General features: G+C 34.5%; 4 protein-coding genes, 2 long non-coding RNA genes and 1 pseudogene across 8 annotated transcripts; 1 reads left to right on the top strand and 6 right to left on the bottom strand.

Annotated features, from left to right (window-relative positions):
• The first annotated feature begins 51753 nt into the window (after positions 1-51753).
• Positions 51754-53120, top strand: LOC131802464 (dnaJ homolog subfamily B member 13-like; annotated as a pseudogene).
• A 1963-nt stretch (positions 53121-55083) lies between these two features.
• LOC109613874 (uncharacterized) lies at positions 55084-55520 on the bottom strand. The gene is made up of 2 exons (XR_002195238.2): positions 55301-55520; positions 55084-55247 (listed from the first exon to the last, which is right to left on the bottom strand). It is a non-coding gene; the product is annotated as an uncharacterized LOC109613874 (long non-coding RNA).
• A 1696-nt stretch (positions 55521-57216) lies between these two features.
• On the bottom strand, positions 57217-58051 carry LOC101900984 (uncharacterized). The gene is made up of 3 exons (XM_005189803.3): positions 57841-58051; positions 57575-57691; positions 57217-57511 (listed from the first exon to the last, which is right to left on the bottom strand). Exons 1-3 carry the CDS (start codon positions 57967-57969, stop codon positions 57332-57334), a joined length of 426 nt encoding a protein of 141 aa, XP_005189860.1. The 5' UTR covers positions 57970-58051; the 3' UTR covers positions 57217-57331.
• Positions 58052-65049: 6998 nt separating this feature from the next.
• Positions 65050-72077, bottom strand: LOC101901157 (tensin-1). Its single transcript, XM_059122813.1, has one exon. The coding sequence runs from the start codon at positions 71894-71896 to the stop codon at positions 70130-70132; it is 1767 nt and encodes a 588-aa protein (XP_058978796.1). The 5' UTR covers positions 71897-72077; the 3' UTR covers positions 65050-70129.
• Positions 72078-74646: 2569 nt separating this feature from the next.
• Positions 74647-79788, bottom strand: LOC131802432 (uncharacterized). The gene is made up of 4 exons (XM_059122652.1): positions 79707-79788; positions 76995-79652; positions 75518-76010; positions 74647-74893 (listed from the first exon to the last, which is right to left on the bottom strand). Exons 1-4 carry the CDS (start codon positions 79786-79788, stop codon positions 74647-74649), a joined length of 3480 nt encoding a protein of 1159 aa, XP_058978635.1.
• A 2701-nt stretch (positions 79789-82489) lies between these two features.
• On the bottom strand, positions 82490-82859 carry LOC131802434 (uncharacterized). The gene is made up of 2 exons (XR_009342175.1): positions 82776-82859; positions 82490-82716 (listed from the first exon to the last, which is right to left on the bottom strand). It is a non-coding gene; the product is annotated as an uncharacterized LOC131802434 (long non-coding RNA).
• Positions 82860-96145: 13286 nt separating this feature from the next.
• On the bottom strand, positions 96146-126794 carry LOC101890547 (uncharacterized). 3 transcript variants are annotated; one of them, XM_011295160.3, is made up of 6 exons: positions 126575-126794; positions 114260-114409; positions 96893-97082; positions 96676-96825; positions 96462-96613; positions 96146-96393 (listed from the first exon to the last, which is right to left on the bottom strand). In XM_011295160.3, the coding sequence occupies exons 2-6, from the start codon at positions 114331-114333 to the stop codon at positions 96168-96170; spliced, it is 792 nt and encodes a 263-aa protein (XP_011293462.1). In that variant the 5' UTR covers positions 114334-114409; positions 126575-126794; the 3' UTR covers positions 96146-96167. The 3 variants fall into 3 exon arrangements, with proteins under 3 accessions (XP_011293462.1, XP_005185814.1, XP_005185813.1); XM_005185757.4 differs by having other exon boundaries at positions 96676-96828; positions 126569-126793; XM_005185756.4 differs by having other exon boundaries at positions 96676-96828; positions 126575-126793.
• Between the last annotated feature and the right edge of the window lie 17385 nt (positions 126795-144179).

The raw sequence follows: 144179 nt of genomic DNA, 5'->3' as shown, positions 1-144179 counted from the left end.
TTGTCTGGAAATCCACACACGGATTTCTTTGTGGGTACTTTACTACCTGAAAGAGAGTTGTCTGTATAGGTCCACGATATCGTATATCCCCCATATAACCGTACTATCCTATATTCGGTATTTTGATGATTTTACCCACATTTTTCAACGGAATTGTCTGATAATCCACACAAGGAGTTCCTTGTGGGTACTTTACTCCCTGAAAGAGAGTTGTCTGTATAGGTCCACGATATCGTATATCCCCCATATAACGTTACCCTCTGATATTCGGTATTTTGATGATTTCAGCCACATTTTTCAACGGAATTGTCTGAAATTCCACATAAGGGGTTCTTTGTGAGCACTTTCCTCCTGACATAGAGTTTTATATATAGATTAACGATATCTTATAGCCCCCATATAACGGTACCCCCAATATTCGGGATTTTTATGATTTTAGCCACATTTCCCAATGGAATTATCCACACAAGGAGTTTCTTGTGAGTACTTTACCCCCAGACATAGATTTGTCTATATAGGTCCACAATAGCGTATATCCCCCCATATATCGGCACCTTCCGATATTAGGTATTTTAAAGATTTTAAGAGAATTTTCAATGGATTTTATTTTTTTGAAAATTTTCTAATTCGTTCCAAATGGTGGTGGGTATTCAAAGTTCGGCCCGGCCGAACTTACTGCTTTTTTACTTGTTAATATTGCCTTCTTGCCTTTTTTCTATTTTGTTTTTTTTTTGCTTTTTTCCAGTTGGGACAGTTTGATGTCCTCTTTTCAAACTAATATATATGTATATTTTATTTTATTGGGACTTTTGTTGTCCTCTTTTCACTTTGTTTTTGCCCCTATGGCTTTGTTATTTACTTTGCCCCTGTGGCTTTTTTGCTTTGTTTTTGCCCCAATGGCTTTTTTATTTAATTAATCCCTTCGGCTATTTTTAAAATGCCCCTATGGTCTTAAATTTAAAATGCCTCAACGGACTTTCTTTTCTGTAGAAATTCTCCTCTTCTTCTGAAGAATAGATACATTTACTTGTAGAGAGTCTCTTACCACTGGTGGTGGAAAACTCCTACAATTTTCTCTTTTGTGTTCGCTAGTTCTTTTCACTTTATAAAAAAGTGAAGTCTCGATTGACCAATGTAAAGTAGAATAGAGTCCAATCTCCCTCTTCGATTGTCAACTCTATTCTTTATTCGGATCCGGCTCGAAGGACCAAATGTAAAAGGGCGAGAAAAGAATACGACCGAATGGTTTGGCTGTTGATTCAATTCTGGTTTTATTTCAAAAATATTTTCCTTACGTACTACTGAAACTAATCTAACTTAACTTAGTCGCAGCCACACAATTATTCTTATCTATTCTATTATCGAATGGAGAACATTGCAGGGCTTCTTGTCATTTCATTCAAGTGGTCTTGCACATCTACTGAGCGCATCGATATCGCACAAGATCACCGAATTCTTCACATGTGATATTTTATGGCGGCTGGGAAATATTTAATTTTAGAACATTTATTTTTTATTGCTACATTTTCCCAGCGCCTCTATCGCACTCAAAAGTATGTACAAAGTATTTTGTACACCAATAATAGACTAATGCAGGTAACAGCAAGTGTTGTTGTACAACGAAAGTAACAACAACATATAAATTTGTTTTTATACGTAATATAAGTGTCAAAGTTATATGTCCAGAAATGTAAGCAAAACAACTAATTTTCAATAAATAATTTTAATTTCAAAAATATACATTTTTGGAATTTGGATTATTAAATTTAAAATGCAGAATTTAAACAAGTAAGCAAAGGCTATAGTCGTGCGCCGCCGACTATGTGATACCCTACAACACTACAATATGTAAGAAGCCCCCTCATGTCCAAATCCATTTTGGAAGATTTCGCTTTTGAAATTATGTCTCGGAGCGATGCCCGATATTACCCTTAGCATTTGACCAGGGACATTTTCCCAATATTTATGCATTCCGTCGTGCTGTTAGTTTTTGTGGTCCATTTTACGGCTAAATATAATCCAATGGTCACCCAAAATGCCAGAATTCTTCCCTGTTCTTAACTATTTTCTCAGTAGTGTCGATTGGCTTCAATTTTCTTCAATTTTTTCAATTTCTGTTTTTGGTTCATTTAAACCGCGATCATATCCAAAAGCAAGAGGCTTTTGGCTATATTCGTCAACGAAATCAGCATAAAAGCCAGAAGTTCGACTTTTGTGCATTTCCGATATCGCTTGTAAGTAATGCTGGTATTTTTTCACACAAAAGTAGTGGTCCATTCTACTCGCTGTCGTAAACTTTAAGTTCATGCGAGATTTCGTGTCCTTTGGTTTTGTGACCTTTATAACAGATGCAAAATCAGGAACATTTTTGGTTGTTGGTCCATTTCAACCACCAAATATATTGCGGACATCTTTAAAACCAATAGGCCTATCCCTTCTGAGCCTTACCCTTGTAAAAAATTTCGTGAGGATCGGATAATAATTGCAATCTGTATATAACCCCATATGATGTGAAAAAAATGTTACAAAATTTACACTTCAATAAGTCAAATTGAAAAAATCGCATGCGATAAAAAACATGAAAAAAATTAAAAAAATGTATCAAAATACTATAAAACCTATATTAACATCATTATTAACATCTTTTTATGCGATTTTTTTTTAGATTTTTTATACCCTCCACCAAAAAAGGTATGGAGGGTATATTAACTTTGTCATTCCGTTTGTAACTCATCGAAATAATCATTTTAGACCCAACAAAGTATATATATTCTTGATCAGCGTAAAATTCTAAGACGATTTAGCCCTGTCCGTCCGTCTGTCCGTCTGTTGTAATCACGCTACAGTCTAAACGAATTAACATAGGAAGCTAAAATTTTGCACAGATCTCTCTTTTGTCTGCAGGCAGGTCAAGTTCGAAGATGGGCTATATCGGTCCACGATATCGTATAGCCCCCATATAACGGTACCCCCCGATATTCGGTATTTTGATGATTTTACCCACATTTTTGAACGAAATTGTCTGAAAATCCACACAAGGAGTTCCTTGTGGGTACTTTATACCTCAGCAGAGAATTATCTATATAGGTCCACAATATCGTATAGCCCCCATATAACGGTACCCCCCGATATTCGGTATTTTGATGATTTTACCCACATTTTCAACGGAATTGTCTGAAAATCCACACAAGGAGGTCCTTGTGGGTACTTTATACCTCGGCATAGAATTATCTATATAGGTCCACGATATCGTATAGCCCCCATGTAACGGTACCCCCCGATATTCGGTATTTTGATGATTTTACCCACATTTTTCAACGGAATTGTCTGAAAATCCACACAAGGAGTTCCTTGTGGGTACTTTATACCTCGGTAGAGAATTGTCCATATAGGACCACGATATCATATAGCCCCCATATAACGGTACCCCCCGATATTCGGTATTTTGATGATTTTACCCACATTTTTGAACGGAATTGTCTGAAAATCCACACAAGGAGTTCCTTGTGGGTACTTTATACCTCGGCAGAGAATTGTCCATATAGGTCCACGATATCGTATAGCCCCCATGTAACGGTACCCCCCCCCCCCCATTATTCGGTATTTTGATGATTTTACCCACATTTTTCAACGAAATTGTCTGAAAATCCACACAAGGAGTTCCTTGTGGGTACTTTATACCTCGGCATAGAATTATCTATATAGGTCCACGATATCGTATAGCCCCCATGTAACGGTACCCCCCGATGTTCGGTATTTTGATGATTTTACCCACATTTTTCAACGGAATTGTCTGAAAATCCACACAAGGAGTTCCTTGTGGGTACTTAATACCTCGGCAGAGAATTATCTATATAGGTCCACAATATCGTATAGCCCCCATATAACGGTACCCCCCGATATTCGGTATTTTGATGATTTTACCCACATTTTTCAACGGAATTGTCTGAAAATCCACACAAGGAGTTCCTTGTGGGTACTTTATACCTCGGCAGAGAATTGTCCCTATAGGTCCACGATATCGTATAGCCAACATGTAACGGTACCCCCCGATATTCGGTATTTTGATGATTTTACCCACATTTTTTAACGGAATTGTCTGAAAATCCACACAAGGAGTTCCTTGTGGGTACTTTATACCTCGGCAGAGAATTATTTATATAGGTCCACAATATCGTATAGCCCCCATATAACGGTACACCCCGATATGCGGTATTTTGAAGATTTTACCCACATTTTTGAACGGAATTTTCTGAAAATCGACACAAGGAGTTCCTTGTGGGTACTTTATACCTCGGCATAGAATTATCTATATAGGTCCACGATATCGTATAGCCCCCATGTAACGGTACCCCCCGATGTTCGGTATTTTGATGATTTTACCCACATTTTTCAACGGATTTGTCTGAAAATCCACACAAGGAGTTCCTTGTGGGTACTTAATACCTCGGCAGAGAATTATCTATATAGGTCCACAATATCGTATAGCCCCCATATAACGGTACCCCCCGATATTCGGTATTTTGATGATTTTACCCACATTTTTCAACGGAATTGTCTGAAAATCCACACAAGGAGTTCCTTGTGGGTACTTTATACCTCGGCAGAGAATTGTCCCTATAGGTCCACGATATCGTATAGCCAACATGTAACGGTACCCCCCGATATTCGGTATTTTGATGATTTTACCCACATTTTTTAACGGAATTGTCTGAAAATCCACACAAGGAGTTCCTTGTGGGTACTTTATACCTCGGCAGAGAATTATTTATATAGGTCTACAATATCGTATAGCCCCCATATAACGGTACACCCCGATATGCGGTATTTTGAAGATTTTACCCACATTTTTGAACGGAATTTTCTGAAAATCGACACAAGGAGTTCCTTGTGGGTACTTTATACCTCGGCAGAGAATTATCTATATAGGTCCACAATATCGTATAGCCCCCATATAACGGTACCCCTACGGTATTCTGTATTTTCATGATTTTAGCCACATTTTTCAACGGAATTGTCTGAAAATCCACAAAAGGAGTCCCTTGTGGGCATTTTACCTCCTCAAAATGAAGTGTCTATGTAGGTCCACGATATCGTATATCCCCCATATAACTGTAACCTCCGATATTCGGTATTTTGATGATGTTAGCCACGCTTTTCGATGGAATCGTCTTAAAATCAACACAAGTAGTTCCTTGTGAGTACTTCACCCCCTGAGAGAGAATTATCTATATAGATCCACGATATTGTATAGCCCTCATATAACGGTACCCCCGATATTCGGTATTTTGATGTTTTTAGCCATATGTTTCAACGGAATGGTCACAAGGGGTTCTTTGTACACAAGGGGTTCTTTGTGAGCACTTTACCCACCGACAGAGAATTCTCTATATAGGTTAACGATAACGCATAGCTCCCATATAACGGTACAGCGCGATATTCGGTATTTTGATGATTTTAGCCACATTTTCCAATCGTATTGTCTGAAAATCCACACTCGAAGTTCCTTGTGAGTACTTTACACGCAGACATAGATTTGTCTTTATAGGTCCACAATATTGTATATCCCCCCATATATCGGCACCTTCCTATATTAGATATTTTAAGGATTTTAAAAGAATTTTTATTGGATTTTATTTTTTTGACAATTTTCTAATTCGTTCCAAATGGTGGAGGGTATTCAAAGTTCGGCCCGGCCGAACTTAATGCTTTTTTACTTGTTACTTTTATGATTTTATACTGAATTGACAAAATTTGTCAAAATCGGTCCAGCCATTCTTGAGATATAAGCATTCTAGCTGATATCACCTTCCTTTGTATAAACACATTGTACACATTTTGCTATATATATCCGATATATTTACTATCGGCACTACTTACTATCAATTTCGTGAGGATCGTATCATAATTGCGACCTGTAGAGTGAGGTGTTTCGAGGTGTTGCATAATTTTGGCCCAACAAACTTATAATACCCCCAACACACAGTATTGTAGGGTATAAAAGTGTATACCTATTGTATATGAAGAAATGGAATTAAATCAACAAACGTCATGCCGAGTTTGACACCAGTATTGCTGCAGAGTCAAATCAGTTGGGGCTTGCTGCTACCTGTTATAATTATACCATGTGTGGCCCTATTCTAACAAAACATCATGGTAGAATAATACAGGTAACAGCAAGTGTTGTTGTACAACAATCGTAACAACAACCACATAAACATTTGTTTTTGTACGTAATACAAGTGTCAGAGTTATATGTCCAAAAAGGTAAACAAAATAATAAATTTTCAATAAATTATTTTAATTTCAAAAACACACATTTTTGGAACTTTGATTATTAAATTGAAAATGCAGAAGAATAGTTCTTAAAATATTTAATTTTAATGCTTTCACATCATTCCCCAGAATGTATAGTTGTTAGCTGTTTGTTCCTAATCTCTCAACACTTCAAGCAATCGCTAGAAAATCGAAAAGGAAAAGGCAACATCCCTTTCAATTTGAACCCAAACAGCATACATACATAAAGTATCTACATTTTGTAACTTTAGGAAACATGAAATAACGTGGTGTCGCTGTTCCTTAACCGCAAAAAAAGTTTCCGAACAATCGCCTTTGGTGTTTTGTTAAGTACAACGGCGATTTTTTCTATTCGTAGGCAAAAAATATTGTTACGTTCTGGATTTTACTTAATCCCGTGTAGACGTTGTTTTATTTCCCAATACAGCTCGTACCAAATAAAACGCGGGTTCTTTCGGATTACGATTATTACAATGATTTTATTCACACAACTTTACTTTGCACTTTACTTTACTCGACGGTTTCAATTCGCGATCTGATTCACAACTGACTAACTGCCTTTCCATTTCCCCTATTTATATGAGCCTCGCCTGTCGCTACAGAAGTTTCTAGACGATCTGGTAACGCCTAGATTACGAACAATCTACCAATGCAACGAACACATACAAACTTACATTGAGTGAACAATAACAACAACACATACAAACTTACATTGAGTGAACAATAACAACAACACATACACAGGCGAGGGGGTAACAAAGAAAGAGGAATTAAGCGATCATCAATGATGACGTTTAACAAGAATTGTACGTCAGCAACAAAATAGAAAATGAAAGAGGAAATGGAAGGATGTAGAAAAATCTATACAGTAGTTGTTGTTGTGAAGTTATTCAAATAAACTGCGTAGTAGAAATTTACGTTACAATTCAAATTCTTAAATTAACGGAATTCATCTAAATTAACTTAAATCTAAAGTTATATTCGTAACATTGCCCCCCGCTTAAGCCTGTTCGTCCCGAATAGGCACAGTTCCCGTTCCGTAGGGGGTCAGCCGCTCCAAATGTACAACTTTCATCTTCGACCTGGGACTGTCGCTCCTCTGGATGCGATAAACGACGTCATTTATTTTCGTGACAATCTTGTAGGGTCCTTCCCAGTGCGTTTGTAATTTGGGGCATAGTCCTTTCTTTCGTTGTGGGTTGAACAATAGTACCAGTTGCCCTTCTTGAAACCCATCGGTATTTGCCGCTCGATCGTACCTTGCCTTCATGCGGTTGCTAACCATTTTTATTCGATGTCGGACTGCATCGTGGACTTTACTAAAAGAGTTTTGACTGTCTTCATCTTGGTTCACATCGTCGTTTGGGGTAGCACCGAATATCAAATCGCCAGGTAGCTTTAATTCATTTCCGAACAGAACTTTGGCTGGGGTCCGGGATGTGGAATCATGAATGGCCGATCTATAAGCCAGTAAAAACTTGGGAATATGCTCATCCCAGTCTCGTTGGCCACTGTCCACCACTTTCCGTAGATGTCCTTCCAGGGTGCGATTGAATCTTTCCACCATGCCATCTGATTGTGGATGTAGGGGCGTCGTTCTGGTTTTCTTGATTCCGTAGGAGTCACACATTTCCTTGAAGATCGCTGATTCAAAATTCCTCCCTTGATCGGAATGAACCTCAGATGGAACACCATAGCGACAAATCCAATTTCTGCTGAACACATCCACAATTGTCCTGGCTTCTTGATTTGGGATAGCATAAACCTCTGGCCATTTACTGAAGTAATCCATGACCATTAAGACATACCGGTTCCCAGAGTCGCTTGTTGGGAACGGTCCAGCTACATCCATTGCGATTCTTTCAAAAGGGGCTCCTGAATTATACTGCTGCATGTAGCCTCGACTCTTCCGTGTTGGACCTTTAGCTCTTATGCACCTTTCACAATTGGCGATCCAGTCGGCAATGGATTTTTGACAGCCGACCCAGTAGAATCTCTGCTTTACCTTTTCAGCGGTTTTTGCTATGCCAAGATGTCCTCCACTTGGCCCATCGTGAAACTCCGACAAGACATCTCTTATTTTGGAGTCTTGGACGACGATCAAGTTCCGGTGAGATTTACCGTCCTCACTTTCCCATTTGCGATATAGGCAACCATCTATTATAAGTAGACTGTCCCACTGGGCCCAATAGGATTTTAAAAGAGGGCTTTCGGAGGTAATTTCTTTGCGACTAGGTCGTTTGCCCGTTTCTATGGCCGAAATTACTTTGCCCAGAATGGGATCTCTTCGTTGTTCCGTCGACCAATCTTCACCCGACTCAAATTGCAATAGTCGGACATCAACGATATTCTCTTTATTCTCAGCCTTTGAGCAGTGCTTGCATTCTACTTTGCATGGCCGACGAGACAGGGCATCAGCATTACCGTGTTTTCCGCCTTTTCTGTGCTCGATTCTGAAGTCATAACTCTGGAGCCTCTCGATCCAACGGGCTAGTTGACCTTCCGGATTCTTAAACTGCAGCAACCATTGGAGAGCAGCGTGGTCGGTCCTCAGCAGGAAATGCTGGCCATATAGGTATTTGTGGAAGTGTTTAACGCACTCAAGGACAGCAAGCAGCTCTCTCCTCGTCACACAGTAATTCCTCTCAGGTTTCGACAATGTCCGGCTGTAGTACCCGATGACTTTTTCCTGTCCGTCGATTTCCTGGGAAAGGACGCCACCGATGCCGCACGCACTTGCGTCTGTGTCCAGGACAAACTTGCCGCCAGGTATAGGGTATGCCAAAATGGGGGCTCTGCATAGCATGTCTTTGAGCTTTCTGAATGCCTCCTCCTGGTCGTTGCCCCACTGAAACCTCTGGCCTTTTTCCGTCGATATGCCCTCCGGCGTCACGTGGTGCCCCAGGAACTTCACCTCTCGTTGGAAGAGACTGCACTTCTTTGGGTTCAGCTTGAGGCCTGAAGACGAAAGCTGCTGTAGAACATCCTTTAAGTTCTTGATGTGTTCGTCGAAGTTGCGTCCCATGACTATGATGTCATCCAGGTATATGAGGCACGACTTCCACTGCAGCCCTTTTAACACACGCTCCATCAGCCTTTCAAATGTAGCCGGGGCGTTGCAGAGTCCGAATGGCATGACATTGAACTGCCAGAGACCCCCATTTACGCCAAACGCTGTTTTCTCCTTATCTTTCTCGGCGATCTCTACTTGCCAGTACCCACTCTGCAGGTCGAGGGTGGAGAACCATGACGTCACGGCTAATGTGTCCAATGTGTCGTCGATTCTTGGGAGCGGATAGCTGTCTTTCTTGGTGACATCATTCAACTTTCTGTAGTCCACACAAAATCGGGTGCTTCCGTCTTTCTTCTTGACCAAGACCACTGGGGAGCACCATGGACTTGACGATGGTTCTATTACACCACTCTTTTCCATTTCACTTATCAGCTTCTGAACCTCGTCTCTTTTTGCCAGGGGAACACTTCTTGGAGGCTGTTTAATGGGTCTCGCGTCTGCTGTATTGATTTCATGCTTCACCACTGATGTTCTTCCTTGGTGCTCTTTTGTCAACGCAAAGGTAGAGGCATATTTCCATAATAGCTGCTTAGCCTTGATCCTCTCGGAAGTTGATAATTGGTGTGTCCACTCTTTTATGTAGCCGTCGATGTGCTTCTTCTCCATGGCAGCTGGCTTTTCGGTGCTAGTTTCCAAATTAACTACAGCTTCAGCTGGTGTGCATTGTCCAACATCGGAAAATTGGCAAATTTGCTCTTGCTTGTTTGACAGGTTCAAAACTCTAACAGGAATTAATCCGTCCTTGTTGCTTTTCACCAGGGCATTCGCTATTAGGATGTTACTGTTTCTGTTTTCTGCTGGTTCCACCACCCACAACTTCTCGGCTCCACAATCTCCATTCGTTGGTACCCATATTATTGCTTCGGCACAGGACGGTATTATCTCTGGATGGTCCGTGGTCAGACGTCTAATGGGTGTACTTTCATCGTAGCCCGCGTTTAACGGAATTTCGACGTTAGACCAGGTCATCACACGTTCTTTCATATCCAGATTGATACCAAAGGCAATCATAAAATCTGCGCCTATTATCACTTCGTCTACGATATCGGCAACTATATTCTCCGATTTATTGGCAATAGTTAGTCTCAGGGTAATCTTGCCGTGTACTGCCGCGGGCTCCCCCGTTGCTGTGCGCAGTCTGACTCCATTAAGTTGCGTTATTTTTCCCTTTACCAGATCTGATCTTACGATGGACTTTGATGCGCCAGTATCTAACGTCAGAACTCGCTTATCACCATTGATGTACCCAGTTGTTGTTAGGTTGTGACTTTTCTGTTGTACTATTGCTATGGTGATTGTGGGGCCATCGTCGATGGGAGCCAGTTCATGCCCCGCTGGACTGGCTCGATTTAGTTTAACTGTGACTCATTGGTGGACTGTTGGGCCATTCTTCTACCATCTTTCGTTGGAGGTGGTGACGATGACCTGGATCGTTTGCGCTTAGCTCTGCATTCGCGCGCAATATGCAATATTTATCGCAGTTGTAGCATCTAACCCTGGGCTTAGTCATCCCAACTAACTTTGTCTCTTCTATTACCCGCCTCATGGCGTCTTCGATCGAGTTAACGAGAGATTTGGGTTCGCAACCTTCGGTCTCCAGTTGGCGAATCTTGTGGGTCTGGGGCTTAACAACTATTCTTGCCGTCTCTTGGGCAAGGGCAAACGACACAGTTTCGGAAAATGATGCTTTTGGTGACGCATATGTTGCATACTTAATCTCAGGGTCACGTATGCCATTCACAAAGGTTTCGATTTTCATACGGTCCAGCAATGGGTGATCCTCTCCTGGATACGTCATTAGCACCAAACGTTCCACCTCAGCTGCAAAGTCTTGTAACGTCTCGTTTGTCCTCTGTACTCTTCCCCTTAATTCCATAAGGTAGATGTTTCGTTTATGTTCGCCACTGTACTTACGTTCCAGTGCAGCAATAACATCTTCATAGTTGTTTCTAGAAGCGACAGGAATACTCTGTATAACATCAGCAGCACTGCCCTTCAATGCCAGAAGTAGTGCAACCGCTTTGTCGCTGTCGTTCCACGAATTTCTAGAAGCCACTGTCTCGAACTGTAACTTGAAAACATTGAATGACGTAGAGCCGTCGAATACAGGAGGTTTGATTTTTAGTGTGTTATCAGGAACTCGCACCGGACCACCTTTGATTTCCAGTTCCGAAATTTTCTTCTCCAGATTTTTAACCCTATGGTCGTGGGACAGAAATTTCTCGTCAACCGACTGCACTTTCTTATCCAACTCTTTAATTTGGACCTCCACGGTTTCCATTCTCCTTCCAATAACTTCTGCAATGTACTCGAGTTTCTCGTTCGTTATTCTTGAATTTTCTTCGAACCTTCTGAAATTTTCCTCAAACATTTTGGCTAGCATTTCTCTGAAATCGTCACCCCTGGCAGCTACTGACGAGACTTCACCACCGTTGGATTCGCCCATTTCCGATAAATCCACTTCATCCTTACTGTCAAACTCATATGTATCGATGTTCATACCACGGCGCTCGAACTCATCCAACAGACGTTTTTGTAGTTCAGCCTTGTTGCCAGTAGAGGACAATTCCAATTTATTAAGTTCCTTCTTCAAGTCTTCCACTCGTAGATCCTTAAACTTCATCGTAGTATTATCGTAATCTCACTTCCGACACCAATTGTTACGTTCTTGGATTTTACTTAATCCCGTGTAGACGTTGTTTTATTTCCCAATACAGCTCGTACCAAATAAAACGCGGGTTCTTTCGGATTACGATTATTACAATGATTTTATTCACACAACTTTACTTTGCACTTTACTTTACTCGACGGTTTCAATTCGCGATCTGATTCACAACTGACTAACTGCCTTTCCATTTCCCCTATTTATATGAGCCTCGCCTGTCGCTACAGAAGTTTCTAGACGATCTGGTAACGCCTAGATTACGAACAATCTACCAATGCAACGAACACATACAAACTTACATTGAGTGAACAATAACAACAACACATACAAACTTACATTGAGTGAACAATAACAACAACACATACACAGGCGAGGGGGTAACAAAGAAAGAGGAATTAAGCGATCATCAATGATGACGTTTAACAAGAATTGTACGTCAGCAACAAAATAGAAAATGAAAGAGGAAATGGAAGGATGTAGAAAAATCTATACAGTAGTTGTTGTTGTGAAGTTATTCAAATAAACTGCGTAGTAGAAATTTACGTTACAATTCAAATTCTTAAATTAACGGAATTCATCTAAATTAACTTAAATCTAAAGTTATTATTCGTAACAATATGTTCACATTGCCCTGCAGTGAAATTTTATATCAAAAAAGGGTATACCTATTGTATATCAAGAAATGGAATTCAATTACAAAACGTCATATCGAGTTTGACACTGGTATTACTATAGAGTCAAATCAGCTGGGACTTGCTGTTACCTGTAATAATTATACCATGGCAAAACATGTACACAGTTTGTATATATAGCAATTTCAGATTAAATGAAACCTTTTGCAATTGAAATGAAACCTTTTGCAGTGGAAATGAAACCTTTTGCAGCGGAATTGAAACCTTTTGTAACCGAAATGAAACTTTTTGCAAATCAAATGAAACTTTTAGATTTATAGAAAGAAACATAACAAAACAGTTGCAAAAGGTTTCATTTAATCTGAAAATGCTATATGTGTGTGTATTGTTTTGAATAAAAATGAAAATATTTTGAAATTATTTCATATTTAGAGACAACAAAATGCTTACTTTCCATGTTAACGGATTAAATGGATAATTTTGATGTAAAACAATCCTGTCGTACTATCTTGGATTCAATTTTGTGGGAAACCCCGAAATTACATTCAAGTTTTGTGTGTTATCCCAACAAAATAATTTTTTAAATAAATGTTTAATAAAGCCTATTTGACATATTTTTGTATCTAAGCAATTTTAACAAGTAGTCTTCTTGTGAATGGCAATTTGTAAACTTATTTTCGTTCTTGAATAAATTTGATAAACAATTTTAATATATCTGTGTGTTCCGCTTAAAAGGCAGATATATAAGGGAAAATGGTTCTAAGAGGAAGTTGTAGTAGAAAAATTCTGTGAAGGTCCACGTTTTCGTATAGCCCCCATATAACGGTACCTCCCGATATTTGGTATTTTGATGATTTTAGCGAATTTATTCACCGGAATTGTTTCAAACTCGGTATTTTAAGTTCGTAATGAATACTACAGCCTAAGACAGAAAATTGTCTGTGCAGTTCCACGTCTTCTCTTATCCTTCATATAACGCTATTCGGTATTTTGATGATTTGATGAATAATGTAGATATTGCCGATTTCTTATACCCTCCACCATACTATGGAGGGTATATTAACTTTGTCATTCCTTTTGTATCTCCTCGAAATACTCATGTCAGACCCAACAAAGTATATATATTCTTGATCAGCGTAAAATTCTAAGTCGACTTAGCCATGTCGTCTGTCTGCCCGTCTGTCTGTTGTAATCTTTCGAACGAATTGAGATAGAACCTTTAAATTTTGCACACATGTTTATTTTTCCAGAAGGCAGGTTAAATTCGTAAATGGGTCTACGTTTTCATATAGCCTCAATATAACGGTACCTCCCGATATTCGGTTTTTGATGATTTTAGCGACATTATTCACCGGAATAGTTTCAAATTACGTATTTAGTGTTCGTAATGGGAACTACAGTCTGTGGCAGAAAATTGTCTTTGCAGGTCCAGGTTTTCGTATAGTCCCCATATATCAGTACCTCCCTATATTCAGCATTTTGACGGTTTAAGATACAATACTCAACAAAATTGTTTGAGATGTCGTTTTTGAAGTTCGTAATGGATGCTTCAGTCTGTGACAGAAAATTGTATATGCAGGTCCAGGTCTTCGTATAGCTCCGATATAACGCTACCTCCCTATATACGATATTTTGATGATTTTAGCTACATTATTCACCGTTTTTTTCAAGTTTCGAATTTGAATATGGTAATGACGTATGGCAAACAATGTCCATGTAGGTCCACGTCGTAAAGGCACCAATATAATGGCTACATTTGGTATTTTTAAAATTCTAACAGAATTTTTTAAGGATTATATTTCCAAATTCGTTCCAAATGGTGGAGGGTATTCAAAGTTCGACCCGGCCGAACTTATTACTTTTTAACTTGTTTAGATATTTATTTAATATATAATATTTATTTAAATATTGTAATGGCTTATGACATATTTTACCTTTGCAGGTCCATGTCGTCGTATAGACCCCAATATAACAGGTACATTCGGTATTTTTAAGATTTTTACAGAATTTTTAACAGATTTTTTTCCATAGGTTGTAGTAACCATTTAGATCCCTCAATACGACATTTGAAACGATTCCGGCGAATAATGTTTCTGAAATCAGCAAAATACCGAATATCGGGAGTTACCGTTATATGGAGGCTATACGAAGACATTTATTTTTTTTTATTTATTTTATTTATTTAATCTATTAGTCTATGGATAATTCCTTACAGACTATATATGTACATAACTAATAATTGTATAATTAAAATTAAGAATTTAAAAACATTATTATTTTACTTTTTATAGTATTAATATCCATTGTAAAATCGATAAAATTATAAAACGCGTTAAAATCTTTTGAAATTCTTGTTAAAGGATCAGCGTTTGCATAGCTCATCCTGGAGAATTGAATTGCTAGTGGTGCATAGTGGCGGGTAGTACGTTGAGGAACATTGAAATTTATGTTGTTAACAAGAAAGCCAGCAGAAATATCACCCATAATCACATTATAAAGAAATGAGACATTTAGCATTTTTCTACGGCTTTCCAGAGTTGGCAGCTTGATCAGTGAGAGTCTATCAGTGTATGGTGGAAGATTATCATATGAAAAGTTCAAACTTCGTAGACAGAAAAGTAGGAATTGTTTTTGAACAGACTCGATGCGGTCGCTGTGTGTTTTATAAATTGGATCCCATATGACCGAAGAGTATTCCAAAATTGGGCGAACAATTGACATGTATAAATTTTTTGAAACATAAGGATCCTTAAACTCTTTACTCCAACGTTTCACAAAACCAAGAACTGATTTTGCTTTGTTTATAGAAACAGAAATATGAGATTTAAAGTTAAGTTTACAATCCAATACAACTCCAAGATCAACGAATGTATCAACTTTTTCCAGAGAATAATCACCGAGGGTGTAACAAGTATCCAATAATTTTTTTCTTGTGAATCTCATAAGTTTGCATTTCGAATAATTAATTTCCATAAGATTAATGTTGCACCAGTTAACAAACGAATTCAAATCATTTTGAAGCAGCTGATTCTTACATATCTCCGAAATGCTAAGAAATATTTTCACATCGTCGGCATACATCAAAATATTTGAAAATTTTATAGATGAAGGTAGATCATTTATAAATAAAGAAAATAGGATTGGTCCTAGATGACTTCCTTGTGGGACTCCAGAAGAAACCATAATACTCTTCGAAATGGCGTTTTTAAAACATACTTTTTGTGTTCTATTTTGTAGATATGAAAAAATCCATTCGGAACTTCTATTTGTAAATCCAATGTTTTTAAGTTTTAATCGTAATAATTTATGATTAACTTTATCGAATGCCTTGCTGAAATCTGTGTAAATTACATCAGTTTGCTTTCCTTGAAGAAATCCTCGGTTTATAACTGTAGTGAACTGAATGAGGTTTGTTGTTGTAGAACACTTCCTCTGAAATCCGTGCTGATAGGGTGAAACAATAGAACTAATGCAATGGATAAGGTTTTCAGTAATCAGTTTTTCGAAAAGCTTTGGAATCACGCTTAATTTTGCTATTCCTCGGTAATTGGCCACATCAGATTTATTTCCGTTTTTAAAGAGTGGAATGATATACGATGTTTTCCAAACCTCAGGAAAAACAGCTTGAGTTATGGAAGCATTGAACAATATGGTAAGAGGATAAACAAAAGCATCGGCGCACTTCCTTAGGATGCAACTCGGGATATTATCTGGACCAAAATCATAGCTATACTTTAAAGTTTTCAATCCATTTAAAACCATAGAGCTGTTTAATAGTGAAATAGATATTGATTGATTAGTATTAATTTCGAAGGGGTAGTTGTTGCCGCTAAATGTTTTAGTAGAATATGTTGTACTGAAGAAGTCTGCAAACATGTTAGATATAACATTTATATCACAGGATTCAGCATCATCGTACTTTAAATTTGGTGGAAAATCGGTGGATTTGCGCTTCGAATTGACAAATTTGAAGAAAGACTTCGGATTCTGTTTAAAGTTGTTTTTGAGTTTTGTCAGATAATTTGAATAGCAAATATTATTCATAGTAGTATATTCAGACCGTGCTACAGAATATCTTCCGTAGTCAATGGAAGATCCTGTCTTTTTATATTTCTTATATTGTTTATTTTTCACATTTTTAGCCTTTGCCAAAGCTGTAGAGTTCCATGGTGGCCCAGAAAGCTTCTTAATTACATATTTCGGTACGCTGATATCAATAAAATCGTATAGCTTTTTGTAAAAAATATCGATAGCACCATTTAAATCGTAAGTGCTAGACAAAAGGATATCCCAGTCTGTGTTATGCATAAGTTCACGTAACTGCTTAAAGTTTGTTTTCGAAAAACATAAGGATTTCTCACTTTGAGTCACGGGTATGATTTGGTTTCCAGTAGGAAACGAAACATTAATTTTGATAGTTGGATGGTGCTGGTCTTCGGGAAATGTTAACGGATCAATTCGTTGAATGTAACAATCATCCACTTGATTTACAAATATCAGGTCCAATAACTTATTATAGGTGTTACGGATACAATTTATTTGAAAAATACCAAGATCAAAAAGTGTATCGAAGAATAATTCATAAAATTTGTGTATATTTTCGGGCAGCAGGTATTTATCCCCAGGTAAAAAATTCCACAACATGTTTGGTATATTAAAATCGCCAAGTATACAAATTAGATCCTCTGGCTTAGTTTTTTGTAAAACTGCTTTTAATGCATGGCTATGCTTTTCATAAATTATTTGCGGTGATGATGGAGGAATATATGAGCATGTTATAAACATTTTTTTCAAATTGTTTTTTACTTCGACAGCAATGAACTCAATATCAAGGGAAGAATCAAGATCCAGTAATTGGCAAGAAAATATATTGGAGACAGCTATGAGCACTCCACCGCCGTTGCTTACACGGTCACGTCTAAAGATATTGTATTTATTTGACAGAATTTCCGAGTTTAAAATACGTTCATTTAACCAGGTCTCAGTCATTACTAAGATATGATGTTCAAAGGTAAAACTGTCAACATACAATTTCGATATTTTAGATCGAATACCGCGGACGTTTTGATAGGCAATAGATAATGTATCATTACAGAAAGTGCTTAGTTTTTTGAAAAGTTAACAGAGTTTTGATGAATGTAACCATTATTATCAGGCATTTGTCTTTCTCTATATACGTATTCACGAACTATAGTATGTTTCGGCCAGAACTCAGGATCAATAAGACGAGTATACATTTCATCAGAGGTTGTAATTTTGAATGATGCAATTGAACGTTGTTGCGAAAAATTGAATTTATGTATGTTAATATCATTAAATTTTTCAATTTTAGATATGATGTAACGGTCAATTGTCTCAGTAGTGGTATCCGCTGGAAGTCTTGAAATGAAAATGCTTCTTTTTGGCGGGACGGCAGTAAGGATAACCTCAACAGGGGTTACGTTATAAGGAGAAGAAGGATTGACGACTGATTCAGGATCATGGTTTGTTAGGCGTTCAAGCCTGGTAGGAGGTACATCATTAACGGAAGTACTGTATGAACTAATTGGATTATTTGACGTAGAAGGATTGGATGAAGGAAGATTAGGTATAGGTGATGAGTTGTTGGAAGTAGAATCAAGCATTGGCACGGAAGGGGTGTTTGATAATGATGGACTATAGATATTTTCAGAGCGTTTTTCTTTGTTTGCATTCCTAGCTGATTTTCGACGCTTCGGAGATGATTGTGGTGAATTCATATTCTCTAACAGCTTATAATTTTCAAATAATTTACCGTAATCACTTATTCGATTAGAGAGTTTAGCTGAATCTTCTAGAATCTGCAGAAAAGTTTGTTTTTGAGATTGGAAAAATCGGTAAAAGCTTACTCCAATTTTTCTGCAATCCACACAGCACCAGTGAAGTCCCTTGTTGTTCGAAATTGCATCCGCAACAAGTCCAGAAATGTCACTACATTTAAGATGGCAATTTTCGTGACATAACCAGCATGTTATCATTCTTTCGTCTGATTTTATTTTGCAATTTTTATTTAAACACGCCATTACAGTAATATATTTTTACAATATGACGTACAGAAAAAAGTTGTAAAATTTGAAGCAACGTAAAATTTATTTGCGATGGAAACGGTGTAACAGGGTTTTAATCAGGTTGATACAGCAAAAACAGGGTGTTGTAGTGAAACAGGGTGTTGTAGTGAAACAGGGTGATGTAGTTGATGTAGTGAAACAGGGTGATGTAAACAGGTTAGTCAATCCAGGACACACACCGCAACGATAGCAGGGAAGATAACAGGTTCACAAGTTCAAGTCAGTGAACAGGTACGATCAACGAAAAAACAGAATGCGAGATGACGTACGTACTTGTGTATGAACAGGTAGGTTCAACAGCAACTAAAGATAACGAGAGCACTTCTATTTATGTTATTTACGAATGATAGCATAAAAGGAAATGGTAAAATTTATCAATGTTGGTTTTTGTTTTGTATTTCTAACTGCTTAACATCACAAAGAAATGCGAATACTCGATAGCACACAATGTTGGCGAAACTGTGAGAGATCAATGGCTCAGATTATATGATGATTTTGCTGCGACGAGGCGAAAAAATTGTAAATTTATAGGAGCGAAACACAAACACGACCGTACAGTACAGTGTCGAACTTGACATGGATCCACAAAATGTTTGTCATAGGCTGTAGTACCCATTACGAACTTCAAATACGAAATTTGAAATAATTCCGGCAAATAATGTCGCAGAAACCATCAAAATACCTAATGTCGGGAGGTACCGTTATATAGGGCTATACGAAGACGAGGACCTGCATACAAAAATTTTTGTCATAGGCTGTTGTACCCATTACGAACTTTGAAATAATTCCGGTAAATACTGTCACTAAAATAAAGAAAATGCCGAATATCTCTATCTCAATTCGTTCGAAAGATAGCGTGATTACAAGAAACAGACGGACATAGCTAGATCGCCTTAGAATTTTACGCTGATCCAGAATATATACACTTTGTAGGGTCTATTATAAATATTATAAATTTACTAAAATAAAGAAAATGCCGAATATCTCTATCTCAATTCGTTCGAAAGATAGCGTGATTACAAGAAACAGACGGACATAGCTAGATCGCCTTAGAATTTTACGCTGATCCAGAATATATACACTTTGTAGGGTCTATTATAAATATTTCGAGGAGTTACAAACGGAATGACAAAGTTAATATACCCTCCATAGAATGGTGGAGGGTATAAAAAATCAATATTTCACCATGTTCGAAAGGTTTTTTCTAACTTTATTTAAGTCGATCGTATTGAGTCGATTTCCTGATTTACTGAAATCGGAGGCGGGTTACATTGAAGTGTAGTACCGAATTATGTGGTGGCGAAACTGAATAGATGATGTCACACCAACGATAAAGAATTATTACTTTTCTAAAATCGCAAAAAAAAAATAGGAAAAAGGAGATTATCTCACTTCAAAAATCGGGGAAACAATTTTCAATGGAATCGAATTTCAAAATAGTAGTACATTCTATGGCCAAACTTCGTAACGAGCTATTTGAATCGAATAAAATAAAGAGCTGGAAGATGCAAACACATTTTAACAGGCAAAAATGACCGACAAAGCGTTATGCTCCATTTAATACGTGAACCTACTTCTTTCATATGACAAAAATCCGTCCAATGAGAATTCAAAATGCAAAATTAATTGGGAATGCAATCAGTGAAATACCGAATACAAAGAGTAGAGCGAATTGGACATTTGGTAAGAAAAGGATTTCTATTTATTTAAGTATAGTCCCCACATTATGTGTTTCTCCACGTCCACTTTCTAAACCAATGTGAGGTCAGAAAAGAAAATTGTGTATTCTGTTGAGAATAAAATATTGGTTGGAAACACAGATTTGGGATGGCTCACGAGCCATTTTTCGGTCACTGCGATCGATCAAGTAGCTTCTTTACATTTCGAACCATTTCTGCTGATGTTGCTGTTTTCTTCCGTCCACTTCCTTGACGTCGGACTACGCGACCAGTATCACGGTAACGAAGGATGGTACGAAACACAAAAGATTTATTCAAATTTAAATTCTGGAGTGCTTTAACGATAACCACTTGTTGTTTTCCAGCCAAATATAAAGAAATCACACTATCACGCTTAAATTCCATCCCGAATAACTTTTTTCTGGATAATTCTCACCAAAATGCTTGTTTTTATTTATTTATTTATTTAATCTATTAGTCTATGGATAATTCCTTACAGACTATATATGTACATTACTAATAATTGTATAATTAAAATTAAGAATTTAAAAACATTATTAATATCCATTGTAAAATCGATAAAATTATAAAACGCGTTAAAATCTTTTGAAATTCTTGTTAAAGGATCAGCATTTGCATAGTTCATCCTGGAGAATTGAATTGCTAGTGGTGCATAGTGGCGGGTAGTACGTTGAGGAACATTGAAATTTATGTTGTTAACAACGCTTGTACGCTTGTGAACAATGTAATGAGCTGTCACTGGAATAATTTTAACAACTGTCGGACGAGTGGCTTAGAAATGACAGCAGTCTGAAGTTGGTTGTAGTTTTTTGATCTCACCCTGTACCTCTATATTTGATTTTGCAAAATTATAGTTCTTTTGAATATTGGGTCAAGTTTGCCATTGGTAGACATGTTTTTGTATATATTTAGTAAATGTGTATGCAATTCTTCTGCGCCGTTTATGTAAAATTCATGTTCATACACTTTCCAAGATATTTTTTATCTCTCTCATACAAAAAGCTCTGTCAAGATCGGTATATTCTTTGAAAAAAAGTCCATAAGAGATAATTGCATTAACATTTGAGCTATTAAGTAAATCTTTATTATAGTTATTGAAGACATCAGAAGAGATATTGGACCCAAAAACATTTTGTTGATTTCGAATGTTTCTTGCTGACTTTCCCCATTGCTTAACATTGTTTATTCAGTTTGATTTGTCGGTAATTGTCTTGTAGAAAAGGGGATTTAATACTGTGGAATATTGTTTTGTACTGTTTTTGTGCCGAAATATATCATTATTTGTCTTCTTGATGATTCGTTCTCCTGACACTCTAAGTAGGTTAAAGCTCTTATTTCTTGCTTTATTGCAGTTAATATTGTACCACTTATGTTTCGGATCAAAAACATGCTTCCGGCTTAAAAATATTTTTATACCCCCCACCTTGGAAATGAGGGTATATTAACTTTGTCATTCCGTTTGTAACATCCCTAAATATTCGTCGTAGACCCCATAATGTATATATATTCATAATCAGCATAAAATTCTAAGACGACTTAACGATGTCCGTCTGTCTGTTGAAATCACGATACAGCCCACATTATTTGACGTAGAGCGTCAACATTTAGCAGAATAATTTGTATTGTGTCTAGTATGGTTGGTATTGAAAATGAGATATATCCGTCCACGTTTTGGTATAGTCCCCAGATAACGGCACATCCCAATATTCGGTATTTTGATGATTTTTGCCAAACCTTTTCACGGATTTGTCTGAAAATTGGTATTTGTGGGTCATAGTGGGTCCTAGTTAGTGCGGCGAAACATTGTATGTATAGGTCCACGCTTTGGTGTAGCCCCCATATAACGGTACCTCCCGATATTCGGTACATTGATGATTTTTGCCACACTTATTCATTCATTGATTTGTCTAAAAATTTGTATTTGTTGGTCATAATTTTGATGGTTTTTGCCACATTTTATCACGGAATTCCCTAAAAATTGGAATTTGTTGATCATAATGAGTTCTAGCTCCGTTGGCGAAATATTGTATGTATAGGTCCACACTTTTGTATAGCCCTATATAGCGGTACCTCTTGATATTCGGTATTTTGATGATTTTTGCCACACTTTCCCAGGAATATGTCTAAAAATTGGTATTTGTGAGTCATAATTGGTTCTAGTGTTTCCATTACCCTGAGGTGGAGGGTATTAAAAGTTCGGCCCGGCCGAACTTAATGTTTTTTATACCCTACACCACAAGGTGGTCAGGGTATTATGTTTTTGTGCATTTGTTTGTAACAGGCAAAAGGAAACGAGATAGACCCATAGTTCCTTTTTATGATCAGCATAGAACAACATTCTGAGTCGATTTATGCATGTCCGTCCGTCTATTCCACCGTCCGTCTATTCCACTATTTTTGTAAACCAAGTACAGTTCGCATTTATTTTGCACAAATCATTTGTTTGGCCCAAGGACGAACCCTATTGAAATTGGAGATAATTGGTCAAAATTTAGATATAGCTCCCATATATATATTTATCCGATTTCAATTTAATTGTGCACCAAATGGGCAATACAAGTCCGAATTTAAGAGATACAAATGCTTCGGCATATATAGTCCTTTGAACTTTAAATTATAATCAGAATTATAATTATAGTATGTATGTTGAATTCTCCCATTAAAACGTTTAATTGTTATGCGGAGCTCTACTAAATTAGCAAAGTGGTGTAGGGTTTCATAAAGTCGGCCCCGCCCGACTTTAAGACTTTCTTTACGGGTTCACATTGGGTTAGCATTTAAATTTGAATTTAGTATACTCTGGAATCTATTTATATCCTCGTCACGTCATTTTGTGGGCTCGAGTGTTTTTTTTATTAAATTATTGGTAAATTATCAGACCACACCCGCTCGTTCACTTTAAACTCTTCGACATATTGAAAAATGTCATTAACTGATTCTCCCAATGCTGTAATATACGTTAACCTTCCTTCTCTGACGCCTTTAGATATTCCATGTAAAACTAGCATGTTGTAATCATCGTAATATTGTATGAAGTTTATGTCTCTTGTGTTTATGTTTTTTTCTTTTGATAACCTTTTCCGAGGTCCTGTTCGAAAGTTAAGGTATTGTAAGTGGGCCATATTTTTCTTCAAGTTTCGCATTTCAATATTGTATATATTAAGACAAAATTTGCCTATGCAGGTCTACGTCGTTGCATAGACCCTAATATAACGGCTACAATCGGTATATTTAAGATTTTAACAGAATTTTTAACGGATTTTATTATTTTGAAAATTGCCAAATTAGTTCCAAATGGACTTAAAGCCTTTTTACTTGTTGTTTATTTGACACTTTTTCCACATGTCATGACAATATAAGAATTCCAAAATAAAACCAGTAAAGAAAGTCTAAAAGTCAAAACCTAAAATGGTAAAGACTAGACAAAATGCATTTTGAGCAAATGGTTTTTGTCAACAATACATGGAGCAACAGCTCATTACAGAGGCATGTTAATATAAAAACCACAATTGCAGAAACGAATGACAAATAAAAGTTTGAAAAATCAAAAAATATGGTTTAAAATTCTATAGACCTTTCCAAAAAATTGCATATTGTCTTAGTGGTTTAAATCAATCAACATTGGTAACTATGTTGCTATGATATCATAACAACAGAGGTATTTTCACGGGGTCACCGTATATTGACTCTGTCTTGTCCTATCTTGTTTGCATATTTAGTAGAGCTTCACATCTATATACATAAAAGAAAGTTGTGTTAGCTTATAACTCAAGAACCGCTGGTCTGATTCAGACAAATTCGGAATTGTCTCTTGCCGGAAAAGGATAATATCCAAAAAATCGCACAAAAGTGACAGATTTGAAATTTTTCATTTTGACTTTTGGAATGTACAATAGTAATGTTTTATTTTGCATGACTTTTTTTCATTTTGACTTCGAATGTACATTTGTAGTTTTTTTTTCTTTTTGAATTCTAATATGATGTGTAGTATTTTTCGGGTAGTATAAAGCGACAACAGACAAAACTGTTGTTTATAGATTTTATGTTTTTATTGGGTAAGTGGAAATATAGGTGTTATTCATAAGAGGATAGAATATGAAAAAAATAATAGCGTGTTGAAACTGTTTTTTTTAATTTGGTTAACTTTATTGACAATTTTTTGAGAATGGAAATTGAGGGCGGGTTACATTGAATTGTAGCACCGAATTTTGTAGTGGCGAACTGAATAGAAGATGTTGAAATAATTTAACGCGGTCACACTTAAGTAAAAGAATAATTACAATTTTAAAATCGGCAAATAACGAAAATAACAAGACAAATTTGACAAAATCGAATGATAGCTAACTATAGCCAGTCTATTGGCTAACTTTGTAAGGACCTTAAACATTTGCTGTAACAAATCCGCGAACAAGTTAAAGAATCATGTACGTTATTTCAATGTGAACAAATAAATGATGGTTACTACGGCTTTAACTCAAAAACGGCTGGCTGATTTTGACAATTCACACTATTTCGGAACGGTCATAATTTTCATAATTTAAATTTTTCATAATTTTAAATATTGCATTATTTTTCAATTTGACATGCTTTGTTGAAGTTTAAACTTTTTGTTTTAATTCTGAATGTAATGTAAACAAGTAAAAAAAGCAGTAAGATCGGCCCTCCACCATTTGAAACGAATTAGAAATTTTTCAAAAAAATAAAATCCATTAAAAATTATTTGAAAATCTTTAAAATATCTAATATAGGAAGGTGCCGATATATGGGGGGATATACGATATTGTGGACCTATAAAGACAAATCTATGTCTGCGTGTAAAGTACTCACAAGGAACTCCTTGTGTGGATTTTCAGATAATTCCATGGGAAAAGTGGCTAAAATCATCAAAATACCGAATATAGGGGAGTACCGTTATATGGGGGATATACGATATTGTGGACCTATATAGACAATTCCGTTTCAGGGGTAAAGTGCTCACAAAGAACTCTGTGTGTGGATTTTCAGACAATTCCATTGAGAAATGTGGCTAACATTATTAAAATACCGAATATCGGGGGGTACAGTTATATGGGGCTATACGATATTGTAGACTTATATAGAAAATTCTTTTTGAGGGGGTAAAATGCCCACAAGGGACTCCTTTTGTGGAATTTCAGACAATTCCATTGAAAAAGGTGGCTAAAATCATCAAAATACCGAATATATGGGGGCTATACGATATTGTGGACCTATATAGAAAATTCTCTGCCGAGGTATAAAGTACCCACAACGAACTCCTTGTGTGGATTTTCAGACAATTCCTATGAAAAATGTCGGTAAAATCATCAAAATACCGAATATCGGGGGGTACCGTTATATGGGGGATGTACGATATCGTGGACCTGTATAGACAATTCTCTCTCAGGAGGTCAAATACTCGATCTTAATTCGTTTAGACTGTAGCGTGATTACAACAGACGGACAGTGCTAAATCGTCTTAGAATTTTACGCTGATCAAGAATATATATACTTTGTTGGGTCTAAAATGATTATTTCGATGAGTTACAAACGGAAAGACGAACTTAATATACCCTCCATACTTTTTTTGGTGGAGGGTATAAAAATGAGATTAGTGCACAATACGTTAAATTGTAATCTTTCCAAACAAACTAAAATATGACTATGATATAAGGGTCATATCAAAACATGGACCTAATCCTTTCATTTGGCAGTAACACGCCCAATGAGAACTCGAAATTCAAGTTCATTGGAACTGCAATCAATATAATGCCGAATAAAAAGAGGAATTCATTATGCCGACTATACAAAATGGTACATCGAATCGAAGATTTAGTAAGAAAATAAATGATGTACTCCGAAAAATTTTACTGAAGCCGTTGAGTTATTTAAATCGTAGGTACCATTAAACGGGAGTGTATGCGCAATATCGAGTAATGGCGTTGGGAAACACACAACATGAGCGTTGGAAAATTCTAAGTGAATAGTATTCGGTTAGTAGATCAAAATCCCGAAAGGGTTTAGGGTTCCCAGGACGAACTTTTTAAGGTAAATTATATAGCCCAAACCATACACAAAGTACCTCAAATAATTTTCTCTAAACTTCGCAACATTTGCGATAGAAAAGAGAAAATTCGAAAAAATTCTTAAATCCGGAAAAAATCGAGAAATATTTTTCAATGGAATCGAATTTAAAAATTATAGCCCTTTCGGAATGGACTCTTGGCAGAAAAGAATAAAATCCAAAAAAACATCAGGTAAAAAAAAGTTATTTTTTTATACCCTCCACCATACATAGTATGGAGGGCATATTAAGTTCGTCATTCCGTTGGTAACTCATAGAAATAATCATTTTAGACCCAACAAAGTATATATATTCTTGATCAGCGTAAAATTCTAAGACGATTTAGCTGTCCTGTCCGTCCGTCTTCCCGTCCGTTCGTCTGTTGTAATCACGCTACAGTCGAAACGAATAAAGATAGGAAGCTAAAATTTTGCACAGATCTGTCTTTTGTCTGCAGGCAAGTCAAGGTCGAAGATGGACTATATCGGTCAACGATATCGTATAGCGCCCATATAACGGTACCCCTCGATATTCGGTATTTTGATGATTTTAGCCACATTTTTCAATGGAATTGTCTGAAAATCAACACAAGGAGTTCCTTCTGATCACTTTACCCCCTGAATGAGAATTGTGTATATAGGTCCACGAGATCGTATAGCCCCCATATAAAGGTACCCACGATATTCAGTATTTTTGTGATTTTATCCACATTTTTCAATGAAATTGTCTGAAATTCCACACAAGTAGTTCCGTGTGGGTATTTTACCGCCCACAACATCGTATAGCACCCATATAACGGTACCCCTCGATATTCGGTATTTTGATGATTTTAGCCACATTTTTCAATGGAATTGTCTGAAAATCCACACAAGGAGTTCCTTGTGATCACTTTACCCCCTGAATGAGAATTGTGTATATAGGTCCACGATATCGTATAGCCCCCATATAGAGGTACCCCCGATATTCAGTATTTTTGTGATTTTATCCACATTTTTCAATGAAATTGACTGAAATTCCACACAAGTAGTTCCGTGTGGGTATTTTACCCCCTGCAAGATAATTGTCTATATAGGTCCACGATATCGTATATCCCCCATATAACGTTTATTACGTATAGCCCCCGATATTCGGTATTTGGATGATTTTAACCACATTTCTAAATGGAATTGTTTGAAATTCCACACAAGAAGTTAATTGTGAGTACTTTACCCCCAGACGTAGATTTGTCTGTACAGGTCCACAATATTGTATATCACCCCAATATATCGGCACACTATGATATTAGGTATTCTTAAGATTTTAACAGAATTTTCAATGGATTTCATTTTTTTTGAAAATTTCCTAATTCGTTCCAAATGGTGGAGGGTATTCAAAGTTCGGCCCGGCCGAACATACTGCTTTTTTTTACTTGTTAATTCTTAATTAAAGATATTGGAAAATAAATTAGAGCACAAAACTATATTAAATACTGATCTTTCCTGACAAGAATTAACATCTCAGGACCTATATCGCGCTTCTGCTGTAAGACGCGAACTCCTAAACCTTCTTCTTTCATACGGTAAAAATTTGTCAAATGAGGAAAAAAAATGCAAAATTCTTTGGGACGGATGTCAATGAATTTCCGAATATAAAGGGTCACTGCAATATGCGGACTAAACAAAATAGTAGATAAAATTGGAACTTTAGTAGGAAAAGTAATTATATCCTCCTGTAAATTCTTCCCCAACCTTCAATATACTTTAAATCACTGGTACCGGTATACCAGGGGAGTATGCTTAATATCAATATAGCGGTTGATAAATTCTAAATGAATAGTATTCGGTTAGTAGATCAAAACCCCTAAAGGGGTTTACATTCCGAGGCCAAACTTTTGTATTACCCAATATATAGCCTTATTCATATCAAAAGGGCCTCAAATATGTTGATCTATATCTCGTTTTGGTATAGCCCTCATATGAACGTGTTCCCTGATTTTAGCTACTTCCGGGGTCTTGGTCACATTTTTAAATTAATTTAGACCTTATTTAGTTTCTAAGGAGGTAGAAAACCACTTCGAAGAAAATGTTTAAAGTTTAAAGGTACCTCTTGATTTCAGCTATTGCAAATAAATTTCAAATCGATTTGGCTAAAAATTTTAAACACCGAATAATTTTAAAAATATAGAATAATTTCAACATAAGCATAAATTATTTAGTTGGTATAGTTCCAATATAACTTTACCTCCCAGGTCCACTATTATCAGCCAGATCTGTGAATAATTATACTTTAAAAAGTAATCATTGAAGCCATTGCACAGTGGTCGCCGCCATTGGCCAAAATCCAAAAAATGAAAATCAGATATTTATTGTCAAATGTGTACAAATGAACTCTTAAGTGGTTAATCTTGGCTTCATTCTAACGGCCCACTTCAAAAATGGCATCAAAAAAGAGAAAATGTAGTTAGTTGCTTTTTTTAGTGGGATCAGAGAAAAAGTGGAGTAAAAATAGAACTGTATTACAAAATTAAATACATTTTAAAATGACAAATCTTATTATTGAAAAGCAAAGTATTGACCTATCTTTAGTGCAGTAATTTGTGTGTTTAGTATATGTGTATAATATAGAAGATGTGAGTGTTCTGAGTTGTCTTTAAGATTAATTTTGAAAATCAAATTGGATTTCAGTTAAAGTTTTAATTGTTTCCCCCCTGAATCCTCCAGTGTGATATTTTTCACGCCATTAGTAATGGCCCTAAGATTCTAAAAGTGCTAATTTAACTTTCAGATTTTGTACGTTATGCCAAATATACTGAAGTGACTTCGCTGCAATTTTGTCAGTTCTATGGTGCTAGTGACATAGAATATGTTTTTGTGGTTTGGGATTGACAAGGATATAATTAAGAGGTGTTCAATAATGTTGCAAGCATTGTCTTCTGGGTATAATATTAATGTCGAAAAATTTAAGGCCTTTGCACTGGAAACTGCTAAAGAGTTAACAAATATATATCAATGGCACTATCTTCCACCCACAGTTCATAAAATTTTAATACATGCACCCGACATTATAAATTTGTCATTATATCGATTAGATAATTTTAGGAGGAGGCCGTGGAGTCTAGAAACAAAGATTTAAAAAAGTTTCGACTACATTATACCCGAAAAATTCTCGTGATTCAACAAACACAGATCTTATTAACCGCCTTCTTCTGAGCTCTGACCTTTTATAACGGGACAGCAAACGTTGCCAAACAATAACCAATAAAGAAAGTCTCAAAGTCGGGCGGGGCCGACTTCATGCTCCCCTACACCACTTTGCATATTTAGTAGAGCGTCACATAACAAATAAAGGTTTTAATGGGGAGTTTGTGAGAATTAAATATACTATGATTATAGTAATAATTAAAAGTCCAAAGGAACTAACATATGGGAGGAATATCCTCCTCTGAATCGATTTCTACTAAATTTGTCAAGGCATTTGCGCCTTTTCAATTCGGGGTTGTATTATCCATTTGGTGCACAATTAACTTGAAATTGGATAGATATACATATGAGAGCTATATCTAAATTTGATTTGGGCTAATATTACACGTTTGGTGCACAATGAAAGCCAAATCGGACCAAGATATATATTTGAGCCATATCTAAATATTAACAGATCTCGATAAAATTTAAAAAGGGTATTTCTGAGTTATATCTATATATATAAAAATAAATTGTTGTTTGTTGGTAACGGAATCAGTTGAAAACGGCTGGACCTATTTGCATAATTTTTTGTACAGACGTTCGTCATAGCCCGAGTTAGGTTTTTTTTATATATATATTTATATATATATATATATATATATATATATATATATATATATATATATATATATATATATATATATATATATATATATATATATCTAAGGAAGTTGTGTTAGTTACTACGCTTATAACTCAAGAACCGCTGATCTGATTTTAACGATTCACACAAATTTGGAATTGTCTCTTGGCAGAAAATGATAAAATCCAAAGAAATCGCGTAAAAATGTGAAATTTTAAAATTTTCATTTTGACTTTTGAAGTGTACAATAGTAATGTTTTATTTTGCATGTTTTTTTTCCATTTTTACTTAATATTTTTACAGATTTGGATATAGCTCCCATATATATTTCATGATTTCATATTAATTGTGCACAAAATGGTTAATACAAGCCAAGAATTTAAAGGCTCAAACTAACAGAAATTGATTCAGAGAAGGATATTGATCTCATATATTAGTTCCTTTGAACATCATATCAATACTATAATCATAGTTTGTATGATTTAATTCTCACAAAACTTTTATTCGTTACTAGCTGGCCCAATGCACAGTGGTCGAGGTCGTATGGGAACAGCGGCCAAAAATACTTTCAGTGCAGATATCAATATGAATCTTTGGTTATGGTACCTTGATGTGATAAAAAAAATGTGACAAATTGGATATGGTCGATGCATGTTTTGGCATGATCTCCTTACAACGTACTTCCCGAATAAGGGTTATTTAAGAAATTCTTGTCACATTTCTACGCCAGATTGTAATGTTATTTGACATTTTACGTTCTAAGGAGTTAAAAAATAATCTTACTGAAAATTATTTGGAACAGACCGCCTTCAGGTAGAGCCCCCCTGTTAAGGTACCTCCAAAAATAGAAGCATTTTTTATACAGATCAAGTCCAAATTTGATTATTTTTTGTAAACAACATAAAATAACAATTTATGTAAAATTAAATCAAAGTTAAATTTTGCACAAATAATTTATTTGACTTAAAGCCCCATTGAAATTGGAGATAATCGGTCAAAATTTAGGTATAGCTCCTATCCATTCAATTCATCCAATTTGCCTTATATTGTGCACCAACCTTGTAATATCATCCCAAATAGTATGGAATATACCTACGACCAGATTGGACCTGAAAATAAGTATGCCAAATTTGATCGAAATCGGTTCAGATATAGATATAGCTCCCAAATATATTGTTCATCCGATTTGTTATTTTTGTCCTCCGCAGCCGTAAAATACACTCTGTAACAACGATATTTTAGGAAATATATGAAACTAGCTGGCCCGGTCCGCGTTGCCAGCCCGTACTTTTAGTCTTTAATGTATATTTTTTAAAGCATAACAAATCACAGAACTGAGTTATGTAAGTGGCACAATTTTTATTATATGTAATAACTCCATAGTAATTTCTAAAGAGAAATCAATATTCATGGCAAAAATTATAATAGATGTTCATCTACCGTCGGTTTTAGATATTTTGAATAACCTGATCTTATTTTTCAGCTATCGACTTTAATTTGAGTGTTAAAAACCTATATGATGTTGAATATCTACAATAGCCCCTTTTGTCAATTTTTGGTATTCTAAAGAGCTTAGCAACATTTTCCATTCAAATGAGTTGTAATTTGGAATTTGTGTTTCCAACGTTTAGGATACCGTGCTGCGTGGTATTTAGTTTCGTCCATCTTATAATTGAGGGCACAATGATTCCAGAATAGTCAAAGATAATTATTCCTTTACACCCATTACTGTAAGAATAGAATTAATTTTTTGTTATTTAAATTGTGCGTCGGAGACCCCATTATGTCAATATAGGGTTGCCGGCCCGTAATTTTAGTCTTTAATGCTTATTATATCATCCATCTTGGAAAGGAGGGTATATTAACTTTTATTTCATTTGTAACATCCCTAAATGTTCGTCATAGACCCCATAAAATATACATACATATTTATAATCAGTATTTTGAGGATTTTTTCCACATTTCTCCTCGGATTTGTCTAACACATATAAAAATACCTACATATATTGGGTATGTTGATAATCCACACATTTCCGCGCATATTTGTTTCAAATTTGGTATTTTAGAAGGTTTGATAGATGGCAATCCTTGAAGTATAAAATTGTCCACAGAGGTTCCCGTTTTGGTATGGCCCCATATAACGGCCTCATTCACTTTATGGTTTTTTGTCTTACTGGTACATGAATTTTAAAGTGAAACTTGAATTCAGATACTTTTATATAAAAATGTTTCCTTTACACTAAGGTGGATGATAATAATAATTCTGACCGGCCGAACTTAATTTTTTTACTTGTTTTTAAAGTAATATGAATTATTTGTCATTGAAATTGCGCGTTGGAGACCCCATAATTTCCATATCAAATGTCCGGTTCCTTAAATCATATGATGGTTATACAAAACGTGATCAGTTTTTGCATGGATGGTTTCTTCCCAAATTACCAACATTTGCGAAATTAGTATGAAAATATGGTTAAAATTTAAGATATACTTGAAATCGGGTTGTATCCTTATCCGGGGGTTATGGCCCATATCATGAACTGCAAAAGTGATTTAAGGTATCGTGAAAGTTTAGGACAAAAAACCATAAAGTGAATGAGGCCGTTATATGGGGCCATACCAAAACGGGAACCTCTGTGGACAATTTTATACTTCAAGGATTGCCATCTATCAAACCTTCTAAAATACCAAATTTGAAACAAATATGCGCGGAAATGTGTGGATTATCAACATACCCAATATATGTAGGTATTTTTATATGTGTTAGACAAATCCGAGGAGAAATGTGGAAAAAATCGTCAAAATACTGATTATAAATATGTATGTATATTTTATGGGGTCTATGACGAACATTTAGGGATGTTACAAATGAAATAAAAGTTAATATACCCTCCTTTCCAAGATGGATGATATAATAAGCATTAAAGACTAAAATTACGGGCCGGCAACCCTATATTGACATAATGGGGTCTCCGACGCACAATTTAAATAACAAAAAATTAATTCTATTCTTACAGTAATGGGTGTAAAGGAATAATTATCTTTGACTATTCTGGAATCATTGTGCCCTCAATTATAAGATGGACGAAACTAAATACCACGCAGCACGGTATCCTAAACGTTGGAAACACAAATTCCAAATTACAACTCATTTGAATGGAAAATGTTGCTAAGCTCTTTAGAATACCAAAAATTTACAAAAGGGCTATTGTAGATATTCAACATCATATAGGTTTTTAACACTCAAATTAAAGTCGATAGCTGAAAAATAAGATCAGGTTATTCAAAATATCTAAAACCGACGGTAGATGAACATCTATTATAATTTTTGCCATGAATATTGATTTCTCTTTAGAAATTACTATGGAGTTATTACATATAATAAAAATTGTGCCACTTACATAACTCAGTTCTGTGATTTGTTATGCTTTAAAAAATATACATTAAAGACTAAAAGTACGGGCTGGCAACGCGGACCGGGCCAGCTAGTTTCATATATTTCCTAAAATATCGTTGTTACAGAGTGTATTTTACGGCTGCGGTGGACAAAAATAACAAATCGGATGAACAATATATTTGGGAGCTATATCTATATCTGAACCGATTTCGATCAAATTTGGCATACTTATTTTCAGGTCCAATCTGGTCGTAGGTATATTCCATACTATTTGGGATGATATTACTAGGTTGGTGCACAATATAAGGCAAATTGGATGAATTGAATGGATAGGAGCTATACCTAAATTTTGACCGATTATCTCCAATTTCAATGGGGCTTTAAGTCAAATAAATTATTTGTGCAAAATTTAACTTTGATTTAATTTTACATAAATTGTTATTTTATGTTGTTTACAAAAAATAATCAAATTTGGACTTGATCTGTATAAAAAATGCTTCTATTTTTGGAGGTACCTTAACAGGGGGGCTCTACCTGAAGGCGGTCTGTTCCAAATAATTTTCAGTAAGATTATTTTTTAACTCCTTAGAACGTAAAATGTCAAATAACATTACAATCTGGCGTAGAAATGTGACAAGAATTTCTTAAATAACCCTTATTCGGGAAGTACGTTGAAAGGAGATCATGCCAAAACATGCATCGGCCATATCCAATTTGTCACATTTTTTTTATCCCATCAAGCTACCATAACCAAAGATTCATATTGATATCTGCACTGAAAGTATTTTTGGCCGCTGTTCCCATGCGACCTCGACCACTGTGCATTGGGCCGGCTAGTAACAAATATGATTATAGTAATGATATGATGTTCAAAGGAACTAATGTATGAGATCAATATCCTTCTCTGAATCAATTTCTGTTAGTTTGAGCCTTTAACAGTACGTTAATATATAAATGGGTTAAACGACGGGATTCGGATTAAAATTGTCATATTCATTACTTATACTTCAAATAAATCCTCTCAAAGTAGGTTAACCCTACAAAAAGTTCTAACGTAAACATGGCATTAAATTCTTGGCTTGTATTAACCATTTTGTGCACAATTAATATGAAATCATGAAATATATATGGGGGCCATATCCAAATCTGAACCGATTTCCATCAAATTTGGCATATTTCTTTTCAGGCCTAATACTAATTGGGCTGATTTTACACGTTTAGTGCATAATAAAAGCAAATCGGACGAAGATATATATGGGAGATATATCTAAATTTTGACCGATTTTCTCCAATTTCCATAGGTTTCCTCCTTGGGTCAAAGGAATTACTTTTGCAAAATTTAATCTGTGTCGGGCCATAAAAACTATCTGTACTTTGTTTACAAAAATTAATGGACAGACGGGCGGATATGCATAAACCGACTCAGAATGTAATTCTATGAAGATCATCAAAAGGAACTGTCTATCTCGTTTCCTTTTGCTGTTACAAACAAATGCACAAAGACTTAATACCCTAACCACCTTATGGTGTAGGGTATAAAAAGCAAATTCTTGCTATAGTCCTACCTCTCTTCATTGCACCATGCTTGTTAATTTAGCCATGTATTAGCCATGTTGTAATGATCAACATGCAAACTCACAAATAACTTCTGACAGTGTTGAATGAAGTTTTTAACATTTGTATGTTCAACATATTTCGGTTTCATTCATATAAATACATGTATTCAACTTTTGTGGTGAAAACGTCGAAGACTTACTTCCATGGTACCATGGTGCAATAAGGAGGTAGAACAGCTTCGTAAAACTACAGAAATACAGCCCTGAGGTTATGCCCGCTTCCTGTCACAACAAGTATTTTTTTTATATTTTTCCTTATTTTTAAAATTAGTTAAATAGCGCGAAAAATGAACGGAATTTTGACTCGAAAATATTATTGAAACTGTTCAATCTTTCAATTTCATGGCTGAAGTGGTTAATAGCTTCAATGCGAGAGCCACCATTTACGTGTCTTCCAATCATTGCTTTTGAAAATATTTTGTTTTCATTTTTAAAACAACAAATATATACACAAAATTGGCAGAAGTCGGGCGGGCCGACTTTATGATACCCTACACCACTTTGCTAATTTAGTAGAGCTGCGCATAACAATTAAAAGTTTTTATTGGAAAATTCAATCATACACGCTATGATTTTAATTATAATTTAAAGCTCAAAGAACTAAATATGCCGAAGCATTTGTATCTTTTAAAGTCGGACTTGTATTGCCATTTGGTGCACAATTAATTTGAAATCGGGTAAAAATATATATGGGAGCTTTATCCAAATCGGAACCGATCTCGATAAAATTTGGCAAAGATATTACAGAGCTGTATTTGATATATTTCCCTGAATATCTTTGTTACGGAGTGCATATTACGGCTGTGGGTAAAAAATATAACAAATCGGATGAACAGTATATATGGAGCTATAGCTATATCTGAACCGATTTCGATCAAATTTGGCATACTTATTTTGAGGTCCAATCTGATCGTACGTGCAAAATTCCATACTATTCGGACTGATATTACACGTTTGGTGCACAATAAAAGGCAAATCGGACGAAGATATATATGGGAGCTATATCTAAATTTTGACCAATTTTCTCCAATTTCAAATTTGACATACTAACTTCTAGACTCAATTCGGTCGTAAGTGCCAAATTTCATCCAATTTGGGCGAATATTAGACGTTTGGTGCACAATCCAAGGTAAATCGGACGAAGTTATATATGGGAGCTATATCCAAATCTGAACCGATCTCGATAAAATTTGGCAACTTTATTTCTGAGCTGAAATATTTCCCCAAATATTGTTGTTACAGAGTGCATATTACGGCTGCGGAGAACAAAAATAACAAATCGGATGAAAAATATATATGGGAGCTATAGCTATATCTGAACCGATTTCGATCAAATTTGGCATACTTATTTTGAGGTCCAATCTGATCGTACGTGCAAAATTCCATACTATTCGGACTGATATTACACGTTTGGTGCACAATAAAAGGGAAATCGGACGAAGATATATATGGGAGCTATATCTAAATTTTGACCAATTATCTCCAATTTCAATAGGGTTCGTCCTTGGGCCAAACAAATGATTTGGTCAAAATTTCATCTGGATATGGCAATAAATGCGAACTGTACTTCGTTTACAAAAATACATGGACAGACGGACAGACGGACGGACGGACATGCATAAATCGACTCAGAATGTGATTCTATGCAGATCATCAAAAGGAACTATGGGTCTATCTCGTTTCCTTTTGCCTGTTACAAACAAATGCACAAAGACATAGTACCCTGACCACCTTGTGGTGTAGGGTATAAAAATAGTAATCAGCTGGGAGCTCTAACTTAACTTTTTATTGTACCATGCATGGTACAATGAGGAGGTAGAACAACTTCATAACACTACATAAATACAGCCCTGAGGCTATGACCGCTTCCTGTCGGTCTGTTTGTCCGCCAAAAGGTGGACTTGAGGGGGTACTATTACATGGAGAAAATTCTAAAATTTGTAGATATGTTGAAATTTTTGTGTAAGATTTTCACCCTCCAAATACACATTTTTAGCCAAATCCTTTGAAATATGGTAAAATCAGGAGGTACCTTCATACGGGCACTACTCCGAAACATCGACCTACAATGAAAACTTTCTTCTACCCCTTATAATCCAAGATGACAAATAGAGGCCAAATCAAAAATTTGGCAGAACAACATAGCAAGTTGTTAAATCGCGTGATTTAAATAAGTAAAAATAGTTTTATCCACCTCATAACTGAGGGCAGAATGATTTCAGAATACCCAAATATAATTACTATTTTACATATATTACCGTAAGATGGGATTTTTTTTTTTTGCCATTTAAATTGTATGTTGGAGACCCCATAAAGTCCATATTTTTCATCATAGTATAATTCAATGACGATTCAACAAATATTCGGTCCAGTGCTACTTTTTTATACTTGTAATTTGTTCATGTTTTCAGAATTTATTTCATATAGATGTACATCCCAAATCTACGTTCCCAACCAATATTCTCTTGGGGTTTACAAATTCAATAGAATACAAATTTTTTTTTTTTGACCACACATTAGATGTGAAAGTGGACTTGGGGTTACTCCAATGTGGGGACTTTACTTAAATAAATTCCTATGGGGCAATTATCTGTATGATGGTTCCCTGCCCCGGGGTATCATAAATACAATATTTTAGCCAAATCAATTGATGAATGTGGCCCTACTCTGAAAATTTCTAATTTTATGCGAAGAGGTTCTGTACCCCTTAGAAACAAAAATGCCAAATAAGGGCCAAACAATGAAAAAAGTTGCCAAGACCACAAAAATAGCTTAAATTATACGATGGTGATATAGATATGAAATCGGGTTGTACCCTTATCCGTGAGTCATTATCGATATCATGACCTACAAAAGCGATTTAAGGTGTCTTGAAGGTGTCCTTTTTTTTACTAAAAGTCCCATTCGCTCTACTACTTTGCACCCTTTTTATTTTGCATTTTGAGCCCTCATCGGATTGATTATTGTTACATGAAAGAAGTAGGTCCACGCTTTGAAATGAGCACCATTAGGCTTTTTCGGTAATTTTTGTTTGTTTAAATGTGTTCGCATCTTTCAGCTGAACCACGATGTAGGCCCTGGAGTTGAAAGGTAGATGTCAGTTAACATCGTATTTCGCACTTATTTCATTTTTTTTTTTTTGTGAAAAATTGTATTTAGTGAAAAATTGTTCTTTATTTTGTTCAATAAAAATCCACTGAATTCAATATGTTCGCTGATGTTTTACAGCGAATATTTAAAGATCCTTACAAAGTTTGTCAATAGAATGTACTATTATTTTAATATTCAATTCCATTGATTTTTTTTTTCGATTTTTTCCCGATTTGAGAATTTTTGCAATGAGATCTCTTTTTCGTGATTTCTTAGCGATTTTGAAAAAGTAATTATCTTTTAACTTTGGTATGGCCGTGTTAAATTATTTCGATATCATCTATCCGTTCCGCCACCACATAATTCGGTACTACACTTCCATATAACCCGCCATAAATTTCAGTTCTCAAGAAATCAAGTCAATTAAATAAATTGGTATTAATATTCGAATTCAAAAATCTATATATATAAAAGAAAGTTGTGTTAGTTACTACGCTTATAACTTAAGAACCGCTGGACTAATTTTAACGATTCATACAAATTCGGAATTGTCTCCTCTCCGAAAAGGATAATATCCAAAAAAATCGCGTAAAAATGTGTTATATTAACATTTTCATTTTGACTTTTGAAATGTACAATAGTAATGTTTTATTTTGCATATTTTTTTTCCATTTTGACTTACTTTTTTCTAATGTACATTTGTAGTGTTTTTTTATTTTTATTTTTATTTTTTTTTTTTTTCAAATATTAATACCAATTTATTTAATTGACTTGATTTCTTGAGAAATGAAATTGATGGCGAGTTACATGGAAGTGTAGTACCGAATTATGTGGTGGCGAAACGGAATAGATGATGTCGAAATAATTTAATGGAATCGAATTTTAAAATAGAAGTACATTCTATTGACAAACTATATAAGGATCTTTAAACATTTTCTGTAAAAAATCAGCGAACAAGTTGAAGATTTTTTCAATGTGTTATTCTTCTTTTGTCACTTTTTTTTCAATTTGTATTATCTAATTGAATTCAGTAAATTTTTTGTGAACAAAATAAAGAATAATTTTTCACTATATACAAATTTTCACCAAAAAATTAAATAAGTGGGAAATACGATGTTAACTGACATCAACCTTTCAACTCCAGGGCCGACATCGTGGTTCAGCTGGAAGATGCGAACACATTTGAACAAACGAAAATTACCGAAAAACCCTAATGGGGCTCATTTCAAAGCGTGGAAAATAGTAGAGCGAATGGGACTCTTAGTAAGAAAAGAATTTCTATCCTTGCAGAAATTCTTCCCAAACATTCGAGATACCTTTAATCGCTTTTGCAGGTCATGATATCGATCATAACTCACGGATAAGGGTACAACCCGATTCCATATTTATATAACCATCGTATGATTTAAGTTTTTTTGGTGTCTTGGTCACTTTTTTAATATTTTGGACATTATTTGGCATATTTGTTTCTAAGGAGGTAGAAAACCTCTTCGCATAAAGTTTGAAATTTTCAGAGTAGGGCCCATTTTGGTCTTGACCATATTCATTAATTGATTTGGCTAAAAATTGTATTTATGCTACCCTGGGGTAGGGAACCATCATACAGATAATTGCCACACAGGAATTTATTTAAATAAAGTCCCCACAATGGAGTATCTCCAAGTCCACTTTCACATCTAATTGGTGGTCAGAAAAGAAAATTTTGTTTTCTATTGAATTTGTAACCCCCAAGAGAATATTGGTTGGGCCACGTTTTGGTATAACCCTTATATAAATGTATCCCTGATTTCAGCTGTGACCGTGGTCTTGGCCAAGTTTTTCAACTGATTTGGCCATTATTTGCTGTATTTAGGCTACTTTGTGAGTAGAGAACCGTCTTACAGAAAAATGTCAACATACGTAAATATTTTGGTACAGTCCCCATATAGTCCCCAGGCCCGCCGATCTATAGTGATGTTTACCGATTGGCGGACAACAACGCGGGTATTGTTTAATCGTCATTGAATTTTACTATGAACAAGAACATAGACTTTTTGGGGACTCTAATGCGCAATTTGAGGTGCTATGGTAATGGGTGTAAAAGCGTAATTAACTTTGACTATTCAGAAATTATTTTGCCCTCCTTCCATAGTTATTTATTTCTATTTAGTCGAATCAATATTTATATTAAAATTTGTTCACCTTTATGAGCTAGATTTGTGAAATATTATGCTATGCTAAATTTGCATTAAAGACTAAAACTACGGGCCGGCAACGCGGACAAATCCGATGAGAAATGTGACAAAAATCGTCAAAATAACGAATTTCGAGAGGTACCGTTATATGGGTACTATACCAAAAAGGTGGACCATTTTCAATACGAACCATCCTATACACAGTACAAATTGTTCTGCTAAATTTTGAAGCTCTACGTCAAATAATATGGGCTGTATCGTAATTTAAATAAACAGACATACAGACGGAGTCTATGACGAACATTTAGGGATGTTACAAACGGAATGAAAAAGTTAATATACCCTCCTTTCCAAGGTGGGGGATATAATAAGCATTAAAGACTAAAATTACGGGCCGGCAACGCGGACCGGGCCAGCTAGTAAAATATAAACAAGTAAAAAAACATTAAGTTCGGCCGAGCCGAACTTTTAATACCCTCCACCTTAGGGTAATGGAAACACTAGAACCAATTATGACCCGCAAATACCAATTTTTAGGCATATTCGTGTGAAAATTTGGCAAAAATCATCAAAATACCGAATATCGGGAGGTACCGGTATATAGGGCTATACAAAATACATACAATATTTCGCCAACGGAGCTAGAACTCATTATGACCAACAAATTCCAATTTTTAGACAAATCCGTGTTAAATGTGACAAAAACCATCAAAATACCGAATATCGGAAGATATCGTTATATGGGGACTATACCAAAGCGTGGATCTATACATACAATGCTTCGACGCACGAACTAGGGCCCATTATGACCTACAAATACCAATTTTCAGACAAATCCGTAAAAAAATGTGGTAAAAATCATCAAAATAACGAATATCGGGAGGTACCGTTATGGGGGCTATACCAAAACGGGGACCTATACATGCAAAGTTTCGCCACCGGAGCTGGAACCCATTATGACTAACAAATACCAATTGTTAGACAAATCTATGAAAAAATGTTCCAAAAATCATCAAAATACCGAATATCTGGAGGTACCGTTATATAGGGCTATACAAAAGCGTGGACCTATGCATATAATATTTCGCCAACGGAGCTGGAACTCATTATGACCAACAAATTCCAATTTTTAGACAAATCCGTGAAACAAATGTGACAAAAACAATGAAAATACCGAATATCGGAAGATAACGTTATATGGAGGCTATACCAAAACGTTTCGACGCACGAACTAGGGCCCATTATGACCTACAAATACCAATTTTCAGACAAATCCGTGAAAAAATGTGGTAAAAATCATCAAAATACCGGATATCGGGAGGTACTGATTTATGGGGGCTATACAAAAACGTGGACCTATACATGCAAAGTTTCATCACCGGAGCTATAATCTATTATGACTAACAAATACCAATTTTAAACAAATCCATGAAAAAATGTAGCAAAAATCATCAAAATACCGAATATCGGGAGTTACCGTTATATGGGGACTATACCAAAGCGTGGACCTAAACATACAATGTTTCGCCGCATGAACAAGGACCCATTATGACCTACAATTACCATTTTCAGACAAATCCTTGAAAAAGTTTGGCAAAAATCATCAAAATACCGAATATCGGGATGTACCGTTATATGGGGATCGATATATTTCATTTTCAATACCAACCATCCCAGACACAATACAAATAATTCTGCTGAATTTTGACGCTCTACGTCAAATAATGTGGTCTGTATCGTGATTTCAACAGACAGACAGACAGACGGACATTGCTAAATCGTCTTAGAATTTTATGCTGATTATGAATATATATTTATACATTATGGGGTCTACGACGAATATTTAGGGATGTTACAAACGGAATGACAAAGTTTCCAAGGTGGAGGGTATAAAAACACTACAAATGAACATTAGAAAAAAGTAAGTCAAAATGGAAAAAAAATCATGCAAAATAAAACATTACTAATGTACATTCCAAAAGTCAAAATGAAAATGTTAATATATTACACTTGTACGCGATTTTTTTTGGATATTTTCCTTTTCGGACAGGAGACAATTCCGAGTTTGTATGAATCGTTAAAATTAGTCCAGCGGTCCTTATGTTATAAGCGTGTTTATATATGTGTATAGATTTTTTGCTTATTTCTAAAATGAGTCAAATAGCGCGAAAGATGAATAAAATGTCTGGTTGTTCTCTCAAAAAATTGATCCTAGGTTTTCAATCTTTCAATTCCATGGCAAATCTGATTAATATTATTAATGCGTGCATCACAATTTAAGTTTCTTCCAATCATTCATTTTGAAAATATTTTGTTTTTATTTTTCAAAACAACAAATACATACACAATATTGGCAGAAGTCGGGCACACTTAGAAAAAAATTGTAATCAGCTGGGAGTTCTACCTTACCTATTTATTGTAACATGATTGTACTGTACCGTTCCTAGGTGGAGTGGTTTACTAATAAACGTAGTGTACCGCTGTCGGAGCACTACAAAATCGTAGTTTACTACATGGCGGAACAATAAAAAAAAAAGAAGTAAGCAAAAGCTATAGTCGTGTGGGGCCGAACATGTGATACCCTACAACACTACAATATGTTAGAAGCTCCCTTATGTCCACATCCATTTTTCAAGATATCGCTTTTGAAATTATGTCACGGAGCACTGCCCAGATATTACCCTTAGCATTTTGAACAGGGACATTTGCCCAATATTTACGCATTCCGTCGTGCTGTTAGTTGTTGTGGTCCATTTTACAGCTAAATATAATAATCCAAAATCCTAACATTTATCCCTGTCCTTAACACTCTTCTCAGGCGTGTCGATTGGCTTCAATTGTGTGATCAGGAAATTTTTTCTTGTTTTGGTCCATTTTAACCCGTAAATATATTGGGGACAGAACAGTGTGGCTTGTTTGTTCGGGATACCGTAGTATTTTGTTTTTGCAAAATGGTCTGGCTTTATCCCTTTATTGTTGTTTTTTATAAAAACAACGTTTGTTTATTTTTTTTTTATAAAAAACAACAATAAAGGGATAAAGCCAGACCATTTTGCAAAAACAAAATACTACGGTATCCCGAACAAACAAGCCACACTGTTCTATTAATAGACAAGGCACGGTCGACGAAGGGGTTTTTGTTGTAACAGACAAAACCAACTTACATGGTTATGCTACTTCGTTCAGGCTGAACGAAAGCATAACAAGTGGAGAAAGATGTAAATGTTTATAAGTGCGGTTGTAAGATTTAGAAGACTTTCCAAGAGAATTTTAGTTTTATTTAATTCTTTGGTTCCTCTTCTATTGAGCTTACGATCTCGTCACTTGGGTAAAAAAATGTTTTTTGTCATAGAAGTTATTTTTAAAATAACTTCTGGGGAGAATATCCCAGGCAAAAACAAGGGAACTGATGAGGATTGGTGGCTCTTTCCGAAACCTAGGTATTCCCTGCCTTACCCCCTGGTAAACATTACCATCGTTCTCCACTAATAAACAAACGTTGTTTTTATAAAAAACAACAATAAAGGGATAAAGCCAGACCATTTTGCAAAAACAAAATACTACGGTATCCCGAACAAACAAGCCACACTGTTCTATTAATAGACAAGGCACGGTCGACGAAGGGGTTTTTGTTGTAACAGACAAAACCAACTTACATGGTTATGCTACTTCGTTCAGGCTGAACGAAAGCATAACAAGTGGAGAAAGATGTAAATGTTTATAAGTGCGGTTGTAAGATTTAGAAGACTTTCCAAGAGAATTTTAGTTTTATTTAATTCTTTGGTTCCTCTTCTATTGAGCTTACGATCTCGTCACTTGGGTAAAAAAATGTTTTTTGTCATAGAAGTTATTTTTAAAATAACTTCTGGGGAGAATATCCCAGGCAAAAACAAGGGAACTGATGAGGATTGGTGGCTCTTTCCGAAACCTAGGTATTCCCTGCCTTACCCCCTGGTAAACATTACCATCGTTCTCCACTAATAAACAAACGTTGTTTTTATAAAAAACAACAATAAAGGGATAAAGCCAGACCATTTTGCAAAAACAATATATTGGGGACACCTTTGAAAACAATAGGCCTAGCCATTCTGAGCCTTTATTTATGAAAATGTTCGTGAGGATCAGATGATAATTGCAATCTGTATATATTATCCCCAACCTGTGTTGTAAGGTGAAAAAATATTACAAAATATACACTTCAATATTATAAGTCAAATTGAAAAAATCGCATGCGATAAGAAATATGCAAAAATAAAAAAAGTCACAAAATACTACAATATCTATATTAACATCATTATTGACATCTTTTTATGCGATTTTTTTAGATTTTATAATTTTATGCCAAGAGGGCATTCTGAATTGTTCAGCCATTCTCGAGATATAAGCATTCTAGCTAACATCCCCTTCATTTGCATATACATATTGAATATATTTTGCTATAAACATCCGATATATTAACTATCGGCATCTACGTAACGGTTGTCTAATTGCGATTTCACCGGGAATAAAAATATTCGCGGGTTAATGGAAATTTTGACTTTAATTTAACCCAAATGTTATGGTCTATTTCACCCACTAAATATTACCCGATGTAAATTAGAATAGAGTCCAATCTCCCTCTTCGATTGTCAACTCTATCCCTTTTTCTGTGAGAAAAGAAACACGACCGCTTCGTTAGGGTATTATTTCAATTTTGTTTTTATTTAAAACTAGCTGGCCCGGTCCGCGTTGCCGGCCCGTAGTTTTTGTCTATTATGCATATATTCCCAAGCATAATTATTCACAGATATGACTGATATAAGTGTTCACGTACAGGTCGATTTAAAGTGTTTTAAAATACCTGTACCCATTTTTAACCATATTTTCATCATAGGATAATTCAATGATGATTAAACAAATATTCGGTCCCGTGCTACTTTCTTATATTTGTAATTTCTTCATGTTTCCACAATTTATTTCATATGGATGCACATCCCAAATCTACGTTCCCAACCAATATTCTCTTGGGGGTTAAAAATTCAATAGAATACAAAATTTTCTTTTCTGACCACACATTAGATGTGAAAGTGGACTTGGGGATACTCCAATGTGGGGACTTTACTTAAATAAATTCCTATGTGGCAATTATCTGTATGATGGTTCCCTACCCCAGGGTGGCATAAATAAAATTTTTTAGCCAAATCAATTGATGAATTTGGTCAATACCAATATGGGCCCTACTCTGAAAATTTCAAATTTTATGCGAAGAGGTTATCTACCCCCTTAGAAACAAAAATGTCAAATAAGGGCCAAAAAATGAAAAAAGTGGCCGGCCAAGACCCCAAAAATAACTTAAATCATAGATGGTTATATAAATATGAAATCGGGTTGTTCCCTTATCCATGAGTTATGATCGATATAAAGACCTGCAAAAGTGATTTTAGGTATTTTGAATGTTTGGGAAGAATTTCTGGAAGGATATAAAACCTTTTCTTACTAAAAGTCCCATTCGCTCTACTATTTTGCACCTTTTATTTCAATATTGGTATATTACTTATTATTCTCCCAAAGAATTTTGCATTTTGAGCTCTCATTGGACGGATCATTGTCACGCTTTGAAATGAGCCCCATTAAGCTTTTTCGGTCATTTTTGTTTGTTTAAATGTGTTCGCATCTTTCAGCTAACCCACGATGTAGGCCCTGGAGTTGAAAGGTAGATGTCAGTTAACATCCTATTTCGCACTTATTTAATTTTTTTAGTGAAAAATTATTCTTTATTTTGTTCACAAAAAATCCACTGAATTCAATATGATAATACAAATTGAAAAAAAAAAAAATTGACAAAAAAAAAAGAATAACAAATTGAAAAAGTCTTCAACTTTTTCGCTGATTTTTTACAGCAAATGTTTTAAGATCCTTCCTTACAAAGTTTGTCAATAGAATGTACTATTACTTTCAAATTCGATTCCATTGAAAACGTTTTTTTGATTTTTGCAATGAGATCTCTTTTTCATGATTTTTCAGCGATTTAGAAAAAGTAATTATCTTTTAACTTTGGTGTGACCGCGTTAAATTATTTCGATATCATCTATTCCGTTTCGCCACCACATAATTCGCTACTACACTTCCATGTAACCCGCCATCAATTTCAGTTCTAAAGAAATCAAGTCAATTAAATAAATTGGTATAAATATTCGAATTCAAAAATAAAATATAAAAAAACACTACAAATGTACATTAGAAAAAAGTAAGTCAAAATGGAAAAAAATCATGCAAAATAAAACATTACTATTGTACATTTGAAAAGTCAAAATGAAAATGTTAATATATCACATTTTTACGCGATTTTTTTTGGATATTATCCTTTTCGGAGAGTAGACAACTCCGAATTTGTGTGAATCGTTAAAATTAATCCAGCGGTTCTTAAGTTATAAGCGTAGTAACTAACACAACTTACATTTATATATATAGATACATGTTCCTTACGTACTACTGAAACTAATCTAACTTAACCTATTCGCAGCCACACAATTGTTCTTATCTATTCTAATATTGAATGGAGAACATTGCAGGGCTGCTTGTAATTTCATTCTAGTGGTCTTGTGCTTCTATTGAGCGCATCCATATCTGTGCGTGTGGGTCATAACCTTTATTATCTGACACATTATTGTATGCGTCAGCTCACAAGATCACCGAATTCTTCACATGTGATATTTTATGGCGGCTGGGAAATATTTAATTTTAGAACATTTATCTTTTATTGCTACATTTTCCCAGCGCCTCAATCGCACTCAAAAGTATGTACAAAGTATTTTATACACCCGATGACAATCAAAATTGGAAGGCTTCTGCCCAGCCCTAAGCTCTAGCCCCATGCTAACTTCCTCGTCGATTGGTCTATAATTGCGACCTGTAGAGCAACTGCAAAATCAGGAAATTTTCCAGTATTTGGTCCATTCAACCCCTAAATATTTGCGATCATCTCCAAAAGCAATAGGGTTCCCTATTACATAGCTAGATCGACTCAGCTCGGCGGGATAGGAAGATCCATATATACTTTCCTATGTGGGAAACCAATATTTCGAGGTGTTGCATAATTTTTGGCCCAATCAAACTTATAATACCCCCAACACATAGTGTTGTTGGGTATAAAAACTAAATATTTTACAAAGTATGGCTGAGTGTTTAAAATCAGTTTTATTATTTCGATTTTTTGTTAATGTGGTGCATGTGGTACACTACAATTTTTTAATGCTCCGATTGCGGAACACTACGTTTTTTAGTGTTCCGACTCCGGAACACTACGTTTTTTAGCGTTCCGACTGCGGTAAACTACTATTTTTTAGCGCTCCGACTGCGGTACACTACGATCATCGTTGTGTTCCGGTACAGTATCATAAAAATATTTTTTAGTGGCAGTGTACCGGTACAGTACCGCTTATTTTTATACCCTCCACCTTGGAAAGGAGGGTATATCAACTTTGTCATTCCGTTTGTAACATCCTTAAATATTCGTCGTAGATCCCATAAAGTATATATATTCATAATCAGCGTAAAATTCTAAGTTGATTTAACGATGTCCGTCTGTCTGTCCGTCTGTCTGTCTGTTGAAATCACGATACAGCCCACATTATTTGACATAGAGCGACAAAATTTAGCAGAGCAATTTGTATTGTGTCTAGGATGATTGGTATTGAAAATGAGATATATCGGTCCACGTTCTGGTATAGTCCCCATATAACGGTACCTCCCGATATTCGGTATTTTGATGATTTATGCCACATTTTTTCAGGAATTTGTCTGAAAATTGGTATTTGTAGGTCATAATGGGTCCCAGTACGTGTGGCAAAACATTCCATGTATAGGACCACGTTTTGGTATAGTCCCCATATAAACGTACCTCCCGATATTCGTCATTTTAATTTTTTTGCCACATTTTTTCACGGATTTGTCTAAAAATTGATATTTGTTGGTCATAATGGGTTCCAGCTCCGGTGGCGAAACATTGCATGTATGGGTCCATGATTTGGTATAGCCCCCATATAATGGTACCTCCCGATATTCGGTATTTTGATGGTTTTTGCCACATTTTTTCACTGATTTGCCTAAAAATTGGTATTTGTGGGTCATTAAGGGCCCTAGTTCGTGTGGCGAAACATTGTATGTATAGATCCACGTTTTGATATAGTCCCCATATAACGGTGCCTCCCAATATTCGGCATTTTGATTTTTTTTGACACATTTTTTCAGGAATTTCTCTGAAAATTGGTAGTTGTGGATCATACTTTGTCCCAGTTCGTTTGGCGAGTCATTGTAATTATAGGTCCACGTTTTGGTATAGCCCCCATATAACGGTAATTTGATGATTTTTGCCACATTTCTTCACGGATTTGTCTGAAAATTTGGTATTTGCAGGTCATAATATGTAGGTCCACGATTGTATGTAGGTCCACGATTTGGTATTGCCCCCATGTAACGGTACCTCCCGATATTTTAATGGTTTTTGCCACATTTCTTCTAATGTTTCCTTTACCCGAAGGTGCATGGTATTAAAAGTTTGGCCCGGTCGAACTTAATGTTTTTTTAACTTGTTATACCCTACACCACAAGGTGGTCAGGGTATTATGTCTTTGTGCATTTGTTTGTAACAGGCAAAAGGAAACGAGATAGAACCATAGTTCCTTTTGATGATCTGCATTGAATCACTTTCTGAGTTGATTAATGCATGTCAGTCCGTCTGTAAATGTATTCTTGTGAACAAAATGCAGGTCGTATTTATTATCCGATTGAGATGAAATTTTCCAAACAACATTTGTTTGGCCCAAGGAGGAACCCTATTGAAATTGGAGATAAATGGTAAAAATTTAGATATAGCTCCCAAATATATCTTCGTCCGATTTGGTTTTTTTATTATGCACCAAACGTGTAATATCAGCGCGAATAGTATGGAATTTCGCACATACAACCAAATTAGGCCTAAAAATAAGTATGCCAAATTGGATCAAATCGGATCGGTTCGGATATAGCTATAGCTCCCATATATATTGTTCACCCGATTTGTTGTATTTGTTACCCACAGCCGTAATATGCACTCCGTAACAACGATATTCAGGGAAATATATCAAGTACAGCTCAGAAATATCTTTGCCAAATTTTATCGAGATCGGTTCAGGTTTGAATATAGCTCCCATGTATATCTTAATCTGATTTCAAATTAATTTTGCTCAAATTCAGGGAAATATATCAAGTACAGCTCAGAAATATCTTTGACAAATTTTATCGAGATCGGTTCAGGTTTGAATATAGCTCCCATGTATATCTTAATCTGATTTCAAATTAATTTTGCTCAAATGGGCAATATAAGTCCGAATTTAAAAGATACAAATGCTTCGGCATATTTAGTCCTTTGAATTATGGTGTATGATTGAATTCTCCCATAAAAACTTTTAATTGTTATGTGGAGCTCAACCTTATTAGCAAAGTGGTGTAGGGTATCATAAAATCGGCCCCGCCCGACTTTAGGACTTTCTTTACTGGTTTCTTAGTGATACTGTACCGGTACAGTACACTATGTTTGTGTACTGTTTGTTTTCGAACGCTGCCCACACCATCACCATGGCCGGTGATTGAGTTCTGGTGGCCAACTGAAGGTGCACATTTTCAACTGAACTCTTTGACCACGATCATTTTGTTTGTTTACAAACTGCTGGACAATGAATGTCTCATCGGAGAAAATCAAATTCGGCAGTTCACCACTTTCGGCAAGCGAAGCAGCTCTTTTGAGTCTATTTTCTTTCTGTTGCGATGTAGGTTCTTGCACTTTTTGGAATTTCAATGGCTACCCCAAGCTCATTTTTCAATATTTGCCGAATGGAATATTGCGATATTTTCAGCTCACGAGTCATTTTTCACATTTAAATGCTGGAGTGCTCTAATGATAGCCACATGTGGTTTTCCAGCCAAATATAAAGAAATCACACTATCACGCTTCAATTTCATCACGTTTACCTTTTTTGTGGAAAATTCAAACCAAAATGTTTTTGTACGCTTGTAAACAATAAAATGAACTGTCACTAGAATAAATTCAACCGCTGTCGGACAAGTGGCTTAGAAATGACAGCAATCTGAAGTTGGGTGCAGTTTTTTCATATCACCCTGTATGTATATGTGTCTGCATTGTTTTAAAAGTGGAGAAAGCAATGTGAATTATTTAATTTTAATAGGGAATTAATTTTAATTTTATTTATTAATTTATTAAATTTTCTAAGGAATAAACCATTTTTACCATTCTACTCTGGGACCAATTTTTGTGGAGTATTTTTGGTGGTTTTTATTCTTAATTAAAAAAATTGTGGAAAAATTGTAAAATAAACAAAACCAATTCTTGCATATTTTAAAAGTCAATTTGACACAATTAGTCTCTTTTATACTTACTTCTTCGTTTAATGTTAAACCACATTACTACATTACTGGTTATGTCATTGTTATTTTACCTCTATCTAATAACTTACGTACACCTCAGACGTTTTTCACTATTACATGTATTTGGCTGAATGATACTTAAATACGTAGAACGTGCGAAATTTCAATGTTGAACAAACTTAACATTGACAATATTAGAAACGTTTTGAAAAAAATAAAATTTCCTTGATAAAAATTAAAATGCTCACATGTCAATATTATTTTTTTTTTATTTTGTAATTTGTAAACTTTACAACTTTACCTAAAATTCGACATACTCGGTAGACGTATATCACCACACAAGAAAAAACCATGTATTTATTTGAAAGTTACCCAAATAAGTTGGGTGTACACAACGTCAGAGTTGAACAATTTCAATATTGACAATTGAAGGCAATGTCCGCTTCCTATCAAAATTATTCAAAATTATACGCATCAAGTTGTTTTTCAATAATTTAATATTTTTCCTCATTTTTAAAATGAGCTAAATAGCGAGAATGATGAGTTCTTTCAAAACATGATCCAAACTATTTAATCTTTCAATTTTTTTTTTTTGTCTTTCAATTTATATGTCTTCCAATCATTGATTTCAAAATGGGTTTCACTAGTATTACTAGTATTATTACAGCTGGGATTTGCTGCTACCTGTAATAATTATACCATGAGGCAATACGTATTTGGGTAACACTCATTAAAAAACATGTTTTTAACTTTAATACATTTTGTCAGTCCATCAAACTCGCAAAGCTGGCAATGAAAACTCAGTTTACTACAGCAAAAAGTCAACCAGACATCGTTTTGTTTTTTTGTGATCAAATTTATTGGTTCTAATTCATGTCACTATGAAATGTGCCGAATTGGACTATTATAATATTTTGAACATTCCGCGAAATGCCACAAAAGAGGACATTTTGAAAAGCTACCGTAAATTGGCTATAAAACTTTTTCCTTATCGAGATTCTCAACTTATTCGAGACATTAGCGGCAAGGACACTGATCATATTTCCACTCACATGTCTCCCTTGCCGATTTATCGGCAATGGGAATATATTAACATGGCTTGTGATTTAAAAGAGATTTCCAATGCATTGCTCTAGTTTTTTTTTCATCTAGGGCACGATTTTCGACGCTCTATTTATGATCGTTTCGGGGAATCTGCTCTATTACAAGGCATTCGTTTAAAGGGTGGATATTTTCCTCCCTATCAATATCATGGAAATCATATGAAAGTGTATCATGATATCTTCGGTAGATATTCTCCATATTCTGATATAATCGATTCGATCCTTGTATCCTCGACGCCTCTAATTGACAACAAAACCAATGGCATCGGATACAGAGCCAAAGACCCACCAATTATTAAACAAATCCCATTAGAACTGGAAGACGTTTATTTTGGATGTGTTAAGCTGATGCATGTGTGGCGGGAAGAGTTGGTGAACGCAAAAGATTTTCGCACCGAGAAACTAAGGAAATCTTTAACCCTTAACATACCACCTGGAGTTACAGCAGGAACTAGGTTTTGCTTCGATGAGGAGGGAGATCGTGGTCCCACCAAGATACGTGCTGACATTATCTTCATCGTTGCGGACGCGCCGCACAGGCGTTTCCAAAGAAGAAACCAACACGATCTTATTTATGTTCATGAAATAAATTTGTGTCAGGCTCTGACTGGATTCCAGTTCCTTGTTCGGACTGTGGATAAACGTGACCTGAAAATATCCATTTCAGAAGTGGTGAATCCTGGGTTTGTCAAAATTGTGAATGGGGAAGGTTTACCAAAGTGTAAATCCTTAGACATTGTGGAAGCGCGTGTTCCGTGTCGTGTTGAACCTAAGGAGCACGGCGACCTCATTATTGAGTTTAAAAGTACGTTAAAGCTTGGGATTTCAAATTATTTTATTGTCTTTATCTTTTGATTTCTAAGTTGTATTTCCAGTTTATTTAACAAAGGAGATGAAGCAATTAGCGCGCAGATTCTTTACCGAACTAAGCAGCGATGATTGCAAGGAGACTTCGAAAAATTGTATTTGATAACATAAATTAATTTTCGGATATATTTTCAATAAAAAATTAATATACACTTTATATAGGCAATCACTCAATTGCTGACAATTGTTATATGCCGAAAAAGGTTATAAGCTTTGAATATCAAGGCATGGTATGAACTATGCTAAGGAATCCTATACCCATACCAAAACACTTACATTGTTAAATTATATTTACCCTAATGTGATTAAGATCTGCAATGGAGTTTTCCAACAATATTTGTCGTAAACCGATAATTTCCAAACACAAAATTTTCGATGTAACCATTGAAAAATCAGCTAAGTTTTTTTACTTTCGGAAAGAAAGTTATAACATTTAGAAAAATTACGTTGAAAAATGCCGCTATGATTTTAAAAATTCCGAATATCAAGTGTAACAGTTATATGGGGCTATAAGAAAACGTGGACCTTTACAGCCAATTATCTGCCACTACAAACTACAAAAATCAAGTTTAATTCAATTCTCTTGAAAATGTAGCTAAAATCTTCAATATACCGATTATATATAACAGTATATATAACAGTAAATCCAGATATTCGGTATTTTGATGATTTTTGCCACATTTCTTCGCAGTATTTGTGTGTCCTAATGGGTTCTAGCTCTGTTGGCGAAACATTGTATGTATAGGTTCACGTTTTTGTTAGCACCATATAGCGGACCTCCCGATATTCGGTATTTTGATGATTTTACCCACATTTTTCAACGGAATTGTCTGACAATCCACACAAGGAGTACCTTGTGTGTACTTTATACCTCGGAAGAGGATTATCTATATAGGTCCACGATATTGTATAGCCCTCATATAACGGTACCCCCGATATTCGGTATATTGATGATTTCAGCCACATTTTGCAATGGAATTGACTGAAATTCCACACGAGGGGTTCATTGTGAGTACTTTATCCCTTGGAAGAGAATTATCTATATACCCCGATACAGAAGTATTTTGATGATTTTAGTTACATTTTTCAACGGAATTGTCTGAAATTTTACACAAGAGGTTATTTGTGAGCAGTTTACCCCCTGACATATACAGGGTTGTCCATATTCGACGGACCCATCTGGCAACGCCATAACTTTTGACAGAGATGTCACATCGCTTAATGACATACCGCGTTTGAAGCGTCAGTCCAAGCTGATTTTTACCATGAACCAATACACGCCACGCGAGCGCTCTGAAATAGTTGAAATTTATATTCAACAGAAGAAGTCAATTGTGAAAACTCAACGTGCTTTTAAAAAATGTGAGAAGTGCGCCTTCTAAGAACACCATTAAGCGTTTATACGAAAAATTTTCGACTGGTAAGGCTCTTTCTAATCCGAAGAATTCAATTGACGCAAAGAATGTTGCCTGCGGATTGGAATGGGTCCAAAGAGTCATGGGTCCGTCGAATATGGGCAACCCTGTATAGGTTAACGATATCGTATATCACCCATATAACGGTACCCCCGATATTCGGTATTTTCATGATTTTAGCCATATTTATGGTATTGTTTGAAAATCCACACAAGGAGTTCTTTGTGAGCACTTTAACCCCTGAAAGGTAATTGTCTATACGGATCCATAATATCGTATATCCCCTCCATATATCGGCACCTTCCGATATTACATATTTTAAAGATTTTAACAGAATTTTTAATGGATTTTATTTTTGAAAATTTTCTAATTCGTTCCAAATGGTGGAGGGTATTCAAAGTTCGACCCGGCCGAACTTACTGCTTTTTTACTTGTTTTACTTGTTATTATTCAAAGCAATACACACATAAACAAAATGTGTATACCCAACATACCAAAATGACTTGAGAATAATATTACAATAAGCTTATGAACATAAGCCTTAAGCTTGAGAAAATCTTGAGAAAACATTGGAAAATGTTTGTGTAACAAGTATAGAATAATCGAAACGGAACCCTTATTTATAAGCTTATACTTGAAATTGTAGAATAAGCTTACGAAAATAATATTATATTAAGCTTATTTTTGTAATAGTATAAAATATTATTATTTTAATTTTTAATCTTTTTTTTTGATAGACATCCCAGTAGTCACTGCCTCATGTGGCCTTGATACCCTGACGCTTTCTTTTCCCTTATTTGAGCTTCTGCATCTCTTTCAATAAGACTACACATCTATTGAATTCCTGAAACTTTTTTTATGCTTTCAATCTGAAATGGGATAATTTATGTAAAAGATTCCCGGATTTATTATTCATCCATACCTTAAGAGTTCGGTCCAGAAATGGGTCCCAAATTCGCGTGATTTTGTTTTTTACCAAAGAAAATATTTTTTTGCTGACATTTTTCACAAAAAATCAAAACTAATTTGTCAAAAAAGGACAGATTTGAGAAAAGTTTGTGGAACATAAGTGTTTCTCAAGCATTGTTGAAAAATTATATTTTTATAATATTGTTCTCAAGCTGTATTGTATTTTTGGTATGTTGGGTTGACAGAATACCCAACATACATAAATGGCTTGAGAATTATATTACAATAAGCATAAGAACATAAGCCTCAAGCTTCAGAAAATCTTGAGAAAACATTGAAAATGTTTGTGTAACAAATATAGAATAATCGAATTTGAACCCTTAATTATAAGCTTATACTTGTAATTGTAGAATAAGCTTACCAAAGTTATACTATATTAAGCTTATTTTTGTAATGGTAAAAAATATTTATTTTTTTTTTTTAAATTTTACACATTTAGTTCACTGTTGGTCATCTCAGCTGTCCCTGCCTCCTGTGATCTTGACATTCTAGATACTTTATTTTAGCTTCTGGATATCCTCCACTAATATTACACCTCTATAGAATTCCTGCAACATTTTTGATACCACCAGTCTGAAATGAGATTGAAATAATATATACAACAGATTTCTAGATTTATTATTCATCATTACCTTAAGAATTCGGTCCAGAAATGGGTCCTAAATTAAATTTTGCTTTCTACAAAAGAAAACTAATCTTAGCTGACAATTTTTACAAAAACTCTAAACAATTCTGAGTTTTTATTGTTCTACCTTCTGTAATTATGTCATGGTTCCATCCGATTCGATATTCAACTCCCTAACAGTTGTAATATGCACCCCATAATAATGACATTCGGGACAAGATATGAGATACAGCACCGAAATAAACATCTGTGAAATTGATATATATTTTTTCCGATTTCACATTTATTGTTCACAAGATGTGTAAACCAACACATAAATGATGGATTTTGGCATATATATAAGCGCATAGGCAAGCTTCGAAAAATGTACTTCTTCTCAATCTCATAAAATATGAGCTGTTTGTATATGATCCATAGTTATGTGGAAGCCATACCAAAACGTGGACATATATACATATTTAATACAAAAGACTCAGAATCTTATGCTGATTTTTCGTGTTTTCTTAAATTAGAGAGTGAGGTTTTCATAAGAGATGTTGTCTTTTCCACCATTTTCTAGCAATTCCTTTTAGTATAGCAAGATTTTGATCAAGATATTTTGGATATTTTGGTTCGGTATCTATTTTTCTGTAACGAAACTTTGACTGAAAAAAACTCTGGAAAAACATCGCTGAAATGGTAATGTTGTTTTGTCGGAGTTCTGCGCCCATGTCAAACAGAGCAATACAATGAACCAGACAAATGTCGCAAAGAACTTCAAAAATTAACCATATTTTGTGGATTTTAGCCACATGTTTTCAATGAATTGTTCCAAATTTCGTATTAAGGGTTTGTAACGGGATCAACTCCTTGTGTCAGAACATTGTCTATATACATCTACCTGTTACTATAACACCTATATAACGGTAACTTGGGATATTCGGTATTTTGACGATTTATTAGACACTTTCTTACGGATTTGTCAGAAACTTTGCCTTAGTAGTTCATAGTGAGTTCTACATACGGTAGCAGAATATCATAGTTCAATATATTATTATAGCGTCCCTAACAGTACCTCTCAATATACGGTATTTCGATCACTTTAGTCACATATTTTCACGGATTTTTTTTTGACTTTGGTGTTTAGAGTTTGTAATGCGTTTCACATCCTATGGCATAGCATTGTCTATATAGCCCCCGTTGGGATCGACATGGTTGACTAATGGTTGAATGTATTGATAGTTCGAAACACCAAGCACCGGGAGTGAGCTAAAATCTTTGGTAGCGGTTCATCCAAAGAGGGTAAATTTATTTTGCGATATGGGAATAAAATGTTTGAAATGGTTTATTTCTTATTGCGAGTGAGCAATAGAACTTCCGTCATTTATCATCTCTTAGCAACATGGCATACCGCAACATAGCATCAATGTCGGCCGAGGTTGAAGCTCTCGAAAGCAAAGAATCTGTTGACGTCGTCTTCGGAAAGATTTCCTCAGCCACATTCTCAGACCCCTTATTTCTCTTCGAAGCCCTATCAACCAAATTAAGTTGTTTATTGATCTGTAAGGAAAAATTTGTAGTAAGGTAAATGTCGATGTGTGCCAATCTTATTTACAACATTACTTTGTTGACCAACAGGAGCGAGTTGTTGCAGTTGAAAAGCGCAGCTGAAAATTCATAGATATTCTCAGGTTGTTTATCCAAAAGTTCATGAAGAAACACCCGAATAATTGCTCTCACCTAAATGAGAAATTTTAAATAACTTCCAATTTTGAGAGATCGTAATGAATGATATTGAATGAAAATTGTATTTGCATACAAAGTATGCATTTATATGTTTACGACATTTTTCTTTTGTGATACCTTCCACAATATGAATTAACACGCACCTCTGGATGTCGACATAAATAACTAGAATTGCCTCGAGCTAAATGTCTTCTGATCGATTCTATTGATGTATAATTCTTCAGCGACTCACTGCTCCAGTTTGTTTGACGACAAGACTTTGGAAAATCCATTGACAAAAATTAATATTTAGAAATTTAGGATTACCCTTTTTTGACAAGGATTAAAAATTTGAAACCGAAATGTTAAGTTGATTAAAAACTCAAACAAGTCTAACAGTAACAAGTAAAAACACTTTAAGTTCGGCCCATGGCATTAAGTTCTGACACCTAAGTTCGCTGTCAAAAGACTTATTGTGATTTGAAATTCAAAGACAGTCAAATAACAATTGTTCAAAAACTACTAAGTTTGTACTCAAATCGTTGTCAAAAGTTACCTTCTTCGCCGACCTTATCTAGCCCTTGGTCTACCATGAGCTAAAGAAACCATTTGTATAGAAAGATATCTGGATTCAAATGTGTTCCACTTTAAACTACAAATACCAGTGAGAATGGGCACATTTTTTACAAATGTTCGTCCTACCCCGAGTTAGTTTTTTATGCAAAGGAAAATTGTCCACGCCCACTTTTTCGATTTACTTGAAATCCTTATATTTGCCAAAATAATGATAATATCTGTTTGAAAGTTAGTATACTTGGTACTGTTGACTCTCCCTCCAACCCTAAGTATCTATTTGGAGACAGATGAACTGGCCACGACTATTCTTTTAAATCCATATGTATAACAATAGTGTAAAATTCAATTCTTGTGAATTACAGTGGAAAGGTTTTACAAAATGAATTTTTGAAAAGTCGAGACGTTGAAAAAATCGAAAGTTGTTTTTTGATATGGAATGTTTTGTATAATTGTTTCAGAATTTTGCATATTTTTATATATTATATGGTTGGTATGCAAAATATTTCAATTTTGATTAGGCAATACTTCCCAAATCATCAAACCAATCAAAATCTTAAAGCACTTTTAAATAGCGGCTATGCCAAAAGGGGAAACTTCTTAGGAATATTGTATTAAAGTTCAAAGATTAACCTAAATATTTCGACTTTATTGCGGATTCAACGAACGGCCGTATACACAGACGGATATAGAATAATTTACATAGGATTTTACACTGGTAAAAAGTAAATACCTTACAACATGGTCGTCTAAAATGGACTTTTTTGTATTTTTTTTTTTTTTGACAAATGATTTATAACCTCGAAAAAGCTTTCGAGCTCTTCAATATACCTTAAATCGGCCAAACTAGAGAACATTTGTTCGACGAATATTAGGAGATATTATTATATGAATATATCTAAATGAGAACAATTATATACCTTTTGTAACATCAATCATCCTAAGAATAATATAAAAGCCGTATATTAAATTTGGTGACCTCTATCGTAATTGCCAATGGCGAACGGAGAGGCTCACTGACATAATTTAATCGACAAAGATTTCTACTCTTTAACATACTTTATGGGGTCCCAAACTTTTATAAACCGATGAAACTTTATTTATGATAGTTAAATTAAAGTCATATTACCAGGATTTCAATTAAGAAATTACTATCGATTCTGAGGTATGGAAATAATCCATCCAATGGGAACTCAAAATACAAACGAAGAGGCATTGTAATATGCGGACAAAATGGTGTAGTAAATTGAAAATTTAGTAAGAAAATTCTTCCGAACCCTTAAAAGTAACCTTTAATCAGAGGTAACGTTATACGGGAACTATGCGCTATCGTCCGTTATATGGGGGATCTATATAAATAATTCTCTTTCAAGAGATAAAATACTCATATGGAGCTCCTTGTGTGGTTTTTAGGCCATTACATTGGAAAATGTGGCTAAAATCATGAAAATACCGAATATCGGGTGGGTACCGTTATATGAAAATCCACACAAGGAGTTCCTTGTAAGCACTTCATCCCTTGGAAGAGAATTATTTATATAGGTCCACGATATCGCATAGACCCCATATAAATAAAACAAGTAAAAAAGCAGTAAGTTCGGCCGGGACGAACTTGGAATACCCTCCGCCATTTAGAACGAATTTAAAAATATTCGAAAAAGATAACATTCGCCAAAAATTCTGTTACCATTTTAAAAATACCGAATATAGCCGTTATATTAGGGCCCGTACGACGTGCACCTACATAGACATTGTTTGTCACAAGCCATTACCATATTCAAATTCGAAACTTGAAATAACCGGTGAATAATGTAGCCAAAATCATCAAAATAAAGTACATAGGGGGGTACCGTTATATAGGAGCTATACGAAGACCTGGACCTGCATAGAAAATTTTCTGTCACAGGCTGTAGCTTCCATTACGAACTTCAAATACGACATCTCAAAAAATTTCGGTGAGTATTATACTTAAAATCGGACCTTCATACACAATTTTCTGTCTCAGGCTATAGTATCTATTTCGAACTTCAAATGCCAAAATAATGTCGCTAAAATAATCAAAATACCGAATATCGGGAGGTACCGTTATATAGGGGCTATATAAAACGTGGACCTACAGGGCCCATTTACGAACTTAAACTGCCTACTGGCAAAATAGACATGTGTGCAAAAATTTAGCCTTCTATCTCAATTCGTTCGAAAGATAGCGTAATTACAACAGACAGACGGACAGACAGACACACAGACAGACATATATATACTTTGTTTGGTCTAAAATGATTATTTCGATGAGTTACAAACGGAATGACGAACTTAATATATCCTCCATACTATGTATGGTGGAGAGTATCAAAATGGTGCCGACTACTGGCAAAAAAACACTCTTTTAGTAAAATTTGCAAATTTTGCCAATTTAATAATAACAAGTAAAAAAGCAGTAAGTTCAGCGGGGCCGAACTTTGAATACCTCCACTGTTTGGAACGAATTAGAAAATTTTCAACAAAAAAAAGAAAATAAAATCCATTAAAATTTTTTTTAATATCTTTAAATATCTAATATAGGAAGGTCCCGATATGGGGGAATATACGATATTGTGGACCTATAAAGACAATCTGCATGTAAAGTACTCACAAGGAACTCCTTGTGTGGATTTTCAAAATACCGAATATCGCGGGGTATCGTTATATGGGAGCTATACGTTATCGTTAACCTATATAGAGAATTCTCTGTCCGTTGAAAAATATGGCTAAAAACATCAAAATACCGAATATCGGGGGTACAGTTATATGGGGGATATACGATATCGTGGACCGATATAGTCCAACTTCGAACTTGACCTGCCTGCAGACAAAGAGAGATATGTGCAAAATTTTAGCTTCCTATCTTAATTCGTTTAGACTGTAGCGTCATTACAACAGACGAACAGACGGACGGACAGGGCTAAATCGTCTTAGAATTTTACGCTGATCAAGAATATATACTCTGTTGGGTCTAAAATGATTATTTCGATGAGTTACAAACGGAATGACGAACTTAATATACCCTACACACTTTTTTTGGTGGAGGGTATAAAGAAATCAATTGTTGTTTATTATTTCCAAAAACTAAACAAGATTTGGAATGTGAACCATTTTATTTTTCTTCAATTGAAAGATTTCACTCATAATGTTGAAAGATTGAAAAATTTAAAAGTGTCGAGTACTGGTACACTTACCCTATTGTGATGTTTTTATTTATATTATGAAAATAGAGCACAGATTTTTACAATTATGGAAACAACGATGTTTTTTGGCTGTAATTAAAAAAAAAAAAAAACAATTAAAAAAGCAGTAAGATCGGCCGGGCCGAACTTTGAATACCCTCCACCATTTGGAACGAATTAGAAAATTTTCAAAAAAATAAAATCCATTAAAAATTATTTTGAAATCTTTAAAATATCTAATATAGGAAGGTATGGGGGGATATACGATATTGTGGACCTATAAAGACAAATCTATGTCTGCGTGTAAAGTACTCACAAGGAACTCCTTGTGTGGATTTTCAGATAATTCCATTGGAAAAAGTGGCTAAAATCATCAAAATACCGAATATAGGGGAGTACCGTTATATGGGGGATATACGATATTGTGGACCTATATAGGCAATTCCGTTTCAGGGGTAAAGTGCTCACAAAGAACTCCGTGTGTGGATTTTCAGACAATAAGTTTGCAAAATGTGGCTAAAATCATCGAAATACCAAATATCGCGGGGTACCGTTATATGGGAGCTATACGTTATCGTTAACCTATATAGAGAATTCTCTGTCGGGGGGTAAAGTGCTCACAAAGAACCCCTTGTGTACAAAGAACCCCTTGTGACCATTCCGTTGAAAAATATGGCTAAAAACATCAAAATACCGAATATCGGGGGTACCGTTATATAAGGGCTATACGATATCTCTGCCGAGGTATAAAGTACCCACAAGGAACTCCTTGTGTGGATTTTCAGACAATTCCGTTGAAAAATGTGGATAAAATCATCAAAATACCGAATATCGGGGGGTACCGTTATATGGGGGATATACGATATCGTGGACCTGTATAGACAATTCTCTTTCAGGGGGTAAAGTACTCACAAGGAACTACTTGTGTGGATTTTAAGACAATTCCATTGAAAAATGTGGCTAACATCATCAAAATACCGAATGTCGGGGGGTACAGTTATATGGGGGCTATACGATATTGTGGACCTATATAGAAAATTCTTTTTGAGGGGGTAAAATGCCCACAAAGGACTCCATTTGTGGAATTTCAGACAATTCCATTGAAAAATATGGCTAAAATCATCAAAATACCGATTACCGTGGGGGTACCGTTATATGAGGGTTATACGATATTGTGGACCTAATTAGATAATTCTCTCTCAGGAGGTCAAAGACTCACAAGGATCTACTTATGTGGATTTTAAGACAATTCCATTGAAAAATATGGCTAACATAATCAAAATATCGAATATTGGGGGGTACAGTTATATGGGGGATATACGATATCGTGGACCTACATAAACAATTCTTTTTGAGTGGGTAAAATTTCCACAAGGGACTCCTTTTGTGGAATTTCAGAAAATTCCATTGAAAATGTGGCTAAAATCATCAAAATACCGAATATCGGGGGGTACCGTTATATGAGGGTTATACGATATTGCGGACTTATATAGATAATTCTCTGCCGAGGTATAAAGTATCCACAAGGAACTACTTGTGTGGATCTTCAGACAATTCCATTGAAAAATGTGGCTAACTTCATCAAAATACCGAATATCGGGGGTACCGTTATATGGGGGCCATACGATATCGTGGACCGATATAGCCCGTCTTCGAACTTGACCTGCCTGCAGACAAAAGAGAGATCTGTGCAAAATTTTGGCTTCCTATCTTAATTCGTTTAGACTGTAGCGTGATTACAACAGACAGAGAGACGGACGGACGGACAGACTGCATGCAGGTCAAGTTCGAAGATGGGCTATATGGGTCCACGATATCGTATAGCCCCCATATAACGGAACCCTCCCGATATTCGGTATTTTGATGATTTTAGCCACATTTTATAATGGAATTGTCTGAAATTCCACAAAAGGAGTCCCTTGTGGACATTTTACCCCCTCAAAAAGAATTGTCTATATAGGTCCACGATATCGTATATCCCCCATATAACGGTACCCCCGATATTCGGTATTTTGATGATTTTACCCACATTTTTCATCGGAATTGTCTGAAAATCCACACAAGGAGTTCCCTGTGGGTACTTTATACCTCGGCAGAGAATTATCTATATAGGTCCACCATATCGTATAGTGCCCATATAACGGTACCCCCGATATTTGGCATTTTGATGATTTTATCCACATTTTTCAATGGAATTGTCTGAAATTCCACAAAAGGAGTCCTTTGTGGGCATTTTACCCCCTCAAAAAGAATTGTCTATATATGTCCACGATATCGTATATCCCCCATATAACGGAACCCTCCCGATATTCGGTATTTTGATGATTTTACCCACATTATATTAGATATTTTAAAGATTTTAAAAGAATTTTAATGGATTTTATTTATTTTTTTTTTTTTTTTGAAAATTTTCTAATTCGTTCCAAATGGTGGAGGGTATCGGCCCGGCCGAACTTACTGCTTTTTTACTTGTTTTACATCAACGCGAAATTATAATGTCATGCAAATGCCCGCCGCTACAGTTTATTGTCATTTGAGTCATTTTTATGGTATTTTCCAACAATTTGGCCAAAACTTGCGGTGAGAGGTTCTCACATTCTTGACTTTAAGAGCTGAAAGAGTCTGAGGGTTGTTGACATAAACCCTCGACTTCAAAAAGCCCCACAAAAAGAAGTCTGCAATCTTGCTGCAAATCGCCAAAAAGGGAGGTTAGACGCCCGGGAAATGCATCCTTCAGAATATCGATGGAGCACCGTCCTGTTGGAACCACTTCCACCAAGTTGCAGCAAAAAGAAATCGCTGATCATTGTTTTGTAGTGCTCACCATTCACAGTACCCGCTTGGCTCGCAATGTCTTCGAAGAATAAAGTTGCGTTGACTCTAGCGACGACGCTTTCATGACATCCTCGGTTACAGCTACAATGTTCTCTACAGAACGGGTACTCCGGGGTCTGCCACGTCTGGCAGCTTCTTTTGTTGTCATGAAATCTGCGACGAAATTCACGTTGTGCCAAAGTCACCGACCGATTATTGGTCAAATGAATAGTCACTAATATTCCGCGTTCCGGAGCAGTGTAGCGTAACATTGTTTATTAGCGTGTATTTCACATGTGTTTACTACAAAAATGTCAAAACAGAACTGACATTAGGCGCCAATCGTAAAATGTATAGCATTTTCTGATAGGAGCATTACTCCGACAAATGTCACAAAAGCCTTTATTAGGCTTGTGATATTGAATGACCCGGGATGAAGCGAAATATTCCAAGACTTATTTTATCTCAAAAAGTATAACATACTTATATCGCTTCTCAAACATCGGGAGATATCTTTGGTCTATAGCCATTACATTATGCTGGGAATTAACGTCACGCCCTGCCTACAGCCAATATATTTAGGCGTCATTAGAGAGTCACGATAATTCGCGGCATGTCCAGTTTACGTACATGATTTCCATAAGTTGCTTTATGTAAAAACACCTGTGACTGGATTAGTCAAAAATACCTCAGTTAGCAAGGTTGAATTATCAAGGTAACATTTTACCCTGATATGTTCAATTTTTCAAAATTATTTATTCACATGCCTCACTTGGAAAACTTAAAATTTGAAAAAATAAAGTACAGAAAAAACAGGGTTGAATATCTTTCTTTAAAATGAGGTTACCTTAAAATAATTGTACAATGATTGTAGGCTCCTTAAAGCCCTTGGGATCCCTGACTCAAAAAAGCATGGCATGTCATGGAATTACCGTCGGCTATATCCAATGTTTACCGACTGCACCTTCTACGAAGACAGCGACAGTCAACATTAACGGCAATGCATCAAATCAGTTTGTTGGGGGCACCACAATTCCATTAACCACTACATAGTCCATCTTAGAAAACATCAGGTATATTTAATTTTTACATTCAAATTTATTATTTTTTTTGACTCAAGTATTTTTATCATATTACTATGTTTATTCTTACTTTGCTGACATTTTGTAAGCCTTTTATCGTTCAAGAACAATGCATCAAATTTTTAGGATGTCAAATAAAATTTAATTATAAATATATGTTTGTTCACGAAGTCAGCATAAATGTGAGGATCAGATGTGCCACTTTTATGTACCGGTAATTTCGTCGGAAAGTGACTCTCAGTATGAAAAATATTCACTGTTGAATGCATGGTAAAATTAAGAAGGTAAAGTCATTTCATTTTATTACCAATGATTAAATCAGAAAAAATAGTGAGAATACAAATTAACATTGATAGACGGGCACGCAGAGCTATATCAAGATCGATATATAATATCGCGGCTCTAAGACAAAAATTTCTCGGTGTTACAAACTTTTTGCCAAATCAAACTTTTAATACAGCCAACATAAATATATTGGAAACATGTGAATATTTAATTCCTTGTCAAAGAATTTTAATATTTTTCAACAGTTTTTGAACTTTGGTTTATTTGAATTGAGCTACCGCCCATGCAAACTTGGGTATACGGCTGTACAAAGTTCTTGATTATGGTGAGAAGGTGAGCATTTTTGTACGCAAGACCCTTGTATTTTACAGGCCTTAATACCCGACCATAGTAGAATTGAGAAAGTAAAGTAATTTTTTGCATGTTGTGTAAATTACCTTTTCAATTTTCACTACATAGAAAACAGATTCCCATTTCTGATTTGTGTATATGCAATGGATGTTTAAATATACATTTTGACAATAAGATGTTGTCAAATTTATAATATTGAAAAAAAAAATTGTTAATAGGGTAAGTGTACAAGTAGTCGGCACTTTTAGGATTTTCGATTTTTCAATCTTTCAAGATTCTGAGTGAAATCTTTCAATTGCAGAAAATTAAAGTTGTTCAGATTCCAAATTTTGTATAGTTTTCGAAATAATAAACAAAAATTGAATTTGTTTTTATTATATTGGAAAAATTTGCAATTTTACTAAAATAGTAGTTATTTGCCAGTTGTCGGCACCATTTTCCGATGCTCGGCATGTATATTTTGCCAGACTCAAAACAATTTTTTTATTTGAGTATTTTTTTGGTTATTTTTTAATACATTTCTCAAGTTTTGGTGAAATTGGTCAAAAATTATATTTTTCTAGTAATCGGCACCCCCTGTCGGCTACTGGCAAATCTCTTTATTTCTGTTCCCAATGTCGGCATTAAATAATATAATAGAAAAGTGCTTGATTTGTATGGTTTTAAGTTATAAACTGATCTTTAGACTGTTATTTACTAGTATAAAATATTTCTGATTCCAAAAGTATTAAATTTAATTTACTTAAATCGACTATTAAGTTGACGCCACCACTAATTTCTTCTTTACAAACAAGCACTATCGCACGCTTTGGAAGACACTCACTGACGAAACCCGTTATTCTCTCGTAATAAATGATCGGCGCTCATTGTTATACCCTCCACCTTGGAAAGGAGGGTATATTAACTTTGTCATTCCGTTTGTAACATCCCTAAATATTCGTTTTAGACCCCATAAAGTATATATATTCATAATCAGCATAAAATTCTAAGTCGATATAAAGATGTCCGTCTGTCTGTCTGTCTGTCTGTCCGTCTGTCTGTTGAAATCACGATACAGCCCACATTATTTGACGTAGAGCTCCAAAATTTAGCAGAGCTATTTGCATTGTGTCTAGGATGGTTGGTATGAGATATATCGGTCCACGTTCTGGTATAGTCCCCATATAACGGTACCTCCCGATATTCGGTATTTTGATGATTTATGCCACATTTTTTCACGGATTTGTCTGAAAATCGGTATTTGTTGGTCATAATGGGTTCCAGCTCCGGTGGCGAAACATTGTAATTATAGGTCCACGTTTTGGTATAGCCCCCATATAACGGTACCTCCCGATATTCGGTAATTTGATGATTTTTGCCACATTTTTTCAGGGATTTGTTCGAAAATTGGTATTTGTTGGTCATAATTGGTTCCAGCTTCGGTGGCGAAACATTGCATGCATGGGTCCATGATTTGATATAGCCCCCATATAACGGTACCTCCCGATATACGGTATTTTGATGGTTTTTGCCACATTTTTTTTCACTGATTTGTCTAAAAATTGGTATTTGTGGGTCATAATGGGTTCCAGCTCCGGTGGCGAAACATTGTAATTATAGGTCCACGTTTTGGTATAGCCCCCATATAACGGTACCTCCCCATAATCGGCATTTTAATGGTTTTTGCCACATTTCTTCTAATGTTTCTTTTACCCTAAGGTGGAGGGTATTAAAAGTTTGGCCCGGTCGAACTTAATGTTTTTTTACTTGTTTTTTTTTTAAGAAAGAGAGCAGAGACCACTCTTGACGTTTTATTCTTAGTTGGTCAATTTCATTATTTGGTAAATTCTGTTCTTAGCTCTTTAATTTTAAATTTTAAAACTACCGACTACTCGGACATGCCGAACTTAGGAACACTTTCCCCATATAAGTGCATGATTTTACCTTCTTCATTCTACCATGATATCTAACCTGCTGAACAAAAAATTTTGATCTTCCTCACTATAGTAAAATGTTTTGTGCGTCCGTATTACCCAAATACACAAATATTTATAGAATTTCCCAAATGTAACTTTTTATACCCACCAACCTTTTTTGATGAATCGGGTCACACTTTTTAACACACAATTGTTTCAAATTCGGAATTTGGAATTCGGAATGGGTACTACTTCTTATGACAGACCATTGCCTCTACAGATCCACGTGTTCGTATAGCCCTCATATAACGGTACCTCACAATATAGGATATTTGGATGATTATATCTAGATTTTTAATTGAATTATCTCAAATTGTAACAGTTTTACTTAAAATTCAACGCACTCGGTTATCTATTTTTTACCACACAAATTAAACACATGTATTTATATAAAAGTTGCCGAAATACGTCGAACATACGAAATGTCGAAAGTTAAACAACTTCAACACTGACAATTGAATAATTTTTTTTCTTTGCATGTTGAAAATAGATATAAATAATACAAACAAGTAAGCAAAGGCTATAGTCGTGCGGGGCCGACCATGTGATACCCTACAACACTACAATATGTTTGAAGCCCCCTTATCTCCAAATCCATTTTGGAATATTTCGCTTTTAAAGTTATGTCACGGAACCCTCTAATTATTTTCCGATCATCTCCAAAAGCAAGAGGCCCTCTGTATCTCAAAATTTAGTCTCACATATATGATTTGCTTGTCTACGATATTTAGCTATATTCGTCAAAAAAAAATTCTGCATAAAAACCAGAATTTCGAATTTTGTGTATTTCGGATATCGCCTGTAAGTAATGTTGGTATTTTTTACACAAAAGTAGTGGTCCATTCTACCCGCTGTCGTAAACTTTAACCTCATGAGAGATTTCGTGTTCTTTGGTTTCTATTTGTGAACTTTATAACCGTTGCAAAATCAGGAACATTTTTAGTTGTTGGTCCATTTCAACCACCAAATATATGGCGGACATCTTTAAAACCAATAGGCCTAACCCATTTGAGCCTAACCCTGCACTTATGAAAATTTTCTTGAGGATTAGACGATAATTGCAATCTGTACACAATAACCTCAACCTGTGTTGTAAGGTAAAAAAATATTACAAAATGTACACTTCAATATTATAAGTCAAAATGAAAAAATCGCATGCGATAAAAAAGTATGAAAAAATAAAAAAATGTCAGAAAGTACTACAAAATCTATATTTAAATCATTATTGGCATCTTTTTATGCAATTTTTTTAAAATGTTTTTTTTTTTTTTTTTTTTGGTGCCAAGAAGACATTCTAAATTGACAAAATTTGTCAAAATCGGTCCAGGCATTCTTGAGATATAAGCATTATAGCATCCCCCTTCCTTTGTATATACACATTGTATATATTTCGCTATATATATCCGATATATTTACTATCGGCATCGACGTAACGGTCAGAATTGAGCTGTTCGTTTATTTGTGATTTCGCCGGGATTAAAAATATTCGCGGTATAATGGAAAATTTGATTTTAATTTAACACAAATGTTATGGTCTATTTCACCCAGTTTTTTCAGTTTTTGGTCCATTTCAACCCCTAAATATTATGCGATCATCCCCAAAAGAAATAGGGTTCTATTCTGACCCTAGCCCCACCTCCATTTTAAATTTCGTGTAGATCGGACCATAATTGCGACCTGTAGAGTGATTACAAATTAACATGGATAGACGGACGGACGGACATACATAGCTAGATCGACTCAGCTCGGCCAGATAGGAAGATCCATATATACTTTCCTATGTGGGAAACCAATATTTCGAGGTGTTACATAATTTTTGGCCAAATCAAACATATAATACCCCTAACACATAGTGCTGTAGGGTATAAAAATGTAAATGTTTCTAATTGGAAATTATAATTTGAAATTGAGATATTTCAAGATATGGACTAGGCGTAGTAATACGGATGTACAAAACATTTTACCACAGTGGGGAAGTAGGAATTGTAGGTTGCGCTATTTGATGTATTCCGGCAACATTCATATAATTATATGCGTTTAACCTGTATGGTGAAACACGTCAAGGGGTACGTCAGTTATTGGGTAATTAGCACTCTCAGTTAATTGAAAGAATTAAGAAGGTTCCGTAGCGTAGTAACGTAGACATACATATGTATACCAAATGTATAGTATTGTATAATGCATTTTTATCTACAATAGATCGGCGTTTTTATTTAAATGCAATATCTTCTGAGCAAAGGACACAATCGCCGATGCAGGCTGTGCTGCGGCCAAGTCACAAAAGACCAAACACTGATTATCACGACTGCCAGCAGGTCGAGCTACGAAGCCAAATATTGTCTTCTTCACGGTTCGATTTAAGCCCTCGTCGTTAGCTAGAACGGCATAAAATCGATTGTCAGGATCCAAACTGACATAGGAAATGGAAGTGGTGGTGTAGTGGCGCCGGAAGAAGAAGCGTCTCTTGTTGTCCGTCAGTGTGATTCCGTTTTGCGAGACTTTGAAATGCACTTCGATTGGATTGTGTGTGGCTGATTGGGCGTACATTTCGTGGACGGCTCGACGAATGGCTTCGTCGCCTGTCAGCGATTCTGTGTACATGCTGAAGACGAGCAAGACATTGCATGCAGCTCCCTGCTCCAGCAATTGTTTCTGCCTCTGGACTATTTCTCGGTCTACTTCGGAGAGAAGTATATCTCGCGTGGGTATTATAAGTCTGCAGGGTAGAGCCAGTTGGTTAGTTGAGTGTTGATATACTAGAGCGGAGAGTGATGTAAATGTTGGCTCGTTAACACATCCCTTCAGACGTACGCCTCTAGTAGTGGGCTCCAGGAGAAAATGTCGGACTAGTACATCACTATTTGGATTGTTTTCAGCTATTGTGACTCCCTGTGGCGGTTTGGCAACACGCAACACCAATCCAAATGCTCCTTTATATGTGTTGGAATTACGTATAACGAATGTGCCTGGTTCGGCATATCGAAGAAGTGTTACCGCCTCTTCCCTAGTCATGTGTGGTTTGTACCAAAACTCTGAGGAATCTCTAGCGAATTTCACCAAGTGAGGGGCAACGTCTTGTGGTGTTTCAGTGTGTTTTTTCTCTTTGGACTTCAATGGTAAGATCGATGGCAATGCTGACAATTTTAGTGGCGAACGTTTCTTCTCGCCCGATTTATTTGTTAAAGAATTGACCCTTTGGACAATTGGCGATCCCGGAGCTGACAACTGGTATGGACTAACACATCGGTCCTCCAATGTGGATTTTGTGGATACTGGGAAGGCGGGTGTTTCTGGTCTATTGGCGTCGACGACTGTAACAGTCTGCTCATGCCTGCAGGGTGCTTCTAAAATGGCATTGGATGGCGTTGGGTCACTGGCGCTGGCATTTTCGTCGGGCAAGTCAATTGTTTCCACAAGTTTTACTACTTCTCTGCAAGTATTTTCTGTGGTTAAAGTTTCTTTTTTTTGGCCCTCAGCCATTTGTAGTAACGCACTTTTATTCAACCTCTCCTGCAACTCATCTAAATCCTTTTGAATTGAAGCGTTTTGAGCTTCTTTTAATGCCTGATTTTGCTCCCGAAGGGACTGTTCTTGACGTTCTCTTAGCATCTCTTCAAATTCTTGGCGGGAGGGCGTTTTCCTTAGAACAGGTCTGGACGGCGACACACTTGGTCGAGCAGGCTTCCTTGGAGCCGTTGGACTTGGTGGCAATGAAGTTGGTGTTGTTGCTTTACTGAATGCTTTTGGGGTTTCCGGAATATCGTCCACTGGCACATGGTTCAAATCGCTTTTCTTAAATCCCTTTGGTAGTTTTCCGTAAGTAAAAGGTCTGGCATGTTCACGGGCATGATAAGGTATCTCATTTTCTGTGTCATCTGTGTCAGACGAACCATAGTTGTATTGTTTTCGATCATTTTCATTTAAATATGAATTTCGCGAATTTTCAAATGTAGTCATTTTTATTTTATGCTCAAATTTATACTTCTTCTGGCGGACGGATACGAATTAATTTCGTTCTAAAATAGCACTAGATGATAAAGCTTCTCGCAGCAGACTAACGCATTTGGAACACACATTCGTCTGCCATCTGTTTTGCTCAAATTGGCATTTAGCGAAATGAGAGCGCCGCCACTTGGGTGCTTTCGGTACTTTAATGCCTATGTAGGTGAATATGTCGTACTCTCAGTATTTCGTTTTGTCTAAACTACAGTGGACTCACGAATAATTCAACCAACAGATTTCCATCTGTCATTATTTTTTCAATAATATTTCAACAATATCATGGGATTTTTAAGACAATACGATGTTACTTTATTCCAAAGAAGTTGCTTGGATAGCCTACTAAGCTTTGGTTTTTATATTAAGGTTCCATCCCTATACTTCAGAGTATGGGGCGGATGTATTAAATAACAACCTTCTTTTGTATACACTTGATTAAATCTTTAAAATTATGAATACACATATTAGGATTGACTGTATTCAACAGTCTCAATACGTCTATTTCCAATGTGCTTCATTAAGGAGACTCACTGAGGAATACAGTAAAATATATGCTTCTTTTTCTCAGGCAGATAATTAAAATTACATTGGTAAGTGACGTGTATAGGGAAAATTTGTGCGTTGGACATGACAGACCCCAACAGTCTATTTTGGTATTTGTTTTGATTTTACCTGTTTACCTCATACATCTGATTTTTTCTAGTAAAATAACCACAATTTTCACCAGTTGATGACGAAGTGGTCTTCTAATTAATGCGTTTGTATGAATGTGTATATGTGTGTGTTTTATTTATATTTACTTTAAAAGCATCGTACGCGACGACGGTGTTCCATGTTGGGCATGGTGATGTGATCTCGATCTGATTCAACTGTTTTGAGTATATTTAGCATCGCACACTTACAACGTAGGTATCAATGAGAGCGTTCAGGAATGGAATAAAAGATGCTCAATATTTATTTTTATGCTCAGCAAAATTCTCAATGTCAAATATTATGTTGGCCAAATCGAATACCAACTCACTACTTCAAATTTTTAAGAATAAAAAGCAAGGTTCGGACTTTTTATATTCTACCACAAGAAACAGATGGGAGAGTAATACTAACGTACCTAAATACCATAGTACTAATAGTTCAATTGGAATTGGATCCAAGTGGAACATTGATAACTTAAAGCACCAATCTATAATTCAAATCATAGTCATATTCCTCGAAGAATCTTTAAATTTTTTTTGAATGTGTCAAAATACTTCATGTATTTCAAAATACTGAAATTCAAAGGGAATCACATAACAATTGTGCAAAACCTACTAAGTTTATTGTCAAATCGGTGTCAAAAGTAGTCTTCTTGACCGAACTTATTTAGACCATGAAAAAGGAAAAATTTATAAGCTTGTGACGTACGGAATTGCGAACAATAAAATCAAGGTAGGGTACCATATGATTTTAATTTTTTTTATTATTTTCTTGGCTTAATATGTTTAGGTGTGTATTTTTTTCAATAACCAAAAAAAATGTTCAGAAAATATTCAAATTCGGATGTTTTCAAAATGCTTATTGCAACGTTTGTATCGACAAAATCTACAGTTTTTGTAGCGAAATAAACCTTTACAGATATATAGAACATGATACTTTAAAGATAAATTTTAAAAGATAAATTTTGACCTTTAAAGATAAATTTTGACCTTTAAATCAGTTTCCCGGTTTTCGATTATTTATTCAAAACCAATGCAGCAATTTGTTTAGCTTTTGCAATGTTTTCAAAGTTAGCCTACCTTGTCTTCATTTTACCATGGTTGAAACCATGGTGTTTGAGGATTGCCTATTTTGACAACCCCGGAATGTGTTTCATATGTAATTAAACACACTCCTAACTCAAGGGTTCGACTTGAGTATGTAAATTTACTTACTCTGGGCAATTGTGTTGTCTATAGGGCCACTTACGACAGAGTGTTTTAATACACCTCTCCACCTTTAATCTGACCACGGTTATCCAACAGCAAGTAGAATTCCCTGAGCAAGTTCTTTCTCCTGGAAGAGCAATTTGTCCAAATATGTTGTTTCTCTATTGAGACACGCCAAAATTCTCGCCTTCGTTTAGTTCCACAATCAAGACAATCAAATTTAATTTCTCCAAGATTAGTTTGCAATTTTTACTCAACCACTGTGTTGGGTTATTTTTTACTTTTTTGTTTGCCTCTAGCCCGTCACCAAATTAAAACACTTCTTCACTCTTTAATTGTTTCAAATAAGAATGTTTTATTTCTTTTCTATTCTGGTTTAACAACCAAAAGAATAGCGGGACAATATTTTTGCATTGAATAGCAGCAGAGCGATCAGCAGAGGCAGAGCAATAACATAAACAGAGATGATGCACTCAACGTATGTATGTATGTTTGTACGTATGTGCGTTCTCTGCCTATCACTTGATCGTCTGACTGCTCATCCATATTTACAATAACAATGCTAGTTATGATGGATTCTCTTTAGGGCGAATTCAAAGTAAATAATAGAAAAGGGAAAACAGAAAAAATGACATTAAGGTGGCTCTTGTAGCGTTAAAATATTAAGTACTGAAAATAATTAATTTAAATAATGTTATGTTTTCAAAAATGCTCTTTGAGCAACAAATCAAATTTAACTAATATTAAAAAATCATTTGAGTGATTTAACATCCCGGGCCCCATTGAAACCCTGGTTTCAATCAAACTTTATTCTTTAGGAAGTACGGCTAACTTTGCCACGGGACGCTTTAATGTAGTTTGTGATGTCTTGACTTCTGCCACTCGAACAAAACCGTCTGCTCCTGGAATAAGTTTGGTAACACGACCGATGGCCCATTTCATGGGGGGAACATTGTCTTCGTGTATGAGCACCATATCGTTGACTTGAAGATTTTGTTGTGGGTTTTTCCAGCGATAACGATTTTGTGACTGAGCCAAGTATTCTGTGTGCCACCTGCTCCAGAAATGAGACTTTATGGCTGAGATTCGTTGCCACTGTTGTAGATGAGAAATGTCAGAGTCATATTTTATCTTCTCTGGAATACACTGCAACGGGCAACCAATGAGTAAATGCCCTGGAGTAAGCGCTTCTAAGTCGTTGGGATCTGTGGATATCTGGCAGATAGGACGGGAATTTAAAATTGCCTCTATTTCAACAAGGGCTGTGCATAGCTCTTCAAATGTAAGACGAGCACTAGGGAGCGTTCTGAGCAAGTGGCCTTTAGCTGATTTCACAGCAGCTTCCCATAGTCCACCAAAATGAGGAGCTCTGGGAGGAATGAAGGAAAATTCTATGAACTTCGCAGATGAATAATGAGCAACTGCTTCCTTATTTTTGTCGAGGTGGAAAAATTTATGAAAATCACTCAATTTCCTCTCTGCTCCAACAAAATTGGTAGCGTTATCGCAATTAATTCTTGACGGTACACCTCTGCGGCCAGTAAACCGTTTTAATGCTGCTATGAAGGCCTCGCTGGACAAGTCGGATACCGCTTCTAGGTGTACTGCCTTTGATGCGAAACAAACGAAGACAGCAATGTAGGATTTTGATGGAGCTTTCCCTCGAATCCTGAGATACGTTGGTATGGGACCAGCAAAATCAACTCCAACAACATCAAATGGGCGGAAACCGGTAACTCGATCCTTGGGTAAGTTGCCCATTACCTGAGTGAGTAATTTCGGTTTGTATCTTGTGCAATGTATGCACTGATGAACCACCTTTCGGGCCGAAGACCGACAATTGACAATCCAAAATTGCTGCTGAACCAAAGATACTAAGGCTCGTGGACCAGCATGGTAATTAGAGCGATGAATGTAGATCACCATGATTTTTACGAAGGGATCGGGTTTGGGCAGGAGCAAAGGAAACTTCATCTCTGGTGTAAGCTCGGCATTTAATAATCGGCCGCCAACTCTTATTAATTGCACTCCAGAGACATCTTCTATAAATGGAGCCAATGATGACAACTGACCAGAGACAAATCCATGCTTTGATATTTCAAGGAATTCCTCCGAAAAATAATGTTGTTGAATGCACCAGACTATCCTATGGAGAGAATGTGTCAACTCATCTGGAGATATAGAGGGCAAGTGGAGCGATTTCCTTGAACGAATTCGAAATATATATGAGAATATTCTGAGACATTTTAAATAGTTACTGAATTTATGGACTGCTTTTAGGATATAGGGTAAGTCCTCCTTTTTTGTTATCAATGTAATTTTTCGTCTTTCAAGATGCATGTCCGCTTCGCTTAGACTTGGGCCAGAATAATTTGGCCAATTGAAAAATGGATCCATAAGGAAGGAAGGGCCTACGAACCAAGGCGAAACCAATATATCGGAGACAGAACAACCTCTGGATACTAAATCAGCGGGATTGTGTTCAGTCGGAACATATTGCCATAGGACATCAGGGCAAGTTTCTTGAATCTCAGCTACTCTGTTACCCACAAAAGTAGACAAGGTTGAAGAGTGGGACTTAATCCAATGAAGAGTAATCTGAGAATCCGACCAAAAGTAGATTTGAGAAATCGGGAATTTAAAATATTGCTTTAATTGGCTCCAGAAGGTTGCGAGTAAATGAGCAGCACACAACTCTACTCGAGGCAACGTTCTCGTTTTCAAAGGCGCAACTCTTGACTTTGATGCGATTAAATTTACTGCTATGTTTCCCAAAGAATCTTCACAGCGAAGATATAAACAGCAACCATATGCCTTTATTGAAGCATCTCCAAATCCATGGACCTCTATGTTAGTTGAATTTGGTAGTCGAATGTATCGAGGAATCTGTACTTGAGACAATTTACTGTAATCAGCCATGATGGATTCCCAAGCTGATTCAATTTCTTGAGGAACTGATTCATCCCAATCACATTTTATGATCCAAAGATGTTGGAGCAATATTTTTGACCTAATGATGAGAGGGCTTATTAAACCCATTGGGTCAAATAGCGTCGACGTCAGGGAAAGAATGTTTCTTTTCGTATTATGTGCATATGATTTGGATGGGCGAAACTCAAAATGGAATGTGTCATTATCTGAGTGCCATGTCATACCCAAAGTACTTGTGACGTCATCATTTAGCTTCATTTCTTTTACTTCATCTTCACTTGAGACATAACCTGGGTAATTGCTATGCCATTTCGAGAGTGAAAATTTCGAGTAAGATAAAATTTCGGTGACTTCGTTCTTAATGCGTTTTAAAGATACAAGGTCATCCGCTCCAGTAACCATATCGTCGACATAAAAATCATTCATGATTATGCCTTTTCCTACTTCGTATGGGTTGGGAAAACGTTCTGCGGCATAATGTAGGCTTCGAATTGCGAGATATGGTGCCGAAGCTGTCCCGTATGTAACGGTGTTGAGGGCAAATGTTTTTATCGGTTTGGTGGAGTCATCTCTCCACAGTATAAGCTGAAGTTGTCTATCCTCAGGGTGAACCAAAACCTGACGATACATTTTGACGATATCAGCTGTCATTCCGTAACGATGACACCTGAAACGAAGCAGAGTAATTAATAAATTGTTCTGGATTGTTGGACCCACCATCATAATTTCATTCAGGGATGTTTGTGAAGAGGTTCGACATGATGCGTCGAAAACAACACGCAACTTGGTCGACACACTGCTGGGGCGAAGAACACAGTGATGTGGTATGTAATAGTTGGGAACTGAAATATTAGTGTCGTCCACCTGAGACATATGGCCCAATTCCTCATATTCTTTAAGAAATTGTGAGTAATCCTCTTTTAATTCAGGGTTTTTGTTCAATTTTCTCTCTATGGAAAAGAAACGACACAAGGCAATGTCTCCTGAATCGCCAAGCACATTTGGGTCACCTTTAAAGGGTAATCTCACCATTAAGCGTCCATCCGATTGAACTGATACATTTTTCACAAAATGGTCTTCACATACTTTTTGTTCTCGGGACATATTTTGGCATTTGCTTTCAACGACGTCAATTTTCCATAGCATTTCAATATTTTTATTTATCTCTTGGAAAATATCTTTGTGTTGTACAATGGAGTAAGTAGACCTTTGTGATGATATTGCCGTTTGACTTGTATACTTTCCAGAGACAATCCATCCCAAGAGAGTTTTTTGTAAAGTTGGCAAATTTTCTCCAAGTTTAATTTGACCAACGGATAAGAGCGAAAAGAATGATTCTGCTCCGAGTAAAATATCGATTCCTCGTCGACGATGAAATTCTGGATCAGCTAGCTCTATGTTGGAGGGCAAATTGAAATCATTAACGGAAAGATTCTCATCAGGATGATAACCAGTTATATTGCGAGAAACCAGGAACTCTAATGACATATTGAAGTTATTAAGACGAGATCTTATTGTCGTTTGTGTTTTATGAGTGACTCTCAACTTCGAAGAGCCAACTCCAGAGACATCTGTTGAATTTGTGCATTTCTTGAGATTAAGAGATTTGCATAATGTCTCACTTATGAAGTTAACTTGAGAGCAAGAGTCAAGCAGAGCACGGCCCAATTGATATTTTCCCTCTGAGTCACGAACCAATACTAATGCAGTAGCAAGAATAACAGCACTCACTTGGGGACTGGGTTTGTTTTGAAAGGTGCTATGTGTAGCAGCAGATGATGATGACGGTTCTTCTTCTTCCCGGAGACAGGTTGGTTCTGATTGCTTATGAAGAAGCGAGTGATGACGTTGTTTACAAAATCTGCATGAATATTTTGAGGGGCATTGTATGTAACCATGCCCTTTTGATAAACAGTTGAGGCAAAGTTTTTGTTGTTTAGCTTGTTCAATTCGTTGATTAGGAGTAAGAACGATGAACCGCTGACAAGTTGATATCATATGACCCGATTTGGAGCAATGACTGCACACAAAATCTTGAGCCACATTTTTTGTTACGAATGAATGTTGTTTTTGATTATTACTATGTGAGTAATTTGTTGTTATGGTAGGGTTATGCTGTTTTGAAGACCGTCGGCACTGTGCGTCCAATTGCTGACAACGCTTGTCCAACATGGAGCAACATTCAGTCCAAGAGGGTAATTTAGAGTAATCGATGTATTCATCCCATCGTTGTTTGGTTTCAGAATCAACCTTGCTCATTGCGAGATGAATTATGAAGGCATCACAAATTTGTTCAAAGGAGCCAAGCGATTTCAAAGAGCTATAGAGAGCAGAAATTGTATCCACAATATTTCTCAATTGCTTTGGAACAGGTTTATTGGACTTCGGAAGTTCAAACATTGATGTCACATTTTCGAGAAAGATTAGTGTGTCATTATCGTACCGTTCCTTCAATCTTTTAAGGGCACTAGAGTAATTTTCATCAGTGACTTGGAATGCCTTTATGGTTGCAAGCGCTTCCCCACTAAGACACGAGAGTAAGTGGTTGAATTTTTCCGAAGTAGAAATATTTGGGTCATTGTGGACCAAATTGTTAAACATATTTATAAAGTTCTTATATTCCAGATATTTCCCATCAAACTTGGGTAATTTTAAGCTGGGTAATCTATTTGATGGGACATGAGGCAACACAAAAGATTGATCAGCTATACTAGGACGTCTACCTTGCCCAATTTGAGTAAGAATTTTAGTTTTAATTGAAACATATAGTTCCTCAATTTCGGCTCTTCCATTATCTCTGGGGGACAATCTTTCTATCTGGCTTTGGTAGTAAGAAGCTTGCTTGTAGTGGGATTCTACAATTCCCAAACGACACTCAAGTTCTGTATGAGACAATGAAGTGTTGGATTCAATTATATTTTTAATTCGGGTCATACTCCCCTTTGACGAGCCACGTTGTTGTTTCAATTCCTCAATGGTTGTGTCCCTTTGAGAACCCTGGACTTGTTCATCAGTCATTTGGAATTATAATTTATTATAAATTTGTGTAAAAATGTTTTCCGTTGTTTACCGATGATAGAATTATGTTGCGCAAGAAAGAGAAGCCGTTTTATGAGAATGCCGTCTCAGTCTAATTTTCAGCTTCAGCCACTTGATCAACGATAGTTTTAAAAATGGCACCAAAAAATTAGATGAAAAGTAGGCGATAATGCTGTCTCACTCTAAATTTTCGATTCAGCTATATTCCTTATCGCTTATAAAAATGGCTTCGATTCTTTCGCAAAATGACGGAGTAATGGCTGACGGAAAAAGGCGGGCAAACAAAATCCAAATGCACTTGGGTAATATGGAGCAAAATTTGTAGGTTAAAAAGACACAAGTGTCCTGTCACGGTCGCCAATGTTTGAGGATTGCCTATTTTGACAACCCCGGAATGTGTTTCATATGTAATTAAACACACTCCTAACTCAAGGGTTCGACTTGAGTATGTAAATTTACTTACTCTGGGCAATTGTGTTGTCTATAGGGCCACTTACGACAGAGTGTTTTAATACACCTCTCCACCTTTAATCTGACCACGGTTATCCAACAGCAAGTAGAATTCCCTGAGCAAGTTCTTTCTCCTGGAAGAGCAATTTGTCCAAATATGTTGTTTCTCTATTGAGACACGCCAAAATTCTCGCCTTCGTTTAGTTCCACAATCAAGACAATCAAATTTAATTTCTCCAAGATTAGTTTGCAATTTTTACTCAACCACTGTGTTGGGTTATTTTTTACTTTTTTGTTTGCCTCTAGCCCGTCACCAAATTAAAACACTTCTTCACTCTTTAATTGTTTCAAATAAGAATGTTTTATTTCTTTTCTATTCTGGTTTAACAACCAAAAGAATAGCGGGACAATATTTTTGCATTGAATAGCAGCAGAGCGATCAGCAGAGGCAGAGCAATAACATAAACAGAGATGATGCACTCAACGTATGTATGTATGTTTGTACGTATGTGCGTTCTCTGCCTATCACTTGATCGTCTGACTGCTCATCCATATTTACAATAACAATGCTAGTTATGATGGATTCTCTTTAGGGCGAATTCAAAGTAAATAATAGAAAAGGGAAAACAGAAAAAATGACATTAAGGTGGCTCTTGTAGCGTTAAAATATTAAGTACTGAAAATAATTAATTTAAATAATGTTATGTTTTCAAAAATGCTCTTTGAGCAACAAATCAAATTTAACTAATATTAAAAAATCATTTGAGTGATTTAACACATGGTACAATGAATTCAAGGTAGGGCAGAACTACCATATGATTTCAATTTTTTTATTTTCTTGGCTTAATATGTCATCTTTATTTGTTTATGTATGTGTTTTCTTTTCAATAATAAAAAAATTGTTCAGAAAATATTCAAATTCGGGTGTTTTCAAAATGTTTATTTCAACGTATGCATCTACAAAATCTAGAGTTTTTGTAGCGAAATAATCCTATAGAGATATGTAGTACATGATTTTGAAAAGAAGTTTTGACCTTTCATTCAGTTATCGCGTTTTTCAATTATTTATTCAAAACAAATGCAACACGTTGTTTGATTTTTTTTTGTTTTGATACTAATTCTGACATTACAAGCCAAACAGGTAGACCTCTATACTTGCAATTTTTTCAAAGTTGACCTACCTTCTCTTCATTGTACCATGGTTGAAACCATGGTACAATGATATCAAGGTAGGGCTATGATACCATATTTTTTATTCTCTTGGCTTAATATGTCATCTTTATTTGTTTATGTATGTGTTTTCTTTTCAATAACAAAAAAATTTATCAGAAAACATTCAAATTCGGGCGTTTTCAAAATGTTTATTTCAACGTATGCATCGACAAAATCTAGAGTTTTTGTAGCGAAATAATCTATATATATCTCTATAGTACATGCTTTTGAAAAGAAGTGTTGACCTTTCATTCAGTTATCGCGTTTTTCAATTATTTATTCAAAATAAAGGCAATAAGTTGTTTGATTTTTTTTTGTTTTGATACTAATTCTGACATTACAAGCCAAACAGGTAGACCTCTATACTTACAATTTTTTCAAAGTTGGCTTCATTGTACCATGGTTGAAACCATGGCAGGCTAAGTGGGAAAATTTTACAAGTGAAGAGGCCCACCTGTATAGCTTTTAATGTCAGAATTACTATCAAAACAAATGTAACCAATTGTTTATAAACGAAACGAAACAAAAAATGCAAAAATTGAATGAACGGTCAACATTTCTTTTCAAAATTAGTATCTGTGTTTCTCTTATGGTACAATTAAATCAAGGTAACCTCATATCAAATTATAATACCCAACTCTGCATTTTTATGTAATTTACCTTGTCAAATTTAATGGCATAGAAAAAAGGTTTCCATCTCTGTTTTGTGTATGTACAATGCATTTGTTAATAAACATTTTGACAATGAAATGTTGTCAAATGAATCATTTTGAAAAAATTGCAAACATATGCTGGCATGACGTTGATTTCTTAGTTCGGCCCATGGTACAATTAAAAGTTAAGTTAAAGCTACCACCTTCCCAACATACCAAAATGGTATGAGAATAATATTACAAATAATCTTATGAACATAAGCCGTAAGCTTGAGAAAACATTGAAAAATGTTTGTGTAACAAGTATAGAATAATCGAAATGGGACCCTTATTTATAAACTTTTACTTGAAATTGTAGAATAAGCTTACGAAAATAATATTATATTAAGCTTATTTTTGTAAGAGTATAAAATATTATTTTTTTAATATTTAATCATTTTACACAATTTTTTCTTGATGGACATCCCAGTAGTCACTGCCTCATGTGGCCTTGATACCCTGACGCTTTCTTCTCCCTTATTTGAGCTTCTGCATCTCTTCCACTAAGACTACACGTCTATTGAATTCCTGCAACTTTTTTGATGTCTCCAATCTGAAATGGGAGTGAAATAATACATATCATAGATTCCCGGATTTATTGTTCATCCATACCTTAAGAATTGGGTCCAGAAATGGGTCCTAAATTCGCGTGATTTTGCTTTTTATTAAAGAAAAAAATTTTTGCTGAGAATTTTCACAAAAAATCAAAACTAATTTGTCAACAAAGGACAGATTTGAGAAAAGTTTATGGAACATAAGCGTTTTTCAAGCATTGTTGAAAATATATATTTATAATATAATTCTCAAGCTGTATTGTATTTTTGGTATGTTGGGTTATTACAATTTTTTCTAAGTGTGCCCGACTTCTGTCAATTTTGCATATGTATTTATTGTTTTAAAAAATGAGAACCAATTATTTTCAAAACCAATGATTGTAAGTCACGTACATTGCGGCTCGCACATTAAAGCTATTAACCAGTTTAGCCATGAAATTGAAAGATTGAACAGTTTGGATCATATTTTTGTGAGAAAATCCAGGCATTTCATTCATTTTTCGCGCTATTTAACTCATTCTAAAAATGAGGAAAAATGAATGAAAACAAGTAAAAAAGCAGTAAGTTCGGCCGGGCCGAACTTTGAATACCCTCCACCATTTGGAACGAATTAGAAAATTTTCAAACAAAAATAAAATCCATTAAAAATTCTTCTAAAATCAGATAATTCCATTGGAAAAAGTGGCTAAAATCATCAAAATACGGAATATAGGGGAGTACCGTTATATGGGGGATATACGATATTGTGGACCTATATAGACAATTCCGTTTTTGGGGTAAAGTGCTCACAAAGAACTCCGTGTGTGGATTTTCAGGCAATACGATTGGTAAATGTGGCTAAAATCATCAAAATACCGAATACAGCGAGATATCGTTATATGGGAGCAATACGTTATCGTTAACCTATATAGAGAATTCTCTGTCGGGGGGTAAAGTGCTGACAAAGAACCCCTTGTGTACAAAGAACCCCTTGTGACCATTCCGTTGAAAAATATGGCTAAAAACATCAAAATACCGAATATCGGGGGTACCGTTATATGATGGCTATACGATATCGTGGACCTATATAGATAATTCTCTGCCGAGGTATAAGTACCCACAAGAAACTCCTTGTGTGGATTTTCAGACAATTCCGATGGAAAATGTGGGTAAAATCATAAAAATACCGAATATCGGGGGGTACCGTTATATGGGGGATATAGGATATCGTGGACCTGTATAGACAATTCTTTTTGAGGGGGTAAAATGCCCACAAGGGACTCCTTTTGTGGAATTTCAGACAATTCCATTGAAAAATGTGGATAAAATCATCAAAATACCCAATATCGGGGGTACCGTTTTATGGGCACTATACGATATGGTGGACCTATACAGATAATTCTCTGCCGAGGTATAAAGTACCCACAAGGAACTCCTTGTGTGGATTTTCAGACAATTCCGATGAAAAATGTGGGTAAAATCATCAAAATACCGAATATCGGGGGGGACAGTTATATGGGGGATATACGATATCGTGGACCGATCGAACTTGACCTGCCTGCAGACAAAAGAGAGATATGTGCAAAATTTTATCTTAATTCGTTTAGACTGTAGCGTGATTAAAACAGACGGACAGACGGACGGACAGGGCTAAATCGTCTTAGAATTTTACGCTGATCAAGAATATATGTACTTTGTTGGGTCTAAAATGATTATTTCGATGAGTTACAAACGGAATGACTAACTTAACATACCCTCCATACTTTTTTCGTGGAGGGTATAAAAAATGAAAACAACTAAGGAAAAAATGTATATAATTTTCAATGAGATTGACAGGAAGCAGAAGTATTATCAGGGCTGGATTTCTGTAGTTTTATTAAGCTGTTCTACCTCCTTATTGCACCACGGTTCTAAAATGGTTTCTCTAACATTTATTTCTCTATGAAAAGTGTAATTTTTGTCCAAAAATACGTTGTAATACGCCTTTTGATTGCAACTAAATATTAATATTATTATACCCTCCACCAAAAAAAGTATGGAGGGTATATTAAGTTCGTCATTCCGTTTGTAACTCATCGAAATAATCATTTTGGACCCAACAAAGTATATATATTCTTGATCAGCGTAAAATTCTAAGACGATTTAGCCGTGTCCGTCCGTCAGTCCGTCTGTTGTAATCACGCTACAGTCTAAACGAATTAAGATAGGAAGCTAAAATTTTGCACAAATTTCTCTTTTGTCTGCAGGCAGGTCAAGTTCGAAGATGGGCTATATCGGTCCACGATATCGTATAGCCCCCATATAACGGTACCCCCGATATTCGGTATTTTGATTATTTTAGCCACATTTTTCAATGGAATTGTCTGAAATTCCACAAAAGGAGACACTTGTGGGCATTTAACCCCCTCAAAAAGAATTGTCTATATAGGTTCACGATATCGTATATCGCCCATATAATTGTACCCCCCGATATTCGGTATTTTGTTGATGTTAGCCACATTTTTCAATGGAATTGTCTTAAAATCCACACAAGTAGTTCCTTGTGAGTACTTTACCCCCAGAGAGAGAATTGTCTATACAGGTCCACGATATCGTATATCCCCCATATAACGGTACCCCCCGATATTCGGTATTTTGATGATTTTACCCACATTTTACAACGGAATTGTCTGAAAATCCACACAAGGAGTTCCTTGTGGATACCTTATACCTCGGCAGAGAATTATCTATATAGGTCCACGATATCGTATAGCGTCTATATAACGGTACCCCCGATTTTTGGTATTTTGATGATTTTATCCACATTTTTCAATGGAATTGTCTGAAATTCCACAAAAGGAGTCCCTTGTGGGCATTTTACCTCCTCAAAAAGAATTATCTGTATAGGTCCACGATATCGTATATCCCCCATATAACGGTACCCCCCGATATTCGGTATTTTGATGATTTTACCCACATTTTTCAACGGAATTGTCTGAAAATCCACACAAGGAGTTCCTTGTGGATACTTTATACCTCGGCAGAGAATTATCTATATAGGTCAACGATATCGTATAGCCTCCATATAACGGTACCCCCGATATTTTATCCACATTTTTCAATGGAATTGTCTGAAATTCCACAAAAGAAGTCCCTTGTGGGCATTTTACCTCCTCAAAAAGAATTGTCTGTATAGGTCCACGATATCGTATATCCCCCATATAACTGTACCCACCGATACTCGGTATTTTGATGATGTTAGCCACACTTTTCAATGGAATTGTCTTAAAATCCACACAAGTAGTAGTTCACCCCCTGAGAGAGAATTGTCTATACAGGTCCACGATATCGATATGGGGGATATAAACGGTACCCCCGATACGTACAAATTAACTTGACATGTTGAGCCAGGCAAATGAAAAAATTAAAATCGATTGGATACAGTACCATACCATGATTTAATTGTACCAGGGTTTCAACAATTGTTAAACAGTCTTGAATATGAAACTTTCTAACATGTTCATACAATATAATTTCTAATGATAAAAACTGATTTTTTAATCTTCGCAATGTCTGCAATTGATCTAATGTATTTCTATTTTAAGGTAGGATATAGAAATGTCCTATCGGGTTCCGCCCTAGGTCATGCTTTCCAATTCCAAATATTATTTGAAATTTAGTTGCCTTCATATATTTTGCTATTTCTCCGATATCAGAGTATATAAGCCAACGAAATCATGTATTTGTGATCACGCCTAGGAAGGAATTTAGGATTAAACATATTAGCGGTTTATTGTTTTTTTCGTACTTTTATGTGCAATATGGTGGGTTTCGACAACATTTCGGTCCCTAATTGTGATATGTGCAGGCATGACACGATCAGAAAAAAATGTTGTTGGTCCACATCATACTCTAAATATATTGCGATCACAACAAAAAGCTCTAATTGTCTATTTTGGTTGCACCTCCTTTTTATACCCTCCACCAAAAAAAGTATGGAGGGTATATTAAGTTCGTCATTCCGTTTGCAACTCATCGAAATAATCATTTTAGACCCAACAAAGTATATATATTGTTGATCAGCGTAAAATTCTAAGACGATTTAGCCGTGTCCGTCCGTCTGTCCGTCTGTTGTAATCACGCTTCAGTCTAAACGAATTAAGATAGGAAGCTAAAATTTTGCACAGATCTCTCTTTTGTCTGCAGGCAGGCCAAGTTCGAAGATGGGCTATATCGGTCTACGATATCGTATAGCCCCCATATAATGGTACCCCCGATATTCGGTTTTTTGATGATTTTAGCCACATTTTTCAATGGAATTGTCTGAAAATCCACACAAGTAGTTCCTTGTGGGTACTTTATACCTCGGCAGAGAATTATCTATATAGGTCCTCAATATCGTATAGCCCCCATATAACGGTACCCCCACGGTATTCGGTATTTTGATGATTTTAGCCACATTTTTCAATGGAATTGTCTTAAAACCCACACAAGTAGTTCCTTGTGAGTACTTTACCCCCTGAGAGAATCGTATATACCCCCCCATATAACGGTACCCCGCATATTCGGTATTTTGATGATTTTACCCACATATTTCATCGGAATTGTCTGAAAATCCACACATGGAGTTCCTTGTGGGTACTTTATACCTCGGCAGAGAATTATTTATAGGTCTACGATATCGTATAGCCTCCATATAACGGTACCCCCGATATTTGGTATTTTGATGATTTTATCCACATTTTTCAATGGAATTGTCTGAAATTCCACAAAAGGAGTCCCTTGTGGGCATTTTACCTCCTCAAAAAGAGTTACCTATATAGGTCCACCATATCGTATAGTGCCCATATAACGGTACCCCCGATATTCGGTATTTTGATGTTTTTAGCCATATTTTTCAACGGAATGGTTACAAGTGGTTCTTTGTACACAAGGGGTTCTTTGTGAGCACTAGACCCCCCGACAGAGAATTCTCTATATAGGTTAACGATAACGTATAGCTCCCATATAACGGTACCCCGCGATATTCAGTATTTTGATGATTTTAGCCAAATTTTCCAATCGTATTGTCTGAAAATCCACACACGGATTTCTTTGTGAGCACTTTACCCCTGAAACGGAATTGTCTACATAGGTCCACAATATCGTATATCCCCCATATAACGGTACTCCCCTATATTCGGTATTTTGATGATTTTAGCCACTTTTTTCAATGGAATTATCTGAAAATCCACACAAGGAGTTCCTTGTGAGTACTTTACACGCAGACATAGATTTGTCTTTATAGGTCCATTTGTCTTTATAGGTCCAATATCGTATATCCCCCCATATCGGCAACGTCCTATATTAGATATTTTAAAGGTTTTAACAGCATTTTTAATGGATTTTATTTTTTTTTTTTTTAATTTTCTAATTCGTTCCAAATGGTGGAGGGTATTCAAAGTTCGGCCCGGCCGAACTTACTGCTTTTTTACTTGTTCATGCTAAATTCCTTGTGCGATTATAGAAACGTTTGTGCTTGATTTAGGGTAGTTTACTGAATAAGGGAGTGTAAGTTCGGCCGGGTCGAACTTTGAATACCCTCCACCATTGGGTAAAAATTTGGCAATTTTCAAAAAATTAAAATCCATTAAAAATTCTTTTAAAATCATAAAAATACCGAATGTAGCCGCATATTAGGGTCTATACAAGAACGAGGACGTACATACGCAACTTTTGTCATAAGCCTGCACAGACAATTTTTTGGTATAGGATGTAGTATCCATTACGAACTTCAAATACAAAATTTTGAATAATTCTGGTAAATAATGTCGCTGAAATCATCAAAATACCGAATATCGGGGGTACCGTTATATGGGGCCTATACGAAGACGTGGACCTGCACGAACAATTTTCTGTCACAGGCTGTAATATCCATTACGAACTTCAAATTCGAAATTTGAAACAATTCCGGTAAATAATGTCTCTAAAACCATCAAAATACCGAATATTGGGAGGTACCGTTATATGGGGGCTATACGAAAATGTGGACCTACATGGCCCATTTTCAATACCAAAAGTCCTGCAGACATTTTTAAATCGACATAGAATTTTATACTGATCAAGAATATATAAACTTTGTGGGCCCTAAACTGTATATTTCGAGGTGTTACAAACGGAATGGAAAACTTAATATACCCTCCATACTATGGTGGAGGGTATAAAAACAGTAAAGAGAGTCTTAGAGTCGGTCGGGCCCGATTTTATGATACCCTACACCACTTTGCATTTTTAGTAGGGTTTCACAAAACAAATAAAAGTTCTTATGGGGAATTTGTGAGTATTAAATGATACCAACTATGAGTATAGTTATAATTTAAGGTCTAAAGAAACTAATATATGATTCGGGCTTGTATTACCCATTTGGTGCACAATTAACTTGAAATCGGATAAAGATATATGGGAGCTAAATCCAAATCTGAACCGACCTCAATAAAATTTGGCAAAGGCATTTCTGAACTGTATTTGATATATTTCCCCGAATATATTACGGCTGTGCAGGACAAATTCAACAAATCAATATATATGGGAGCTATACATATATCTGAACCGATTTTCACCAAATTTGACATACTTGTTTCTAAACCCAATTTGGTCGTATGTACCAAATTCCATCCCATGTTGGCTAATATTACACGTTTGGTGCACAATCAAAGGCAAATCGAACGAAGATATATATGGGAGCTATATCCAATTCTGAACCGATCTCGATAAAATTTAGCGAAGATATTTCTAAGCTTTTTTTGATATATTTCCCGAAATATCGTTGTTACAGGGTGCATATTACGGCTGTGGAGGACAAAAGTAAATAATCGGATGATCTATATATATGGGAGTTATGAACCGATTTCGATTAAATTTGGCATACTTATTTTCAGGCCCAATTAGATCGTATGTGCAAAATTCCATACTATTTGCTATTACATTACACGTTTGCTGCACACTAAAATGCAAATCGATTGAAGATATATATGGGAGCTATATCTAAATTTTAACCGATTATCTCCACTTTCAATAGGGTTCGTCTTTGGGCCAATCAAATGATTTTCCAAAATTTTATCTGAATCGGGCAATATCTGCGACCTGTACTTTGTTTACAAAAATACATGGACATACGGACGGACATGCATACATCGACTCAGAATGTGATTATATGCATATCATAAAAAGGGAACTATGGGTCTATCTCGTTTCCTTTTGACTGTTACAAACAAATGCACAAAGACATAATAACCTGACCACCCTGTGGTGTAGGGTATAAAAATAAGTATGCAACGAGCGAGGACATTTGGGCAACTGGTAAAACCTATCATACCGAAAAAAGGGATTCCCCAACGATGTTGTGTTTTGTTTGATGCAGAGACTGATATGATTTGTAAAGACACCATTCCTTTAGAAGAACAACCGATAATTAAGCATTGTAAAACATTTTGAAAAGTGAATAAAATGGGTGCAACAAAATAATATAAATGCCATCAAATCTCTAATATTGAGAGAACTTCAAGAAGAGGCGAACAAAAAACACTATAAATTACAAAAAAAAAAAAAAAATACAACAATTTGACATTTTCCCCTGAAGCCATTATATAAAGAATTGTATTTGTTTTTTAGTAAAGCTATTCCGTACAAATACAATTCTAAGCAAGATCTAAATATCAATGTATACCAATTCGATTTATTTGATTGATAACCTGGCTTTAAATTAAAAGTAAAAACTTCATAAAGGCATTATCCAAATCATAAAGAGATGTTATTTCAATAGTACTTCGGTCAATAGTACTAGGTTAAATGAATTTTTCAATTTAACGAACAGGGCCGACTGCTAAAAGTGCGTTATATGGAAAAACTACTGTACATAGGATTTTCATTTTAACAGATTTCCATCAAAATTAAGAGACCAATTTTAATAGGACTCGTCCTTAGATAGAACAACAGGACTGCACAAAGTTTCATCTCAAATAGACCATTACATTATTTTTGTCGGTATATGAAAATGTTTACCTTCAACATTTGTTTGTAAATAACAGTCTTGGCATGTTGGTTCGGGATACCGTAGTATTTTGTTGTTGAAAAATAGTTAGGCTTAATCCCATTACTGTTGTTTTTTATAAAAACAACGTTTTTTATTAGTGGAGAAATATGGTAATGTGTAGCAAGGGGTAGGCTTGGAATACCTAGGTTACGGAAAGAGCTATCAAACCTCATCCGTTCCCTTGCTTTTTGCCTGGTATATTCTCCCCAGAAGTTATTTTAAAATATCTCCTATGACAAAAAAAAACTTTTTTTTACCCAAGTGACAAGATTGTAAGCTCAATAGAAGAGTAAGCACAGAATTTAAATTTAGAGTCGGACGGGGCCGACTTTATGATACCCTACACCACTTTGCTTATTTAGTTGAGCTCCGCATAACAATTAAACGTTTTAATGGGAGAATTCAACATACACGCTATAATTATAATTACAATTATTACAATTATAATTATTTATATTATAATTATAATTTATATTATAATTATAATTATAATCATAATTATATATAATTATAATTATAAGATACTATATATTCCGAAGCATTTATATCTTTTAAATTCGGACTTGTATTGCGCATTTGGTGCACAATTAATTTGAAATCGGATAAAGATATACATAGGAGCTATATCCAAATCCGGGCCCGTTTACAATAAAATTTGTCAAAGATATTTCTGAGCTGTATTTGATATATTTCCCTGAATATCGTTGTTACGGTGTGCATATTACGGCTGTGGGTAACAAATATAACAAATCGAATGAACAGTATATATGGGAGCTATAGCTATATCTGAACCGATCTTCACCAAATTTCAGATAAATACTAGCAAATTCCATCCCATTTGGACAAATAGTAGACTTTTCATACTATTCGGGCTGATATTAAACGTTTGGTGCACAATAAAAAGAAAATCGAAGATATATATGGGAGGTATATCTAAATTTTGACCGATTATCTCCAATTTCAATAGGGTTCGTCCTTGGGCCAAACAAATGATTTGTGCAAAATTTCATCTGGATAGGGTATTAAATGCGAACTGTACTTTGTTTACAAAAATACATGGACAGACGGACGGACGGACATGTATAAATCGACTCAGAATGTGGTTCTATGCAGATCATCAAAATGAACTATGGGTCTATCTCGTTTCCTTTTGCCTGTTACAAACAAATGCACAAAGACAAAATACCCTGACCACCTCGTGGTGTAGGGTATAAAAATTCTTTTGGAAAATCTTCTAAATCTTACAACTGCACTTATAAACCTTTTCATCTCTCTCACTTTTATGCTTTCGTTTTACATGAACGGAATAGCATAACCACGTAAGTTGGTTTTGCCTGTTACATCAAAAACCCCTTCGCCGACCGTGCCTTGTCAATTAATAGAACAGTGTTGGCATGTTTTTTCGGGATGCCGTAGTATGTTGTTGTTAACAATATTTGAACAATTCTGTCTACTTGAAAGTCTGTGCAGCGTTCAATATTCCATGACGTCATCTGAACTCAAACAAATGAAGTAGTGAAATCATTGCATCACATATATAAGATTTAAGTAAACTTTGCTGGGTATTTTCGAACAGATAAAGTTATATTATTAGAAAGATTACTGTTCAATGTCATTTGCGTCCTCTATATGTCAAATCAATCATCCTTGCGTATTTTGATTTGTGTTATACAACTTTAGAACAAATTTTTTTAATGCGAATGGTTTATGACTGTACTTGATGTTTGCAATCACTATCAGCTAACAGATGACACTGTTGTACACTCAATCAAAGACAAAACAAAAATATATAATGTAATAAGATGCAAGGACACAAAGACATATAATGTAATAGGATGGGACCAAAGACATAAAACTATAAAGATTGGCCAAAATGCATATGGGCTAAATTTTTCTATCAGGTAATAGATGGCAGGCGACATTTCCTTGCATATTGTATCGATACAAATCAACAACAAACCTTAAATGTGTCAGAATTCTAAATTATTTAGATAGAGCCAAGTGTCTCGACCTTCCTACCAATTAATACATACCGGATCATGTATATACTAGCTGGACCGACCCTGTTGCCGGCCCGTAGTTTTGGTCTATAATGCACATTTTTTGAAGCATAATAATTCACAGATCTGGCTCATATAAGTGGCATAATCTTCATTATAAATAATGACTCGACTAAATATAAATAAATACCCATTTCAAAAATACCAATACATTTTCAAAGACATAGACGTATAAAGATAGGACAAGTCAGAATAAAAATATTGTCACCAGGGGATTTACCTCTGTTGTTACGATATCATAACAAAATAATCACTAATGTTAGGTTCTTTTAACAGCAAATGCAATTCTCAATTAATTGAAAACGTCAATGGAATACAAATTTGCTGGTCGTTGTGGATCTGTTTTTTTTTTTCGATTTGGGGTTTAAATTCCCTCACACGATATTTCGCGTTCCACAACGATGACCTTTGGTCCCATCAAAGACATAAAACTATAACGACTGGACAAAATGCATATTAGCTTTAATTTTTCTATTAGGTAATAGATGGCAGGCAACATAACAGAAATGCATTAGAAATTTAAAACAAATATGTTATTCCGATATCGCCGAAAAGTGGCGGAAATACGCGGAAAAAATATCAGGTATGATAAACACGCTCTCAAAAATTTATTCCAGAGGATTTCCTTGCACATTGAATCGATAAAAATTGACAACAACCCTTAGATGTGTCAGAATTCTAAATTATTGATATAGAGCCACGTGTCTCGACCTTCCAACCAATTAATACATACCGGATCATGTATATACTAGCTGGACCGGCCCTGTTGCCGGCCCGTAGTTTTAGTCTATAATGCACATTTTTTGAAGCATAATAATTCACAGATCTGGTTCATATAAGTGGCACAATCTTCATTATAAATAATGACTCGACTAAATATAAATAAATACCCATTTCAAAAATACCAATACATTTTCAAAGACATAGACGTATAAAGATAGGACAAGTCAGAATAAAAATATTGTCACCAGGGGATTTACCTCTGTTGTTACGATATCATTACAAAATAATCACTAATGTTAGGTTTTTTTAACAGCAAATGCAATTCTCAATTAATTGAAAACGTCAATGGAATACAAATTTGCTGATCGTTGTGGATCTGTTTTTTTCCGATTTGGGGTTTAAATTCCCTCACACGATATTTCGCGTTCCACAACGATGATCTTTGGTACCAGATATCAGATACAGCTCTCAAATAAGTGTATCAAATGTTGTCAAGATCTTTTCAGATTTGGATATAACTCCCATATATATCTTCAATAGATTTCGGGTTAATTGTGCACTAAATAGCTAATAAAGTCCAAATGACCTGTATTTTGGTACATCCCATCGAATTCTAGTCCATAGAGAAGTAAGTTCACATACGTAATATACATTCGACAAAAATAATATTTGGTACCAGATATGAGATACTGCCCAGAAATACCTCTGCCAAATTGTATCAAGATCGGTTCGGATTTGGATTAGTTCCCATACATATTTTCAACCGTTTTCGGGTTGATTGTGAACCAACTGGTCCAAGTGATCTGAAGTTTGGCACATCCGACCGAATTCAGTCTAGAAGCCAGTACATCAAATTTGGTGAAAATCGATTCAGACTGTAACTGCGAAGCGCATATATATATATATATATATATATATATATATATATATATATATATATATATTTGTGTATATTTGTGTGCCCAAGGCTTTAATACATCCTCCAGAACATTTTCTCGATAATATTCGGCATTTATTCCGATGCCAAAGTCGATAATTACGAGTGGAGAGCGACCATCGGCTGTTTTGTTATGTTTTTTAAAACATTTTCCCACGGATTTGTCTAAAAATTGGCATTTGTAGGTCATAATTGGCTCTAGCTGCCGTGGCGAAACAATGTATGTATAGATTCACGTTTTAGTATAGCTCCCATAAAACTGTACCTCCCGATAATCTGATTTATGCCATATTTTCTCAGGAATTTGTCTAAAAATTGGTATTTGTGGGTCAAAATGTGTTCTAGCTCGTATGACGAAACATTGTATATATAGGTCCACGTTTTTGTATAGCCCCCATATAACGGTGGCTCTAGATATTTCTTTCAAGTATTTGTCTAAAAATTTGTATTTGTAGGGCATAATGGGTTCTAGCTCCGGTGGCAAAACATCGCTAAAGCCCCCATATAACGGTACCTCCCCATATTCGGTATTTTGATGATTTTTGCCACATTTTCCCATGCATTTGTCTAAAAATTGGTATTTGTGTATCATAATGGGTTCTAGCTCGGTGGCGGAACATTTTATGTATAGGACCACGTTTTAGCATAGTCCCCATATAACGGTACCTCCTAATATTCGATATTTTGATGATTTTTGACAAATTTTTCTGCGGATTTTTCTAAAAATTAGTATTTGTTGTTTATAATGGGTTCTAGCCCGGTGGCAGAACATTAAATATTTAGTTCCACGTTTTCGTTTAGCGCACATATGACGATACCGATATTCGGTATTTTGATAAACCTAGACACATTTAGCCACAAAATTGTTTCAAAATTTGTTAATTTAGAAGATTTGATAGATGACAATCCTAGAAGTATAAAATTGTCTATAGAGGTTCCGGTTTTGGTATGGCCCCATATAATGGCCACTATTTTGGTTTTTTGATAAGTTTAACTGCATTATCAAAACGGTCTTACTGGTATATGAAGTTTAAAGTGAAACACGCTTGAATTCAGATGCTTTTATATAGAAATGTTTCCTTAACCTAAGGCGTAGGTTATTACAAGTTCGGCCCGGTCGAACCTAATGTTTTTTTACTTGTTGTTTGTTTAAATGTGTTCGCATCTTCCAGCTAAAGTACGATGTAGGTCCTTGAGTTGAAAGCTAGATGTCAAGTTTAGACATAAAAGATAGCCATTTAACATGGTATTGCGCACTCATTTCATTTTTGATATTATTCATTCAGAATTCAAAACAATAAAAATGTATAACTTTGATTTTTTTACGATTTTGAAAAAATGATTATCCTTTAACTTTGGTGTGACCGCCTTAAATTATTTTGACATCATCAATTCTTCAATGTAACCCGTCTGCAAATTCAGTTCTCAAAAAATCGAGTCAATTAAATAAAATTAATCAAATTGAAAAAACCGTTTGTACACGATAAAATATTGATTTTTTGTTCATAGCTTATCCTCTTCTGAAATGATATTATTCGTATAGTACCATTTATCAAAAATACATAGAATCTATAAATAACAGTTTTGTCCGTTGTCGCATTATACTCCCCAACAAGTATACACATCATATCGAATCTGTCTAAATAGTAACAAACAAAATATTTAAAGAAATATAACAATTTAATGGGAAACAGCACGTTATTAGTTTTTATTGCCCGTCAAACCCCCGAGAACTTGTTTCACAAAGTTATTTAGTTCCAATGGATCTTCGTTGTTGAAATCATCCATGACAGTCTGCATTTGTTCCTTGAGACCATCCGATATTGAAGTCGTAATACGATCCTTAAAGAGGTTTGTTATTGGACTGAGGATGACTCCAGTCAAATGTCGAATGAATCGTGTTTGATTCAATTGAACTTGTATATTTCTGCAAGAGTTCGGAAATTATTACTGAAATGTATATAAATTACTATCCACTATAGGACAATGACTTACCTAAACTGAATCACACGAAAATCGTACAGCTTCATTTTGAATGTAACAATGTCTATTGCCAGTTCAGCATAGATAATGGTATCCTCTAATGATCCAATTACCTTTCCATATCCTTCCAAGGCCATCAGTTTTAGCAAAAAGTTATATTCAAACTTGAAATAATGAAGAACCAATAACAATCACATTGATTTTTTGCGAGTTCACACATACATACCTGTAAACTTTTTATATTTAGGTAGAATCGCGTTAAAAACGATTTGTCCTTGTAGGTCATATACGCTGGACCGTAACGTTGTATTCCTGCCAAATTGTAAACGATACCATTTGTTAGAAACAGCCCGGCCTCATACGTTATTAGAAGAGGCTTCTGAAACATGCAGTGTTAAAATATGTATGTTTAATGTTTCATTGTTATAGTTGATCCAAATTACCACAGTCAAATTTTCATTTATGTCTGGCAACTGCAGGTGTTCGATTCCTAGTTTTTGTAAATGCTGCAACAGCAGTGGTATCACAGTATCAACCTCCTCGTTTATTGTCGACCAACCAATTTCTTCATCATCCTCCCTTTTGTCTCTTATCACAGACATAGCATTAGACTTGTCCCCTGCATTTGTTTCCCTTTAAATATATAATTGATATTTTCTATTCAATTTATTTCTATAGTATTTCGAAAATAATTCTTATGTTCAAAATATTACTTAAAACTATTTTTAAGTTTCTCTTCTCTTTTCAACCCAGCATCTAGGGACCAGTAAATACTTACATATTGGGGAAGTACTGTAAATAAAAATGAATGAATTAAAAAACTAGCAGACCCGGTCCGCATTGCTGGCCCCTAGCAGCTAGTTTTTATTGTTTAATGCTTATTTTTAAGGAAATTATAATCTTCAAATTAAATCGAATTCTCGGAACCATAAAAGTTGCAATGTCATGCCATTTGCTTGCTAAGAAATATAGGTTTTTTTTCTGCACTCAATCTATCTATCAAATTGTTGGCTTTAATAGTTTAAGTTTTTTGGGGGTTTTCTTCCTTTGTGAGTTATTACTTTAGTATATTATTCTCTCACTATGAATTAGAAATGAATGAACTTTTAAACGAAAAACTGTATCACACCATCTACATCCAATAAAGTTTCCTTATTAGTATATAAGTATTTTCAATAGGTTATTGGCTTCGTTCACTCAATCAGTAGAAATTTCTGAATACAAATAAACACGTATAGTAAAAAATTTTTGGCAGCATACTGTTTGAAGTGCTTGTATCTATAAACAACATCTATATATATAAAAGAAAGTTGTGTTAGTTACTACGCTTATAACTTAAGAACCGCTGGACTGATTTTAACGATTCATACAAATTCGAAATTGTCTCCTCTCCGAAAAGGATAATATCCAAAAAAATCGCGTAAAAATGTGATATATTAACATTTTCATTTTGACTTTTGAAATGTACAATAGTAATGTTTTATTTTGCATGATTTTTTCCATTTTGACATACTTTTTTCTAATGTACATTTGTAGTGTTTTTTATATTTTACTAGCTGGCCCGGTCCGCGTTGCCGGCCCTTACTTTTAGTCTTTAATGCATATTTTTTTAAGCATTATAGAATTATGAAAGCGGCACAATTTTTATTATAAGTAAAATAACTCCATAGTAATTTCTAAATAGAAATAAACATTCATGGGAAAAAATATAATAGATAATAATCTACCGTCGGTTTTAGATATTTTGAATAGCCTGATCTTATTTTTCAGCCTAAGGCTATAATTGAGTGTTAAAAACCTGTATGATATAGAACTTCTATAATAGCCCCATGTGAAAACTCAGCTAAATTTTTGGTATTGAATTTCCAATGTTAAGAATAGCGTGCTGCGTGGTATTTAGTTTTGTCCACCTCATAATTGAGGGCGGAATGATTTCAAAATAGTCAAAGATAATTGCTTTTTTACACCCATTACCGTGAAATATTAATTTATTTATTTTTGTCATTTAAATTGTGAGTTGGAGAACCCATAAAGTCCATATTTTTCATCATAGTATAATTCAATAACGAACAAAAAAATTAATATTCGTGATTTTTTCATGTTTCTGCCACAATTTGATATTTCGGAGTTTATGGCATGTAGATGTTAATCCCACATCTACGTTCCCAACCAATATTCTCTTGGGAGTTTCAAATTCAATAGTATATCAAATTTTCTTTTCTGACCAAACATTGGTTAGGAAAGCGGATTTGGGGGTACACTAATGTGAGAACTATACTCGAATAAATGCCTATGTGGACAATTATCTGAGGGACGATTCTCTACTCCAGAGTTGCCTAAATACAATTTTTTAGCCAAATCAATTGATGAATGTGGTCAAGACCAAGATGGACTCTACTCCGAAAATTGAAAATATTATGAGAAGAGGTTTTTTACACCCTTAGAAACAAAGATGCCAAATAAAGGCCTAAAGATGAAAAAAATGTCGAAGACCCCGAACATGGCTTAAATTATATGATGGTTATACCAAAACATGATCATATTTTGCGAGGATGGTTTCTTATCAAATTAAAATGAGTGTGAGAAAAATGTGGTTAAAATGTAAACAATACTTGAAATAGGGTTGTACCCTTATCCGGGGGTCATATATCATGACCTGCAAAAGCGATTTAAGACATCTTGAAAGTTTAGGAACAATTTCTTTCTTTTTTCCTAAATGTCCAATTCGCTCTACCATTTTGCACCCTTTATATTCGGTATTTCACTGACTGCAGTTCCAATGAATTGCATTTTGAGTTCTCATTGGGCGGATTATTGCCATATGAAAGATGTAGGTCCACGTAGGTCACTCATTTTATTTTAAATATTATTCATTCAGATTTCAAGGCAATAAAAAATGTTCACTTCAATATAGTATGTCAAATTGAAAAAAATCACACCAAAAAGAAATTTTTTATTAATATTTTTATTGGATACCATTCCAAAATTGTATGAATTGTCAAGCCGTTCTTTAGTTATACCTTATGTAATTTTTTCCCCGATTTGAGAATTTTTGCAATGAGATCTCTTTTTTCAAGATTTTTAGAAATTTTGACTTAAATTTGGTGTGACCGCGTTAAATTATTTCGATAACATCTATTTCGTTTCGCCACCACATAATTTGGTACTACACTTCAATGTAACCCGGCTTCTATTTCAGTTCTCAAGAAATCGAGTCAAAATAAATTGGTATTAATATTCGAATCAAAAAGAAAAAAAAATATTAAAAAAAAACACTACAAATGTACATTCGAAAAAAGTAAGTCAAAATAGAAAAAAAACATACAAAATAAAACATTACGATTGTACATTTCAGAAGTCAAAATGAAAATGTTAATATATCACATTTTTACGCGATTTTTTTGAATATTATCCTTTTCGGAAAAGAGACAATTCAGAATTTGTATGAATCGTTAAAATCAGATCAGCGGTTCTTGAGTTATAAGCGTAGTAACTAACACAACTTACATTTATATATATAGATTTTTCAATTCGAATATTAATACCAATTTATTTAATTGACTTGATTTCTTGAGAACTAAAATTGATGGCGGGTTACATGGAAGTGTAGTACCGAATTATGTGGTGGCGAAACGGAATAGATGATATCGAAATTATTTAACGCGGTCACACCAAAGTCAAAAGATAATTACTTTTTCAAAATCGCTAAAAATTACCAAAAAAGAGATCTCATTGCAAAAATTCTCAAATCGGGAAAAAATCGAAAAAAAATTTCAATGAAATAGAATTTTAAAATAATAGTACATTCTGTTGACAAACTTTGTAAGGATCTTTAAACATTTGCTGTAAAAAATCAGCGAACAAATTAAAGATTCTTTTCAATTTGTTATTCTTATTTTGTCAATTTTTTTCAATTTGTATTATCATATTGAATTCAGTGGATTTTTTGTGAACAAAATAAAGAATAATTTTTCACTATATACAAATTTTCAGCAAAGAAATTAAATACCTTTCAACTCCATTGTGGTTCAGCTAGAAGATGCGAACACATTTACACAAACAAAAATTACAGAAAAAGTCTAATTGAGCTCATTTCAAAGCGTGGACCTACTTTTTTCATGTGACAATAATCCATCCAATGAGAGCTCAAAATGGGAGTACAATCAGTAAAACATCAAATATAAAGGGTGGAAAATAGTAGAGCGAATGTTACGTTTAGTAAGAAAAGGATTTCTATCCTTCCTGAAATTCTTCCTAAACATTCAAGATACCTTAAATCGCTTTTGCAGGTCATGATAACGGATAAGGGTACAACCCGATTTCATATGTATATAACCATCGTATGATTTGAGCTATTGTGGGGGTCTTGGCCACTTTTTTCTTTTTAGAGAACCTCTTCGCATAAAATTTAAAATTTGAGTAGGGCCAATATTGGTCTTGACCACATTCATCAATTGATTTGGCTAAAAATTGTATATATTCTACCTTGGGGTAGGGAACCATCATACAGATAATTGCCCCATAGGAATTTATTTAAGTAAAGTCCCCACATTGGAGATTCCCCAAGTGCACTTTCACATCTAATGTGTGGTCAGAAAAGAAAAATTTGTATTCTATTGAATTTGTAGCCCCCAAGAGAATATTGGTTGGGAACGTAGATTTGGGATGTACATCTATATGAAATAAATTGTGAAAACATAAACAAATTACAAATATAAGAAAGTAGCACGGGACCGAATATTTGTTGAATCGTCTTTGAATTATACTATGATGAAAAATATGGACTTTATGGGGTCTCCAATTTACAATTTAAATGACAAATGAAATTAGTTCCCATATTACGGTAATGGGTGTAAAATAGTAATTATAGTTGACTATTCTGGAATCAGTCTGCCCTCAATTATGAGGTGAATTTTTTTTACTTATTTTACTTATTTAAATCACGTGATTTTTTTTTTTCAGTTTGACATGCTATATTGTTCTGCTATATTTTCGATTTGGCCTCTATTTGTCATCTTGGATTATAAGGGGTGAAGAAAGTTTTCAATGTAGGTCCATGTTTCGCAGTAGTGCCCATATGATGGTACTTCCTGATTTTACAATATTTCAAAGGATTTAGCTAAAAATGTGTATTTGGGGGGTGAAAATCTTACACAAAAATTTCAACATATCTACAAATTTTAGAATTTTCTCCATGTAATAGTACCCCCTCAAGTCCACCTTTTGGCGAAGAAACAGACTGACATGGTTAGCGGGACTTATGAGGACTCTAATGCACAATCTGAGGCGCTAATGGGTTTAAAAAAGTAATTAACTTTGGCTATTCTTAAATCAATTAGCCCTCAATTATGAGGTGTACAAAGTACAGTAAATTCCAAATTACTGCTCATTTGACTAGAAATTAAAAATTAATCGACCAGTACGTGAACACTTATAACAGTAATATCTTTGAATAATTATGCTTTGACAAATATGCATAATATAGACAAAAACTACGGGCCGGCAACGCGGACCGGGCCAGCTAGTATCTATATATATAAATGTAAGTTGTGTTAGTTACTACGCTTATAACTCAAGAACCGCTGATCTGATTTTAACGATTCATACAAATTCTGAATTGTCTCTTTTCCGAAAAGGATAATATTCAAAAAAATCGCGTAAAAATGTGATATATTAACATTTTCATTTTGACTTCTGAAATGTACAATCGTAATGTTTTATTTTGTATGTTTTTTTTCCATTTTGACTTACTTTTTTCGAATATACATTTGTAGTGTTTTTTATAATATTTTTTTTTCTTTTTGATTCGAATATTAATACCAAAACGAAATAGATGTTATCGAAATAATTTAACGCGGTCACACCAAATTTAAGTCAAAATTTCTAAAAATCTTGAAAAAAGAGATCTCATTGCAAAAATTCTCAAATCGGGGAAAAATTACATAAGGTATAACTAAAGAACGGCTTGACAATTCATACAATTTTGGAATGGTATCCAATAAAAATATTAATAAAAAATTTTTTTTTGGTGTGATTTTTTTCAATTTGACATACTATATTGAAGTGAACATTTTTTATTGCCTTGAAATCTGAATGAATAATATTTAAAATAAAATGAGTGACCTACGTGGACCTACATCTTTCATATGGCAATAATCCGCCCAATGAGAACTCAAAATGCAATTCATTGGAACTGCAGTCAGTGAAATACCGAATATAAAGGGTGCAAAATGGTAGAGCGAATTGGACATTTAGGAAAAAAGAAAGAAATTCTTCCTAAACTTTCAAGATGTCTTAAATCGCTTTTGCAGGTCATGATATATGACCCCCGGATAAGGGTACAACCCTATTTCAAGTATTGTTTACATTTTAACCACATTTTTCTTACACTCATTTTAATTTGATAAGAAACCATCCTCGCAAAATATGATCATGTTTTGGTATAACCATCATATAATTTAAGCCATGTTCGGGGTCTTCGACATTTTTTTTCATCTTTAGGCCTTTATTTGGCATCTTTGTTTCTAAGGGTGTAAAAACCTCTTCTCATAATATTTTCAATTTTCGGAGTAGAGTCCATCTTGGTCTTGACCACATTCATCAATTGATTTGGCTAAAAAATTGTATTTAGGCAACTCTGGGGTAGAGAATATAGTTCTCACATTAGTGTACCCACAAATCCGCTTTCCTAACCAATGTTTGGTCAGAAAAGAAAATTTGATATACTATTGAATTTGAAACTCCAAAGAGAATATTGGTTGGGAACGTAGATGTGGGATTAACATCTACATGCCATAAACTCCGAAATATCAAATTGTGGCAGAAACATTAAAAAATCACGAATATTAATTTTTTTGTTCGTTATTGAATTATACTATGATGAAAAATATGGACTTTATGGGTTCTCCAACTCACAATTTAAATGACAAAAATAAATTAATTAATATTTCACGGTAATGGGTGTAAAAAAGCAATTATCTTTGACTATTTTGAAATCATTCCGCCCTCAATTATGAGGTGGACAAAACTAAATATCACGCAGCACGGTATTCTTAACATTGGAAATTCAATACCAAAAATTTAGCTGAGTTTTCACATGGGGCTATTATAGAAGTTCTATATCATACAGGTTTTTAACACTCAATTATAGCCTTAGGCTGAAAAATAAGATCAGGCTATTCAAAATATCTAAAACCGACGGTAGATTATTATCTATTATAATTTTTCCCATGAATGTTTATTTCTATTTAGAAATTACTATGGAGTTATTTTACTTATAATAAAAATTGTGCCGCTTTCATAATTCTATAATGCTTAAAAAAATATGCATTATAGACTAAAAGTAGGGGCCGGCAACGCGGACCGGGCCAGCTAGTATATATATATAGATATAGGTCAATGGTTTATAACAATTACTTGTGTTATAAAGTCTATGCAACTTTTTCCATTGTAATGGACTGTAAGATACGAATCTTTTAGAAATCAAGCTGCAAGGTGTTTAGTTTTGTCTACCTCATGAAAGAGGGCAGCCCAACTTAACCTCTCTTTTATGCACACAACCATAATAAACTATTTTACCATCAATTCATCATATACATTGTTTGGGGACAGACGCAGACTGAACTATGTCAATCTGTCTGTCCGCCGTCTCTTGAGATTATTAAAGAGGCTCCAATATTTTAGACAGATTTTTAAAGTAGCATAGACTTATATATTATTACTATACCCGTTAAGGTATATCCCTCATATAATTCCACTACCTGGCACTCATCATTTTGAATGTTTCTGTCACAATTTCCGATCGAATGAACTCTTTTCCGGCAATAATTATAGTAGTCACGTAGTCAGACCATTGCCGTATTTTTCACTGCTGTTATGGCTGCACTCTTATTCATGAAATTCGCCACATCGAACCAAATTGGCTGCAAGTTAGCATTTTGGTTTCTTATTAGACGAAATTAAATTGAAATTGAATGAAATTCAAACACAAAAGTATTCTGCATGGAAAGCCCCATTGAATAAAACGTCATGCGATATAGAAAATGACAAAAAATAAGAAATATATGGCAACACGTAAACAAAAAAATTCAAATTTTTGATGGCGTATTTTCATGCAATGTTTTCGATTTTATCCTTTTCAGTCAACAGACCATTCCGTACTGGGGCGAATTCTAACGATCAGTTCAACCGTTATAGGCGTGGTACAGTGCGTATTGTAATTAACTATATTCGTGGATCAAAAGATAGCTAGTTCAGGGTCACAATTCTTGGAATGTTCAACTTTCTTTATGAGATTTGAATATTCCTTCGATTTTTCGTTCAATTCGATGCATAGCTCGATTAAAAGTTTAGATGGACGGACAGGCGGACACATCATAAACATATATAGATTTAGTCAGCTTTGAATAATTAATTTTGCTCGTTATCGAGTGGGAATAAAATTCGCTTGAAACAGAGCGTATAGTGTCGCTCTGGCTTTCATTGCATATTTCAGATCATTAAGATCGTCTCGAAAGAGAAAGAAACAAATAAAATCATAAACATATAATCTTCAACTCAATAAGGCAAAAACTCAAAAATTAATAGCATTGTCGTCAATCTCTGCCAACAAAGCATATGCTAGTGTGGTTTCTTCTGTAATATTCTTGTCTTACTGTTTTAATACCCTCCACGATACTAGGAAGCAGGGACGTACGCAGCACAACCCCCCACATTTAGGTTCATACCATATATGTATTAGGTCAAGTTTGACCTCATTATAAAGGTACCTGTTGATATTCGATAGTCAGATTTCGTAATAGGTTCTATATTCTGTGGCAGAATATTGTAGATCCACGTTTTCCTGCAGCCCCCAGATAGATAATCGGTATTGCAATGATTTAGTCACATTTTTTCACGGAATGGTTTTAAATTTTGCACCAAGATTTTGTAATGAGTTGTAGCAGAACATTATCTATATAGAGTCACGTTTTCTTATAGTCCCCACACAATGGTACCTCCAGATGTTTGTAATAAATACTAGACGCTGTAGCATGAAATCGTTTACATAAGTTTTAGTTCCTTATATCCCCTATACAACAGTACCTCTCTGTATTTATAACCTTCACCTTGGAAAGAGGGTATATTAACTTTGTCATTCCGTTTGTAATATCCCTAAATATTCGTCGTAGACCCCATAAAGTAAATATATTCATAATCAGCATAAAATTCTAAGTCGATTAAACGATGCTCGTCTGTCTGTTGAAGTCACGATACTGCACACATTATTTGACGTAGAGCGTCAAAATTTTGTAGAACAATTTGTGTCTAGGATGGTTGGTATTGAAAATGAGATATGTCGGTCCATGTTTTGGTATAGCTTCCATATAACGGTACCTCCCGATATTCGGTATTTTGTATGGTTTTTGTCACATATTTTCGCGGATTTGTCTGAAAATTTGTATTTGTTGGTCATAATGGGTTCTGGCTGCTGTGGCGAAACATTATATGAATAGGTCAAAGTTTTTGTATGGCTCCCATATAACGGTACCTCCAGATATTCGGTGTTTTGATGATATTTGCCACATTTCTTCTCGGGTTAGTCTAAAAGCCTATAGCTGTACCTCCCGATATTCTATATCTGTATGATTTTTTCCATATTTTCCCACGAATATGTCTAAAAATTGGAATTTGTGGGTCATAATGGCTTCTTATGTTTCCTATGTTCTTATGTTTATCCTAAGGTGGATAGTATTAAAAGTTCGGTCCGGCCGAATTTAATTTTTTTTTTTTTTGTATTTATTTATTTTTATTTAAGCTACTTTTTTAAAGGAATTATTTCTAATTTGGTATTTGAAACTCGCAATAGATTTTACCCACTGTAGTAGACAATTGTCTGTACAGGTTCAACTTTTGGTGGTGCTCTCTTATATGGTAATTGCGCTGCGAATTGAATCCTGATATTTTATATTTGAAGGCTCGACCGAACTTAACGCTTATTTACCTATTCTTTTCTTGGCTTTTGTTGATGATCTACTCCTCCCTTCCTATGGTCCAAAGTTTTATCAAAACATGTTTGCTACTACACAGCAAACAAAAATTGTTTCCACACGATTCCACACTTATAGTAGACTTTTACTCTGCTTTGAGAATTTTGGCTCTCACTTTTATATTTCAGACAGGAGTACTTCTGAGAACACTAGGATTGCCAAAAAAAAAATATATGGCTTATCCATTTTTTTGTCTTTTGTAATGTTACAGTACGTTTATATATAAATGGGTTAACCGACTGGATTTGGATTAAAATTGTCATATCCATTACTTATACTTCAAAGTAGGTTAACCCTACAAAAATTCTAACGTAAACATGGCATTAGTTACTTTTTAAAAATATTCTGTATTTGTGTCGTCATTATTATACTTTGAAAACCAGCAGTAGCTTGAAATCGAAATGATTTTATTTTTCCTATGTAACGTTGTTGAAGTTAATGCATTTCCTTGTGAAATCTTTCACCTCGTTCATCACTCACCTGTCCTAGACTTGATAGAGATCTATGTGTACATCCGTCAACTGTGGTTGAAATTGTTCCACACGATTTTTATATTTCGATAATCAAAACCTGTTGCCAAAGATATTCGGCATGATACATCATGTGCAGCTTATAAATACTTGTGCCAATTTTAGATGAAATCGGCTTAAATTTGAATATATGCAGCTCCCATGTATATGTTCCTTACAAATTCAGTTTTATAAAGTTCTGAACCAAAATAAATTATAAAGTATCTGTCGGTTTTGCCGACTTATGTGTTCCCTCAGACACTATCCGTTTAATTCCGTATATTGTGACATGCGTTATGATTATTCAAACCGTTGATCCTTTATGGGGGTAGTTCTGGAGAAAGAAAGTCGAACAATTATTTCCAATTTCATGCTAGTAATTAGAACAGATATCTGACTGAGAGAAACTAATCGTTGAATTGTTTCCCAAGTTATAAGAGATATATGTATTGAATATTGTCACCCTTTTTGGGGAGGGGTGGACCGATACCTGACATTTTCACACCAGATCTTGCGTTAATAAAAATATTGGGATGTGTGAAATCGGGTGTTTCTTTCACACTCTATGAGAGTTATTATTATTCAAAGGAGTGGTCCGCTATATTCCATCTCCACATCAGATCTTGCGTTAATAGAAATAGTATGATGTGCTGTGTTAGAAAAAATATTGAAATTTGTGAAATTTGAAGAGAGTAGGGTGGTTCTTTCGTGTTTCATAAGAGATATAAGTATTAAAAATGTTGACCAGAAGGAGTGGTCCGAACTATCTCATCTTCATACAAGTTAGTAATATTGGGATATGCGAAATTTAAAGACAATTGGACTCTTATTTCACATTTTATAAGCTTTGAGATCATTAAAAAATTTTACCCTTTGCGAAGGAGGAACTATAAGGAGTGTACCGATAATAATAATAATATAAAGATGTACCATGCGTGGACGAAATTGAATATCCCTTCGTACGCTCCAGCCAGACAGACGGACGGACGGACATCAGTAGATCTACAGCCGATCATACCCCCTGCTGAGGGTATACCAATAATTTCGACATTTAATCCCACGTGGAAACGGCAAAAAAGAACACTTCCCAGCTAAATTGTCTATCTATCAAAAGGAAACTCTTGATCAAAACATTTTTGTTCTTAGACGATCAAACCACAATTTCTACTCGATCAGCAATTGCAATTGTTTCAAGTTTTTGTGCCACCTCAATTTTAATTTGTGTTTAGTTGAGAGCTGAGAAAAATCATGAACATAATAAATAACAAGTTAAAAAGTAGTAATTTCGGCCGGGCCGAACTTTGAATACCCTCCACCATTTGGAACGAATTTGGAAATTTTCAGAAAATAAAATCATTAAAGCATTCTGTTAAAATTTTAAAAATACCAAATATAGCCGTTATATTGAGGTGTGTACGATGTGGGCCTACATAGGCATTGTTTGTCATAAGCCATTACCATATTCAAATTCGAAACTTGAAATAAACGGTGAATAATGTTGCTAAAATCATCAAAATATCGTATATAGGGAGGTACCGTTATATCGGAGCTGTGCGAAGACCTGGACCTGCATAGACAATTTTCTGTCACAGGCTGTAGCATCCATTACGAACTTCAAATACCACACCTCAAACAATTTCGGTGGGTATTGTACCTAAAATCGTCAAAATACCGAATATAGGGATGTACTGATGTATGGGGCCTATACGAAGACCTGAACCAGCATAGACAATTTTCTCTCTTAGGGTGTAGTATCCAATTCGAACTTCAAATACCAAATTTGAAACAATTCCGCTAATAATAATGTCGCTAAAATCATCAAAATACCGAATATAGGGGGGTAGCGTTATATGGGGGCTATACGAAGACGTGGACCTGCACAGACAATTTTCTGTCTTAGGGTGTAGTATCCATTTCGAACTTCAAATAGCAAATTTGAAACAATTCCCGTGAATAATGTCGCTAAAATCATAAAAATACCGAATATCGGGAGGTACTGTTATATGGGGGCTATATGAAAACGTGGACCTACATGGCCCATTTACGAACTTAACCTGCATACTAGAAAAGTAAACATGTTTGCAAAATTGTAGCCATCTATCTCAATTCATTGGAAAGATAGCGAGATTACAACATACAGACGGACAGACAGACAGACGGACATATCTAAATCGTGTTAGAATTTTACGCTGATCAAGAATATATATACTTTGTTGGGTCTAAAATGATTATTTCGATGAGTTACAAACGGAATGACGAACTTAATATACCCTCAATACTTTTTTTGGTCTAGGGTATAAAAAAATTATTCACATCTATAAAAGAGGAAAATATTTGTTTTTTTGTAATTTATGGACTCGAAAACCGATGAACAGATTTTCAAGTATACTACAACATCGCCTGAAACTAACATAGGCTATATATATATTTGAAATTCCACTAGGAACTGGAGATATGGCATCAGAATCGGAGGTACCTCCAAAAAAATTAGATTTTATATGCATATATATTTATGGATTACAGATACAGTCTCCAAACTTGGACTGCGTAACGGAATTTGAAACAATAATAAATTTGGCAAATTATATTGAAATCGGCATAGATTTGGATATAGCTCCCATATATATTTTCGGCCAATTTCACATATTTGATGCGCCAAACGCGCTATGTATGTCCAATTGCAATGGAATTATGCATGAGTGACAAAATTTCGTACACACGTAAATTTACCAAATTATATTTAAATCGGTGCAGATTTGAATATAGCTCACATATATATTTTCGACCGATTTCGTTTATATGATGCAGCAAACACGATATGTATGTTTGATTCCAACGAAATTTGGAATGTGTGACGGCATTTTGATCAGAAAATAAATTTGTCAAATTATATAGAAATCGGTTCAGATTTGGATATAGCTCGCATATATATTTTCCGCCAATTTCATATATTTTATGCACCAATAACGATACGTATGTCCGTTTTCTGTAAAATTCGGCATGAGTGACTAAATTTGGAACAAAGATAAATTTGTCAAATTATATTCAAATGGGCTCAGATTTGGATATAGCTCCCATACATATTTCCGGCCGATGTCACATATTTGATGCACCAAACACGATACCCATGTCCGATTCCAATGATGTTCGGGCAGAGAGGCGAAGTTTGGCACCAAACAAATATATTTTTCGACCGATTTCATGTATGTTATGCACCAAACAAATAATATGCATGTCCGATTTCCATTAAATTCGGAATGTGTGGCAGAATTTGTTTCCAATAATATATTTGATAAATTAATTAGAAATTGGTCAAGATTTGGATATAGCTCCTATATTTATTGTCGTCCGATTTTACATATTTGATGCACCAAACACACACCAATTTCAATGAAATATGGAAGGTGTGATGGAATTTGGTGTAAAAGTAAATTTTGTCAAATTATATTGAAATCGGTTCAGATTGGGATATGATTTTATTAAGAAGTATTGACTGACAACGCCTTTGCAATGGTATTAGGCTAACAGTTGAAAACTACACAAAAATTTAATTGAGTATACTACCTCTAATTCACTAATTGCAATAGAAATACCACTCAACTTCAAAATATTGCAGTCTCCTGCACGTTTGGCATTTGTTATGAAATTAGTATATCCGAAGGACAAACCCTTCGTGTATGCGGACTAAATTTGGCATGTTCCTGCTTTTCACAGGGCCAGCTGTTCCTGGCATTTTCACGCTTTGGAAAACAGAGCTATTTGTTTGTTTACGCATTAAAGTATTACAATAATTACATTTTTTTTAACTTTAGAGTTTGTTTTATTTTTTTTAACAACAAATATTTATATATAAAGTTTTGAATTCATATAAAATCAAAGGAGGTAGCAAAGCGCGCCAGGTTCAGCTAGTGCTGCTGCTACCGCTTAAAACTTCCATTTCTTGTAAATAATGTACCTCACAAAAGGCAAACAAAGTATATATTTGTCTAAAAAGTGACACATCGCAAATAATCACAACTCCCATAATATGGGTAATATTTTTTTCCACATTTAACACTTCTCACTCCCTATCTACAACCAATATACAATCTGGCGTTCTATTCTTCTATATGAAGGGAAATGTGAAATGAAAAAAAGTTAAAAAAAAAAACAAAAAACATTTGAAACCACACCGGACTTCAGTGTGCAGGAAACTGGCGTTGAACTTGGATTGTTCTGGCGTTTAATTCGTATATGTTAAAGGGGTGAGTGTGTAATAGTGGTTCTCTGGCTTTTCTTGCCAGATTATTAAGCTGATCTCGAAAGAGAAACAAACAAATAAAATCGTAAGAGGTCGCTTGGTTACTCAAAGAGTGTCACATCTCAATATAAGCTACTTGAAATCGCCAACTAACACAAAATAGCAGTGAACGGCTGCAACAAAATTTAAATGAGCCCTAACATCAAAATAGCTCAGGACCAAAATAGCAGCACTGCCGCTACTGATTAGCAAGGTTTTTTTTTTTGAGTTCAGTGTTGTTTATAAAAAATTTATATTGTTTTTTAAATTGCGTTTTTACATATTTGATATTTTATATTTATACCCCCAGCCATTTGAAACGGCCAAAACGTGCCTAGTCAAAATAACGGTTTTTGACCCTAGGTCTCTTTGGACCAAATCTCTTTCAGAACATTTGAAGTCGATCTAGCTATGTCCGTCCGTCCGTCTGTCTGTCTGGCTGGCTGGTACGCACGATAACTCTCGAGGGGAGTATTCGATTTGGTCAAAACTTGGTACATCGCAATATTTTTGTCAAACTTAGATCGAGTTCGGAGATGGGCAATATCGGTCCACTCCTTCTGGTACCTCTCCCTCAAATGGTCAAAATTTTCAAGTTTGATTGGGCCAAAAATTATGTAACACCACGAAATATTGGTTTCCCACATAGGAAAGTATATATGGATCTTTCTATCTCGCCGAGCTGAGTCGATCTAGCTATGTATGTCCGTCCGTCCGTCTGTCCGTTTGTCCATGTTAATTTGTAATCACTCTACAGGTCGCAATTATGGCCCGATCTTTACGAAATTTAGAATGGAGGTGGGGCTAGGGTCAGAATAGAACCCTATTTCTTTTGGAGATGATCGCCAAATGTTTAGGGGTTGAAATGGACCAAATACTGAAAAATGTCGGATTTTGCAGTAGCTATACAGGTTGCAATTATAGACCAATCGACGGAATTTCGCATGTAGCTAGAGTTTACGGCAGGGAAGAAGCCTACCAATTTGGGTGGTCATCGGATAATATTTAGCGGGTAAAATAGACCATATCTTTTGTGTTGAAAAAATTTAAAATTGTTTCATTAAACCGCGAATATTTTAATTACCGGCGAAATCACAAAGCCATGACAAGGCTACTTCTGATCTTTACATTGATGTTAACATCCAACAAATCGGATATATAGCAAAATATGTGCGATATATATGTCTATCAAAGAAGATATGCTTGAAAGATCTCTTATATGTAGAGAACGGCTGAACTGATTTCAACAGTTCTCATTAATTCCGAATGGCCTCTTGGCAGGAAAGAAAAAACGTCTAAAAAAATCGCATAAAAGATGAAAATATTGATTTTGTAAAATTTTCTCATATTTTTTCAATTTTGTCATATTTTTGGCATATTTTCATTTTGAATTAAACATTTGGTAATATTTCTGTAGCTAACAAAAATAAGTAGTTAGGATATCAGGATATCATATACAGATAGCATTTATTGCCCGATCCTTACGAAATTTTGTATGGGGATAAGATGAGCGTCAGAATAGAAGCCTGCTCTTTTTGGAGATGATCGCCATATATTTAGAGGTTGAAATGGACCAAAAAACTGTAAAATTGTCAGCAGGTTGTAATTATCGCCCGATCCTCAGGCACATTTGAATGCAAAAGCCAAGCAGTTTTGGATGGCCATCCAAAAATATTCAATGTGTGAAGGAGTTTGCCAACTTTCGTAGACAAAATACGAAAATGTCCATTCCAGTGACCTTTTGGAGAATTCACAAATACAGGAAAGACGCACTTCTGACTATTTCGTAACGCTGATTTCGTTGAAGAATATAGTCAAATGTCTGTATCTCATATAGATGCGTTTCAGTCAAAAACCAATAATAAATGTTAATATTTTGCCACTTCTGAGAGATTATAGGTCTTTGGAAATATTGGTTCCAGATCTAGGAAGACCATTTATGTGCAACATCTACCAATAAATTGGAAATGAGGAAATTAGTTTACGTTGCTATTATTCGAAAATTAGAGAACGAAACCTGATGGTTTTCTTTTATTATTTGTCACAATATCTTGTGGAATTCTTTCGAGTATCTCGCCTATATAAACTGTATCGTTTATTATAGTGTTGTAGGGTATTCAACGGTCGGCCCCGCTCGACTGTAGCCTTTGCTTACTTGTTGAATTGAAAATTACCATTTTTCTCAATTCATTGAATGATAATTAATAAAATGAAAATAAATTTTAATTGATAGGTTTCAACAACATTTGCGTATTGTCTATATATAAAACAAGTTAAAAATATCAGTCGGTTTGCCGACAGATGTATACCCTCAGCTTATGTTTGATTATTTAAAAATATTTTGACGTCTGTTATGATTTTTCAAACTCTTGATCGTCATGGAGTGGGCTTTAAAAGAATGGGCCAATACTGTCAATTTCGTATCGGATCTAAATAAATGTGATATGAATGTCGCGACGTGCCAGTTTTGGACTATATTGATGACTTCCTTCACTTTACATGAGATATATGATAATTTTTAGAAAATGTTAACATGTGCGTGATGTACCAGACATAGTCATGCTTCATGCTTCATCTAATACAGATAAAAGTATTGGTATGGCCAAAATTATAAGAAAATCGAACATTTATATCCAATTTATGGGAAATCATAAATTCCATATTCATCTCAGGATTCTGGATGAGAGACATATATTTAGATATAGCACGTTGTAAAGAATCGCTGAGTTGTTTCGCAATTTATGACAGATAAAAGTATTGAAAATTGTAACCCAGAGGCATCGGAAGGGGTTCGCACATATATAGCATTTTCACTACAGAAGAGAAGGTTGCCCTTAAGAGGTAGCCAATTACATGTTTACCATTAATTTGTTGATTCCTACTGAAAATTCTTGGTATCTTTTCACTCGTGTGTTAAATGAATGAAATAATTATTAGAAATATACGTCATATGTGATTGGAATATCCAATAGTTGATTCCATGTAATTACTTACCATTTTAAAGCTGACGATGAGGCAGTAGACACATCAAACAGCGCAATTGCGAATAGCACAGTATTTATAATCATTTTATACCATTGGAACGTGATTTCGTCATTTAATGCCTATTTTGGTTGCATGTGTCTCTGCTGACACTGGGATCACCTACGAATAAAAAAGCAAACAATAAAAGCGATGATTTAAGGTGAATATAATTGCAAATGCTTGGAGAATACAAATCTAGATTGTGTCATACTTTGCAAATTTTCTTCCAGACTTTAATCTTAAAAAAGTCATTTATTGAACTTAGAAAAATAGCAAACCTTTATATCTCGGCAAGCTGTGTGCATATCCAATCGAAAAAAGTAAAATGCACTAAGCTACAACAAATAAGAAAACAGCATGAAATATGAAACTTCTAAGGTACATTAAGATTGCCATCGGAGAATATTGAGCGGATGAAATGGACCATAATTGTATTACATAAAACATCCCGGCGAAACATTATCGCAAATTATAATTACGAAGGGAATCACACGGTCCGTCTCGCCAGACTATAGCCTTTGCTTACCTCTTTTAATCTCTAACAACACAAAGAAGGCAAACTGAAATTAAAATATTCTACCAGTCTATTGAATTGAAATGCACTTTTATATGGGGGCTATACGAAAAGGTGGTCCTGCATATACAATTTTTTGTCATAACCTTTAGTACCCATTACGAACTTTAACTATGAAATTCGAAACAATTCCGGTGAATAATGCCGCTAACGTCATAAAATACAAAATAAAGGGAGGTGCCGTTATATGTGGGCTATATGAAGACGTGGACCTACATAGACAATTTTTCGTCACAGGTTGTAGTACCCATTACGAGCTTAAAACACGAAATTTGAAGAATAATGTTCTTAAAATCATCACAATACCGAATGTCGTTTTCAGCTTTTTCATATGACGACTTGGTGGAAAGGAAGCTCTTTCAATTTGAATCACACCAAGCTCGCTTTTCACAAAAAATCATCATAACAAACATTGGAAATAACAAATTACATGATTAATAATTTATAATGAAAAGGTGTACGCTGGAAAAATAGTAGTAGAAACGGTGGAATCTCGATTGCAATTTATCGAGACTGAATATGCTTTCTTATGTATTCAATTCGTTTTAACCATTATAAACCGTCTGCATATTTAAGTCCATTCTAAAGTTGATTTTTTGTGGGTGTTAAAGTGACCTTAAATATTTGAACACCTCCAATAATTTGTATGCGCTTTTTATTTTTTGCTATGAACAGAAGAATCGACAAGTTTCGGTTCAGTTTATTGCATCAAGTTGCTGGTAAGAAGGCTGAAAAGTAGCTCCCTGGTAAAAAGCGACTTAGTTCGGCCTTGCCGAAAGATAATGCAAACTCTAAGTAAGGGAACTGTCATAATTTAACTCTCGAATCGCTTTACTTTTTATGGTAACAGACGCCGCACAGTGGTAAAAACCAAGTACTTCGCAGTACTAATTTGTTGATGGAAATAGAAAACTACTCAATTAGAAGGAATCTGAATCTTTATATTGATACTTCAATTATTTTTTACTATATGAAGATTTGAATCCGACAATTGTTGATAGTCGTTACAAATGTGGTTAGTAAGGTTTCTCGGAATGTAATAAGCCTGGCTCCACTTTTATTTGCGTGTAAATACAGATCATATGGTGTTTACACTTACCTAAAAATGTTGAATTAGTGGTGTGGGAAAATTTTTGTAAAAAAATGTATATAGATTTTACTTATTGTCATCATTTGCAGTTGCCACCTCCCTAAAAAATGTGAAATCTTCGGAAATAAGTAAAAGTGGCGCATCGGTATAGGTAATATGTTATGTAAAAAATTATTGGCATTTGATTTAGATTCTGTTAGTTTAAGGGTTATATTTATTCTACTTGATAACTCTACATTAAGAGGTCGGCCACATATTTTGCCTATATGGAAAGTTTCATCAGACTAAAACAATGATGAGGTGGTGAACTTGTATCGAACTCGGTTGGAGAATTTGTTAAAAATTCCTAATATTATAAACGGATGGCAATGCTAAAGTAGGATATACCAAACCTTGAATCTACATGGACAACATTCTATATATATTGTGTATTGAGAGTTTCAAGCACCAAATTTGAAACAATTATGTTGAAATTGTGGCAAAAATCCTGAAAATTCCCGATATCGGGAAGAACCGTTATATGGGGGAACTATATAGACAATGTTCCGTCACCACACATGGGTCCCACTCCAGAATACAAATATAGATTTTTTAAACGAATACGTTAAAAAACTTTTTAAAAATCATATGAAATCCGAATATCGGGAGGTCCCCTTATATGGGAAATCGTGAATCTATTTTGGCAATTGTTCGTTACAGTGGTTGGTATCTATTGTGAACATCAACAATTTCAAAACACTTCCGTTGAAATTGTGGCTTCAATCTTCAAAATACTGAATATGGGGCTATAGAAAAACGTGGATCTATGTAGACAATGTTTTGTCGCAGGAGGTTGAATCTATTACAGTCTCTCAATACCACATATGAAACAAATCCTTTACAAAATGTGTCTTCTTCTATTTTTGGCCACCTTTTATATGAACTCCCGACATAGTGCAACGTCTAGTAACAATTTACAACAATTGTTACAAATGTAAAGATAACCAGACCGATATAATAGCATCGGTAAAATGCGGACTAGCTACAAGATCAGAAGCATTCGCCGCCAGCCGCCCTTTGTACACTAAACAAGCTGGACTGGTGTAATATAGTTAGATTTAAGACATTTTAACTGGTATTAAGTTCTGAAACAAAACCACGGTCACAGGCTAAAACTGAAACTAAACCTGACCGAGTAAATTCAATTATCAGGGCCGTGCTTTTTGCAACGACAGTATTCCACTGGCGCCCTCTTTCTCGACCGTATAGTGTACGTGAACTATAACAAATATGTTCCGCCTTGGAATGTTGGAAGTTTTTGATAAAAATACATACTCATATTTTAGTATAGCCTCCATCCCAGCTAACAATTTCAAATTTTTTGTTGAGACTTTCTACTTTTTTCCATTTTTTCTACAGTTTTTTCGAATATCGGATTAAATATCCGAACATTTTGCGAGTTTCCGGAAAATTCTCCGAATACTTTTCTTGTTTATTTTTAAAGAGTGTTTTATTTGCTTATTCTGATCGAATTCATCGCGTAATTCTAAGTTTATTTCCAATAAAACTTTCCGACTTTGAGGCATCTTTAAATTTGTATACCCTACAATTCTATGTGTTGGGGGTATTATAAGTTTGAGTGGGCCAAAAATTATGTAAAACCTTGAAATAATGGTTTCCAACATAGGAAACTATATATGGATCTTTCTATCTCGCGGAGCTGAATCGATCTAGCTATGTATGTCCGTCCGTCTGTCTATTTTAATTTGTAATCACGGTACAGGACGCAATTGTGGTCCGATTCTCACTGAATGGAGGTGGTGTTAGAGTCAGAATAGAACCCTATTGTTTTTGGAGATGATCCACAATATTATATTAATTATTATATATTTTCCTGATTTTGCAGTTACTCTATAGGCCACAATTATGAATCAACCGACGCGGAAATATGCATGAAGTTAGAGTTCAGGGCTGGGCCAATTTGGATGGTAATCGGACAATATTTAGCGGGTAAAATAAACTATAACTAACCGTAAATATCTTTAATCCCGCCCAAATCACAAATACATTAAAAGGTCACTTCTTACCATTACAATACATATGTAAAAGAAATAGGTCTCAGTTATTTTGCTTATAAGTCAAGAACCGCTGAACGGATTTCTCATCAATTCGGAATGATATATAAGAAAATCGCGTAAAAATATGACAATAAAATAGGGAATATTTTTTGCCACATTTTTTTCAATTTTTGCCGATGTTCACGATATTTCGCATGGGGTTAGGTTTAGGGTAAGAAATAAAGCCTATTGTTTTGAAGATGTACATTTAGGGGTTCAAATAGACCAACGAATTAAAATCTTCCTGATTTTGCAGTCACAATTGACGCGGAATTTTGCATGAGAAGAGAGTTAGGTACAGGGAAGAAGTCTAGAATTTTAGATGACCTTTGGATTACATTTAGCTATAAAATGGACCACAACTTTCGTGTGAAATTGTTTTGAATACCTAACAACATGACAAAATGAATTTGGACATAAGGGGCCTTTCAACATATTGTAGTGTTGTAGGTTATCACATGGTCGGCCCCGCACACCATAGCCTTTGCTTACTTGTTTTTATATAATTGGGTGCGGACTCGACATTAAAACCGGAAACGTACCGAATTCGTATAAAGCTCGGAATAAATCGTTAACTGTGATATTCTGGTATGTTAAAGCTTAAATCCATATTTGACAACCGAATTACTGTGATTTCTACCATTATGTTTTGCGAAAAATAGAAATTCCTCCTTGAAACTTTAATTCAATAGTTGGATAGCATCTATATATATAAATGTAAGTTGTGTTAGTTACTACGCTTATAACTTAAGAACCGCTGGACTGATTTTAAAGATCCACACAAATTCGGAGTTGTCTCCTCTCCGAAAAGGATAATATCCAAAAAAATCGCGTAAAAATGTGATATATTAACATTTTCATTTTGACTTTTCAAATGTACAATAGTAATGTTTTATTTTGCATGATTTTTTTCTATTTTGACTGGCTTTTTTCTAATGTACATTTGTAGTGTTTTTTATTTTTTATTTTTGAATTCGAATATTAATAGCAATTTATTTAATTGACTTGATTTCTTGAGAACTGAAATTGATGGCGGGTTACATGGAAGTGTAATACCGAATTATATGGTGGCGAAACGGAATATATGATATCGAAATAATTTAACGCGGTCACACCAAAAGAAAGATAATTATTAATTAAAAGATAATTACTTTTTCAAATTCGCTAAAAAATCACGAAAAAGAGATCTCATTGCAAAAATTCTCAAATCGGGAAAAAATCGAAAAGATTTTCAGTGGAATCGAATTTTAAAATAATAGTAAGGGTCTTTAAACATTTGCTGTAATAAATCAGCGAACAAGTTGAAGATTTTTTCAATTTGCTATTCTTCTTTTGTCATTTTTTTTAATTTGTATTTGGAAGTACAATCAGTAAAATACCAAATTTAAAGGGTGCAAAATAACAGAGCGAATGGGACTTTTAGTAAGAAAAGGATTTCTATCCTTCCAGGAATTCTTCCCAAACATTCAAGATACCTTAAATCACTTTTGCAGGTCATGATATCGATCATAACTCACGGATAAGGGTACAACCCGATTTTATATTTATATAACCATCATATGATTTAAGCTATTTTTGGGGTCTTGGCCACTTTTTTCATATTTTGGCCCTTATTTGGCATCTTTGTCTCTAAGGGGTTAGGGAACCATCATACAGATAATTGCCACATAGGAATTTATTTAAGTAAAGTCCCCACATTGGAGTATCCCCAAGTCCACTTTCACATATAATGTGTGGTCAGAAAAGAAAATTTTGTATTCTATTGAATTTGTAACTCTCAAGACAATATTGGTTGGAAACGTAGATTTGGGAAATACATCTATATGATAATGTGGTGGATAAAACTATTTTTACTCATTTAAATCACGCGGAATGTTTTTCAGTTTGACATGCTATGTTGTTCTGTTAAATTTTTGATTTGGTCTCTATTTGTCATATTGGATTATAAGGGCTAGAAGAATGTTTTCAATGTAGGTCGATGTCTCGGAGTAGTGCCCATATAAAAGTATCTCCTGATTTTACCATATTTCAAAGGATTTGGCTAAAAATGTGTATTTGGGGGGTGAAAACTTACACAAAAATATGAACATATCTACAAATTTTAGAATTTTTTCCATATAATAGTACCTCCAAATTACTGCTCATTTCACTGGAAGATTTTGCTACGATTTTTACCATACTAAAAATTAATTTGATCCCTTACATGGGGATAAGATTGATATATACTTTTTAATAGATTTGTATAGCACATCCACACCTTTGAAGCCCACGGCTTAAATATGGCTACAGGTATTTTAAAACACTTTTAATCGACCAGTACGGGAACACTTATATCAGTCATATCTGTGAATAATTATGCTTTGACAAATATGCATAATAGACAAAAACTACAGGCCGGCAACGCGGACCGGGCCAGCTAGTACTTTATATTCATAGGCCTCAATTCAAAATGCAAACATTAAATGAATCACCCAATATTAATTAAACAAAAATTATTCGTTCTCTGGGAACTGCTAATAGTCAACGATTGTCACTGCATATAATGACAACCAGCAACCGTAAAATTCTGGCAACCAAACTACATGCATATCATTACTCAAAACTGCTGTTAAAACTTTCATGAGAAACTTAGACATTGTTTATTAAGTTTGCTCTAGCCGGTTTATACAATAAAATTACATATAAGGTGAAAAGAATACGTGGTAAGTATTTCTGAAATACTATTTCGTGTGTAATCACATTTGTATATACCCAGCAAACATGCGCACATGCAACTCGCAGTAAAAATCATATATCACTCGAAACAGGTAGTTATACCTTGACCACAAATAAATCCACAAGCAATTTTTGTTTTGTAGTAGGCAAAAAGTAACTACTTCTTTTTCGTCGGAAGCTTCATATGAATAATTCTTGAGGTTAGTTTGTTGCCGAGCAACCAAGGCGCCGAACAACTTCTTCAACAGCTTAAACTTATCCATCAATCCCTGTATTGCGGTCCTATAGAGGATATTCTCTTTTTCGATATTCATATATATTTCAATATAAAATTCACGATTTTTTAAGTAAAAGTCAACAATGACTTAGTTTTGCTGGGGAGATTTCTATATATATATATATATATATATATATATATATATATATATATATATATATATATATATATATATATATATATATATATCAGCTATATGTAATTAGCTTTTTTCGAAATTAGTTGCCTTATAATACTTAACATTTAGGACTTCCTAAAATATATAAAAATCTGAATTGAGTTCATTTGCTTTAAAAATGTCGCTGGGACCTTCAAAATACCCATATTTGGGGAGTTTATGCAAAAATCGTAAGATACCATTATATGGGGTATATTATGGTACAATGATTCTTCATTTAATGTGGACCCAAAATTATGTGCAGTAAAATCCCACATATTAAGAGGTATTGCTTTATAGAGAACTAGCTGGCCCGGTCCGCGTTGCCGGCCCGTAGTTTTAGTCTTTAATGCAAATTTTACATAGCATAATATTTCACAAATCTAGCTCATAAAAGTGAACAAATTTTAATATAAATATTGATTCGACTAAATAGAAATAAATAAGTATGGAAGGAGGGCAAAATAATTTCTGAATAGTCAAAGTTATTTAGGCTTTTACACCCATTACCATATCACCTCAAATTGCGCATTAGAGTCCTCAAAAAGTCTATGTTCTTGTTCATAGTAAAATTCAATGACGATTAAACAATACCCGCGTTGTTGTCCGCCAATCGGTAAACATCACTATAGATCGGCGGGCTTGGGGACTGTACCAAAATATTTACGTATGTTGAAATTTTTCTGTAAGATGGTTCTCTACTCACAAAGTAGCCTAAATACAGCAAATAATGGCCAAATTAGTTGAAAAACGTGGCCAAGACCACGGTCACAGCTGAAATCAAGGATACATTTATATAAGGGTTATATCAAAATGTGGCCCAACCAATATTCTCTTGGGGGTTACAAATTCAATAGAAAACAAAATTTTCTTTTCTGACCACACATTAGATGTGAAAGTGGACTTGGAGATACTCCATTGTGGGGACTTTATTTAAATAAATTCCTGTGTGGCAATTATCTGTATGATGGTTCCCTACCCCAGGGTAGCATAAATACAATTTTTAGCCAAATCAATTAATGAATATGGTCAAGACCAAAATGGGCCCCACTCTGAAAATTTCAAACTTTATGCGAAGAGGTTTTCTACCTCCTTAGAAACAAATATGCCAAATAATGTCCAAAATATTAAAAAAGTGACCAAGACGCCAAAAAAAACTTAAATCATACGATGGTTATATAAATATGGAATCGGGTTGTACCCTTATCCGTGAGTTATGATCGATATCATGACCTGCAAAAGCGATTAAAGGTATCTCGAATGTTTGGGAAGAATTTCTGCAAGGATAGAAATTCTTTTCTTACTAAGAGTCCCATTCGCTCTACTATTTTCCACCCTTTATATTTGGTATTTTTCTGATTGTACATTGGACGGATTATTGTGACAGGAAAGAAGTAGTTCCACGCTTTGAAATGAGCCCCATTAGGGTTTTTCGGTAATTTTCGTTTGTTCAAATGTGTTCGCATCTTCCAGCTGAACCACGATGTCGGCCCTGGAGTTGAAAGGTAGATGTCAGTTAACATCGTATTTCCCACTTATTTAATTTTTTGGTGAAAAATTGTATATAGTGAAAAATTATTCTTTATTTTGTTCACAAAAAATTTACTGAATTCAATTAGATAATACAAATTTAAAAAAAAAGTGACAAAAGGAGAATAACACATTGAAAAAATCTTCAACTTGTTCGCTGATTTTTTACAGAAACTGTTTAAAGATCCTTATATAGTTTGTCAATAGAATGTACTTCTATTTTAAAATTCGATTCCATTAAATTATTTCGACATCATCTATTCCGTTTCGCCACCACATAATTCGGTACTACACTTCCATGTAACTCGCCATCAATTTCATTTCTCAAGAAATCAAGTCAATTAAATAAATTGGTATTAATATTTGAATTCAAAAAAAAAAAAATAAAAAAACACTACAAATGTACATTAGAAAAAAGTAAGTCAAAATGGAAAAAAATTATGCAAAATAAAACATTACTATTGTACATTTCAAAAGTCAAAATGAAAATGTTAATATAACACATTTTTACGCGATTTTTTTGGATATTATCCTTTTCGGAGAGGAGACAATTCCGAATTTGTATGAATCGTTAAAATTAGTCCAGCGGTTCTCAAGTTATAAGCGTAGTAACTAACACAACTTTCTTTTATATATATAGATAAAACAAATAATGAAGCAGTATTAAGCGACTACTTCCAGAAAATATTTTACTATACTTATCTTAAATTTCAAATTAAGGCTAATTTGATCAAAAACGTTAGGAGACAAAATTTTATGAGAGTTGAACCTAAAGTTTCAAAGCCTCTTCTTAAATGTAGCGATCTCTATAGTGAATTCAAATGGTGGTCAAAGAGGCACACAGATATAATTATATCGTGGTAGAATTTTACTATGATCAAGAATACATACTTTATGGGGTCCTCAACAGACATTTTGAGGTGTTACAAACTGAGATGTATTAAACTAATTCCACAAAGAGGGTTTCAAGGTTCCAAATAATAGCCCATTTCACTGGGACATTTTTCTAAACACTTTTATAGACCGATAGATATAGTATATACTCACTAAATTTCTAAATATGAAATTAAAGCCACGTGGCTGAAAAATATTGTCAGGACATTTAAAACACTTAAAATAGCCCATTACGTGAATCACTACGTAAACTCCAAAACACTGAAAATATAAACTAATAAGCAGGCCGAAATGTCAATCTAGGACTCATTCAGTCGGAAATTGTGGCAGAAACATGAAAACAATACGAAATTATAGAGTAACTTTATTGGATCTCCACCACCCAATTTAAATGACAAACAATTAATACCCATCTTACGGTAATCGGAGCAAAAGAGTAATTTTTTGGCTATTCTGACAACATTCTGCCTTCAAGTATGAGGTGGACAAAACTAAATACCACGCAGTACGTGATTTTAAACGTTTGATATACAAATTTCAAGTTATAGCTCATTTAAATGCTTCTTACAATACCAAAAATTGAGCTGAATTTTAACATGGGGCTATTATAGATGTTCTTTATCATATAGGTATTTAACACTCAAATTAAAGCATATATATATATATATATATATATATATATATATATATATATATATATATATATATATATATATATATATATATATATATATATATATATATATATATATATATATATATATATATATATAATCAAGTTTATTTCATGATTATATATTTATAATCAAAATTCGGGTCATTACAATGGAGTCATTACTTATAATCAAAATTGTGCCGCCTACATAAGTCAGATCTGTGATTTATTAGGCTTTAAAGACTAAAAGTTCAGGCCGGCAACGCGGACCGGGCCAGCTAGTATACATATATTTGAAAAAAGTATTCAATATCTGTAGTTGTTTCATTTCGAAATAATTTGTACTCTCTGAAGAAATTAATTTTAGATACATACATTTAGTATGGGGGAGTGGTATAGGGTATAGGGATCAATTGACCTGCTGTACCGACTTTGGCTTTTCTTTCATATTGACAGAACTCGAAGTTACAGATGTAAGAGTAAGTAAGACAAGAAGTCGTTTTAGGAAATGTTTGCTTTGAAACTGAGCACTGTAGAAATACAACAAATGTCACGTTCGTACGTGATCCAAGAAATACTTTTTGCTAGATTCTGAGTAAATTTGCCACAACTTGTCGTCGCTAGTTTGGTGATATCTAAATTTTGAATGCAGTTAGGACCGCTCATATTTTTGACGCTGAAGGTCACATCGTGTCAAACAGACATTTATATAAAAAGGGTTACCTCGACATTTACACTGATGCCGATTATATTGCCGTACACTGTCCGATACCGGAAATATAACCAGTAAAGAAAGTCCTAAAATCGAGCGGGGCCGATTTTATGATACCCTACACCACTTTTCTAATTTAGTTGAGCTCCACAAAACAATTAAAAGTTTTTATGGGAGAATTCAATCGTACACGCTATGATTATAATTATAATTTAAAATTCAAATGACTAAATATGCCGAAGCATTTGTATCTTTTAAATTCGTTGCAAAATTAATTGGAAATCAGATAAAGATATATATGGGAGCTATAGCTATATCGGAACCGATCTTCACCAAATTTGGCATACTATCTTCTAGACTCAATTCGGTCGTATGAGCCAAATTTTATCCCATTTGGGCAAATATTAGACGTTTGGTGCACAATAAAAGGTAAATCGGACGAAATTATATATGGGGGCTATATCCAAATCTGAAACGATCTCGATAAAATTTAGCAAAGGTATTTCTGAGCTGTATTTGATATATTTCCCTGAATATCGTTGTTACGGAGTGAATATTTCGGCTGCGGAGGACAAAAATAACTAATCGGATGAACAATATATATGGGAGCTACAGCTATATCTGAACCGATTTCGGCATACGTATTTTCAGGCCTAATTTGGTTGTATGTGCAAAATTCCATACTATTCGGGCTTATATTACACGTTTGGTGCACAATAAAAGGCATTATTTATAATCAAAAAAATGTTGTTTGGAAAACAAATGTTGTTTGGAAAATTTCATCTCAATCGGATAATAAATGCAACTTGCATTTTGTTCACAATAATACATGGACAGACGGACGGACGGACTGACATGCATAAATCAACTCAGAAAGTGATTCTATGCAGATCATCAAAAGGAACTATGGGTCTATCTCGTTTCCTTTTGCCTGTTACAAACAAATGCACAAAGACATAATACCCTTCAATAGACTTTAAATATTTTTATTGTTGTAGCTAGGTAGAGGAGGGAATATATTTTAATCTTTAAATATATATTGTTTTGGTTGAACGTTCTTCAATTTAATTTCCAACTTTTTTTTGTATAATTTGCATCTTCAGGGAATTGTCTAAATGGGATTGTGCTGAAAAATTCACTATTATCGTCTACTGTTAATTTTACACTTTTATTGCAACTTTTTAATCATCACGAAATTTTGCTTTGACTTGTGGCTCTCGTCCAAAGTCGAGATAACCCCCAGAAAATCTCCCTCGAAAAATGATGGTGTTGGGAATCACATGGTCAGCCCCGTCCGACTAAATTATTTGCTTACTTATTCATTCCTTAATACTCCCAATTAAGGTTTTACAATTTTTCGTACTTTAGACGTCCTTGGAGACAAAAAAAGTGGATGCTTTGGACAAATTTATTTTCTTGAGACAATTTCAATCAGTTTTGGAATTAAGAACTTAACTATATTATATATTATTCTTTACATTCTGTATTTTGTTGCTAACAATTTTCCATAAATTACATTTTTCGTAGATCATTTCTTTATCATCTATAAACTGTGTAATAATTGTAGATAGACACATACACACACCTGTACTTGCAAAAAGTTGTTCAAATAGAAAATTTAACCGGCATGTAAGTTAAATATTTTATTTTCTGAGACGAAACTAATGGTCGAGACTATTTTCTTTCGTAATACGGGAAATAAAAATACCGATTGCAATGTACACACACAATATACCATCGCGGTTGTAAAACCAAGCTTTACTTGCTCAGACACCGTCTCCGCTACTGACTTACTGGACACAAGTGGATTCATTCAGAAGTCGAGATTTGTTGATTGTCGTGAGACAATGGCTCTCGTTGTGTACCACTCACCAGACACCACATTTTATTATAAAATAGTTAACTGAGAATGTCGCTGTCGTTGAAGGTGGCAGAGGAGGAAACTCATTCGAAGCTATTCATTAGCGTAAATGCCGGATGAGCAAAAAACGAACGCACTGTTGTCCCAGACATTGTCAGTTGATTAGAATAAACGGTAATTGTTATAAATATATATTTCTACCTATGCTCATACTAATAAAAATATTAGGGTGTGCCAATCACACACAATTATTTCGTCATAGTGTATCCTTATTTGCCTTAATGAAGGTAACTTAGCAAATATCGCCTTAAATGGCCTCCAACATGCCTTTCCGATGCAGAATATTTGGAAAATTGCAGACATATGTATTTATAACATAAACTCAATATATATGAAAGAAAGTGATGTTTGAGTAGTGACTATATCTCAGGAACAGCTGGACTGATTTTGACAAATCGGCTTTAGAGAACGTCAAATACCAATTTTAATTCAATTCCATCAGAAACTTTGATCAAAACTTTAAAAATACCTAAATACCTAGACTCTACTTAATATACACTATATTATGATCTTAATTTAATTTTTTTATACATAAAAATCCATCCCTCAAAGCTTAGAAGTTATTATTACAGGCTGACAGACTGACAGGCGGAAATGGGTAAATCATTTTAAGAATTTACCGTGATCAAATTAATGTATTACAAACGGATTAACAAATGTTGTATATCCTTCAAAAATGTATATTTCTTCATTAGAGATATTAAACTCTTTTTAAAAATTTGGATTTCTGGTCGTAGTCCATAAATTTACTCCATAATGTTTATTTTTTACGTTTTCGATCAGCTGTTATCTTATTAATATTTTGCAAAGTGTTGTTCGTTTATTTTTTGCAATTTTTATCTAGAGAGAGAAAATGCGTATCTACCCTGGGCAACTTGTTTCTGAGTAAATGTTATTGTATTAATGTTATACAAGACACACTAGAGTACAAAATATGATATGAGTAACACCTGAGTAGCAGCCAACTACGTGTTTGCTGACAATGAATTTACTACTCAAATCAACTACGGTATGTGCCTAACATTTGACCCCCACAAAGTAAATGACGTATTCAGAGTAAACGAATGCAAAGCACTTATAAGTAAATAAATTAATTCATCGATCAACATTAAAAACAACTACAAGATTAAATTTTCAGTGTCAACGGAATATTTCAAAAGGAGAACATTTGGACGAACAGACTTCGTAACGCTCTATGAGAAGATGACTTTTTATGTCGGATACCACTCTGTGGTACAGGGTATTAAGTCATTGTACATTTGCACACATAACTAGATAGACTCATAGTTCGTCTTGATGATCTTCATAAAATAACATTCTAAATCGATTTATAAATTTATGTTCGTTCGTATGTCTATGCATTTTTGTATGCAAAAACAGATCTATCAGGTTTATTATGCACCAAATGCGTGATATAAGCCAAATTTTGATGAAAAATCTCCAGTACGCAAATTGCACTAAATTTCTTATTGGGAGATGAGTAAGAGCTGGAATATTACATTTTTGCATGAGGACCACTCTTAAAGTTAACATAAGCCGGGATTTTTATACATCCCATCCATATAAAACCGAAAGTCGGGTGGTATCGTTATTTGGGATACTTGCCAAACCGATTTTTAATAAAATGTACCCGCATTTTTGTAGACTCTTTGGAATGTGGATACAAAGTGGCGTCCTTTTGAAAAATGTATTTTATACTTATAGTTACTTCCCTCCGTACATCCATACTTACTGACGGTATTACTTTCCACGAGTGTGCTTGTGAAATGAGATTCTGGAAGATTTCAATCTAGCACTGTTTCATGTCACTCTAGTTAAAAAGTAATGTAAAACGGTCGAAAATTTGTATTGGTACAAGACATGTGATAATGTGAAGATTTTTGGAAATTTATACTAAAATTTAATATTATAAGCGGGTGGCAATGCTAAAGTAGGATATACCAAACCTTGAATCTACATGGACAACATTCTATATATATTGTGTATTGAGAGTTTCAAGCACCAAAATTGAAACAATTATGTTGAAATTGTGGCAAAAATCCTGAAAATTCCCGGGAAGAACCGTTATATGGGGGAACTATATAGACAGTGTTCCGTCACCACACATGGGTCCCACTCCAGAATACAAATATAGATTTTTTAAACGAATACGTTAAAAAACTTTTTAAAAATCATATGAAATCCGAATATCGGGAGGTCCCCTTATATGGGAAATCGTGAATCTATTTTGGCAATTGTTCGTTACAGTGGTTGGTATCTATTGTGAACATCAACAATTTCAAAACACTTCCGTTGAAATTGTGGCTTCAATCTTCAAAATACTGAATATGGGGACTATAGAAAAACGTGGATCTATGTAGACAATGTTTTGTCACAGGAGGTTGAATCTATTACAGTCTCTCAATACCACATATGAAACAAATCCTTTACAAAATGTGTCTTCTTCTATTTTTGGCCACCTTTTATATGAACTCCCGACATAGTGCAACGTCTAGTAACAATTTACAACAATTGTTACAAATGTAAAGATAACCAGACCGATATAATAGCATCGGTAAAATGCGGACTAGCTACGAGATCAGAAGCATTCGCCGCCAGACGCCCTTTGTACACTAAACAAGCTGGACTGGTGTAATATAGTTAGATTTAAGACATTTTAACTGGTATTAAGTTCTGAAACAAAACCACGGTCACAGGCTAAAACTGAAACTAAACCTGACCGAGTAAATTCAATTATCAGGGCCGTGCTTTTTGCAACGACAGTATTCCACTGGCGCCCAGCGCTGTTGTTGTATTTTCCTCTTTCTCGACCGTACAGTGTACGTGAACTATAACAAATATGTTCCGCCTTGGAATGTTGGAAGTTTTTGATAAAAATACATACTCATATTTTAGTATAGCCTCCATCCCAGCTAACAATTTCAAATTTTTTGCTGAGACTTTCTACTTTTTTCCATTTTTTCTACAGTTTTTTCGAATATCGGATTAAATATCCGAACATTTTGCGAGTTTCCGGAAAATTCTCCGAATACTTTTCTTGTTTATTTTTAAAGAGTGTTTTATTTGCTTATTCTGATCGAATTCATCGCGTAATTCTAAGTTTATTTCCAATAAAACTTTCCGACTTTGAGGCATCTTTAAATTTGTATACCCTACAATTCTATGTGTTGGGGGTATTATAAGTTTGAGTGGGCCAAAAATTATGTAAAACCTTGAAATAATGGTTTCCAACATAGGAAACTATATATGGATCTTTCTATCTCGCGGAGCTGAATCGATCTAGCTATGTATGTCCGTCCGTCTGTCTATTTTAATTTGTAATCACGGTACAGGACGCAATTGTGGTCCGATTCTCACTGAATGGAGGTGGTGTTAGAGTCAGAATAGAACCCTATTGTTTTTGGAGATGATCCACAATATTATATTAATTATTATATATTTTCCTGATTTTGCAGTTACTCTATAGGCCACAATTATGAATCAACCGACGCGGAAATATGCATGAAGTTAGAGTTCAGGGCTGGGCCAATTTGGATGGTAATCGGACAATATTTAGCGGGTAAAATAAACTATAACTAACCGTAAATATCTTTAATCCCGCCCAAATCACAAATACATTAAAAGGTCACTTCTTACCATTACAATACATATGTAAAAGAAATAGGTCTCAGTTATTTTGCTTATAAGTCAAGAACCGCTGAACGGATTTCTCATCAATTCGGAATGATATATAAGAAAATCGCGTAAAAATATGACAATAAAATAGGGAATATTTTTTGCCACATTTTTTTCAATTTTTGCCGATGTTCACGATATTTCGCATGGGGTTAGGTTTAGGGTAAGAAATAAAGCCTATTGTTTTGAAGATGTACATTTAGGGGTTCAAATAGACCAACGAATTAAAATCTTCCTGATTTTGCAGTCACAATTGACGCGGAATTTTGCATGAGAAGAGAGTTAGGTACAGGGAAGAAGTCTAGCATTTTAGATGACCTTTGGATTACATTTAGCTATAAAATGGACCACAACTTTCGTGTGAAATTGTTTTGAATACCTAACAACATGACAAAATGAATTTGGACATAAGGGGCCTTTCAACATATTGTAGTGTTGTAGGTTATCACATGGTCGGCCCCGCACACCATAGCCTTTGCTTACTTGTTTTTATATAATTGGGTGCGGACTCGACATTAAAACCGGAAACGTACCGAATTCGTATAAAGCTCGGAATAAATCGTTAACTGTGATATTCTGGTATGTTAAAGCTTAAATCCATATTTGACAACCGAATTACTGTGATTTCTACCATTATGTTTTGCGAAAAATAGAAATTCCTCCTTGAAACTTTAATTCAATAGTTGGATAGCATACTTTATATTCATAGGCCTCAATTCAAAATGCAAACATTAAATGAATCACCCAATATTAATTAAACAAAAATTATTCGTTCTCTGGGAACTGCTAATAGTCAACGATTGTCACTGCATATAATGACAACCAGCAACCGTAAAATTCTGGCAACCAAACTACATGCATATCATTACTCAAAACTGCTGTTAAAACTTTCATGAGAAACTTAGACATTGTTTATTAAGTTTGCTCTAGCCGGTTTATACAATAAAATTACATATAAGGTGAAAAGAATACGTGGTAAGTATTTCTGAAATACTATTTCGTGTGTAATCACATTTGTATATACCCAGCAAACATGCGCACATGCAACTCGCAGTAAAAATCATATATCACTCGAAACAGGTAGTTATACCTTGACCACAAATAAATCCACAAGCAATTTTTGTTTTGTAGTAGGCAAAAAGTAACTACTTCTTTTTCGTCGGAAGCTTCATATGAATAATTCTTGGGGTTAGTTTGTTGCCGAGCAACCAAGGCGCCGAACAACTTCTTCAACAGCTTAAACTTATCCATCAATCCCTGTATTGCGGTCCTATAGAGGATATTCTCTTTTTCGATATTCATATATATATTTCAATATAAAATTCACGATTTTTTAAGTAAAAGTCAACAATGACTTAGTTTTGCTGGGGAGATTTCTATATATATATATATATATATATATATATATATATATATATATATATATATATATATACTAGCTGACCCGGTCCGCGTTGCCGGCCCGTAGTTTTTGTCTGTACTTTGTACAACTCATAATTGAGGGCTAATTGATTTAAGAAAAGGCAAAGTTAATTACTTTTTTAAACCCATTAGCACCTCAGATTGCATTAGAGTCCTCATAAGTCCCCCTAACCATGTCGGTCTGTTTGTCCGCCAAAAGGTGGACTTGAGGGGAGAAAATTCTAAAATTTGTAGATATGTTGAAATTTTTGTGTAAGATTTTCACCCCCAAATACACATTTATGGCCAAATCCTTTGAAATATGGTAAAATGCGAAACATCGACCTACATTGAAAACTTGCTTCACCCCTTATAATCCAAGATGACAAATAGAGGCCAAATCGAAAATATAGCAGAACAACATAGCATGACCTACTAATAGAGGTCCGACTGATTTCAGAATAGTCAAATGTAATTACTATTTTACACCCATTACCGTAATATGGGAACTAATTTTATTTGTCATTTAAATTGTAAATTGGACACCAAAGTCCATATTTTTCATCATAGTATAATTCAATGACGATTCAACAAATATTCGGTCTCGTGCTACTTTCTTATATTTGTAATTTGTTCATGTTTTCACAATTTATTTCATATAGATGTATACCCAAATCTACCTTCCCAACCAATATTCTCTTGGGGGTTACAAATTCAATGGAATACAAATTTTTCTTTTCTGACCACACATTAGATGTGAAAGTGGATTTGGGGATACTCCAATGTGGGGACTTTACATGAATACATTTCTATGTGGCAATTATCTGTACGATGGTTCCTTACCCCAGGGTAGCCTAAATACAATTTTTTAGTGGTCAAGACCAATATGGGCCCTACTCCGAAAATTTTATGGGAAGAAATTCTCTACCCCCTTAGAAACAAAGATGTCAAATAAGGGCCAAAAATAGAAGAAAGTGGCGAAGACTCCAAAAATAGCTTAAATCATACGATGGTTGTTTATGATCGATATCATGACCTGCAAAAGCGATTTAAGGTATCTTAAATGTTCAGGAAGAATTTTTGGAAGGATAGAAATCCTTTTCTTACTAAAAGTCTCTACTATTTTGCACCCTTTATATTTGGTATTTTACTGATTGTACTCCCAAAATGTTTGCATTTTGAGCTCCCATTGGACGGATTATTGTCACATGAAAGAAGTAGGTCCACGCTTTGAAATAAGCCTCATTAGTCTTTTTCGGTCATTTTTGTTTGTTTAAATGTATGCGTATCTTCCAGCTGAAGCACGATGTATGCCCTGGAGTTGAAAGGTATATGTCAGTTACCATCGTATTTCGCACTTATTTCATTTTTTTTTTTTTTTTTGGTGAAAAATTGTATATAGTGAAAAATTATTCTTTATTTTGTTTACAAAAAATCCACTGAATTCAATATGATAATACAAATTGAAAAAAAAAATTGACGAAAGAAGAATAACAAATTGAAAAAATCTTCAACTTGTTCGCTGATTTTTTACAGCAACTGTTTAAAGATCCTTACAAAGTTTGTCAATAGAATGTACTTTTATTTTAAAATTCAAATCCATTGGAATTTTTTTTTTCGATTTTTTCCCGATTTGAGAATTTTTGCAATGAGATCTCTTTTTCGTGATTTTTTAGCGATTTTGAAAAAGTAATTATCTTTTAACTTTGGTGTGACCGCATTAAATTATTTCGGTATCATCTATTCCGTTTCGCCACCACATAATTCGGTACTACACTTCCATGTAACCCACCATCAATTTCAGTTCTCAAGAAATCAAGTCAATTAAATAAATTGGTATTAATATTCGAAGTCAAAAATAAAATATAAAAAACACTACAAATGTACATTAGAAAAAATGAGGGTCAAAATGGAAAAAATCATGCAAAATAAAACATTACTATTGTACATTTCAAAAGTCAAAATGAAAATGTTAATTTATCACATTTTTACGCGATTTTTTTGGATATTATCCTTTTCGGATAAGAGAGAATTCCGAATTTGTATGAATCATTAAAATCAGTTCAGCGGTTCTTAAGTTATAAGCGTAGTAACTAACACAACTTTCATTTATATATATAGATATATATATATATATATATATATATATATAATACTTAACATTTAGGACTTCCTAAAATATATAAAAATCTGAATTGAGTTCATTTGGTTTAAAAATGTCGCTGGGACCTTCAAAATACCCATATTTGGGGAGTTTATGCAAAAATCGTAAGATACCATTATATGGGGTATATTATGGTACAATGATTCTTCATTTAATGTGGACCCAAAATTATGTGCAGTAAAATCCCACATATTAAGAGGTATTGCTTTATAGAGAATAAAACAAATAATGAAGCAGTATTAAGCGACTACTTCCAGAAAATATTTTACTATACTTATCTTAAATTTCAAATTAAGGCTAATTTGATCAAAAACGTTAGGAGACAAAATTTTATGAGAGTTGAACCTAAAGTTTCAAAGCCTCTTCTTAAATGTAGCGATCTCTATAGTGAATTCAAATGGTGGTCAAAGAGGCACACAGATATAATTATATCGTGGTAGAATTTTACTATGATCAAGAATACATACTTTATGGGGTCTCAACAGACATTTTGAGGTGTTACAAACTGAGATGTATTAAACTAATTCCACAAAGAGGGTTTCAAGGTTCCAAATAATAGCCCATTTCACTGGTACATTTTTCTAAACACTTTTATAGACCGATAGATATAGTATATACTCACTAAATTTCTAAATATGAAATTAAAGCCACGTGGCTGAAAAATATTGTCAGGACATTTAAAACACTTAAAATAGCCCATTACGTGAATCACTACGTAAACTCCAAAACACTGAAAATATAAACTAATAAGCAGGCCTTTATTGGAAAACTAAGGACCGATAGAAGTGTATATACAAGATTTCCTTCATTCATCATAAATATTGTGACCCTTACAAAAATGGGCACAAATCAAGGGAACCAGCAATTTGTTAGATTGATCACAGATGCGAGTTTTGTAGATGTTTATGTTTGTTTAAATGTGCATTAAACACTAAAACTATGGGTCAGCATGTCCGGGTCAACTAGTATATATAGGGTTATGACTTTTTTACAAAATCATATCCCCTAATCATATCATCATTTTGAAAATGAGGAACAATTGGCTACTGGGTGAAAAATGAATGAAAAATTGGACGAAACCTGGATGGTATTGACATCTGCAGATTTGCCGGAACAACAAATGCGCCCTTTATTATAAATTTACAGTTTGTAGATGTTGCCATCATCTTTGCATATGCATTCTCCATTTATGTTGTTTTGTATCTACAGTGCTTGTAGGCTTCCAAAATTGCTGTTAGTTATGACCCAGTGGTATGGTCCGATATGTGCGAAAAATTGAATAACTTACTCCATATGGTTTTAAGCCGATTACTCCACCAAATAGATTGGATTCTGAAATAAGTCATCGCTGCCATGTAACCCATAGGAAAATAACACTACTGACCATAAACTTCCTTCTTGCATCAACAACTGCATTCAAATGCGAAAACGCGATTACACCAATGAAATCAGAATATATTTTTGCTTGGATCTGCTTTAGTAATAATCTTTGGACGCACTCATGTGCAAATTGGTCTATAAAAATTCTGAACGAGAAACTAATTTATTGCACAGTCGTCACAAATTAAGTTCAAGTTCAACGATTTAAACGTCAACATAAATTGTTTTTATTTGGAGTATATCAATGCAATTTGAAAATTCTGGGGTGATAACACAATATGTTATACGTACGATTAATCTATATATATATAAAATCAATTGTTGTTCGTTGGTAATGGAATCAGTTGAGAACGGGTAGACCGATTTGAATAATTTTTTGTACAAACATTCGTCATACCCCGAGTTAGGTTACGTTACGCCTCTTTTTTTTTTTGGAATTCTAATACGATGTGTAGGTTTTTTGGGTAGTATAAAGCCACAACGGATAAAACTGTTATTTATAGATTTTATGTATTTCTTCGTATTACCCAATAAATACATAAAATCTATAAATAACAGTTTTATCCGTTGTCGCTTTATATGAAAATATTTTTCTGATTGAATAATATTAAAAATGAAATGAGGGCGCAATACGATGTTAAATGCTTTCTACTCCAGGACCTACATCGTGCTTCAGCTGAAAGATGTCAATAAATTGTCAAATGAGAACACAAAATGCAAAATACATTGGGACTGCAATCAGTCAAATATCGACTATAAAGGACGCAAAGTAGCAATTCTTCCTAAACATTCAAGATACCTTTGATCGCTTTGGCAGGTCATGATATGGGTCATAACTCCCGATAACGGAACAACCCGATTTAAAGTATATTCTACATTTTAACCATATTTTTCGTTCTAATTTTAGCTATGTTGATAATTTAAGAAGAAACCATCCTTGCAAAAAATGATTACGTTTTGGTATCACCATCATATGATTTAAGGTATTTTCGGGGTCTTGGCCACTTTTTTCATTTTTTTGGCCCTTATTTGACATCTTTGTTTCTAAGGGGGAAGAAAACCTTTTCTTATAAAATTTTTATTTTTCGGAAAAGGGCGCATCTTAGTCTTGAGGCTACCTGGGGTAGAAAATCATCTTACAGATAATTATCCACATAGGTATTTATTTAAGTATAGTCCCCACATAAGTATACCCCCAAGTCCACTTTCCCAACCAATGTGTGATCAGAAAAGAAAATTTGGTATTCTATTGAATTTGCAACCCCTAAGAGAATATTGGTTGGGAACGTAGATTTAGGATGTACGCCTATATGAAAAAAACTCCGAAATGTCAATCTAGGACTCATTCAGTCGGAAATTGTGGCAGAAACATGAAAACAATACGAAATTATAGAGTAACTTTATTGGATCTCCACCACCCAATTTAAATGACAAACAATTAATACCCATCTTACGGTAATCGGAGCAAAAGAGTAATTTTTTGGCTATTCTGACAACATTCTGCCTTCAAGTATGAGGTGGACAAAACTAAATACCACGCAGTACGTGATTTTAAACGTTTGATATACAAATTTCAAGTTATAGCTCATTTAAATGCTTCTTACAATACCAAAAATTGAGCTGAATTTTAACATGGGGCTATTATAGATGTTCTTTATCAGATAGGTATTTAACACTCAAATTAAAGCATATATATATATATATATATATATATATATATATATATATATATATATATATATATATATATATATATATATATATATATATATATATATATATATATATATATATATATAATCAAGTTTATTTCATGATTATATATTTATAATCAAAATTCGAGTCATTACAATGGAGTCATTACTTATAATCAAAATTGTGCCGCCTACATAAGTCAGATCTGTGATTTATTAGGCTTTAAAGACTAAAAGTTCAGGCCGGCAACGCGGACCGGGCCAGCTAGTATACATATATTTGAAAAAAGTATTCAATATCTGTAGTTGTTTCATTTCGAAATAATTTGTACTCTCTGAAGAAATTAATTTTAGATACATACATTTAGTATGGGGGAGTGGTATAGGGTATAGGGATCAATTGACCTGCTGTACCGACTTTGGCTTTTCTTTCATATTGACAGAACTCGAAGTTACAGATGTAAGAGTAAGTAAGACAAGAAGTCGTTTTAGGAAATGTTTGCTTTGAAACTGAGCACTGTAGAAATACAACAAATGTCACGTTCGTACGTGATCCAAGAAATACTTTTTGCTAGATTCTGAGTAAATTTGCCACAACTTGTCGTCGCTAGTTTGGTGATATCTAAATTTTGAATGCAGTTAGGACCGCTCATATTTTTGACGCTGAAGGTCACATCGTGTCAAACAGACATTTATATAAAAAGGCTTACCTCGACATTTACACTGATGCCGATTATATTGCCGTACACTGTCCGATACCGGAAATATAACCAGTAAAGAAAGTCCTAAAATCGGGCGGGGCCGATTTTATGATACCCTACACCACTTTGCTAATTTAGTTGAGCTCCACAAAACAATTAAAAGTTTTTATGGGAGAATTCAATCGTACACGCTATGATTATAATTATAATTTAAAATTCAAATGACTAAATATGCCGAAGCATTTGTATCTTTTAAATTCGGTGCAAAATTAATTGGAAATCAGATAAAGATATATATGGGAGCTATAGCTATATCGGAACCGATCTTCACCAAATTTGGCATACTATCTTCTAGACTCAATTCGGTCGTATGAGCCAAATTTTATCCCATTTGGGCAAATATTAGACGTTTGGTGCACAATAAAAGGTAAATTGGACGAAATTATGTATGGGGGCTATATCCAAATCTGAAACGATCTCGATAAAATTTAGCAAAGGTATTTCTGAGCTGTATTTGATATATTTCCCTGAATATCGTTGTTACGGAGTGAATATTTCGGCTGCGGAGGACAAAAATAACTAATCGGATGAACAATATATATGGGAGCTACAGCTATATCTGAACCGATTTCGGCATACGTATTTTCAGGCCTAATTTGGTTGTATGTGCAAAATTCCATACTATTCGGGCTTATATTACACGTTTGGTGCACAATAAAAGGCATTATTTATAATCAAAAAAATGTTGTTTGGAAAACAAATGTTGTTTGGAAAATTTCATCTCAATCGGATAATAAATGCAACTTGCATTTTGTTCACAATAATACATGGACAGACGGACGGACGGACTGACATGCATAAATCAACTCAGAAAGTGATTCTATGCAGATCATCAAAAGGAACTATGGTTCTATCTCGTTTCCTTTTGCCTGTTACAAACAAATGCACAAAGACATAATACCCTTCAATAGACTTTAAATATTTTTATTGTTGTAGCTAGGTAGAGGAGGGAATATATTTTAATCTTTAAATATATATTGTTTTGGTTGAACGTTCTTCAATTTAATTTCCAACTTTTTTTGTATAATTTGCATCTTCAGGGAATTGTCTAAATGGGATTGTGCTGAAAAATTCACTATTATCGTCTACTGTTAATTTTACACTTTTATTGCAACTTTTTAATCATCACGAAATTTTGCTTTGACTTGTGGCTCTCGTCCAAAGTCGAGATAACCCCCCAGAAAATCTCCCTCGAAAAATGATGGTGTTGGGAATCACATGGTCAGCCCCGTCCGACTAAATTATTTGCTTACTTATTCATTCCTTAATACTCCCAATTAAGGTTTTACAATTTTTCGTACTTTAGACGTCCTTGGAGACAAAAAAAGTGGATGCTTTGGACAAATTTATTTTCTTGAGACAATTTCAATCAGTTTTGGAATTAAGAACTTAACTATATTATATATTATTCTTTACATTCTGTATTTTGTTGCTAACAATTTTCCATAAATTACATTTTTCGTAGATCATTTCTTTATCATCTATAAACTGTGTAATAATTGTAGATAGACACATACACACACCTGTACTTGCAAAAAGTTGTTCAAATAGAAAATTTAACCGGCATGTAAGTTAAATATTTTATTTTCTGAGACGAAACTAATGGTCGAGACTATTTTCTTTCGTAATACGGGAAATAAAAATACCGATTGCAATGTACACACACAATATACCATCGCGGTTGTAAAACCAAGCTTTACTTGCTCAGACACCGTCTCCGCTACTGACTTGCTGGACACAAGTGGATTCATTCAGAAGTCGAGATTTGTTGATTGTCGTGAGACAATGGCTCTCGTTGTGTACCACTCACCAGACACCACATTTTATTATAAAATAGTTAACTGAGAATGTCGCTGTCGTTGAAGGTGGCAGAGGAGGAAACTCATTCGAAGCTATTCATTAGCGTAAATGCCGGATGAGCAAAAAACGAACGCACTGTTGTCCCAGACATTGTCAGTTGATTAGAATAAACGGTAATTGTTATAAATATATATTTCTACCTATGCTCATACTAATAAAAATATTAGGGTGTGCCAATCACACACAATTATTTCGTCATAGTGTATCCTTATTTGCCTTAATGAAGGTAACTTAGCAAATATCGCCTTAAATGGCCTCCAACATGCCTTTCCGATGCAGAATATTTGGAAAATTGCAGACATATGTATTTATAACATAAACTCAATATATATGAAAGAAAGTGATGTTTGAGTAGTGACTATATCTCAGGAACAGCTGGACTGATTTTGACAAATCGGCTTTAGAGAACGTCAAATACCAATTTTAATTCAATTCCATCAGAAACTTTGATCAAAACTTTAAAAATACCTAAATACCTAGACTCTACTTAATATACACTATATTATGATCTTAATTTAATTTTTTTATACATAAAAATCCATCCCTCAAAGCTTAGAAGTTATTATTACAGGCTGACAGACTGACAGGCGGAAATGGGTAAATCATTTTAAGAATTTACCGTGATCAAATTAATGTATTACAAACGGATTAACAAATGTTGTATATCCTTCAAAAATGTATATTTCTTCATTAGAGTTATTAAACTCTTTTTAAAAATTTGGATTTCTGGTCGTAGTCCATACATTTACTCCATAATGTTTATTTTTTACGTTTTCGATCAGCTGTTATCTTATTAATATTTTGCAAAGTGTTGTTCGTTTATTTTTTGCAATTTTTATCTAGAGAGAGAAAATGCGTATCTACCCTGGGCAACTTGTTTCTGAGTAAATGTTATTGTATTAATGTTATACAAGACACACTAGAGTACAAAATATGATATGAGTAACACCTGAGTAGCAGCCAACTACGTGTTTGCTGACAATGAATTTACTACTCAAATCAACTACGGTATGTGCCTAACATTTGACCCCCACAAAGTAAATGACGTATTCAGAGTAAACGAATGCAAAGCACTTATAAGTAAATAAATTAATTCATCGATCAACATTAAAAACAACTACAAGATTAAATTTTCAGTGTCAACGGAATATTTCAAAAGGAGAACATTTGGACGAACAGACTTCGTAACGCTCTATGAGAAGATGACTTTTTATGTCGGATACCACTCTGTGGTACAGGGTATTAAGTCATTGTACATTTGCACACATAACTAGATAGACTCATAGTTCGTCTTGATGATCTTCATAAAATAACATTCTAAATCGATTTATAAATTTATGTTCGTTCGTATGTCTATGCATTTTTGTATGCAAAAACAGATCTATCAGGTTTATTATGCACCAAATGCGTGATATAAGCCAAATTTTGATGAAAAATCTCCAGTACGCAAATTGCACTAAATTTCTTATTGGGAGATGAGTAAGAGCTGGAATATTACATTTTTGCATGAGGACCACTCTTAAAGTTAACATAAGCCGGGATTTTTATACATCCCATCCATATAAAACCGAAAGTCGGGTGGTATCGTTATTTGGGATACTTGCCAAACCGATTTTTAATAAAATGTACCCGCATTTTTGTAGACTCTTTGGAATGTGGATACAAAGTGGCGTCCTTTTGAAAAATGTATTTTATACTTATAGTTACTTCCCTCCGTACATCCATACTTACTGACGGTATTACTTTCCACGAGTGTGCTTGTGAAATGAGATTCTGGAAGATTTCAATCTAGCACTGTTTCAAATTCAATAGGATACAAAATGTTATTTTCTAAACACAGATTAGATGTGAAAGTGGACTTGGGGATACTCCAATGTGGGGACTTTACTAAAATAAATTCCCATGTGGCAATTATCCGTATAATGGTTCCCTACCCATAGCATAGTTAAATTTTTTTAGCCAAATCAATTGATGAATGTGGTCAAGACCCATATGGGTCCTACTCTGAAAATGTCAAATTTTATACGAAGAGGTTCTCTACCCCCTTAGAAACCAAGATGCCAAATAATGGCGAAAAAAAGAAAAAAGTGGCCGAGACCCCAAAAATAGCTTAAATCATTCGATGGTTATAAATGTTGGGTTGTACGCTTATCCGTGAGTTATGATCGATATCATGACCTGCAAAAGCGATTCAAGGTATTTTGAATGTTTGGACGAATTTCTGGAAGGGTAGAAATCCTTTTCTTACTAAATTTGGTATTTCACTGATTGTACTCCCAAAGAATTTTGCATTTTTATCTCTCATTGGTCGGATTATTGAAAGAAGTAGGTCCACGCTTTGAAATGAGCCCCATTAGGCTTGTTCGGTCATTTTTGTTTATATAAATGTGTTCGCATCTTCCAGCTGAACCACGATGAAGGCCCTGGAGTTGAAGGGTAGATGTCAGTTTACATCGTATTTCGCACTTATTTCATTTTTTTTTTTTTTTTTTTTGGTGAAAAATTGTATATAGTAAAAAAATATTCTTTATTTTGTTCACAAAAAATCCACTGAATATGATAATACAAAAACATATATGATAATACAAAAAACAAAGAAGAATAACAAATTGTAAAAATCTTCAACTTGTTCGCTGATTTTTTACAGCAAATGTTATTATTATTTTAAAAATCAATTCCATTGAAAAAATTTTTCGACTCTTCCCCGATTCGAGAATTTTTGCAATGAGATCTCTTTTTCGTGATTTTTTAGCGATTTTGAAAAAGTAATTATCTTTTAACTTTGGTGTGACCGCGTTAAATTATTTCGATATCAGCTATTCCGTTCCGTCACCACATAATTCGGTACTACACTTCCACGTAACCCGCCATCAATTTCAGTTCTCAAGAAATCAAGTCAATTAAATAAATTGGTATTAATATTCGAATTCAAAAATAAAATATTAAAAAACACTACAAATGTACATTAGAAAAAAGTAAGTCAAAATGGGAAAAAATAATGCAAAATAAAACATTACTACTGTAATTTTCAAAAGTCAAAATAAAAATGTTAATATATCACATTTTTACGCGACAATTTCGAATTTGTATGAATCGTTAAAACCAGTGCAGCTGTTCTTAAATTATAAGCGTAGTAACTAACACAACTTTCTTTATATATATATAGACATATATATACATATATATATATATACATATATATATATATATGTATATATATATATATATATATATATATATATATATATATATATATATATATATATATATATATATATATATATATATATATATATATATATATATATATATATTATATATATATATATATATATATATACATATATATATATATATATATATATATATATATAAGAAAGTTGTGTTAGTTACTACGCTTATAATTTAAGAACCGGTGGACTGGTTTTAACGATTTAACGATAACGAAATTCGGAATTGTCTCCTGTCCGAAAATGATAATATCCAAAAAAAATCGTGTAAAAATGTGATATATATATATATATACATATATATATATATATATATATATATATATATACATATATATATATATATATATATATATATATATATATATATATATATATATATATATATATATATATATATATATATATATATATATATATATATATATATATATATATATATATATATATATATATATATATAGAATCACACAAAAATTTGTTTTTCATTCATATTTTATTGGCATATTTTAACGCAGTTTTTCTCCAAGATACCTTTCCGAAATTGTAGGAATTGTCAAAATCCGTCTAGCCGTTCTTTAGTAACTAACATCACTTTCTTTTATTTGGTGAAACAATTCTTTATTTAATCAATTCACAATTAATTCACAAAAAACTATTGAATTGAATATGATAAGCCGTACATTATATTAAATTGACAGAAAAGTAAAACAAACTGGAAAAAGAAAAAAACTTCAAATTGTTCCCTACTTTTTTATTATAAATAACAGTTTTGTCCATTGTCGCTTTAATCTCCCCAAAAAGACTACACATCATATTAGAATTCAAAAAGAAAAAAACACTACAAATGTACATTTGAAAATAGTAAGTCAAAATGGAAAAAATTATGCAAAATAATACAGTACAAGTTAAAAAACTGTAAGTTCGGCCGGGCCGAAGAGACGGCAACTTCTAGTTGGCTGAACACCGAGGTCCGCGGTTCAAGAACGGCCCTTGTAAGCCATCATCCACACCAAATATGCCTCATGAGCCGCTTAACCAACGGCGAAACGCGTCGCATAGTGGTGAGTGTGTGATAGTGTCTATATATATATATATATATAT

The sequence above is a fragment of the Musca domestica genome, unplaced genomic scaffold (genome assembly GCF_030504385.1).
Source record: "Musca domestica strain aabys unplaced genomic scaffold, Musca_domestica.polishedcontigs.V.1.1 21, whole genome shotgun sequence".
Taxonomy (NCBI): Eukaryota; Metazoa; Arthropoda; class Insecta; order Diptera; family Muscidae; genus Musca; species Musca domestica.
Note: the sequence above shows the minus strand (reverse complement) of the source record. Positions and strands in the feature narration are given on the sequence as shown.

Excerpts from the sequence above, each read along its gene's own strand:
- LOC101901157 (XM_059122813.1), bottom strand. The coding sequence starts at position 71,896 with ATGACTACATTTGAAAATTCGCGAAATTCATATTTAAATGAAAATGAT.
- LOC101900984 (XM_005189803.3), bottom strand. The coding sequence starts at position 57,969 with ATGGATTTTCCAAAGTCTTGTCGTCAAACAAACTGGAGCAGTGAGTCG. Across the intron at positions 57,692-57,840 it reads ATTTATGTCGACATCCAGAG|GTGAGAGCAATTATTCGGGT; the intron begins GTGCGTGTTAAT and ends TTTCTCATTTAG. Across the intron at positions 57,512-57,574 it reads CGCTCCTGTTGGTCAACAAA|ATCAATAAACAACTTAATTT; the intron begins GTAATGTTGTAA and ends TTTTCCTTACAG.
- LOC131802432 (XM_059122652.1), bottom strand. The coding sequence starts at position 79,788 with ATGACTGATGAACAAGTCCAGGGTTCTCAAAGGGACACAACCATTGAG. Across the intron at positions 76,011-76,994 it reads TGACGTCACAAGTACTTTGG|ATGAGTTGACACATTCTCTC; the intron begins GTATGACATGGC and ends CTATATCTCCAG. Across the intron at positions 74,894-75,517 it reads TTTGCTGGTCCCATACCAAC|GTGGCACACAGAATACTTGG; the intron begins GTATCTCAGGAT and ends TTTCTGGAGCAG.
- LOC101890547 (XM_005185757.4), bottom strand. The coding sequence starts at position 114,333 with ATGATTATAAATACTGTGCTATTCGCAATTGCGCTGTTTGATGTGTCT. Across the intron at positions 97,083-114,259 it reads TCATCGTCAGCTTTAAAATG|GGAAACAAATGCAGGGGACA; the intron begins GTAAGTAATTAC and ends ATATATTTAAAG. Across the intron at positions 96,829-96,892 it reads TAAATGAAAATTTGACTGTG|AAGCCTCTTCTAATAACGTA; the intron begins GTAATTTGGATC and ends TGCATGTTTCAG.